Source organism: Carassius carassius, chromosome 26 (genome assembly GCF_963082965.1).
Source record: "Carassius carassius chromosome 26, fCarCar2.1, whole genome shotgun sequence".
In the NCBI taxonomy this organism is placed as follows: domain Eukaryota; kingdom Metazoa; phylum Chordata; class Actinopteri; order Cypriniformes; family Cyprinidae; genus Carassius; species Carassius carassius.
Window position 1 is genome coordinate 6,668,968 of NC_081780.1, and position 139,696 is coordinate 6,808,663.

General features: G+C 39.7%; 8 protein-coding genes and 1 long non-coding RNA gene across 9 annotated transcripts; all 9 read right to left on the reverse strand.

The window, feature by feature from the left end:
• Nucleotides 1-8,428: 8,428 nt before the first annotated feature.
• LOC132105377 (scavenger receptor cysteine-rich type 1 protein M130-like) lies at nucleotides 8,429-39,486 on the reverse strand. Its single transcript, XM_059510462.1, is given in 24 exon segments — nucleotides 8,429-8,490; nucleotides 9,866-9,925; nucleotides 10,323-10,529; nucleotides 10,632-10,946; nucleotides 15,414-15,609; nucleotides 16,340-16,398; nucleotides 16,627-16,797; nucleotides 20,610-20,777; nucleotides 20,780-20,908; nucleotides 21,146-21,463; nucleotides 21,540-21,863; nucleotides 21,965-22,108; nucleotides 22,806-23,102; nucleotides 23,335-23,649; nucleotides 34,153-34,218; nucleotides 34,589-34,684; nucleotides 34,783-34,980; nucleotides 35,084-35,398; nucleotides 35,595-35,666; nucleotides 37,550-37,852; nucleotides 37,930-38,247; nucleotides 38,324-38,647; nucleotides 38,824-39,042; nucleotides 39,399-39,486. Coding segments are annotated over 24 exon segments (4,764 nt in total).
• LOC132105665 (uncharacterized) lies at nucleotides 31,951-34,371 on the reverse strand. The gene is made up of 5 exons (XR_009423975.1): nucleotides 34,309-34,371; nucleotides 34,153-34,218; nucleotides 33,976-34,041; nucleotides 32,375-32,437; nucleotides 31,951-32,077 (listed from the first exon to the last, which is right to left on the reverse strand). It is a non-coding gene; the product is annotated as an uncharacterized LOC132105665 (long non-coding RNA).
• A 1,416-nt stretch (nucleotides 39,487-40,902) lies between the features above and the next one.
• LOC132105654 (soluble scavenger receptor cysteine-rich domain-containing protein SSC5D-like) lies at nucleotides 40,903-63,031 on the reverse strand. The gene is made up of 2 exons (XM_059510940.1): nucleotides 62,813-63,031; nucleotides 40,903-41,352 (listed from the first exon to the last, which is right to left on the reverse strand). The coding sequence occupies exons 1-2, from the start codon at nucleotides 63,021-63,023 to the stop codon at nucleotides 41,045-41,047; spliced, it is 519 nt and encodes a 172-aa protein (XP_059366923.1). The 5' UTR covers nucleotides 63,024-63,031; the 3' UTR covers nucleotides 40,903-41,044.
• A 62-nt stretch (nucleotides 63,032-63,093) lies between these two features.
• On the reverse strand, nucleotides 63,094-69,393 carry LOC132105378 (soluble scavenger receptor cysteine-rich domain-containing protein SSC5D-like). The gene is made up of 5 exons (XM_059510463.1): nucleotides 69,324-69,393; nucleotides 69,128-69,190; nucleotides 63,803-64,117; nucleotides 63,346-63,589; nucleotides 63,094-63,127 (listed from the first exon to the last, which is right to left on the reverse strand). The coding sequence occupies exons 1-5, from the start codon at nucleotides 69,391-69,393 to the stop codon at nucleotides 63,094-63,096; spliced, it is 726 nt and encodes a 241-aa protein (XP_059366446.1).
• Nucleotides 69,394-69,781: 388 nt separating this feature from the next.
• On the reverse strand, nucleotides 69,782-95,197 carry LOC132105379 (scavenger receptor cysteine-rich type 1 protein M130-like). The gene is made up of 23 exons (XM_059510464.1): nucleotides 95,137-95,197; nucleotides 94,987-95,070; nucleotides 94,455-94,757; nucleotides 94,018-94,329; nucleotides 93,537-93,848; nucleotides 93,212-93,430; nucleotides 92,712-93,035; nucleotides 92,318-92,635; nucleotides 91,472-91,768; nucleotides 91,273-91,344; nucleotides 89,782-90,096; nucleotides 89,471-89,665; nucleotides 86,744-86,806; nucleotides 86,488-86,550; nucleotides 80,721-80,855; nucleotides 77,822-78,067; nucleotides 77,270-77,581; nucleotides 76,559-76,747; nucleotides 76,017-76,166; nucleotides 75,620-75,925; nucleotides 70,421-70,561; nucleotides 70,249-70,320; nucleotides 69,782-70,108 (listed from the first exon to the last, which is right to left on the reverse strand). Exons 1-23 carry the CDS (start codon nucleotides 95,195-95,197, stop codon nucleotides 69,864-69,866), a joined length of 4,734 nt encoding a protein of 1,577 aa, XP_059366447.1. The 3' UTR covers nucleotides 69,782-69,863.
• Nucleotides 95,198-97,371: 2,174 nt separating this feature from the next.
• LOC132105650 (deleted in malignant brain tumors 1 protein-like) lies at nucleotides 97,372-98,908 on the reverse strand. Its single transcript, XM_059510937.1, has 3 exons — nucleotides 98,675-98,908; nucleotides 97,872-98,174; nucleotides 97,372-97,728 (listed from the first exon to the last, which is right to left on the reverse strand). The coding sequence occupies exons 1-3, from the start codon at nucleotides 98,883-98,885 to the stop codon at nucleotides 97,388-97,390; spliced, it is 855 nt and encodes a 284-aa protein (XP_059366920.1). The 5' UTR covers nucleotides 98,886-98,908; the 3' UTR covers nucleotides 97,372-97,387.
• A 12,258-nt stretch (nucleotides 98,909-111,166) lies between these two features.
• LOC132105380 (antigen WC1.1-like) lies at nucleotides 111,167-113,202 on the reverse strand. Its single transcript, XM_059510465.1, has 6 exons — nucleotides 113,093-113,202; nucleotides 112,858-113,045; nucleotides 112,481-112,783; nucleotides 112,062-112,133; nucleotides 111,563-111,877; nucleotides 111,167-111,464 (listed from the first exon to the last, which is right to left on the reverse strand). Exons 1-6 carry the CDS (start codon nucleotides 113,200-113,202, stop codon nucleotides 111,202-111,204), a joined length of 1,251 nt encoding a protein of 416 aa, XP_059366448.1. The 3' UTR covers nucleotides 111,167-111,201.
• Nucleotides 113,080-116,502, reverse strand: LOC132105647 (deleted in malignant brain tumors 1 protein). Its single transcript, XM_059510933.1, has 3 exons — nucleotides 116,198-116,502; nucleotides 114,068-114,379; nucleotides 113,080-113,965 (listed from the first exon to the last, which is right to left on the reverse strand). The coding sequence occupies exons 1-3, from the start codon at nucleotides 116,406-116,408 to the stop codon at nucleotides 113,202-113,204; spliced, it is 1,287 nt and encodes a 428-aa protein (XP_059366916.1). The 5' UTR covers nucleotides 116,409-116,502; the 3' UTR covers nucleotides 113,080-113,201.
• A 10,959-nt stretch (nucleotides 116,503-127,461) lies between these two features.
• LOC132105656 (soluble scavenger receptor cysteine-rich domain-containing protein SSC5D-like) lies at nucleotides 127,462-128,263 on the reverse strand. The gene is made up of 2 exons (XM_059510942.1): nucleotides 127,899-128,263; nucleotides 127,462-127,806 (listed from the first exon to the last, which is right to left on the reverse strand). The coding sequence occupies exons 1-2, from the start codon at nucleotides 128,140-128,142 to the stop codon at nucleotides 127,469-127,471; spliced, it is 582 nt and encodes a 193-aa protein (XP_059366925.1). The 5' UTR covers nucleotides 128,143-128,263; the 3' UTR covers nucleotides 127,462-127,468.
• Nucleotides 128,264-139,696: the final 11,433 nt, after the last annotated feature.

Below are 139,696 nucleotides of genomic sequence, written 5' to 3' on the forward strand. Positions count from 1 at the left end.
TACTTCTGCTCAGCTGTAGTAAGTGCCCGTGAGGCGAAAGCCACCGGGCGTTCCACCCCCTCTTGAGTCTGGGAGAGCACAGCGCCTAGCGCCACCCCGGAGGCGTCGCAGGTGACCATGGTGGGCGCGGTCAAGCTGAAATGGGTCAGTGTGGGTGGGGACGTGAGCTGCCGTTTGATGATGCGCACAGCTTCGTGGCAGGCCGGGGTCCAGTCCCAGGTAACATCCTTCCTGAGCAGCCGGCGCAGGGGGGCCGTTGAGTCAGAGTAGTGTGGCATGAATCTGAGGTAGTAGGCGGCCATCCCCAGGAAGGAAGACAGCTGGGATGGCGACTGCGGGTCTGGTAGGGACAGAATGGCCTCAGTGTGTGACATTATCGGGGCGATGCCCTCTTTTGAGAGCCTGAAACCCAGGAACTCGACCTCCTCAACACCGAACATGCATTTCTCAGAGTTCAGTGTGACCCCATGCTGTTCGAAACGCTGAAAGACCTGTTCCAGGCGATCATCATGCAGTGTGGTCGAGGGCGCATGCACCACCACGTCATCTAGGTAGATGGAGACACCCTGGATACCAGCCAATATGAGTGACATTATCTTCTGAAAACAGCTCGGGGCTGATGACAGTCCAAATGCCATGCGTTTAAATCTGAAAACCCCCACGTGCGTGACAAACGCTGTAAGGTCCATGCTGGCCGGTGCTAGAGGAACCTGCAGGTAGCCGTTACGTAAGTCCATCTTACTGAAAACAATGGAGCCGTGGAAATGGCTAGTGAGCTCCTCCGCCGTTGGTAGGGGGTACTTATCAGGAATGATGGCTTTGTTAACGTCTGTGAGGTCAACACAGAGTCGCAGTCCGCCCCCTTTTCTCTTGGCTATCACCAGGTTAGACACCCACGGCGAGGCATCGACGGGCTCTATAACGTCCGCCTCCACCAGGCGATGCAGCTCGGCCTCCACCGCGTCACGGAGAGCCAGGGGGATGCGCCGAAGGGGCTGGATAACAGGGCGGACTGCCAGGTCAACAGTGGGCTGGTGTACAAATCCAGTCATGTGGCCCAGGCCGTTGAATAGTTGTGGGTAGCGGTCAGACCAGGAGGTGGCAACCTGCAGGACATGCAGGCCCCTAGCATCACTCACAGTAAAACCCAGGGCAAGGAACAAGTCTAGGCCCATAATGTTAGCTCCCTTCCGGGTAATACAGAACTTGGTGGCAGGCGCACATTGTTGATCATATCTGACGGGAAGGCAGGCCACACCCAGAGTAGAGATGGGAAAATGGCCGTAGCCTAACAGGGGTTTAGCCGCTGCTTCCAGAGGCACGTGACTGAAGAAGCGGTCATATGTACATTTGTTCAGGATTGACACTTTAGCGCCTGTGTCCACGAGGAGTGGAATGAGAGCTGTGCCCACATGGCAAGTGCAGAGCTTGAACGAAGGCTGTGAGGTCTGTACAGTGTTTATGGGAACAGCAGCAGTATCATGGCAAGCTGGAGAGGAGCGACAGCAGCGTGCAAAATGGTTCAACTTGTTGCAGTTACGACAACGTTTTCCCTGGGCAGGGCATGACTGATCTCTGGTTGCATGTTTAGGGGAACCACAGTTGCTACAGCTTTTGTGCCCACTCTCCCTGGGCCCCCTGTCCACTCTCTGTACGTCCAAACTGTCACTCACCCTGTCAGCCGCTGCTGCCGTCCCTGTATGCTGAACTGATGGTGGTGATGACGTCACAGGCTCGTGCGCAGCGCGGCCGAACTTGCGCGCCTCCATTAGAGCCGTTTCCAACTGCTTCCCAATTACTAAAGCGTCCGCTAGTGTCGTGGAGTCTGGCTCTAGTAAAAGTCTCTCCCTCAGTTGGTTACATGACGTTTTCTCTATTAACTGGTCAACTATAAGTCCATCCTCCAAAGCCCCAAACTCACAAAGTCTAGCCAGCTCACGTAATGCTGATACATAGTGGGCAACGGTCTCACCCGGCGTTTGTGTCCTCTGACGAAACTCAAAACGGTGCATCCGCCGGCTTCTTCCAGAGCTGAAGTGAGCCTTCAAGGCGGCCGTGGCTGTGATGTACTTATCATCCGATAAGGTAAGCGTGGCGAAGATTCGCTGTCCTTCCTGCCCGAGGCAATGGCGCAGAAGCGCGCACTTCCTCGCCTCCGCTAGATCCGAGTGTCCTAAAGCCAGCAAATAATCCTCAAACGACGCCAGCCAGCGATCCCAGGGAACAGCTGGATCACCGGGAACAGGTAGGAAAGGTGGCGGAGGTGGTAGGACAAGTTCAGACATCCTCGTTCGCCAAATGTTGTGTTTGCGAAGGACTCAATAATCACACCGTGTAGCTTTGTTTATGTTGCCGTTTATCAACTGACGTGAAACTTACATTCTACGACCTTTGCCGTAAATCAATGCCATAACCTTTAAAGGCACAGTAACCTGTCACTCGCAGTGCATAACCAAACATAGTCCAACGGGACCCAATACTGAACATTTTCAGACATAACATGTATACAAAAATGTGATGATGTCCGACTCGTTTTATGAAGAAGAAAGCCTTACAAAGCATTAGACATATGATATATGACCCACTAATCTGCTTCATATCATCATATAAGTACCATGTTGACAATATGACATGGCCATGACGTGGTTTAATGTACCTAAACAATGATTACCAAATTTCTCTTTCATGTTGCTTTGTTATAACCACTGAAAACGGGGAAAAAAATCTAACCCAAAATCGGGCCTCGCTCTACATTATCCCGCTTATTACATGGCTACCCACCAAATAAATCAATAATTTGACACAAAATATTGATTTAAAAAAGAGTTTATTGATTTAAACACGATTGTATTGCTTCTCTACTATTAGAATCCTGCCGCGTCCATAGCAACGCTCTGTTTTTCATGGCAACGGTGTTATTATCAAGAAATAACAGACTTCATTCTACAGTGGAATTCAACCAAGCCATGTAATAATTTGATTTAATTCCCAGTACAATTTACCATATCTACACAAAACACAACTTAAGCACTACAAATTTTATCAAGATTGAAAAAGCAAAAATACGTGTAGCACATGAACACTATTGACTATCACACCATGATCTGGGGGGTATTCCAGAAAGCAAGGTTAACTTACCATTTGGTAAATCATAACCTCTGGGTTGATTTACCCCAAACCCGCATACCATGAGTATGTCGGTTCCAAAACACCTGAGAAGAGTTAGTTTAATCAACCTCCTACTGGTTACCCAGAGTTAATGCGCGTGCATAAAGGCATTTTCAATGGATCGCCGATTTCACGAGTCAAAATGGAAAATGACAACGAAAAAAAAAGAGCGGCATACTTTACTGAGGCGGAGTTGGAGGTTTTAATGCACGCATACGAAGAATTCAAGCCAATAATAATGAAAAAAAGCAATACGGCTGCATGGGCTAAAGAAAGAGAGTTGGCTTGGCAAAAAATAACGGACAGAGTAAATGCGTGAGTGTATTAAATTGCAAATTTTATATTGCCTCCCCTTTTATTATAGTGCACAATAATTAAACACCCCTTCCGCATCCTTTTGACTGTTAAATCACTACGAAAGCATTTGCTTTTCCTGCCATTCATTTCTTCAGATTAAAATAGTGTATATTGACTAGGAATATATGGTTTCTTATTTAATAAGGTGTAATCCTTCTGGAGCCAGAAGAACTTTGAGCCAAGTCAAAATGAAACACAAAAACATTCTGCAAAAAGGTAATATTTGATTACACAATTACTGAACTATTTATTAAACACGATTTAGTATATTCTTTCTGTCATGTAGCTAATAGAAAGAAGGCTGAAGCCCGTCTAACTGGCGGGGGCCCACCACCACCTCCCCTAACCCCATCTGAGGAGCTGGCTCTGTCCCTTAATAAAGGGCGACCAGTGGTTGCTGGCATTCCAGGGGGCACTTCATCACACACACCATGCACCACAAGTAACATGGTGACATGTAAGTTTGCCACTGTGATTTGTTCTCATTATGACTTAATAAATTACTCTCTGTCACTTATAAAGGCTTTTTGAACATGCTTAACGTTTTTATGCAGGCTTACATTATTTAACTACATATGATGTATAGGCTACTGTGGTTTTAGTTATATTGCTTTGATATTTTTTCCTGCATTATTGGTTTCTCTTTGATAATACTGAGAATTGTATGGGTTGTATTTTCTTATAGATACTGACAGAGGGATTGTATTATTGGACCCTACAGAAAGAACACAGTCTGTCACAGCTGTAAGTGTTTTGTTGTCAGGTACCTTTAGTTGCTTTTAGATATTTTTTATGTTTATTTTTGCCAGATAATGTATACTTGCATATTTCCACTTAAGGATGAAGATGACGATGAAGAGACCACATCTGCTGTGACAGAAGTGGACAATGCTGGTAGATCCACTGAGGTATGATGCACACCATTATAATGTATGCCCCCTTTTTACATTAGAGTAACAAACTGTCATTGTCCTTTCACAGTACATACCTGGGGATTTGCCCACAGATGAAGGTCCTTCAACCTCAATGCACAATCTAACCAGAGTAAGAATTTGAGTGCAGTTGTCCATATTTTACTTTTATTGACTGACAGAATCTCATTCATTAAACTTTTTTTGCCTTCCTAGTTGCCAGCAAAGGAGCTGTATAAGGTCCATCTTCAAAAACAAATAAGAAAAAGTGACATGGAGATGGACCTTATACAGCTTCAAATTAAAAAAGCAAAACTTGAAATTGAATTACTGGAGCATCGCCTTAAGGTGAGAACTTCTGATTAATCTGTTGCATGTTAAAAGTGTTGTGTATATAAAGCATTGTAATAAAAAAACAACAAATTTTATTTCAAGCTTGTTTTGCTTCATTTTATTTCATTTTTACTTTCATTGTTTTGCAGGAAATCAAGAAATGAACTGCAGAGCAGACCAGTGCAAACATTTTAATAAAAGTAATTTTGACAAATCCTGTCTCTCAATAGTCTTCCATCTCTGTTGTGTGCAAAACCCTGTTGGGGTTCCTCTGGGCCATCTTCCTCAATCCAAGGAGGGTGGCTCTCTCCTCTTATAGTGGCAATGTTGTGAAGCACAACACAAGCCACTATGATGTCGCATGCCCTCTCTGGACTGACCCGGAGCCCACGCAGACACTGAAACCTAGACTTCAGGATCCCTATGGTCATCTCCACCTTGGCCCGTGTTCGGCTGTGAGCCAGGTTAAAGCGGGTCTGTGGTCCGGGATCAGGTTCAGGGTAGGGTGTCATTAAATAGGGCAGACAAGGGTATCCTCTGTCCCCCAGCAAGTAACCATTGTACTGTCCTGTAATGATTCAAGTGTACAATACAAATATAGTAAAAAAAAAAAAATTATACAGCAAAACATACCCTCCTGAAATGCCTGACATAATGATGACTCGCGTAAAATTCTGGCATCATGCACAGATCCTGGCCATTTTGCCTCCACATTAGTAATGATGTGGGTTGCCTCACATATTACCTATAGTTAGTGGGAAAAAGTAATGAGTTTAATGATTTTAACAAGACAAAAAATTAGGAACACAAAATGAAATTGTTACCTGCACATTGATACTATGAATGGATTTCCTATTAACATAGTCTCCCTCATTTACTGAAGGAGCTTTAATAGGAATGTGTGTGCCATCAATGCACCCAATTACATTTGGAAATCCTGAAATAGAAAGTCATATATGGAAGTTTAAAGTGTGTGTGTGTGTGTGTGTGTGCAGGATGAATGCATGTATAGATATAAATAGTATGACTACATATTTAATATGCGTCATAGATTTTACTACAAAGGACAAACCTGCCACTCTGTGGAATTCCTCTTTAATAACACGCAGAGGTTTATGGCCAGGGAACTGTACAAATGTGTGTAAGAATCGTTTAAGTGCCTGACATACTGTGCGAATGGCTCTACACACAGTTGCCTTTCCCACATGCTCTGCATCGCCCACATTGTACAAAAAATGCCCTGACGCGAAAAACCGAAGTGATATGCACAGAATGTTCTCTGTTCTAAGCGCAGACCCGCGGTTTGTGACATTTGCAATATGTGGTCTCAAGAGATGTGTTAAATAAATTAACGAATCTTTTGAAAATCGATAACGCTCTTTCAAATAATCATTAGGAAATGAAAATACATCAATTCGCGGTCTTATAACTCTCTCCCGGCGAAAAAAACCTCGTATAATTTGTGCCTCCACGTCCACAGGATCGTCATCAAAAGGGCACGCCATACTCAGTAACCTTCTGAAACAAACTAACCCTGGAACATAACCTGCTACCGAGCAGGTTATCTTCAGAGAGTAAGTCCCTATGGTTACATACATACCCAGAAAGTTACCTCCATTTTTGGAACCGAAAGTTGAGGTTATCCACTAACTTACCCTTAAACTTACCCGGGTATGTCACATAACCTGCTTTCTGGAATACCCCCCTGACTGCTCTCAATTCACAACAACATGCATCCATCCAATCTACATCAGGCATTTTGACTAAAACTTGATCCATTCCTCATCATCATCATCATCATCATCATCATCACAACTATTTCAGAATTCAGCAATAGATTCAAGCAATAATTAAACAAGATACTGACTACTCAACAATCATCTCCCCCAACACTTGCTGTATGAACGCAAACCGTAACTAGCTAATTAAGTTGGTGGCTAAGGAAGTCTAACGTAACATTAATTGCAAGAGAAGAATTAAAACAGCCGATCCCTTGTGTGCAAATGCACAAGACCTAGCCATAATACCAGCAAATCTTAATAAACATAAGTTATCGCGTCTTACCTTTGTGTCAATGGTCTGCAGACCCTTGCTGTGTGTACAACAACATCCATTTGTTCTACAAGTTATCACTTTGATATGTTATAGTCCATGGCACTAGGATGCAACCTTGTGATATTGTATGAAGGCTAAATGACTTGCTCGTCTATGATACATTCGCCAGAAATTCTGGCCAATCCCAGCAAAGACTAGGTAGCCTCGTTCCCACTCGTTCACTGTCCATTCCAAACTGTCAACTCATTTGAAAAACATTCTTTAAAAAAAAGAAGCGCGATAGTCATATAGACGGTTTCATCGGGCGCACGCGCCTGGACCTAAGTTAACTTCCGGTCTGTGTTGTGTATATCGGTCTGGCTGCAGTGCCTTCTACAAACGCGGTTAAAGTCAAGGCGATGAGTAGACTGAAGGCTCAGGTGGTTGTGCTGCGGGATGTGTTTCCCATACATTTATTTATTTTTGGAAACTCACCACAATTTTAAAACTGATCGATTTTCAAAAAGGCTTCGCTGAATAAACATGAGTAACGTTATGTACTGCACGTTTAATAATAATAATCCCTTACATTTATATGTTTAAATATCAAAACGAGGCACAGGTGTTTTTTATATCGCTGTATTTCTGAAGGAAGACTTGCATGTTATATGCCTGATAAAGCAGCGTGTGTGAGCGTACTTTGTTTACAGCTGTTACTGGGGAAACCTCCATTTCTCGCGCTTTATGTCTATGCTTTAAAACATCTCCTATTGGCAAAGAATGGATTTGCATTCTCATTAAGTCCGCCTGATCCATGCAGCAAACATATTTTGTTTGTTATCAAAAAATATCTACTCTAGAGGGACTTGGCTGATGTTATTGATTCTATTTGGAAGTCTACCGGAAGTTAAGTTAGGTCCGCAAAAGCGCGCATGCGCTGTAACGTTTGTTTATGTTGTTGCCGTTGAAACCGGCATATAGAGAAAATAATAACAGTGACACGATGACTCCCCCTCCCCCAACATAGAACGTATCCCAATGTTACAGTTGTTGCAGTTTTAATGAACAGAAAAGCGTGTAGCCAGCGCAGCAGCAGAACTCGAGGTTAAAAAAAAAAAAAAAGGTGGTGGGTACAAAATGACTCATGACGAAATCTGGGGGGGACACGTCCCCCCCGTCCCCCCCGAAATCGACGCCTATGAGCAGGAGCAACATCAAATATGTGATAAACGCAATCATAATTACATTATTATTATTATACTATATTGAGAAGTATTTGATGACAACAACAAATACGTTTTATAATAAGAAGCCCATTATTATTATTTTTTTATGTTTTTTTTGGCTTCTACAGCCTATAATTACTTTGAATATTATTATGCAGATATAATACATTTATTATTATTCACAACAAGTACATTACAGATTAATTTCAGTGATAGGAAAAGATGTGGTTTTGTGAGAGCTGAGAATGAACCACAGACCACAGCATAATAATAATAATATCTACATGCGCATTAATACATACTATATATATATATATATATATATATATATATATATATATATATATATATATATATATATATATATATATATACTGTATAGGGATACATGATAAGTGGTTAATGTCTCAATCCAACAGTGATTATATCATCATAATCTTCAGGTGTGACTTGTTGCTCTTCTAAATGAGTTAACGGAAAAGACAGTAAAACAGAGGCCCAGTATGTCATTTAAAGGGTCATATGACACGATTTCATGTTTTCCTTTCTTTTTGGAGTGTAACAAGCTCTTGGTGCATAAAAAAGATCTACAATGTTGCAAAGACTAAAGTCTCAAAACCAAACGAATATTCTTTATCAAAGGCAAGACTCTGCCACTCCCCCCTAAAACAGCTCATTCAAACTCCCCCACATGTCTACGTCACTGTGTGGAAATATTTGCGTAATGCCTCCCAAATGTTCACACAAAGAAAGAAGGCATGGTTTCAGTAACCACAGTTAGTGTTGAAGCAACCATTGTCAGGGAGATGATGTGTGTATCTAGGAGAAAGCACTTTATTTGGCCTTCTGAAAGTAGATGCATTTAGGAATCTTTAAGATTACTTACAACAGAACATCAACACATTTTATGGATGACCGTTTCGTGAACCCAGGAGAGGAAGTAATTTTGATTTTGCTAAGACAATCTGCATTTTCTGAATCAGCTACTGTGAGAATGTTTTGTCATTAGTTTAAGTATTTGCTATTGACTGTTCAAATGTGCAACGATGACTTTAGGTAAATTAACAGTAGTGCCTCATTGTTTTGTTTTTTTACTGGCCTGTCAAACACACACATTACAATAAACTCTCAAGTTACAATGAATATTATTATGCCCGTTTTGCCCGTTGTGTGTGTGTACGCGCGAGCGTGCGCATGCATGTGTGTGTGTGTGTGTGTGTGTGTGTGTGAGAGAGAGAGAGAGAGAGAGAGAGAGAGAGAGAGAGAAGGACAAGATCACATAGAGTGGAGTTAGCTGTCTTAACCGTCCGTGGCTTGTGTTCTGCAAACACACAAGAGCTTCATCACCGTGTTTGTAAAGTGACTCTTTTCCCCTTTCGGGCTTGAACTGATGGTAAAACTAAAGACATTATTAACTGTCTTAACATTTATTTTGAAAGTTGAAGCTCGCGATTATGGAAAGGGGCATTACATTTCCAATGAGTGATCAAGGTCTTGTTGGCCAATCAGAGCAGACTCTGCTTGTTGGAAGGAGGGACTTTATAGAAAATGACACGTTTGAGAGAGGCGGGGCATAGAGAGAAAAAAGTGCTTTTTGAACATTTAAGCATGTCAACATATTATGTCACACCAAATACTCAAAATAATTATATTTTAAAAAGCAAAAAGCTTAAAACAACACAGATGAACAAAAGACAAAATAAATCCTTATCTTATATATGTTCTGAATGGTTTATATAACTATGCTAAGATAACTTGTTAATTTAATTATTTTAGTAATTGTATATACATTCATTTATGTATATAGCAAATAACATCATATTTCAGTCCACTAACCTGAAAGAAGCTCATCAGCATCTTCATACCCAGAATGCTGTTCTGTAGAAATGACACTTCCTGTTATGGAGATTAGAACAATTTTCACATTAGACACATTTACATTCACAAATCAGCCACAACCTCCACTTTTAAATTACAATTTTAAATAATACACAAAAAAGTCCCACAAATGAATCAAGGTGATTTACTCTACTCACCCCTCTGAAAGAAATTATGACCCTGTTGACCTCAACACATCAGACACTATGACACTTACTCACCCCTCTGAGAGAAAAGACCATGTCTATTAATGGGTCTCCGCTGAAGCTCCTCATAAACAGCTTCAGTCATCGTCCTGTGTCTCCTCTTAGAGAGAGCTGTGAGTGTAGACAGACAAACCTGCTGTCAGTTCACAACACATGACTGATCACACACTGAATAAAACACAATATGACAGTCTCTGGATCTCTCCTACCTCTCCTCATCACTCTGTTCTGCTGAATCAGTATAAGCAGTGGCACTAAGAGCAGTAAGAGCACAACTCCCAGAACAATCACAAGCACTGGGGGGACTGAGAGAGTTTGTGGAGGAGAGACTGATGTTGAGCGCACGGGAGGAGAAACTGGAGGAGAAGCTGATGTTGTTGTGGCAGGAGTAGAGGACACTGATACATCTGTAAAATCTGTGAAAAGAGAAAGACATTAATACTCACGTAAATTAGTGATTTAAAAACTAATATTATTAGCACTAAAACTATCAAATATTTCTCAGTGATTGCTGTGACCTGTACAGGTGAGTCCAGCGTGCTCTTTGTGGGAGCAGTCAGTGTGGTTTTTCAGGGAGAGAGGACAGTCCCACAGGTGAATCTCATTCCCTCTGCACTCGACTCTGTTCATCCACACAACACCTTCACCAGAACCAAAGACTGAATTCCCATCAGCCCTCAGTGCTGCTCCACAACCCAGCTGCCTGCAGACCACCTGAGCATCGCTGATGTCCCACTGATCATCACAGACTGAGCCCCACACAGCGTTATGATACACCTCCAGCCTCCCAGAGCACCGGCCCTTACCTCCACTCAGTCTGAGAGCTAGGCGTTCTAAATTATTTAGACAAGACAGCACATTCATCACCAGCAGATTATTGTTAGAATAGCAGCAACACTGGATGAGATCAAATGCCCAAAAAACACAATTACATTAATACAGTACATTAGGGGTGGACCAATGTCTGTGCTGGAGAGCCACAGTCCTACAGAGTTCAGCTCCAACCCTAATGAAACACACCTGAACCTTAAGGGTTACTAAAAAGCTACAGGCAGGTGAGTTTATTTATTTTTTTCAGCTAAATTCTGCAGGACTGTGGCACTTAACATTGACCACCCCTGACATACAGCATGAGTGCTAAGATATTCTATGTCATCAAATGAACTTACCTGAACTCTGTCTCTGGTGGGGAAATGTGGACCAAGTCAAAAAGCTTTGAGGAGACACATGACTTTTTTGTTCATAACATGTTCTGTTCACAACATAACATAACATAACATAACATAACATAACATAACATAACATTATAATATAATATAATATAATATAATATAATATAATATAATATAATATAATATAATATAATATAATATAATATAATATAATATAATATAATATAATATAATACAACCCGAATTCCGGAAAAGTTGGGACGTTTTTTAAATTTTAATAAAATGAAAACTAAAAGACTTTCAAATCACATTAGCCAATATTTTATTCACAATAGAACATAGATAACATAGCAAATGTTTAAACTGAGAAAGTTTACAATTTTATGCACAAAATGAGCTCATTTCAATTTAGATTTCTGCTACAGGTCTCAAAATAGTTGGGACGGGGCATGTTTACCATGGTGTAGCATCTCCTTTTCTTTCAAAACAGTTTGAAGACGTCTGGGCATTGAGGCTATGAGTTGCTGGAGTTTTGCTGTTGGAATTTTGTCCCATTCTTGCCTTATATAGATTTCCAGCTGCTGAAGAGTTCGTGGTCGTCTTTGACGTATTTTTCGTTTAATGATGCGCCAAATGTTCTCTATAGGTGAAAGATCTGGACTGCAGGCAGGCCAGGTTAGCACCCGGACTCTTCTACGACGAAGCCATGCTGTTGTTATAGCTGCAGTATGTGGTTTTGCATTGTCCTGCTGAAATAAACAAGGCCTTCCCTGAAATAGACGTTGTTTGGAGGGAAGCATATGTTGCTCTAAAACCTTTATATACCTTTCAGCATTCACAGAGCCTTCCAAAACATGCAAGCTGCCCATACCGTATGCACTTATGCACCCCCATACCATCAGAGATGCTGGCTTTTGAACTGAACGCTGATAACATGCTGGAAGGTCTCCCTCCTCTGTAGCCCGGAGAACACGGCGTCCGTGATTTCCAACAAGAATGTCAAATTTGGACTCGTCTGACCATAAAACACTATTCCACTTTGAAATAGTCCATTTTAAATGAGCCTTGGCCCACAGGACACGACGGCGCTTCTGGACCATGTTCACATATGGCTTCCTTTTTGCATGATAGAGCTTTAGTTGGCATCTGCTGATGGCACGGCGGATTGTGTTTACCGACAGTGGTTTCTGAAAGTATTCCTGGGCCCATTTAGTAATGTCATTGACACAATCATGCCGATGAGTGATGCAGTGTCGTCTGAGAGCCCGAAGGCCATGGGCATCCAATAAAGGTCTCCGGCCTTGTCCCTTACGCACAGACATAGGCGTCGATTTCGGGGGGGACGGGGGGGACGTGTCCCCCCCAGATTTCGTCATGAGTCATTTTGTACCCACCACCTTTTTTTTTTTTTTTAACCTCGAGTTCTGCTGCTGCGCTGGCTACACGCTTTTCTGTTCATTAAAACTGCAACAACTGTAACATTGGGATACGTTCTATGTTGGGGGAGGGGGAGTCATCGTGTCACTGTTATTATTTTCTCTATATGCCGGTTTCAACGGCAACAACATAAACAAACGTTACAGCGCATGCGCGCTTTTGCGGACCTAACTTAACTTCCGGTAGACTTCCAAATAGAATCAATAACATCAGCCAAGTCCCTCTAGAGTAGATATTTTTTGATAACAAACAAAATATGTTTGCTGCATGGATCAGGCGGACTTAATGAGAATGCAAATCCATTCTTTGCCAATAGGAGATGTTTTAAAGCATAGACATAAAGCGCGAGAAATGGAGGTTTCCCCAGTAACAGCTGTAAACAAAGTACGCTCACACACGCTGCTTTATCAGGCATATAACATGCAAGTCTTCCTTCAGAAATACAGCGATATAAAAAACACCTGTGCCTCGTTTTGATATTTAAACATATAAATGTAAGGGATTATTATTATTAAACGTGCAGTACATAACGTTACTCATGTTTATTCAGCGAAGCCTTTTTGAAAATCGATCAGTTTTAAAATTGTGGTGAGTTTCCAAAAATAAATAAATGTATGGGAAACACATCCCGCAGCACAACCACCTGAGCCTTCAGTCTACTCATCGCCTTGACTTTAACCGCGTTTGTAGAAGGCACTGCAGCCAGACCGATATACACAACACAGACCGGAAGTTAACTTAGGTCCAGGCGCGTGCGCCCGATGAAACCGTCTATATGACTATCGCGCTTCTTTTTTTTAAAGAATGTTTTTCAAATGAGTTGACAGTTTGGAATGGACAGTGAACGAGTGGGAACGAGGCTACCTAGTCTTTGCTGGGATTGGCCAGAATTTCTGGCGAATGTATCATAGACGAGCAAGTCATTTAGCCTTCATACAATATCACAAGGTTGCATCCTAGTGCCATGGACTATAACATATCAAAGTGATAACTTGTAGAACAAATGGATGTTGTTGTACACACAGCAAGGGTCTGCAGACCATTGACACAAAGGTAAGACGCGATAACTTATGTTTATTAAGATTTGCTGGTATTATGGCTAGGTCTTGTGCATTTGCACACAAGGGATCGGCTGTTTTAATTCTTCTCTTGCAATTAATGTTACGTTAGACTTCCTTAGCCACCAACTTAATTAGCTAGTTACGGTTTGCGTTCATACAGCAAGTGTTGGGGGAGATGATTGTTGAGTAGTCAGTATCTTGTTTAATTATTGCTTGAATCTATTGCTGAATTCTGAAATAGTTGTGATGATGATGATGATGATGATGATGATGAGGAATGGATCAAGTTTTAGTCAAAATGCCTGATGTAGATTGGATGGATGCATGTTGTTGTGAATTGAGAGCAGTCAGGGGGGTATTCCAGAAAGCAGGTTATGTGACATACCCGGGTAAGTTTAAGGGTAAGTTAGTGGATAACCTCAACTTTCGGTTCCAAAAATGGAGGTAACTTTCTGGGTATGTATGTAACCATAGGGACTTACTCTCTGAAGATAACCTGCTCGGTAGCAGGTTATGTTCCAGGGTTAGTTTGTTTCAGAAGGTTACTGAGTATGGCGTGCCCTTTTGATGACGATCCTGTGGACGTGGAGGCACAAATTATACGAGGTTTTTTTCGCCGGGAGAGAGTTATAAGACCGCGAATTGATGTATTTTCATTTCCTAATGATTATTTGAAAGAGCGTTATCGATTTTCAAAAGATTCGTTAATTTATTTAACACATCTCTTGAGACCACATATTGCAAATGTCACAAACCGCGGGTCTGCGCTTAGAACAGAGAACATTCTGTGCATATCACTTCGGTTTTTCGCGTCAGGGCATTTTTTGTACAATGTGGGCGATGCAGAGCATGTGGGAAAGGCAACTGTGTGTAGAGCCATTCGCACAGTATGTCAGGCACTTAAACGATTCTTACACACATTTGTACAGTTCCCTGGCCATAAACCTCTGCGTGTTATTAAAGAGGAATTCCACAGAGTGGCAGGTTTGTCCTTTGTAGTAAAATCTATGACGCATATTAAATATGTAGTCATACTATTTATATCTATACATGCATTCATCCTGCACACACACACACACACACACACTTTAAACTTCCATATATGACTTTCTATTTCAGGATTTCCAAATGTAATTGGGTGCATTGATGGCACACACATTCCTATTAAAGCTCCTTCAGTAAATGAGGGAGACTATGTTAATAGGAAATCCATTCATAGTATCAATGTGCAGGTAACAATTTCATTTTGTGTTCCTAATTTTTTGTCTTGTTAAAATCATTAAACTCATTACTTTTTCCCACTAACTATAGGTAATATGTGAGGCAACCCACATCATTACTAATGTGGAGGCAAAATGGCCAGGATCTGTGCATGATGCCAGAATTTTACGCGAGTCATCATTATGTCAGGCATTTCAGGAGGGTATGTTTTGCTGTATAATTTTTTTTTTTTTACTATATTTGTATTGTACACTTGAATCATTACAGGACAGTACAATGGTTACTTGCTGGGGGACAGAGGATACCCTTGTCTGCCCTATTTAATGACACCCTACCCTGAACCTGATCCCGGACCACAGACCCGCTTTAACCTGGCTCACAGCCGAACACGGGCCAAGGTGGAGATGACCATAGGGATCCTGAAGTCTAGGTTTCAGTGTCTGCGTGGGCTCCGGGTCAGTCCAGAGAGGGCATGCGACATCATAGTGGCTTGTGTTGTGCTTCACAACATTGCCACTATAAGAGGAGAGAGCCACCCTCCTTGGATTGAGGAAGATGGCCCAGAGGAACCCCAACAGGGTTTTGCACACAACAGAGATGGAAGACTATTGAGAGACAGGATTTGTCAAAATTACTTTTATTAAAATGTTTGCACTGGTCTGCTCTGCAGTTCATTTCTTGATTTCCTGCAAAACAATGAAAGTAAAAATGAAATAAAATGAAGCAAAACAAGCTTGAAATAAAATTTGTTGTTTTTTTATTACAATGCTTTATATACACAACACTTTTAACATGCAACAGATTAATCAGAAGTTCTCACCTTAAGGCGATGCTCCAGTAATTCAATTTCAAGTTTTGCTTTTTTAATTTGAAGCTGTATAAGGTCCATCTCCATGTCACTTTTTCTTATTTGTTTTTGAAGATGGACCTTATACAGCTCCTTTGCTGGCAACTAGGAAGGCAAAAAAAGTTTAATGAATGAGATTCTGTCAGTCAATAAAAGTAAAATATGGACAACTGCACTCAAATTCTTACTCTGGTTAGATTGTGCATTGAGGTTGAAGGACCTTCATCTGTGGGCAAATCCCCAGGTATGTACTGTGAAAGGACAATGACAGTTTGTTACTCTAATGTAAAAAGGGGGCATACATTATAATGGTGTGCATCATACCTCAGTGGATCTACCAGCATTGTCCACTTCTGTCACAGCAGATGTGGTCTCTTCATCGTCATCTTCATCCTTAAGTGGAAATATGCAAGTATACATTATCTGGCAAAAATAAACATAAAAAATATCTAAAAGCAACTAAAGGTACCTGACAACAAAACACTTACAGCTGTGACAGACTGTGTTCTTTCTGTAGGGTCCAATAATACAATCCCTCTGTCAGTATCTATAAGAAAATACAACCCATACAATTCTCAGTATTATCAAAGAGAAACCAATAATGCAGGAAAAAATATCAAAGCAATATAACTAAAACCACAGTAGCCTATACATCATATGTAGTTAAATAATGTAAGCCTGCATAAAAACGTTAAGCATGTTCAAAAAGCCTTTATAAGTGACAGAGAGTAATTTATTAAGTCATAATGAGAACAAATCACAGTGGCAAACTTACATGTCACCATGTTACTTGTGGTGCATGGTGTGTGTGATGAAGTGCCCCCTGGAATGCCAGCAACCACTGGTCGCCCTTTATTAAGGGACAGAGCCAGCTCCTCAGATGGGGTTAGGGGAGGTGGTGGTGGGCCCCCGCCAGTTAGACGGGCTTCAGCCTTCTTTCTATTAGCTACATGACAGAAAGAATATACTAAATCGTGTTTAATAAATAGTTCAGTAATTGTGTAATCAAATATTACCTTTTTGCAGAATGTTTTTGTGTTTCATTTTGACTTGGCTCAAAGTTCTTCTGGCTCCAGAAGGATTACACCTTATTAAATAAGAAACCATATATTCCTAGTCAATATACACTATTTTAATCTGAAGAAATGAATGGCAGGAAAAGCAAATGCTTTCGTAGTGATTTAACAGTCAAAAGGATGCGGAAGGGGTGTTTAATTATTGTGCACTATAATAAAAGGGGAGGCAATATAAAATTTGCAATTTAATACACTCACGCATTTACTCTGTCCGTTATTTTTTGCCAAGCCAACTCTCTTTCTTTAGCCCATGCAGCCGTATTGCTTTTTTTCATTATTATTGGCTTGAATTCTTCGTATGCGTGCATTAAAACCTCCAACTCCGCCTCAGTAAAGTATGCCGCTCTTTTTTTTTCGTTGTCATTTTCCATTTTGACTCGTGAAATCGGCGATCCATTGAAAATGCCTTTATGCACGCGCATTAACTCTGGGTAACCAGTAGGAGGTTGATTAAACTAACTCTTCTCAGGTGTTTTGGAACCGACATACTCATGGTATGCGGGTTTGGGGTAAATCAACCCAGAGGTTATGATTTACCAAATGGTAAGTTAACCTTGCTTTCTGGAATACCCCCCAGATCATGGTGTGATAGTCAATAGTGTTCATGTGCTACACGTATTTTTGCTTTTTCAATCTTGATAAAATTTGTAGTGCTTAAGTTGTGTTTTGTGTAGATATGGTAAATTGTACTGGGAATTAAATAAAATTATTACATGGCTTGGTTGAATTCCACTGTAGAATGAAGTCTGTTATTTCTTGATAATAACACCGTTGCCATGAAAAACAGAGCGTTGCTATGGACGCGGCAGGATTCTAATAGTAGAGAAGCAATACAATCGTGTTTAAATCAATAAACTCTTTTTTAAATCAATATTTTGTGTCAAATTATTGATTTATTTGGTGGGTAGCCATGTAATAAGCGGGATAATGTAGAGCGAGGCCCGATTTTGGGTTAGATTTTTTTCCCCGTTTTCAGTGGTTATAACAAAGCAACATGAAAGAGAAATTTGGTAATCATTGTTTAGGTACATTAAACCACGTCATGGCCATGTCATATTGTCAACATGGTACTTATATGATGATATGAAGCAGATTAGTGGGTCATATATCATATGTCTAATGCTTTGTAAGGCTTTCTTCTTCATAAAACGAGTCGGACATCATCACATTTTTGTATACATTTTTATTTATTTACATTAATAAGATACAGGACGTCTTTCAAAACATGACCTGCGCGAAAGAGAAAAAAAAAATGCATCATTGTACCCACCACTTCTGAAAATGCACTTCTGAATGCGTCTCTGTCCCCACCACATTTCAAACCAAACTGACGCCCATGCGCACAGAGATTTCTCCAGTTTCTCTGAATCTTTTGATGATGTTATGCACTGTAGATGATGAGATTTGCAAAGCCTTTGCAATGTGACGTTGAGGAACATTGTTTTTAAAGTTTTCCACAATTTTTTTACGCAGTCTTTCACAGATTGGAGAGCCTCTGCCCATCTTTACTTCTGAGAGACTCTGCTTCTCTAAGACAAAGCTTTTATAGCTAATCATGTTACAGACCTGATATCAATTAACTTAATTAATCACTAGATGTTCTCCCAGCTGAATCTTTTCAAAACTGCTTGCTTTTTTAGCCATTTATTGCCCCCGTGCCAACTTTTTTGAGACCTGTAGCGGGCATTAAATTTTAAATGAGCTAATTAAGTGGATAAAAGTGTAAAATTTCTCAGTTTAAACATTTGCTACGTTATCTATGTTCTATTGTGAATAAAATATTGGCTCATGTGATTTGAAATTCCTTTAGTTTTCATTTTATTAAAATTTAAAAAAAGTCCCAACTTTTCCGGAATTCGGGTTGTATAATAGTTGAAAGCTTTAATCTGACTGGCTGATGAGCGTTCTAAGGTGGTGAACGTAGCCCTGAAGAATAGGCCTATAATTGTGTTTTTTTTAGATGGATGAAGTTTTCATTTTTTTTACGGCACAAATTGAGCACAGACAAAAGGATTTAAACTCCATGTAAAATATAGAAAGAAAGAAAGAAAGAAAGAAAAGCATGGGGTGGAGAGTAACATCATTGCCTTGAATTCTGTTTGTTACTTCTAAAAAGGGAAAATATATTTTATGTTTTTATTTCAATGGCACACACCAGCACAAATCGAGCACAAAAAAAATTACACTGGTTTTGTGCGATTTAGATGAAAACAATTGTTTATATTTAAGGAAATAAAATATATAAAGCATTTGTATCTAACACAAACAAAGTGCAAGCGAACTGTGCTGATTTGGAACGATTTGGGCAACATGGGGTCACATGGTCAAAAAAATAATGTTTAATATCTCAAACACCAAACCAGCACAAACTTTGTTTTTTGCGGCACAAATTAGCACAAACAGATTGCATAGTTTGGTGATTATTTCTTTTCTTTTCTTTTCTTTTCTTTTCTTTCTATGCCAACTTCACGGAGGTTAAAGTAGTGCATTCACAAAGAAAAATTTCAAACAAAATTCAAAAAGAAAAAGTGCACTTTAAATTCCTATATGATGCACTTAAAAGGGTTATCAGATTCCCAATTTCCACAAATTTATATGATTCTTTAGGGTCCTAATGAAAAGTCTATAACATACTTTGGTTAAAATTTCTCAATGGTAGAAAAACTCAGCTCTGTTTACAGCACGCTGTTCTTCTCCATGTTGCTTTAAATGCTAATGAGCTCTGTTCACCCCACCCATCTCTTCCGTGGGGTGACAAGCCATCCTCATGATACTGTTTACTTTAGCCGTGGAACTAGCATAGTATAGGAAAGGTGATTTTCAAAGATTCAATCAACAACAAAATTTGTAAAATATAGAAAAAAGAAAGAAAGAAAGAAAGAAAGAAAGAAAGAAAGAAAGAAAGAAAGAAAGAAAGAAAAGCATGGGGTGGAGAGTAACATCATTGCCTTGAATTCTGTTTGTTACTTCTAAAAAGGGAAAATATATTTTATCTTTTTATTTCAATGGCACACACCAGCACAAATCGAGCACAAAAAAAATTACACTGGTTTTGTGCGATTTAGATGAAAACAATTGTTTATATTTAAGGAAATAAAATATATAAAGCATTTGTATCTAACACAAACAAAGAGCAAGCGAACTGTGCTGATTTGGAACGATTTGGGCAACATGGGGTCACATGGTCAAAAAAATAATGTTTAATATCTCAAACACCAAACCAGCACAAACTTTCAATCAATTCAATCAACAACAAAATTAGCATCTAACGACCCCTTTAAATAACCAAAAAAATGAATGTTGTGAAATGTTGGACACTTCATGCACTGAGCTGTCACAGCTTTAATTACATAGCGAGGGGGGGGGGGGGGGGGGGACTAACAGACTCCTATTATGAATGGCAAAATAAACATATATCATTCATACACTACGTGATTGAATATAAATGTATATTGTATATTGTGTCATTTGGGACGCAGCTCTACTCACAATAGTGTTTTAAGTACAAAAATCAGACAAATACCTTGAAATCTATCATCTGATCGATGTCTTGAGATGTGTTAACTGTAGTATGAGTGGAATAATTGAATCCGGTTCGTGTGGTGGCCGCATCACCACTCCAGGTGTGCATTATTTTTCTAGTAATTCAACAGCCCATCGTCAGTTATTCCTTAAAAATTACCTGAACAGGTGATTGTGGCCACTTCATCCCTTTTGCAGTCATTCTGTCCCCAGGCTAAAGATGGACAGTGCCACAGACTTGAATCATGTGGTCGACATGTTACTTTATCCAGCCAGTTAGGAGCTGATTTCAGTCTTGGTGTAGAAGCAGACAAAAGACCAGATCTTAGTTCAGCTCTTGACAGATCTGTCTCACTGTGTCTCTGTCCATCTGGTTCCAGCACACATTACCCCAAGATCCATTGTAGAAAACCTCCACATTCCCTTCACAGCCCTCAGTTAACCTGGTCTCTTTAAAATCTAGATGGAAACAGGAGAATATACTCAGCTTTCACCCAAACTAATTTTTTACAACCACTGAAGAATTACACATGGGTGGCTAAAATACCCCAATGCATGGTTTTGACCCAAACAAAATTAGCAGTTTATTAAAGATGTGTGCTGTTATTTTATCTTTTTTTTTTTTTTTACCACCAGCACATAGTTTGTTGAGATGTGTGCTCACTACTTTAGATTTTTTTTCCCACAACTTTTTACCTGAGCACACGACTCCTACATCCTCCTTGTGTTTACAGTCATGTTTTCCCCAGCCTGAAGAAGAGCAGCTCCACAGGGACGTCTCATTCCCCTCACACTCCACCTCATCCAGCCATATGTGTCCAGAACCAGGACCAAACCAGGCTGGTACCTGCTGGTTACTGAGGGCCACTCCACACTGCAGCTGTCTGCACACCACATGGGCATCTTTAATATCCCAGGAGTCATCACACACTGTCCCCCATGAGCCGCTGTGAAAAACCTCCAGCCTCCCTGCACAGTCTCCCCCAGAACCCACCAGCCTGATGGACCCACGGCCTGATATTCAGAGAAAGAAAAACACATTATTGATCACTAACAACTGAAGAACCTGCCCAGATGTTGTTGTTCTCACCAAGGCAGGTGATGTACAGCTGTTGTGTGGAGCTGCAGTTGAGAGTTTGTGGAGAGCTGCAGTTCCCCAGATGAGCTTCACTCCCAGAGCACTGGAAGCCCGTCACACACTCATGACTGTGTTCAGGACTGGATGAAGAGGAGCCGTAGAAGTTCAGCACAGAGCCACACCCCAGCTGTCTGCAGACCACAGAGGATTCAGTGAGAGTCCAGGAGTCCAGCAGAACTCTCCTCCAGACCTGATGGAAGAAAACTTCCAGCTCCCCCTCACACTGTCTCTCTCCAGACAACCGCACCAGACCATCATGAAGAGCCAGAGAGGAATCTGAAATGTGTTAAAATGTAATGAGATTTAAAAATACATACATTAAAATACATTAAACAGTTTTTCAGTAACTAAACACTTTCAACGTCGAATAGGTTTACCAGAGCAAATGACTCCAACATCTCGTCTGTGAGAACATTCAGCTCGACTCCATGAAGAGATGGAACATTCTGAGAGTTTTGTTTCATTCCCGTCACAATCAAACACATCAGCCCAGATTTCACCACTTCCCTCTCCAAACCAGTCTGATCCCACAACAGACACAGCAATCCCACAATTCAGCTGTCTACAGAGGACACTGGCTGCTCTCATATCCCAGCATGCATCACATATTGTGCCCCACCAAGTAATGAACTGAAGCTCCACTCTTCCAGAACAAGAGTCTGAGCCGTTTATCAGCCTGAGATCTGTGTAACCTGCGCAAAGAACTTTAGTCACTACATGGCCCATTAGAAAAATATTTTCTTTATGTGTGTAGAATAATGTAAAGAGGGTTCATATTATTACTTAGTCATTCGGTAACACTGTAGAAAATAATTTGGGGAAAAATATTTTGTAATATAATACATTTAAGACAGAATATCTTACATCTAAGACACAAATAAAGTATCAAAAACAACTGAAAAGACACTTAATCGTTACATGTGGGTAAACCAGTCAGGAACTATTTGCAGTAGTTTGAAAGTAATAAACAAACAACCAGGAACATGGGGAAACATGGGTACAATAAAAACAAATGAAAGCATGAAAAACTGACCAATACATTCAACAACAAAAGAAGTAAAGGAAACACGTGCACTTTTTATACACAATAACAAGACCTGGAGAGCCTGATCAAGAAAAATCCAATAAACAAATGGACTACAAACTGACTACAAAAAACACAGGAAATTACATAAAATCCAGATAAGAAACAAGGAACATTTAATATAAACACTTTACCAGAACAATTAAGGAATATATTGTCACTGGCACAGGTGTGTTTGTGTGATGATATTGAACAGAATGAAATCTGAGACTCATTTCCTCTGCACTGATTCTCTTGTGTCCACATCTGAGTGTCTCCTTTGTCAAAAGCAGCTGCTCCCAGCACCTGTACAGGAGCCCCACAGTCCAGCTCTCTACACACAACCTCTGCATCCTGCTGGTCAAAGACAGCGTCACACACTGACATCCACGTCTGATCATAAAGTATCTCTAACCTCCCAGAGCAGCGAGAACCTCCAACCAGCCTGACTTCTGAATAAAAAAAATGCTATATATTAGCTGTATATTAATTCATTCATTTAACAGATTATGAATTGTCAAACAAATTTTATTTTTAATCGTTGAATGACTAAATAATGAGAATCAAAATGTTAACAAAGCAACCATCTTAATAATTAAAAAAAAACTTATGTATTAGAAAGCAATATGAAAAGCACAAAACATACATAAATATAACCTAAAATATGAACAATATATACTTTACCTGAGCAGATGACCCCAGCAACTTTAGAATGATCACAGTTGTGTTTATCCCATCCCAATGACCCACAGTTCTTCAGTGTAGATTCTGATCCAGTACACATGACATAACTCATCCAGACTGGTCCTGATCCTTGTCCAAAATGAGCATTATACAGAACATCTACAGGTTCTCCACAGTCCAGCTCTCTACACACCACTGCAGCATCTTTTAGATCCCAGAAATCATCACACACTGTTCCCCACTGACCTCTGTGAAGAACCTTCACTCTACCAGCACAGCGACTGTGACCACCAGCCAACCTCACATTCACATAAGCTAAATATTGAGCAGAAAGAATAAAGATTAAGTAACTGAAGAGAGTCTGAGGGAACTATTTATTCCATATCAATTTGCATTGTTTGAAAGAGATGTGTATTCTGTGATGTCTGGGATGTGTATTAATATTATTTTTTTTCCGTCTGGGTTTTTCACAAAAAAATGTGTGCTCGCAGTCGAATTTTCTTGGGATCTTTACATACAAAATTATTTTTATTTATTTATTAAATTTATTTTATATTTATATTTATATATATATATATATTTTTTTTTTTTGCACTGTGAAATTTAAGCAGAGATCTACTAAAAACATGACAGGGAAAAAAAATAATGCATGCCACTACGGGTTTCATAAATAAATAAACCTGATTAAACATTATTATTTTAGTCATTTTAAGACACCATACATTAAAGCATAATTATATATATATATATATATATATATATATATATATATATATATATATATATATATATATATATATATATATACATAACATAATATTCAGAGAATGTCTAAAACAATTTTAGCTTTTTCTATTCCTTGTCTACTTACCAGCTGTAATGTGTATTACATCAGGCATCTCCACCTCATCCTCATCCTCAGCATTATTAACTCAACACCCAGAACAAGCTTCTCCGCTCTGATGATACAGAAGTACAGGCATCCTATCAGCCCCCTTAATAAGAGAGAAAGAGGCCCAACACCCTCCAATCACACTCGCTATTACCTTATTAGACACAACAGAGGAAATCATCAAACAACTTCAGTGGCAAATCAGAGGACACTTTTCTGTATATTTATTATCACTGACATTTACAAGCGTGAATATATTAACTCACTATTATCCGTGCATTAATTAAGTATGAATTAATGCATATTTGTGCCACCGTATTGTAAAGTGTTCCCCAAAAGTTAGAGTAATGACAAAGTCACCCAAATGTCAAGGTCTGGCACCTGCAGGGAAGAGAGACAAGCACTGATAACTAACTGCTGATGACAAACACTGATATAGAAAAAAAAAAAAAAACACAAGACTAAAGAGCACTGAATGTTTATAATATTCTAAGAAAGAGAAACATAGCTGAAGATAATTTGTGAATAATAAAGAACATTATTTCACAGAATTGTACTAATCATCTGCCTCTCGCATACAGATGTCTTGAAATTAAATGTGTTTTGGCATTTTGCCAAAATCACATTTCAATGCACAAAGTCTGTTTAATAGAAAACATGGACATTAATTCAAAGCAACAATCGAACTGAAAGCAATTATAAAACATATATCAAACAAACAATGTCTCTTTTTTAAGTGTCGCTAATATGCCTTTTCGACTATTACCTTTCATGCAGTGTATGAAATCTGTATGTAAACATAAACTATCTGCAAAGTTGTGAAGCCACAGTGCACGATAGATAAAGTTATTTTCTGTCAAAGAAAAAAAAAAGAAAAAAAAAAGAGTCAGCTCGCAATTGCATAAACGAGTCGTCAGGAATTTGAATCTTATTCCGTTATGGTTCTACGTCACAAAGTAACATATTTGCATAATGTCAGCCAACATTTTAGGTCACTAACTTGCCTGCCCACAAACACAATACAATTTCTGTGCAGTTAACATCATTTCGAGAAGACGCTGTGTCCTACGCTGTGAGAGGAAATTTCTTTGATCACATCTCATTACCACAAACTCGTAAACACTGGATACTTGCTGAGAAATGTCCTGCTTCAGTTGTACTTGTGAATCAGTCTCATGTCAATGAGCCAGTTTGAGCAATTTCATCACCAGACTTTGGCTTGAGTAGGTAAATGGACCGATTATTTTAACTGCTTTAAAACGAGTCATTTATGAATCATTTAGAAATTAGGTCAAATTAAATCTATTTTATGAGAACACTAGCATTTTTTGACCTTGCATGCATTTAAACCTGTTTTAGAAGACTCATAAAACAATACTAGCAACCTGAAAAATGGCATAATAGGGGCACTTTAAAAAGCTGAGCTTATATATTGGGTTCTCTTTCGAGGGACCCTGAGAAGGGAGCGAGATTCTGCGTTGCTTTGTAATACTTCCACCATGCCTGAGGCCAATTTACAGTACTTCAGCCAATCAGAAACTGCTGCTGTTTGGTCCAGGCCTCCTTTATTGCCTCCATGATACTTTGTCAATGTTTGTAGTCAATTTGTTAGCTATGTGACAACACAAATAGTTAGAACAAATAATAATAAAATAAGTATCCCATGTTTACAATTAAATATACTTCTGTACTTCCTATTCTTCTGCCAGAGGTCCTAAACATCTTGTTTAGATACATGACATCATAGATTAAATTAAATACCAACATATAAAACATTTCAAACTGACTGGGTCCATACTAGAAATCTTATAGTTGGCTATTGTTGGATCTTTCAGCAGGACAACGATCCACAAACAAACATCAAAATCAAAACAAAAATGGAACCAACGTGGAGCTGTGAATCTGAAGGATCTGGAGTGAATCTGGATGAAGGAATGGTCTCTAATCTCTTGTCAGATGTTCTCCAAACTTATCAGCCATTATAGGCGACAACGCAAAGCTGCTATTTGGCAAAAGAAGTTTGCAAAAAGTACTGAATAAAAGAGTATGATTTTGGCCATGTGTATTAGAGAAAAAAAATTATTTCATAATGGGATTTCTGTCCCATTTTAAGTTCTTATTCTCCAGTGAACAGGGCCGGATTACCCAATGGGCATTATGGGCACGTGCCCAGGGGCCCATGCGCACTTGGGGCCCAAGAAAAGGAAAAAAAAAAATTCTAAAGAAAATATTTTTTTTTTCTTTTTACGGAGCGTATTGTATAGTTGCGCAACTTGCGCTAAGTGTCTGTCTTTCTAGCAAAAAGACTCACGTTAATGCATTATATCTACAGTCAGTGCAGTGGCGTAGACCGTAGGGCGTTGGTACTTGAGATTTTTGACGCGTTGGACCCGGGTTCGAATCTGCCTTTGGCCGAACTTGATCTTCTTCTTTCTCACTTTTGATATGATATGGTTATTATTTATATGCAGCACACAACTATGCAGTTTTTTCAACCTCATAATGTTTATTTTAGGTTTCAGACATTTCAATACATATAAGCAAGCACCGAGTAAAACAATACATTTGGATTAAGCGTGAAAGGTTTAATATAGGCTATGCATAATAAATGATGCTGGCTTATCTTTTTATTAAGCAAGTTAATATCAGTGTGTATTGATCACTGATGGTATAAAGTTAAGCCTCCTTAAGAATTTCACATGCTGAAAGGCAGGCTGATATATTTGTATTCATAATATAATTCAAGCGCAGCTATGGGAACGCACTGACTTAACAACCCCGCCCCCACGTGAACTTCAAATAAATCCGCACTGAATTGAGCGCGGACTGTGGGATGAGTCGTTGACGTTGTAGGTCAAGAAAATGAGTGAAAGAAGCGGTTGTTTTAAACGCAAACGAAAAAGAGAAAAAGAAGAGAGGGAGGCGTCTTTATTAAGACAGCTTCCATCTATCAAATCATTCTTTAAAAGTAGCCAGGCTGAGGCCCAGGAGGCGGAGAATCAGGGTGAAGAATGTGTGGTAGATCGAGATTATTATGATGATGACGAGCATGCTGCTAACCAGGGACCCGAGGACGTCGTGGAGACTGAGGCTAACGTTAGCAAGGCAGCACAACCTGCTAGCGCTAACGTTATCGGTAGCAGCAGCAGAAGCGACCATGATGAGCAGTGGTTTAATCAGGTGTCTGACCCGGCATTGTGGGGGGCAATCGACGAGGATGCTCGTGCTGTTCTTATCGATCTTGGACCTGCTGCTTTTCATAACAGAAAGAGCACATATCTAGCCTCAACCCGTGATGGGGGTCTGGGTGGTAACGTTAAGCGCTCCCTTACTAATGATCTGCTGTGCTGTCAACTCCCAAATAGGGAAAAAGTTTCCAGAGACTGGATCACCTATTCACCATCTACAGGTAATATTTTTTGTTTTGCCTGTATGCTTTTTTCTACCAAGAAAAATCAATTTGTTAGTGGTTTTTCTGACTGGAAACACCCTGAACGTGTGCGTGAGCATGAAAAAAGCACAGAGCATTGTAATTGCATGTTAGCATTGCTTCGGCGCTCATCTGTCACCGGGAGCGGGACTGTGGATGCTAAACTAGTGCAACAGCTAGATGGAGAGAAGCGGTATTGGCGGGAGGTGCTCAAGAGGGTTGTGGCTGTCATAAAGTTTTTAAGCGAAAGAGGACTGCCTTTCCGTGGCGATGACGAAATACTTGGCTCACCACATAATGGTAACTTTCTCGGCATTCTGGAAGTCATCTCTCAGTTTGATCCTTTCCTCGCCGAGCACATTAATAAGTATGGACAGAAGGGTAGAGGCAGCACATCCTATCTTTCATCCACTATATGCGAGGAATTGATTCAGCAAATGGGCAACAAAGTAAAAGATATCATAGCTGCAGAGATAAGGCAGGCAAAGTATTTTTCTGTAATAGTGGACTCTACACCTGACCTGTCACATACTGACCAGCTGACATTTATTTTTAGATTTGTGGATAACGAAGGAAAAATAATTGAACGATTTGTTGGCTTTGTACCAATTGAGAGTCACACAGGGGAGAGTCTGGCTGATACTGTAATGGCTATGCTTGACAATTTAGGCTTAGATATTGCAAACTGCAGAGGCCAGGCATATGACAATGCAAGCAATATGTCAGGGCGTTACAATGGGCTGCAGGCTCACTTGAAGAAAAAAAATCCATTAATCCATTACATACCCTGTGCAGCACATTCTCTCAATTTGGTGGGTGTCAACAGTATTGATGGCAGTTGTCAAAATGCAAGTCAGTTCTTCGGCCTCATGCAGTCCCTATATGCATTTTGTGCGGGTTCCACTCGTAGATGGAACAGATTCTTCAATAATGCAGACATCAAGGTAGATATGACGTTGAAATCACTGTCATCAACACGTTGGAGTTGCCGTGCAGATGCAGCTAAAGCCCTTTGTGGCAATTATGCACAAATCAGGGCTATACTTCAGAGCATTTCTTCTGATACAGAAGAAAACCGTGACACACGCAACGAGGCAGCAGCACTGTTCTCAAAACTGGGCACTCTTGACATAACATTTATGGCACAGTTTTGGCACTGTCTCTTAAGCAGATTTAAAGTGACAAGCGAGGCATTACAAAAGGCCGACATTGATCTGATGACTGCAATTAATCTGTTCAGGTCTTTGAGATCATGGGTTGAATCCCTTAGAGAACAATTTGACCATTTTGAAACCTCTGCAAAGAACATTCCCAGTGTGTGTCAGTCATATAAAGATGAACTGCAGAGGGTCAAAAAGCGCAAAGCATTTTCAGATGAATGCACAGAGCATCAAGTAACTCTGAAAGGCCAGGAGCGATACCAGGTAGAAACATTCAATGTCATTATTGATAAGCTAATCAGCTGTTTAGACCATAGACTGGATGCATACCGGAACGTTAATGACATCTTTGGGATTCTACTGAACATGGAATCAGAAGATTTGCCCACTGTTCGTAAACAAGCGGATGCACTCAGCGCTTCATATCCTTCGGATTTAGATCAGAACCTTGCAGATGAAATTATCCAGTTCAGATTCTTTATAGAGAGCGAGCAGGATAAGTCTCCTCAAAAACTGCTGCAGGTGCTCTTGAAACATGGTCTGCAATCAACTTTCCCCAATTTGTTTGTAGCCCTACATATTTTTTTGACACTGCCGGTTACAAACTCTGAAGGAGAAAGATCTTTTTCACAAATGGCAAGAATTAAAAATGAACTCAGAACAACACAAACACAAAATCGCCTCAGTGCACTTTCACTGATGGCCATTGAATCTCAGCTGGTCATGGACTTGGATTTTGATGATATTGTAACTGAGTTTGCTAACAGGAAAGCCAGGAAGAAGTATTTTTAAGGGCAGATGGAGAGAGGAGAGAAGGAGAAAGACAGACACACAGACAGCCCCTGAGGAGAAAGACAGACACACCGACAGCACCTGAGGAGAAAGACAGATAGACAGACAGCACCTGAGGAGAAAGACAGATAGACAGACAGCACCTGAGGAGAAAGACAGATAGACAGACAGCACCTGAGGAGAAAGACAGATAGACAGACAGCCCCTGAGGAGAGGAGGAGAAAGACAGACAGCACCTGAGGAGAGGATGAGAAAGACAGATAGACAGACAGCCCCTGAGGAGAGGAGGACAAAGACAGACAGCCCCTGAGGAGAGGAGGACAAAGACAGACAGCACCTGAGGAGAGGAGGAGAAAGACAGACACACAGACAGCACCTGAGGAGAAAGACAGATAGACAGACAGCCCCTGAGGAGAAAGACAGACAGACACACAGACAGCACCTGAGGAGAAAGACAGACACACACACAGCACCTGAGGAGAAAGACAGACAGACACACAGACAGCACCTGAGGAGAAAGACAGACACACACACAGCACCTGAGGAGAAAGACAGATAGACAGAGAGCCCCTGAGGAGAGGAGGAAAAAGACAGACACACAGACAGCACCTGAGGAGAAAGACAGATAGACAGACAGCCCCTGAGGAGAGGAGGAGAAAGACAGACACACACACAGACAGCACCTGAGGAGAAAGACAGACACACACACAGCACCTGAGGAGAAAGACAGATAGACAGAGAGCCCCTGAGGAGAGGAGGAGAAAGACAGACACACACACAGACAGCACCTGAGGAGAAAGACAGATAGACAGACAGCCCCTGAGGAGAGGAGGAGGAGGTATACTGTGTGTTTGTGTGTTTGAGTGTGTGTGTTTGAGTGTTTGTGTGTGTGTGGTGTGTGTTTGAGTGTTTGTGTGTGTGTGTGTTTATGCAACAGCTTATAACAGCTTATGTGAAACAGTTTTGTCAATTTTTGGACAGGTCATGACTCCAGAAATTGTAATTCAAAAGCAACCAATATTATACCAGAATACAGTTTAAATCATCTTGTAATGTGTCTTCTACCATTTCACTTTTTCATCACAGGAAACGGGGGAGAGAGACAAAGAGTGGCAGCCCCTGGTCTGGAGAACCGAGGAAAAGAGGACAGGAGAGGAGAAAAGAGACCGACAGGAAGGAGACATTAATAGGTGTGTTATGTGTTTGTTTGTGAATTATGAAAGTTATTTTGATTCATAGAACTGGATTGGTAAAGGTGAGGCTCTATGTGATTGCAAATGCCAGCTAGTTGCTCAGTAGAGATTTTACCAGCAAATAGTAACCAAAAATGTAAAAGCTTGATTGGGGTGGGGGGGGGGGGGCTACAAGACATTGTGCCCAGGGGCCTTGGAATTCTTAATCCGGCCCTGCCGGTGAAAGACTAGATTTTTGTCATTTTTTAAAATTAAAAGATCAAAAGGATTTAATGATACATATTTATTTTCACAGAAGCCTTTGATCATATTTACCATATGCATTTTTTGCACAACTGTAAATGTCTGTTATTAATTACAAAAGACATACGTTACATTCCACATTTAATGACAAAATAAAGGAAGTATACATTTCGACTCCCACACAGCATCATCAGTTATCAAAACAAGTCATCTAGAACAAAATTTTGGAAATATTGGAAAAAGTACATCCATCAGACACATATATCCAAAAATCACATATTAACAAAATTCCCCACTTCCCTGGGACCAACGTTTATATTTCATGTGTTTATTAGTCACATTGAATCAATGAAAGCATATCAATCTTTTGTTTCCTGTAACGATGTGCATTACTCTGCGGGTCATATTCGGAGTTTCAGCGCGAGAGGACTCTCTGGCCTTCAGATGGATATATACAACCAATCACAGAACTGTGCTTCACTGAAAGAAATGCATGACAATTACAGCTTTTGCCTAATCTTGATTGCGATTTAATTTCGATTAATCCTGCACCCCTATTTAATATATCATTATTCAATAATTTTCCGTATGTAATACATTTTAAAGACGAGAATGTTTTTTGCATATTTCACAACTTCAAGATGAGTTTAATTATCTGAAAATGTTTAAGACATCATGACACAATATGTATAACAATAATCTAAAATACACAAGAGACATAATTTTTAATAATATAATTAAAATGCACAAATTATACATGCATATTTTAATAATCTTAATTACAAAAGAAATAAACCTGTAGCAAGATGTCTCAGTATATAAGTGACCATAATGATTTGTTGCACTTCAAAAAGTGTTAAAAAGAGTTATTTTCACTGATTTCAGTACAAAATGTAATATAAAACATCGGTGGATTGCAGATAAAACATTAAACTTAAACTGTGGACCCTTAAAAGGATTTGAGACAGTGGGTGTGCTTTCAGTTATACAGTTCCTCTATGTTTTCCATGCTCCTCCCCCACATCATCATAATCTGGAAAACAAGATTCAAATTAGATTAGCTAAAATGAGCAGAGCAATTCATCATTTAAAGTGTAATTACAAACACTAAATAAAAGAATATTCACTGTATGATATAAAAAGTTTATATTGTGTTTAATTATGTCACTCATTACTTTGCATTCTTCAAATCATCATACTCCACCAAAACATGCTCTGATATGAATGTGGCTAATATTAATTAAACGTACAATTGTTTTTGCTAATATAATTTCAAGAAAACGGAAGAAAAATTATTCTAATTTAGCAAGGAATATTTTAAAATCCTTACCTGTTTGAACATTGAAGAACTGCTGTACAGTGACGACATCATCATAGTTTTCTGATAATTCTTCTTCAGTTAAATAATAGAAAATAAAATTCATTCATTAATATTACACAATTTGGAGAGGCACAGATTGCAATATCCTTAGCCTATTCCAATTTCCATTTTTTTCTGTACTGATTTTGCCAATTCTAATTTTCTAAGAACTACAAGCATTTCAACATTTTTTTTTTACAAAGGAATACAGTACTGTGTAAAAGTCTTAGGCCACTAGTATTTTCACCAACACATTTTTTAAGGCAGTCATTTCTATCTTTTGCTGTAGTGTGTCAGTAATAAATATCAGTTTACATTTCCAAACATTATTTTTGCTATTAAATTTAATAATCCAATTTGAAGGAGTATTGTTGGAAAAACATTATTAGATATTTTATAACACCAATACAAACAGCCAAATACAGTAATAACACTTCAAAATGTTGGCGAAACTGTGGATGCAATGAAGCAAACCATTATCATATATTTTGGGAATGCCTACATATTCAGGAATATTGGAAAGAATTACAGGATGCTCTTGAACATATTTTTAGAAGAGACATACCTCTAGAATTCAAACTACTGTATTTTGGTTGTGTTGGCTTAGAAACTATTGCAGTAGATAACAAATATCTGATGGGCGTCCTTTTAGCAGCCAGTAAGAAGGCAATCACTCGCAAATGGTTGCAACAAGAGAGACCGACATTAGATGACTGGATAGATGTGACCATAGAGATTTATATGATGGAAAAGATTACCTTTTTTGTTAACTTAAAAAAAAGATGTTTTTCTGGAAAAATGGAGGAATTGGGTTGCATATGTATCCGAAAGAAGATCGGATTTTGCTTCTATACTTAAATAGATCAAGATTAATATATAATGTATATGTTAATAATATATTTTTGTATGTGTATGTAATAATCATTTCCATATGTCATTTGAGAATAGAATAAGCCATCTGAGGTTGTTAAGGATTGAGTTTAACTAAGACACATGTTCTTTCCCTGGATGTATATAGTTTCTATTTTTATATTTTTTGCCCTTGTTTTTTTTATTTTTTTTTATAAAAAATTGTAAAAGAGGAAAAGAAATTATATTTTGAAACAATCGAACAAACCTAAAGTACAAGTCATACTTAAAACACAGCAAGTAATTGTTCATACCTGCATTTGTTAAAACATTTGTTAAAACACTGTGATCGTAATGATGATTATGTAAACTGCAATATATTTCATATTCCCAGACAAGCATTGATACATTAAACAAGCCCCATGGTTTACTTTGGCCTTGCACATATTATGAATTGTAAACTTTGTGTTTTCTCCACTCACAGTGAAGAACTTCCATGACTATGTTGTTTTGCATGAATGTGAGCGTAACTGTAATGTCAAAATGGAAAATCTTGGAATTGGCAAGACGTGAGACTGGCCATTCACCAGTGCGGGACAATAATGTGGAATATTAGCTGATTCCAGACCCTGGCCGATCAATCGGTGCATCTCCAATTCACATGTACAATTAGAAACCATATAAATAGTGTTTAAATGTAAAAATAAATAACAGAAACAAACCTGTAGCATGATGTCTCCCACCAGCAGTGATCGCGTCATCATAATCCTCTGGTGACATTTGTTGCTCTTTTAAATTATGCAGAAGAAAATAAAAAATTAGCAGAGACTAAGTGCACAGTTTATAAGACAGGTAATTAAATTAAATGAAATCCTGTGATTGGTTAAAATTTCACTGACCTGGTGGACCTTCTGTGGTGGTGATGCCATTATAGTAGTCAGGGGTGACTCCTACTGAAGAGTTTACTAAAAATAAATTGTGATAAATTTTAATTGTTAATAATTAAATTTAACATGCATTTTTCTTTTTTTATATATATACTTGTGCCTTCTAACCTGAAATAATTTTATCAACATCTTCATACCCAGAATGCTGTTCTTTAGAAAGGACACTTCCTGTTATTAGGGTAGTAGAACCATCAAACACATGATCACAATCACAAATCATCCATAATCCCCAATTCATTTGGATCATATAGGCTAACACTAACGATATATAATTTCAATGCACAAAACATCCCTCAAAGCAATCAGAGTGATTTACTCTACTCACCCCTCTGAATAAAGAGATCACCCTGTTGATCTCAACACATCAGACACTATAACATTTACTTACCCCTCTGAGTGGGGAGACTATGTCTATTAATGGGTCTCCGCTGAAGCTCCTCATAAACGGCCTCAGTCTTCATCTTGTGTCTCCTCTTAGAGAGAGCTGTGAGTGTAGACAGACAAACCTGCTGTCAGTTCACAACACATGACTGATCACACACTGAATAAAACACAATATGACAGTCTCTGGATCTCTCCTACCTCTCCTCATCACTCTGTTCTGCTGAATCAGTATAAGCAGTGGCACTAAGAGCAGTAAGAGCACAACTCCCAGAACAATCACAAGCACTGGGGGGACGGAGAGAGTTTGTGGAGGAGAGACTGATGTTGAGCGCACTGGAGGAGAAACTGAAGGAGAAGCTGATGTTGTTGTGGCAGGAGTAGTGGACACTGATACATCTGGCAATATAAAATTATTTAATTGATAAATGATTTAAATACACAAATATTACTTAGCACTAAACTGATAAAATAAATAATATTTCTCTGTGATTGTTGTGACCTGCACAGGTGAGTCCAGCGTGCTCTTTGTGGGAGCAGTCAGTGTGGTTTTTCAGGGAGAGAGAACAGTCCCACAGGTGAATCTCATTTCCTCTGCACTCGACTCTGTTCATCCACACAACACCTTCACCAGCACCAAAGACTGAATTCCCATCAACCCTCAGTGCTGCTCCACAACCCAGCTGCCTGCAGACCACCTGAGCATCGCTGATGTCCCACTGATCATCACAGACTGAGCCCCACACAGCGTTATGATACACCTCCAGCCTCCCAGAGCACCGGCCCTCCCCTCCACTCAGTCTGAGAGGAACATGATCTAAAACACACACACAGACAAAACAATGTTTTATCGGAATATAAATCGCTGTCAGAACAGCAGCACTTTCAAGGGGTACTGTACATGTGTGGTCAGGCGTATACAATATGCAGAGATAAAATCCCGTCGTTGTCCCCAGAAAAACAAATAATTACAAAGGCTGTTATGATGTTCTTTTCCCCGAAGTTAAACTTACCTGAACACTGTTTCTGGTGGGGAGATGAGGACCATGTCAGATAGCTTCGAGGGGACTCGTGGCTTTTATGTTCTGTAATCAGTTCATTAATTTATACATCAATACATAGCCCTATATATTATCAGTATTAAACTCTATGTTGCTCTTTCTCTCTATCTACACACACATATATACAGTATACCGAACAAAAAGATCTAAGACTTTTTCTATGTACACAAAAGGCCTATTTCTCTCAAATATTGTTCACAAATCTGTCGAAATCTGTGTTAGTGAGCACTTCCCCTTTGTCAAGATATCCATCTACCTCACAGGTGTGGCATATCAAGATGCTGATTAAGATAGCATGATTATTCCACGAGTGTGCCTTAGGCTGGCCACAATAATAGGCCACTCTAAAATGTGTAGTTTTACTGTATTGGGGGGTCCGAAAACCAGTCAGTATCCGGTGTACATTTTAGATTGGCCTTTAATAGTGGATTTTTTTGAAAAAAGCTGATTTGGAAAATGATCCTTCTCATTAGGGATAAATTCCCCTTCACTGTAACCTTGAAGCATTTTTAATTATTCTGTTGTAAAAGCAGATTGTAGTTTCTGTAGTACTTGTATAACAATCCGAATGTATTTCACATCTAAAACAAAGGCTACATCCACAGCTTTTCCAAGACTTGGGCCAGACACTTTGACTAAACGTCCAGTTGTTATAATCTTGGATTTAATGAATGTTACAGTCATTGTCCCACATGCACACAAAATGTCCAAATGTGATCCATAGATCAGGGGTTCCTTCAACAGCCAGAATAAAGATGATGTAGAACCAGTTCTTTTCACTTGGAAGAGGTCCCAAATTTTAAAAAGATTCCTGTAAAACTCCGGCATCCTGGATGTGTTGACTTTTTTGGGATCTACAAGAACAAGACTTATCCAAACATAGTCCCTCAGCAGTCATACTGGCCACCAGCCTTCAGCTTAAGTTATCTGGGCCAGTAAGGAATCGCTGTATAAACTGTAAGTGATAAGCTGAAGGCCGTCCTTTGGTAAGTACAATACCTTATGGGGTAACCAATCCAAAAAAAATCTATTAAAATGGACTGGATTTTCACAAGTGAATATGCAGGTGGGTCAATACAAACCAGTCGTGCCATAAAGAGGAGGCTACCAAATTATTAATAATGAGGGAACGTCCTCTATATCAGGGGTTCACCAAACTTTTCCATTCCATGACCCACCTAAACAAGTATAATCTATTACATGGCCCACCAAATTATTTCAGATAAAAAAACAAAAAAAAAACAGTTGGCCTTTTTTATAATGACATTGATCTAAGAACCTCACTGTTATTACAACTCGTGCATGCAGCACATGTTTTAAATCTTGGACTTGATTGAAATTCAAAAATCACACTAAGGATATTGCAAATTATATTTAATGTTGGTAGGCTATATTGTGCAGCCCTAGACTGAACTGTGTGAGTGTGAAAAGCAAATTTAGCTGCAGCCAAATGACTTTGTGTGACCCACCTGCGACCCACAAGTTAATTTAATTGAACAGCCTTTTAATTTTTCAATTAATCCCTCCTTTTTTTTATTTATACAAACAATTCATCTCCTAAAATCATATTTTTTTCCAGGTTTACCCATTTGAGAGTGTTGGTCCCCCACTCTTTCCCACTTTCCTACTAACACTGCTTCAGTTTTACCCCAGTAAATTCTTGCTGAAGAAATAATTGCTCTAAGACTATAATAATTGCTTTTGTGTTGCTCAACAATAACAAAGAATAGTATACGCACAATATCGGATGAGGATCGGTCTCATCTGACCGCTAGCCGATCCGCAGAAAATAGCAGTATCGGAGCCGATACCGATCCAGAATATCAGATCGATGCATCCCTACAAAATAGTGCTTGTGGTTTTGGTATATATTTAATCTTGATTTTTTTTTTTTGCATCAGTCTTACCTGAGCAGTTGATTTTGGTGACTTCATCTTCACCACAGTCATTCTGTCCCCAGGGGGAAGATGGACACTGCCACAGATTTGAATCATGTGGTCGACATGTAACTTTATCCAGCCATTTAGGAGCTGATTTCAGTCTTGGTGTAGAAGCAGACAAGACACCAGATCTTCCACAGTTCAGCTCTTGACAGATCAGACTCACTGTGTCTTTGTCCATCTGGTTCCAGCACACATTACCCCAAGATCCATTGTAGAAAACCTCCACATTCCCTTCACAGCCCTCAGTTATCCTGATCTCTTTAAAATCTTAAAGGAAATGAAAACAATTATCAATTTAAAATCCAATTTTTTTTTAAATAATTATACAGCAGTCTAGTTTTTACCTGAGCACACGACTCCTACATCCTCCTTGTGATTACAGTCATGTTTTCCCCAGCCTGAAGAAGAGCAGCTCCACAGGGACGTCTCATTCCCCTCACACTCCACCTCATCCAGCCATATGTGTCCAGAACCAGGACCAAACCAGGCTGGTACCTGCTGGTTACTGAGGGCCACTCCACACTGCAGCTGTCTGCACACCACATGAGCATCTTTAATATCCCAGGAGTCATCACACACTGTCCCCCATGAGCCGCTGTGAAAAACCTCCAGCCTCCCTGCACAGTCTCCCCCAGAACCCACCAGCCTGATGGACCCTCGACCTGATATTTAGAGAAAGAAAAATACATTATTGATCATGAACAACTGAAGAATCTGCCCAGATGTTGTTGTTCTCACCAAGGCAGGTGATGTACAGCTGTTGTGTGGAGCTGCAGTTGAGAGTTTGTGGAGAGCTGCAGTTCCCCAGATGAGCTTCACTCCCAGAGCACTGGAAGCCTGTCACACACTCATGACTGTGTTCAGGACTGGATGAAGAGGAGCTGTAGAAGTCCAGCACAGAGCCACAGTCCAGCTGTCTGCAGACCACAGATGATTCAGTGAGACTCCAGGAGTCCAGCAGAACTCTCCTCCAGACCTGATGGAGGAAAACTTCCAGCTCTCCCTCACACTGTCTCTCTCCAGACAACCGCACCAGACCATCATGAAGAGCCAGAGAGGAATCTGAGGAGATGTGGAATTTTACTAAGATGTTACAAGATATTGCATGTATTAATAATTTGTGCTCAATAAAATCCTCTCACTAGAGCAGATGACTCCAACATCTCGTCTGTGAGAAAATTCAGCTCGACTCCATGAAGAGATGGAACATTCTGAGAGTTTTGTTTCATTCCCATCACAATCAAACACATCAGCCCAGATTTCAACACTTCCCTCTCCAAACCAGTCTGATCCCACAACAGACACAGCAATCCCACAATTCAGCTGTCTACAGAGGACACTGGCAGCTCTCATATTCCAGCATGCATCACACACTGTGCCCCACTCATTGAGGAACTGAAGCTCCACTCTTCCAGAACAAGAGTCTGAACCGTTTACCAGTTTGACTTTTGTGTAACCTGAATAGAAAAGTCAAAATATAATGCTATAATGCTGCAGAAGATATAATATATAAAATATAAACAAAGAGACACTGAATATTGATATTTTACCAGAACATATCATGCCCACGTTATTGTCACTGGTGCAGCTGTGATTGTATGTTGATACTGAACAGAATGAAATATGAGACTCATTTCCTCTACACTGAATCTCTCGTGTCCACATCTGAGCGTCTCCTTTGTCAAAAGCAGCTGCTCCCAGCACCTGTACAGGAGCCCCACAGTCCAGCTCTCTACACACAACCTCTGCATCCTGCTGGTCAAAGACAGCATCACACACTGACATCCACGTCTGATCATGAAGTATCTCTAACCTCCCAGCACACAGATGAGGTCCAGCAGCAAGTCTGGAGTGTGTATTACCTGTTTGTATTGCAAAAAGTAGTTCCTGACATTGATCATGGATGAATTATTGAATTCACTGTGAAAATGCAGTAAAACAATTGCTGATAGATAGATAGATAGATAGATAGATAGATAGATAGATAGATAGATAGATAGATAGATAGATAGATAGATAGATAGATAGATAGATAGATAGATAGATAGATAGATAGATAGATAGATAAATACATAGAAGTTGCATGCTTTGAAGGTTTAGTGTTATTCACCTGAGCAGATTACACCAGCATCATTATTATCAGTACAGACAGGTTTATTCCATCCTGCTGACCCACAGTTCTTCAGTGTAGACTCTGTTCCTTTACAGAATACAGCACTTATCCAGACTGGTCCCAATCCTTGCCCAAAATGAGAATTAATCAAAGCATCTACTGGTTCTCCACAGTCCAGTTCTCTACACACCACTGCAGCATCAGCCAAATCCCACCCATCATCACACACTGTTCCCCACTGACCTCTGTGAAGAACCTCCACTCTACCAGCACAGCGACTGTTACCACCAACCAACCTTACATTCATTGCATCTAAGAGAGAAGGGAATACAAAGAACGAGAGAAATAAAATAAACAAAAATCCATCAGTGTTTACAAGTTATTATCCTCAGGGGTGTAACTACCAGTAATGTGAGCAATCGTTGACCTGTTCTTCAAACAAACCTATTGTGACGAGTGGGGCGGGGCTGAGAGCCGTGGGAACGAGGCGAGGCCGGTGGAGTGATTGGAGATTAACGACACCTGCTCGACCCACGGGTCTCGAGTCCCACAGAGGAGATGGAAGGATATAAAACTGGAGCGACGACAGTGAAGGACGAGAGAGGACCAGGCCTGGGCTTTATTTTATGTTTGGTTTTTATTTGTGCGCGTCAGTCGTCTGTGAGGGGCTGACGCGCGGTTTTGTGTTTATTTTGTCATTAAAGTTTTGATTTGATTGTCCGCCGGTTCCCGCCTCCTTCTTCCCGAGATTATGAAGTTTTATTGTTACACCTATTTTATCAGTTTATTAGACTTAAAATACAAAGCATATGGAAACGTTTTGGGGCCATTTTTATAAACTGAATGCTGTAATGAAACCCAGTAGTGCACAGATAACCACAGATGGCTTTTGGATCTATTATAAAATTTTTACGTACTTAATCTCTAATCACTTAGAGATAAAAAATGCTTGATTTTACTGATTTAAATGCCTAATTTTACTGATCTCATCAGCTGCTTCTTTACAGCTGTATCTCATGATAATTACTTGAATACTTTAGAAAACTGGGTCAATGATTATTAATTTATCATATATGTAGAATTATTAAGCAAAATATGACATTTCAGAATAAATAAACATGATAAACAAAAACATTCAATTTTACGTTTTTGAAAAGATGCCTTGAGAGCACCAATTTGGCCAATACGGTAGGCTACAACACAATATTACAGGATTATATATTATGTATCTGGAATTAATTCTTGTAAGATGGGGTGAGGTTGTTGGGCTGTCAGGGGACCACCAAGTATTTTTACACTGGGTGTCATACAACCCAAGTTAAACTACTGATTACTCTCATGGTAATCTAACTCTTACCAGCACACAGAAGCCCCTGGTGATCATGAGAACAGTCCTGCTTGTGTGATAACACTGGACAGAAGTGGATCTGAGACTCATTTCCTCTGCACTGAATCTCTTGTGTCCACATCGGAGCATCTCCTTTGTCAAAAGCAGCTGCTCCCAGCACCTGTACAGGAGCCCCACAGTCCATCTCTCTACACACAACCTCTGCATCCTGCTGGTCAAAGACAGCGTCACACACTGACATCCACGTCTGATCATGAAGTATCTTTAACCTCCCAGAGCAGCGAGATTCTCCAACCAACCTGACACCTTAAGAAGTGAGAGCAATAAATTACAGAAAGAAAAAAAAACTAAATGTATCTAAAATAAATAAAAAACTATTATAACTTTGTATAATATAATATTATTTAAGTCTTATTACCAATGCTTACAGAAAAAGATTTTATGTACATTCAAATAATTCACAGATCTTATGGAATATTTATATATATATTTTAATGTACATAAACTATTGATATAGGATGAACATCAGGCAATACATTCTTTGTTACTGATATAAAGTAAATTATTAGAAATAATGTCATTAGTGGTTGACCATAGTTGGTACACCCATGGACATCCACAGTCAATTTACTGAGAAGAAGAAAAAAAAGAAAAAAGAAGAAGCTCATATCTGATTCAAGCAGTTAGAATGCATATGTATTTATGATATGATTTATGAAAAAAGTGTTTAGTGGTCTTGGGCTGGTACAACAAGATCTTTTGAGGAAGAACAAATTATTGATTTAGTCGGATCTGGATAGGAGTATATTATTGTGGCATCATCTATTGCATCTTTACCCACCACTAAATATCCTGTAAAAATAAATGAGCATTGGTTTATCATGGTTCATTTCATGACCTCTTACAGTATCAGTAGGCAGTTTATGCAAATAGTCCAGCTCTATGGGATTAGTCGATCATTAAATCACCACTTCTTAGATTCTTTTTGTTGTTCAAATAAAATTTGTATAAAATTTGGGACTAAAAACTAAAGGAATGGGGATCATTAGTGCTCCACATATCTTATTTATATTTAGAAAGACACTGAACTTTGGAGCAACCCACCTGAGCAGATAACGCCAGCACCTTCATCTTGATTACAGTCATAGAAAAGTGAATCTACTGTTCCACAGTTTTTCAGTCTAGATTCTGATCCAGTACAAAATGCAATTTTCATCCCGATTTTTCCTGATCCTGGTCCAAAATCAGCACCATCCAAAGCATCTACAGGTTCTCCACAGTCCAGCTCTCTACACACCACTGCAGCATCAGCCATATCCCAACCTAGACTACACACTGTTCCCCACTGACCTCTGTGAAGAACCTCCACTCTACCAGCACAGCGACTGTGACCACCAACCAACCTCACATTCACACGGTCTAATATTAAAAAGAGAAGAATAAATATAACAGAGAGAAATAGAGTTGTGAGGGCAGAATCACACAAAGAGAGAAATAAAACATACAGAGTGTCACATTTTTTGACATTTTAGTGATCTAAAAGAAATCTGCTCTAACCTGCACACACTAGGTCAACACTGTTGTCATGAGAACAGTTGTTTTTGTCTGATGGTGATGTTGGACAGAGGTGAATCTGAGATTCATTTCCTCTACACTGAATCTCTTGTGTCCACATCTGAGCGTCTCCTTTGTCAAAAGCAGCTGCTCCCAGCACCTGTACAGGAGCCCCACAGTCCAGCTCTCTACACACAACCTCTGCATCCTGCTGGTCAAAGACAGCGTCACACACTGACATCCACGTCTGACCATGAAGTATCTCTAACCTCCCAGAGCAGCGAGATTCTCCAACCAACCTGACATCTAAAAAAATAAAAGGTAAGAAAAAATAAAAACACTTAGAATGAATGACTGAAATCATACATTACTTTTTTTCTTTTTAATATATGAAGTTTTAGGTTACCTGAACAAATGACTCCAGCACTCTTACCATGACACACACCATTAAAATCACATGTGGTTGATCCACACTTTTTCAGTGTGGACTCAGATCCAGTACACTCCGCATCACTCATCCAGATTGGTCCAGTTCCGGGTCCAACTTCAACATCAGTCAGAGCATCTACAGGTTCTCCGCAGTCCAGCTCTCTACACACCACTGCAGCATCAACCAAATCCCAGCCATAACCACACACTGTTCCCCACTGACCTCTGTGAAGAACCTCCACTCTACCAGCACAGCGACTTTGACCACCAACCAACCTCACATTTACTAGGTCTGCAGATGTAGATGCATGTGAGAACAAATAAATAAATAAATAAAATTCAAGGACACTCATCAAAATTAAATACATTTTGCCTTTGAGTTGTCAACACATACCAGTGCACAGTAGTGTAATGCTGTTTTGATTTGAACAGTTGTATTTTGGTGTAAATCTGAATGACGTTGGACACATATGAATCTGCGATTCATTTCCTCTGCACTGAATCTCTTGTGTCCACATCTGAGTGTCTCCTTTGTCAAAAGCAGCTGCTCCCAGCACCTGTACAGGAGCCCCACAGTCCAGCTCTCTACACACAACCTCTGCATCCTGCTGGTCAAAGACAGCGTCACACACTGACATGGTCATGAAGTATCTCTAACCTCCCAGAGCAGCGAGAACCTCCAACCAGCCTGACTTCTAAGAAGACAGATAATGCCACAGATAATGTTGTTTTATCCCAACTGAGCATGACTTTATACAATGAAGAAAAAAACTTAATGGGACTTGCTCCCTAAACAAGCTACAGTAGATATGCAATTATGTACAGTATGTGACTGCTTTAATTTACATATTATTATTCTGTCCCAAACAAACATTATGGTAACCTGAACTAGGATGACTATAATAAAAAAAATAAAAATAAAAAATAAAAAAAAAACCTCTACAAATTTCTGCATGTTGGAACAAATGAAAATATAGTAAAATTATTTAGCCCAAACAAAAATTATTTGTCATGCCCATTGAAACCGGGGGCACATGTCCCCTCAGATTTTTGAGCCAAGTGGATTTTGAATGCAGCTTCCAAAAGACACAAAATAAAAATATCCATATAATTTTTATATATATATTTGATACAATCACAACGATTTGATTATATTTTTCAGTGCATCACATAACCAGCTACTAAATTCAGATCTGCATTCACTGGTTGGCACTGAGCCAGAGACCGATGAGGGCGCGCTCACTGACTAAATTCTGCTCTCTGTCGAATTCTCTAATCAGAAACAATAAAGTGCAGATGTGCATACAAATGTAAAAGATTAATTTCCAAAGAGTAAGCAGCTTCAGTAAATATAATGGGAGTTTTTGTGCTTCAACTCTGGCTAGATTGAAGTCAGTGACAATATTACTTAACAATGTAAATGTTCTTTGCTCTATTTCTGTCAAAGTGAATGAAAGTGTTATAATTAGTTGCTCACAATGTTTTTATTATTATTATTATTAAATTCACATTAAATGCAACGTCAGTCGTATTTAAAATATTTTATGGCATGACACCCTTATCTGGTACAAACATGATCTTTAAAGGTACAAAATGCATTTACTTACACAATATTTCATTATATACAGTACTGTAGTTAACCGTTTGGGAATATTTTAAAAAAAATTTACGTTTATAACTATGAATGAGCATCATTATTTTCATGCTAAATGTCACTGGTTATTGATGCACACAGGTGGAATAAATGCATTTACACAGGTATAAGATTCTACATTTACTCTCATCTGCATTTTTAAAAAAGAAAAGAATATCAATGATGCTTTAACTGACAAATGGACGTTTTATATTTTATAGTCTTTGTTACTGGGTCAATCCATCTCAAGTAAACTAGGTTACTTGACCATTTATTTTCTTTACTTTTCTTTTATCTCTTTGCGCTACACAAAGTATATGATAAATGCACATAAATGCAGCCTATGCAATCATAAGAAAATTGAAATAAGACAACAAAAACAATGTAAAAATCATAATGGTTCCAAACTGTTGACAAGTAATGTATTAAAATGTAAATGCTTTAACATTAAAATTAGCTCCTCTTTCACAACAGTCTCATTTCACCACTGCTACACCCTATCATGCTAGGATGTGTTTCTTTTTAAATTTAACACACACTCAGAGCTGCCATTGACCACCAATTGTCTTGAATGTATCCAATTAAAGGATTGTTTGTTTGTAATTTCATAAAAATTCTGTAAACATTGCTACATTATTTCCAACGCAACTTTCTGAGGACTGTGTTGAAATCCAAAAAATGCCTTGAGTTTTCTGAGGAGTCAAGGTTAGGGTTAGGGTTAGGGGATAGAAAATTTACACTATAAATACCATTAGAGTCCCAGTAAACCTGATATACAGTGTGTGTGTAGGAAAGAGAGAATACTGAGAGAGATACTCTAAAAAAAAAAAAAACTCTCAAAAGCTTATTCCAACCTTCCTTGAACTGTGCGAAAAGGATCAAATTCTGGTGTTACTGGAAGAGAGCTTTTATGCATTTAATAACTCACACTTCATTTTCATTTAACCCCTTGGTAAAAGCATTGGAGGCTTGGCTGTTAGGGCCTTGAGTTATTCTCACTTTCGGATATTCTTTTTCAGAACAAATGTTGCTCTAAAAGTGGGCAGTCAAACACACTGGTGCATTCGTTCTTAGCTCGTGGTATGCAGTGATTGTCAAATAGTCAGTAAATAAACAGAAGAATCTGAAAAATCAACTAAATATAAAAAAAAAAAAAATGTTTATAAAAACGCTAATAAGCCAACATTGAAATCGAGTAAAAGTAGGTTCTTGTGATTACAAATTAAGTAAAAAATTACAGTAAAACTATTGAAAGTGCTTTTTTGCCCAAAACGTTACTCAAGTTAATGTAATCAAAATAATTAACCGTTGCATGTATCTGAAGTATAATAAAAAAAAAAATTACAAAAATAATTAAATGAACCCCATTGTTTTTAGGAAAGTGGAACATATGTTCCTCAGTGATGACAAGGTTTTTACCTGAGCAGATGACTCCGGCATCTCTAGTATGATTACAGTAACCTTTACCCCATCCTCCTGACCTACAGTTCTTCAAGGTGGACTCTGAACCAAAACATCTGACGTGACCCATCCAGACTGGCCCTGATCCTTGTCCAAAATGTGCATTAGCCAGAGCATCTACAGGTTCTCCACAGTCCAGCTCTCTACACACCACTGCAGCATCAGCCAAATCCCAGTCATAATCACACACTGTTCCCCACTGACCTCTGTGAAGAACCTCCACTCTACCAGCACAGCGACTGTGACCACTAAACAACCTCACATTAACATGGTCTGTATATTAAACATAAAAAATGAAAGAGAGAGAGAGAGAGAGCAAATTGTGACTTATTTTAGGATTATATTGTAATTTAAAACATCACACTATAATAAAAATATTTAAAGCAAGTAATTTATAAACACAATATTTCTGAAAGTAATTCTAGTAACAGTTACTAAAAACAGGCTCCAATTACTATTTTTTTAATGCTGTACTTACCAGCTGTTATGAGTATTATAACTGCAAACAGTAAAATGAGTGTCAGGCATCTCCCCATCATCCTCATCCTCAGCATGATTAACTCAACACCCAGTGTACAAGCTTCTCCGCTCTGATGATACAGAAGTACAGGCATCCTCTCAGCCCCCTTAATGAGAGAGAAAGAGGCCCAACACCCTCCAATCACACTCGCTATTACCTTATTAGACACAACAGAGGAAATCATCAAACAACTTCAGTGACAAATCAGACGACACTTTCCTGACATTCACCATATATAACTGTCAGTGCTGATGAACTCCTCCTCCCCATACATCAAGACATCAGTGAGGGGAAACACACACACACGCACACAGAGAGAGATAAATATAAGAAATACAGGAGGCAGGAAACTCTCCAGTTTAATTACAGCATCAAAGCCAAACACCTGCAGAGACGAGATAAAAGCACAGATAAATAACTGCAAATGTCCTAAAAATGTCTATTAGTGTATTCATATGTTAGCATGACATTAACACTTACCAAACATATTAAAAAATGAATAATACAATTAATTTAAATAAACAAATAGATACAAAATGTGATTAATAAATGTTTAGCTTAAAATAGTATTTAAAAATAATTCCTGTAACCAAAGTGAAATTTACCTAATTCCACAAGTGGTTTCAGAGGGCCCACAAAAACGTACTCGGTTACTAACGTAACCTCGGTTCTCTCTAGAAGAGGGAACGAGTACTGCGTCTTAGCTAAGACGCTACGGGAAAAGTCTCTTTTCACGAAATACTGAAGCAAAAAATTATCCTTAATTTTGAATTTTTGTAAAGCGCATTTGCAGCAGTACACAGCCATAGGCGAGACGGCTCGCTCGCTCATTGGCTGCTCTGCAGCAAGTGCACAGCCTATCGAGCGCAGGCTGATGCAATATCAGACCAATAAGGACGCTTCGCGCCCATCATGCCACTTCCCGCCGAAACGGGTGTGGCCCAACCCTATAAAAGGAGCTCGAAAAGGCTGACTCACCTGATTTATTTAATCGCCGAAGCGAACCAGAGTGAATCGTACGCACGGCAGAGAACGCAGTACTCGTTCCCTCTTCTAGAGAGAACCGAGGTTACGTTAGTAACCGAGTACGTTCTATTGCGAGAGTTCTCTCGTACTGCGTCTTAGCTAAGACGCTACGGGAACCCCATGTAAAACGCCGTGCGCGCAGGGATCACACACCGATAAACCTGAAGCAACGCCCAGGATTTACAGTGCACAGTCACCCGAGGGACTCACAGAGAGCCCAGGACAGGAGAGGGGGGGAAGCCCTCCGTCCCATATCTAGCAGCACCTGTAGATGCGGCAATACAATCATCACACAGTCGAGGCCAGGCCTGACCAATGTGGCAATGCGGGTCTTACGTAATACTGCCCATATAACAGTCGGCAGCGCATAACGCTCACGAACTCAGAATTCCCATCAGGGCCCTGATTCGGCTATACCGACAGCAGCCTTGCTTGCAAGGCGGAACCTTCAGGTTATAGAACCTGATAAATGTAGACGGCGAGGCCCAACCTGCCGCCATACATATATCCTGCAAGGAGATCCCAGTAGACCACGCCCACGACGAGGCGACACCCCTCATGGAGTGTGCTCTGACGCCCAGTGGGCACTGAAGGCCCTTGGAAGCGTAAGCTAACGCAGACATCCCAAGTCTCCCGGAAGTTCCGGGAGTCTCCCGCATATTGAAAGCGGCTCCCTGAGACCCGCATATTAGTTAAAATCTCCCGGAATCTAGACCGAGCGAGCAAAAGCGCGCATGCAAAACAGATACTGTGTTTCAAACCGTGTAGCGCACGCACGGCAGAGAGGGAGCGAGAGACCTTGCGTGTGTGTGCTAATGTGCGTGTGTGCGAAGCGCATGTAAGACAGAGAGCATCCTGATTGGCCTGTTTCTGCAAATCAACCAATCAATTGTCAGTGTGGGCGGGCTTTTATCTCTTGTCCCGAACAAAATTAATCAGTTATGTCTATCTAGAAACAGGAGCACCATTGCAGAGGGAGAGTGCCACAAAACAAAAAAAAGTAGAAGACACATTTTACGGCAGACTACACGAAAGTGTACTACTGTCTTATAGGTGTCAAACATAATGACAGTCTTGCTCAAGCATTGCCCATGGAGGGTTATATGATTGCAAAAGGCATGTTGAGATGAGTTGACAAGTTTAATTTCATCTGCATATTATTCAGGTTAGTTGCCAAGGCTACATGAAAACAACCAACTCCTTAGACCTGTTTAAAGTTGCAATGGAAAATAAATAAAAGCAGTTTACATAAATTGTATAAGCAGATTATATAAATAGTAAAAGTAATCTACATATTTAAACATAATTAACAAATAATTACATAGGCCTATAGCTTATAGAAATAATATTTTATGCTTTTATATCTGTTAGGGACCACAACATGTTAGGGAGGCTAAGCGCAGGGAAGGCTGCTCCAATATATCTCAGTTCTCCCATTCAGATAGGCAAAGTCTCACTAAGAAGGTGACTACAGCTGAGATGTATTTCCTTCCTTTTTTTTTGGGGGGGGGGGGGGGGGTACCTCCCTGAAATGACTTTTTGCAGGTTGGGATGTCTGCTAACGCTATGGCGTCAACTATCCATCTGGATAGAGTCTGTCTCGAAACAGCAATTCCCTTGGAACGTCCACTGAACGAGACAAACAGCTGCTCAGTCTGTCGAAAGACAGCAGAGCGAGACACATAAGCTCTTAAAACCCTAACAGGGCAAAGAAGACTCGAGTCTCCATCCTCTCCTGACACCGACAGGGCAGATAGGGCAATAACCTGAGCCCGAAACGGCGTGTTGAGGGACTTTGGCACATAACCGTGCCTAGGTTTGAGTATGACCCTTGAGTCATTAGGCCCAAACTCCAAGCACGACTGGCTCACCGAGAGCGCGTGCAGGTCACCCACACACTTCACTGAAGCAAGAGCCAACAAGAATACCGTCTTGAACGACAGATGCTGGAGGCTAATCGATTGGATAGGCTCAAAAGGGGGACCCTTCATGGCCTCCAAAACCACCCCGAGGTCCCATATAGGGACTGACGGAGGTCTGGGAGGATTCAGCCTCCTAGCTCCTCTAAGGAAGCGGATGACCAAATCGTTCCTTCCTATTGACTGACCGAGCGCTGTTTCAAAAAACGCTGCGATGGCCGCCACATAAACTTTGAGCGTGGATGGGGCTCTGCCCTTATCCAACAGCTCTTGTAGGAAGGAGAGAACCTCCGTCACCTCACAACTAAGGGGTGAACATCCCCGAGCTGTACACCAGCTGGAGAACACCGACCACTTCAAGGCATACAGCCGTCGTGTCGACGGAGCGCTAGCCTGAGTGATGGTATTTAGCACTCCCACTGAGAGATCAGCGGGTAACCGTTGAGCGCCCACACATGGAGGGACCACAACTCCGGTTGAGGGTGCCAAATCGAGCCCCTGGCCTGCGAGAGGAGGTCCCTCCTCAATGGCACTGGCCACGGGGCGATGCCTGCTAACCGCATCAAATCTGGGAACCATGGTTGGTTCTTCCAAAAAGGTGCTACAAGCAGTATTGAACATCTCGTTTCTCTCACCCGTTCTATCATCTGCGGAAGGAGGGAGACGGGAGGGAAAGCATAAAGCGGGCAGCACGGCCATCTCCGTGACAGCGCGCTTTCGTTCTTGGAAAAGAACGCGGGGCAGTGAGCATTTTCGTGGACGCGAAGTTCAGTAGTTCAGAGCTCCGCTCGTGATTGAGCCAGAATCAGCCAGTCGTCCAAATAGTTCAGCACTCGCATGCCTCTGAGTCTGAGAGGAGCGAGCGCTGCGTCCATGCACCTCGTAAACGTACGAGGAGCTACAGACACGCCGAACGGCAGGACTGTAAACTGGTATGCCTGGCCCTCGAAGGTGAATCTCAAATATCGCCTGTGACTTGACGCTATCTGTATTTGAAAATACGCGTCCTTCAGATCTATTGACATGAACCAGTCTCCTCTGCGAATATGCCCGAGGAGCTTCCTGGTCGTAAGCATTCTGAAACTGCGTTTCACCAATGCCTTGTTCAGCTGTCTTAGATCCAGTATGGGCCTGAGACCCCCGTCTCTCTTGGGCACTAGAAAGTATCTGCTGTACAGCCCCCCCTCGCTTTGAGCTTGAGACACAGGCTCTACAGCCCCTTTGCTCAACAGTTTTGATATTTCTGCCCGAAGTATGTGTGCTACTTCTGTTTTGACCGTGGTTTCGACGCTCGCTAAAAAGCGCGGAGGGCGTCGAAAAAACTGTAGCGAGTAGCCTCTCCTTATAATGCCTAGCACCCAATCCGAAACCCCTGGAAAAGGGCTGGATGCGAAGCGCGCTCTGTTGACTGGGCAACGGCAGCGCTTCGGTGTGCTGTAACATGGGCGTTACACCTGTGGCATTTGAGGCGGGGAGCGCGCTGATCACAGCGGGCAGATCGCTCCTCCTCGACCCCGTCCCGGTGCTTAACCGATTGAGGGAGGGCTGAGCGGGTCCCGTGGGACTCGTGATGTCTGCGAGTAACTGTGGGCTGCAAGTGTGCACATTTACTGCTTTCGACTCGCTGTCTGCCTGGGCAGAGCGTATGTGCACGGGTTTCGTTTTTACAGAAACCACGCGCCGTGTGTGACATAGTGTTTGTGGGCACTGAGGAGTGGGCACGTTTACTAATCAGTGCGCGCGATCGACTTGAGTCGCTTTTATGGGCGCGGGCCCTGTGTGAAGGGCTGTGCTTATATGTGGAGATGGGCACTGAGCAGTGGGCATCGTCACTACATTTATAGCACCATCGGCCATGGCCGGGACACCAGAAATTACACCTCTTTCGGGAAATATCTGGGTAGCCGTGATAACGGTTTTTGTATAACAGGCTTGCGCATTGCAAAAGACGCTGAAAGAGTCACAATCCCTGGAACTGAAACAGCGGCGCGCTTAGGTGAGAGTTCGGCCGCGGTGACTCGTACACCGGCGCTTTCCTAGGATGGCTTCGGGGCTCCCGGCCTCACCGTAATCCTCTGCCGCGGTCCCCGCGGCGCGGGGCGACGGCCGGTAGAGCGAGAACGGGGGTCTCGAGTTGCGTTGCTGAAGCTGTTGTGATAACGGCTTTTGTGTGCAGGCAAGCGGGCAACTGTGCAGGCTTGCGCGTTGCAGAAAACGCTGAGACAGTCACAATTCCTGGAACTGAAACAGCGGTGCGCTTGGGTGAGAGCTCGGCCACAGCGGAACTCGTACACCGGCGCTTCGATGAAGCAGCCATCGTGTGTAGTGCAGACGCAACCTGCTCAGAAGCAGAAAAGATTCGTGCGAGCAGAGGTGACATCATGCAGCAGGCTTTAGATGGCAACACCGCTTTCGTCCACCATCCAGCAGAGGGCGGACAAAGGTGCGTTGCTATCGCCTGTTCCACCAGCGGAAGTGACTGGTAGTTCCTGTTTTTAGCATCATCCAGTTTGGAGAATGCTAGTGAGACAGACGAACGAGTTCGCGCTGAATATGGAGCGTTCCAAGCCTTTGCCACCTCTTCGTAAAGCACAGGAAGAAATGAGGCGGGCTTTGAGAAGTACGCCCATCCGAAAGGAAAATACCATCCAGCCGGGAACGAGAGGGGGGGCGCTGGTGCAGACCACTCGAGGCTGAGACTCGTCGCGGCTAGCGTGAGCACTCGCCTCGGCTCCTTCTCGATGTCAGCGCGTTTGCTGGGCTTCTGAGCAGAAGGCGCGAGATCCTCGGAGCTCGCCCAGCCCTCACTGCCCGAAGCTAGCATAGAGCGTGTGTCCTCTAGGGAGAACCGGCGAGCTCGGTTGAGCTGAAGATGGTTCCGGAATCCGCTGGAAGCGGCGCTTTTACGGCGCCTCAGCGCAGCGGAGAATGCAGGCTCAGAGAAAAAGGCCAAGCGAGTCCTCAGAGTCACCATGGCAACAGCTCGCAGTGAGGGCATCCGCCGTCAGCGAGCGGGAGCGCTGCATGATCTTCACCCAGGCAGGAGACACAGATGACGTACCGGTCTCCCTCGCTGAGTGGTGCTCTGACAAGCCGCAGGAAGGCATCTTAAAAAAGACGCAAGCTCTTTTACGAGTGTGTGTCGCAGGGCGAACACACACACAAGCATAAAGAACAGTTGGATATAACAGAATTGAAAGGATATGTGTGCCGGAGAGCGCAGCAGGAACGGCAGTGGAAGGCGGCGAAGGCCAGCAGCTTCAGAAGTGGCTCGTCCCGCTGAGATGCCTATCAGATGGCGCTTGCTTCCTTCGTGATCCAGCGATGCGTGAGCTTCGCTGAAGAGATGAAAAAAATCAGGTCGGTCAGCCTTTTCGAGCTCCTTTTATAGGGTTGGGCCACACCCGTTTCAGCGGGAAGTGGCGTGATGGGCGCGAAGCATCCTTATTGGTCTGATATTGCATCAGCCTGCGCTCGATAGGCTGTGCACTTGCTGCAGAGCAGCCAATGAGCGAGCGAGCCGTCTCGCCTATGGCTGTGTACTACTGCAAATGCGCTTTACAAAAATTCAAAATTAAGGATAATTTTTTGCTTCAGTATTTCGTGAAAAGAGACTTTTCCCGTAGCGTCTTAGCTAAGATGCAGTACGAGAGAACTCTCGTAAGAGAACCATAATTCTCATTGAGGGAAGATGAGCATGTTGTTCACCTCGTGGCCAGCAGAGAGAGTCGGTGTGCTCATTGTCTGCTACAGCATTCTGTACTATACATTAATCGTTTCTGAGTACTATAAAATATGAACCTGAGCTTTTGTCTTCAAGAATCTGTATGCGAGTCTATGCTGTCCTCAAGCTACTTAAAAGAACACACTGTTTGCCACACTTAAAAAAAAAAGATTACTAAATTACACTCCTACTTGACAGACAGTGAATAACTCTCAGGGCACGGGCATATTATTGCAAACCATCCAACAAACAGTTAATTTTTAACTTCCTTTCAGTGACATTTACATGCCATTGACAGAAAAGCAGTAATGATATAATAACCAGATGTGTTTTAACCATCTGTTACTAGATATTGCTCAATTATCAGTTTAAGAAGTTAAGTGTTTTAAATAAGGTGGTTTCAGCAGTTATCCAAGAACACAAACTTTATGTGTGAGATTTAGTTTTAAAACCACTCTTGTTTGAGGTTTATGTTCAGAATAAAATCAGGCGTTTAATTTTTAATTAGGCAATAAATTGTACTTTGATGGTAGGTTTCAGATGGCAGAAATGATCAATGTACAAAAACGCCAATGTTTTTGCTGAAATAATTAGTGGTTGTCAATTCTACAGCAGCAGAGAACCAGAACAGAGATATTCTTGACTAGGGGATTTATGAGGAAGACAAATTTAGTTAATGTAAACAGGTAAACATTTAACACCATTAAATTTAAAGTTACCTACAGGTTGGCCAGTTAAAAAAATCCAATTGCTTTAAACGTTCAATCGGTCCTATAGATTTTTTTTTTTTTACTGAAAATGTCTTATCAGAGATACAACCATGTTATTTTCCCTGATCATGTATTATATGTTGTGCTAACGTACAAGTTTATGTTTCAAACAGATGTCAATAAAAATGCAAATGTTCCAAATTGCAGCTTTAATAAAGAAAGAAAAAAATCATGTTGGTCATGTTGGTCCTTTTGTTCTGCAGGTGCTTTTGACCTGGACACCTTCAGCTTTTTAAAATGATCACATAAATGTCAAAATACAAAATAACATCTGAAATAACACTTTTAAGTGAAGAGCAAAAGCTGTAATATGATGTAAGGCATTGGGTGTAGTCCCCTCCCAGTTTAACTGGCTCCTCCCTCAAAAAAAAATCATAATCTGCTGTCAGAAAACGAGAGCAAATATTTGCATTGCATTATAATTTTTAAGTGATGAAAACTGGGCATGATCAGTGTTAAAGAGGTAAAGCAGGTCACAGTAACCTACCAGACGGGTCTTGCACATCTTCACTGACATTCCTCAAAATATCATACTCCAGATCTCCCTCTGATATAAAAGTGTCAGTCATTAATTACTCAAACAAATTCTCACACTGCACTTCAAAATACACTAATATATTACAATATAAAACATAAAAACTAAGTCTATATAATTTATATAACATTATAATGAACTATAGTAAAAGAAAAGAAAAACACTATACCAGTCTATTTAAAAAAGTAAAATATGAAACTCACACCTGATTTATTATTGGAGAGCTGTCTAATGATGACAACATCATCATAGCTTTCTGATGTCACCTGCAACCAAAATAAAATGTGACAAGACACATAACTTATAAAAAAATTATGATAGAAATATCCATTATACATGCATCTTCAAATATTAAAAGTAGTCATTAAAGAAATAAACCTGTAGTATGATGTGTCAGTCCAACAGTGATTACATCATCATAATTCTCTGGTGTGGCTTGTTGCTCTTTAAATGAGTTAAATGCAAAAACAAGAAAGAGTGTGAAATAAACAACAACTTGATTTTACTGTTCACAGGCTCAGTAAGTTAACTGATCCTTTTATCAAGTTACAGATTCACTGACCTGTTGAAGCTGTGGTGACATCATTATAGTAAGGTATGCCTACTACCACAGATTCTGGGGGGAGAAATTTTAAAGGGGTCATATGATGCAATTTAAATTTTTCCTTTCTCTTTGGAGTGTTCCAAGCTGTTCATGCATAGATAAGATCCCTAAGTTGGAAAGACTAAAGTCTCAAATCCAGAGAGATATTCTTTATAAAAGTTAAGATTCCTCCATGCTCTCCTAAAACACCTCATTTAAACATGCCCCCACATGTCTATGTCACTGTGTGGGGGGATTTGCATAACACCTCCCAAACGTTAATGCAAAGAAAGAAGGCATAACTTTTATTCCCGCTCTAGTATTGTTGTTGCAGCCACCGCCGTGTCGTGGAGACGCTGTGTCTTTCATTGTGAAAGCTAAACTACTTTGTTTGCATAATATCTGCTTCGTCATGCCTAGAGCTGATCCGTGCTGGTCACTGAGGAAATACATCAACGTGCTGTGGATTACAGGATCGGCTTTCACTGTGGACAAAGCAGAGTCCAGCCGGGGTCATCGCATGTGGTTGTCACAAGGATCCTTCATTGAATCCGCCAGCCGCCGCGTTCTGAAGCCTGTCGGCCGTTCCGCACTCAAGCCCACAGTGTGTGACACTGTGTGTTTCATTGTGAAAGCAAATCTATATTGTTTGTCCTTACAAAAGAGGAGTAGAACTAGAAATAAGTGGTTAAGTTGTATTTACAACACTGTTCCAGAACTGTTCAACTCAAATATTCAGGTGTGTGCAGCACATTTTATGGAGGACTGTTTCCTGAACCTGTAGAGTAGCCTACTGGGTCTGTGCTCAAAGGCTGTTTCTTATAAAGTGGGGCAATTCCAACTTTGCAAGGACAGTCTGTTTGTAAGGTCCAGGCACTCGGCCCAAGGAAGGTATCCGGTGCTGGATGAAGGTTTCCTGCGTGTTCGGTCTTTCAGTGTGTAGAGTTATTCATTTTAGGTTAAACTCAAATCTGACTCCATTTTATCATTTAATCTGACTCCATTGTATTATTATTTAATCTGACTCCATTTTAATATGACCTCGAATTTAGGTTGGAATGCAAATTGGTGGTACGTCTGTTTCTAATTAGTAGGCCTATTCTTCTGACATTTGATTATTCTGGTTAAACTCTTTAGTTTATATTAACTTGTTCATTCGGGTGCTCATGTCGCTAACAAGGATTCAACGTAATCTAATTTACGAGTCAATAATTTCAGAGTAAAACAGAATAAAATCAAATGTAACAATTTATTATCAGTCAGGTAAATATGTATTCTGCCAATTACATATCCAATTGAAACACATCGAAGATGCCCGTGTATGTTTGTATTTTCTGTTTCTCAGGAGATCAAAGTATCTCAGGTTGTTTCATCCTTATATGTTGCTTCTTACATTTCCGTCACATGCTTGAGGTATGCAGCTAATGATAGCTGGCCAATCAGCATACACCTCACTTTTCAGAATGATGAGCTTTGTAAAACTTGAGCGTTCAGAAAGGCGGGCATAGAGGAGAAACAATAATGTACAGTATGTGGAAAAAAATGTTTTTTGAACATTAAATCACATAAACAGATGGCGTTACACCAGGGATCTCCAACCCTGCTCCTGGAGAGCTACCATCCTGCAGACTTCAGTTCCAACCCTGATCCAACACACCTGTCTGTAATTATCAAGTAGCCCTGAACACTTTGATTAGCTGGTTCAGTTGTGGTTGGAGCTGAAATTTGCAGGACAGTATCTCTCCAGAAGCAGGGTTGGAGACCCCTGCATTACACCAAATACACAATATAATGTTCTCTTTGGCAACATCATACAACCTCATTAAATAAATATTAATGACATGGTATAACAAGAATATCTATGAGAAGAGTTCTTTCAGTCTGCTGTAGTCTTTTCCTCATAATTTTTTTTCTATGTATTCAACTGTAACAACAATGAAGGGGGAAAAAAACTAAAACAAACATAGACAACTGACTTTAGATATTCCAAGATGCACTCCTATTACTTATGGATGGAAGAAAAGCGACTTGCCTCATAATCTACTATGCTATCAATGGCTCAAGCCTCTGTCACAGCTCTAAAATTATGTTTAGGAATTAGCAACAGAGGTATAAGATAAGAAGCGTTATAAATTAGTCCTACACACAAAAGCGTTTTAAAACCTCTTTGTGGTCAAAGATCAGAAATAAAATTCACCAAGCATTCATATTCAGTCACGTCTGCTAATCTGGGGCCATTGACGACCCTTCGCGGTCAAGGACCGTCAACGGCCCCAGATTATTATAGTTTCACCTTCACAGCACGTTAAACATCACTCTTAGAATCATGAATGGGGGAGTATTCAGAGCCAAAAATAAAGAGAAAGCACACATGAGGGCTTTACATGAGAGCTTACAGGAGATGACAGAGGCCATAAATCAATTTGATTAGACTTCTCTAAAAACACACGACATGGCCTTAGAAAATATTTCATAACATTCACAGTTTTACAGATTATATTATGAAATTTTAAATGAAACATTGGTAGACTCGTGGCTTTAGCTACACTATGTTTCTAAACGTATATCCTACATCAACAACTGGTAAGGGGTTAAAGGTGCTGTGAAATGATAAAACAATTATATACAAACTGAATGTTCTCTAAAACTGCTAAATATACATAATATAAATTTTGCAATGCAGTGGGATTACAACACAATGTGATGAGCAATAACCTCTGGAAAGATAAATGTAAATATTATGAAAAGGCCATGAAGGAAAAACACATTTTATTTATTTATTTATTTGTTTTTATTCAGTGTAATTGATTTAGTTTAAAATGTAACAAAACTTTAAAGTGCAACTAAAACATAGTATATAAAGCCACTTAAACCCTGCACAGTGTGGGTGTGGTATTAGTTATTTAGTCTTTTTTTGGCTTCTCCTCCACATCATCTCAGTCTGTAATTAGGAAACAGGGGCAAATGCACATATCAATATACAGTATGCCTTTAAAAAGTATTACAATCAACCCATCAATATTGGAAGTCCAGGTAAATAAGCTGTAACTCCACATCATCATAGTCTGTTATTAGAAAACAAAAGCAAATTAATGCATCAAAAATCAGGTGATTGTGTTCACCCATCTATGCACATGTACATTTGTGTAGAGACAATAGAATTAGGTCAGCCACTGTCTGTGGCTGTCAGTTTCTAAATATATATATATATATATATATATATATATATATATATATATATATATATATATATATATATATATATATATATATATATATATATATAGTACAGACCAAAAGTTTGGAAACATTACTATTTATTATGTTTTTGAAAGAAGTTTCTTCTGCTCATCAAGCCTGCATTTATTTGATCAAAAATACAGAAAAAACAGTAATATTGTGAAATATTACAATATTTAGTACAAAGTGAAACTGTTGGTGAGTTTCTATAAGCTCTATAAGCCCTGGTCGAGTGTGCTCTCACTTCCAAGGTGAATGGTAAGCCTCTGGTCTGATAAGTCATGAAAATTGCGTCCACAAGCCTTGCAAAGCTTGCCCTGTTTGATGTCCCCCAGAACAGAGCACGTACAGACAATCTGAAACTATGTGTGCACAAAATAGCTCACACTAGGCCAAATAGAGACTGGTTCTCTCTCATCAGAAGGCATATCTTGCAGGGTCACCACTTTGTCCCTAAAGGGAGCAGTGGGAACCTTGGGTCTTGCAGATTCCCCACCCTCTTGACAAAAGTGAGCACTGTCAGGAAGACTGTCTTCATAGAGAGGGCACTAAGTTCCAAATTGAGTGCCAAATTGTGCCCTGCCCTTGAGAAAGCAGATCCCTTCTTAGGGGAATCTGCCAGAGAGGAGCTGATGTTGTAACCATGAGCTCTGAGAACCAGGTTGCTCTTTTCCCAGCTAACCTCATGTCCCAATCAGGCAAGGTACTTGAAAACCATGTCCCTGTATGCATATGTCTGCTCTCAAGATCAAGCTGACATTAGCAAGTTACAGAGAAAGTTGAAATTGTGAATGCCCACTTCCCTTGAGTTGGCAAGGTCAGCATCTGTTGTTTTGGTAAGATGCAAGGTGGCACGGATAGCCTAAAGGGGAGAACCTTGTACTTGTATGCCTATCCCTCAAAGGAGAAACCAAAGTAACAGTCAGCCTTAGAAGTATTGAGACATGAGAGAACACATACGTCAGGTCTCTTGCTGTGAACCAATCCCAGTATCTGACACATGTTAACATGTGTTTCAGGGTGAAAATTTTTAATAGGAGCCTGTGAAGGGCCTAATTCAGCACCAAAAAATCCAGAATTGGTCAGAGCCCCATACCCATCCTACGTAAAACGAAATGGGGGCTGTAAACCCATTCTTCATCTCAGCTGGGGGACGGGCTTATTGTCCTTCTTTCCTCATAATGAGATAAAGAGAATGCCAATGTAACCAGGCAGCCGCCTGATGAATTGAATTGCATCGCAGAGTTGAATGGTCCTGAAGACCCAATGAGGTGGTCTGGAGCACTACCCAAGCATCCAGACACCACGCCAATGGCATCAGCGGAACTACATCTGAAGTACTGTACCTGAAATAGGGTTCCTGCGGCAAAGCTCACCATGGCAGGAAACATTGAGTCCCTCACAACACATGGTGATGGGTGAGCAACCTTGCTTTTAACATCTTTCAAAGACTGACGTATTTGGTAACAGAGTGTTCACAGAGGTTGGTCTTTCAAGTCAGACCTGACTTGATATTTCCTGTAAATACTGCAATATTTACAGAAAAATAAGGTAAACAACATAACAATTACAAAACAAATGGAAAATGTAGGAAGGGGGAGCACGAGGGATGCGCTGGACAGCCAGGATCTTTAAACTGGGTGTCGTAAGATAATTGGAAAATGTGGACCAGAGCATCATCCTCTGGAACAATGAGTGACAGACTGGTGGGCCAATGGAATATGGAACACATACAAACAAACTACACACAAACATTACTTAACTTACATATGCAGCAGCAGAAATGAAGCTTGGCTAGTCAGCAAGTCCCTCCTTCCTGGGTCGCTCATCTCTGGACCACTTTGAAAAATTAAGAGGATTCTTAGTAGTCAAATAATGAGCTGGTGGTGCCACCTTCCCGCAAGCAGATTGCTGTTATTCAGGCTTGACTGCTGGTCCAGGCTTTCATGGAACCAATGCAGTCCTCACAGGGGGCTGTCCTTCACAATGAGCAGATGGAAGTTGCTGTCTTAGGGGTACAGGGATAGAACCAGAATGACAAGGCAGCATATGTCTGCTTTTTAACTGTCAAGAATTGCTAAGCAAAGGAATCAACCTGTGAAATGGGGGCATCGAGAAAGAACCCTTTGCATGCATGGAAGAGAGAGTTTCACACCCAAAAACCAATCATTCAACCGAGATTGGACAGGGTGAAGGATTCTACTTAAACCTGATGCTCTCTGCTGCCCAGATAAACACTGCCGTCATCTCAGCATCAGCCTAAGACTAGTACACAGCAACCAGAAGTGCTGGTTTAGTTAAGTCATCCGCTGCTGATTGAATCCCGAATGAGAAATCAAATCCGTACTGATGCAGGTTCTCAAACTCACTTAGAATCTCTACTGGAGAACATGTGTGGTTAGAGTAAAGAGATGTCCACAGGAATTCATCTGGTGGAACTGCTCTTGTAACATCTCTTTGCTTTGCTTCAGTGCTCTCATCGATGCTTTTCACCCAGAAGTAGAAGGACCAGTATGACTTGTGGTCTTTTAAAAAGGAACACGAGGCACAACGTGCCAATAGCCATGTCCTCACAAGAAGGACATAAACCATCCAATAAGCTATAGCTATATAGCTATAGGATGAGTGAGGCCCAAACACTTAGCACAGCAATCTTCCTGTCAGAGGATGGTAAGATTAAGAGATGAATAAACTGCAACTAGAAGGACAGATGGAAAGGCATGGTGTGCAGTACAATCTGACTGTGAATGCTCTTTTAAAGAAATTGTTCTTTTAGAATTTGCTCTCAAGGATCTCCGTTGAAGAACCCAGGGACACTCTCACTACACTTATTTGTATATGAGAAAGGGAGAGACCACTGCCTGTGACATAGATCCATCTACAAGCTTTTGGAGAGGTGAATGAAGTGCTGCTTGTAAGGGACACTGCATTGGCTCGGAAGAACAAAATGACTGAGCAAATGCCACACTGGCCTATTTATACCCGGATATCTGGGGCGTGGCCAGCTATGCAAATTTTGTCTGCCAATTTCATTGACCTTTTCTTGATAATGTCAGAGTTAATGGGGCTCCCAAGTGTGACCCCCTGGTGATGGAACTTCATCACAACTGTATTCATTCAAAATTATCATTGTCTTGACTATTGAACTAGGAAACTGATTGAGATGCACCCTGTTAGTAAAATGTATGATATTGCTCTTATGTGATTTTAACTCACCAGCACAGAACAACCCCTGGTAATTATCATTCAAACAACTGTTTTCATGAAAGGATGTTGGGCAGAGGTGAATCTGAGATTCCTTTCCTCTACACTGAATCTCTTGTGTCCACATCTGAGTGTCTCCTTTGTCAAAAGCAGCTGCTCCCAGCACCTGTACAGGAGCCCCACAGTACAGCTCTCTACACACAACCTCTGCATCCTGCTGGTCAAAAGCAGCGTCACACACTGACATCCATGTCTGATCATGAAGTATCTCAACTCTCCCAGAGCAACTGGAGTTTCCAATTAGTCTGACACCTGAAGTATTAAGAAATAGGAAAGAAGTAAGTGCCCAAGATTTTAAAAACGCTTAAGGGCAGTGCCCTTAACACATACTAAATACACACTATTCAAGGCTTAGTGTATCCCATACTGCATCATGTTCTGGAAATAAATCGTGAGACTTTTTTGCCAAGATCGTGTGAGAGGTCACAGAAACCTTTGCAATGTAAGCTAAATATTAATAATAACATGATATTACATATAATTTGGTAGTAAACAAAGTGCTACATGTAGGGACCAGGAGATATTTAGAAGTTGATTTTAAAATGATTTGAAAAGTATTTAAAATTAAAATAAAGCTATGTAAACACTTGCATTTTTACAATACTTTATAAGTCTGTCCCATCAGGTAATGAAAAGTTTGACACACTTTTGGTCTTCATCCTCACTTGAACACTTGGGCCAAATACAGGGAATATGTCATAGGAGGAGTAGTCAAGTAGTCAAGTGCAAAGACCACAAATGTGGGTATTTGGACAAGGCAAGTATCTGTCTGGTTTAGGGGTGGGTTTATTTTCAAATCAACCAATACAGTCTAACATGAATGACCAAAAGGGGAAGGCACAATGGCAAAAAGATGAGTATGCCCCCTTCATTTAGGGGATTACTTTACTGGCTATACAGCTCTTTTCATGCATGGCTCTTTACAATATAATGAAATTAAAAAAAAGAAAAAAAAAGAAACAAAATATCACATTTTGTGCTCCACAGAACAAAGTCATAGAGGTCTGAAAAGAAATTAAGTAAATGAGACTGAATTAAAATGTTTGGGTGAACTTTAAAACTTGATTATCAGTGATGTAAAAACAGGGTAGGTTGGAAAGCAGCTTACCTGAACAGATGACTCCTGCATCTTTATTATGATTACAATCATAAATACCCCATTCTACTGCTCCACAGTTCTTCAGTGTAGATTCTGATCCAGTACATAACATACGATGTGTCCAGACTGGTCCTAATCTTGGTCCAAAATGAGCACCTCCCAGAGCATCTACAGGTTCTCCACAGTCCAGCTCTCTACACACCACTGCAGCATCAGCCATATCCCAGTCATTATCACACACTGTTCCCCACTGGCCTTTATGAAGAATCTCCACTCTACCAGCACAGGAATTATTTCCACCAACCAACCTCACTCTCGCATTGCCTATAAAATTAATAAATGGGAGCAAAAACAAATGGACAAAGAGAAAGAATGAGAAAAATGTATTAAACAAAGAGTAAAAACTATTATAAAACAAAACTAATATTCAGTGTAGTTTTAGGGAACATTGAATTTGGCAGTTTATTTAAAAAGGGCTCAAACCTGCACACACCAGTCCAACATAATTTTCCTGTGAACAGCTGTTTTTATGTGATACTGACGTTGGACACATATGAATCTGAGACTCATTTCCTCTGCACTGAAACTCTTGTGTCCACCTCTGAGTGTCTCCTTTGTCAAAAGCAGCTGCTCCCAGCACCTGTACAGGAGCCCCACAGTCCAGCTCTCTACACACAACCTCTGCATCCTGCTGGTCAAAGACAGCGTCACACACTGACATCCACGTCTGATCATGAAGTATCTCTAACCTCCCAGAGCAGCGAGAACCTCCAACCAGCCTGACTTCTAAATAAGGTAATGATTTGCAGAGAATCCATTTTATTTTTAGACTTATAACGTATAGTGTAAAAGCACTAAAGAAAAACACAAAAAATATACATTAATACAAAATTTATTCATTAAGCCAACAAGTTAAAATCAATCAAAATCAACATATCAAAATCAACAAGTATTAGAAGTCAAATCTTGATATGAATTTTAATATGTAAAACACTTTACCTGAGCAGATGACTCCAGCATCTTTACTATGATCACAGTTGCTTTTACCCCATCCAGTTGACCCACAGTTCTTTAGTGTGGTCTCTGATCCAGTACATAAGACAAAACTCATCCAGATTAGTCCTGATCCCGGTCCAAAATGAGCATTATACAGAGCATCTACAGGTTCTCCACAGTCCAGCTCTCTACACACCACTGCAGCAGCAGCCAAATCCCATTCATCATCACACACTGTTCCCCACTGACCTCTATGAAGAACCTCCACTCTACCAGCACAGCGACTGTGACCACCAACCAACCTCACATGCACAGAGTCTAAATATTAAGCAGTGAGATAGAAAATGAACATTTAATTTATGAGATTACATTATAGGACAACTAGGGTAATGAGAATTTAAAGGCAAATTCGGAATTCAATGCAAACTGCACTAAAGTAACATCAGTATTCAGTTGATTGGATATAACTTTGCACTGAAAAGGTTAGTAAGCATTTTTTTTTAATAACAAATATTAACATTAGTCTGGTAATAATATGTGACCCTGGACCCAAAACCAGTCTTAATTGTTTCAATTTGTGTCCAAATTAAATTCAATTTGTGTTCAATTAAAGTTGTCCAAATGAATTCTTAGCTATACATATTACTAATGAAAAATTACATTTTGATATATTTATGGTTGGAAATTTACAAACTATCTTCATGGAACATGATCTTTATTTAAAATCCTTATGATTTTTGGCATAAAAGGAAAATCAATAATTTTGACCCACACAAGGTTTTTTTTTTTGTTTTTTTTTAGCTATTGCTAAAAATATACCCCAGTGACTTAAGACTGGTTTTGTGGTTGAAGTGATTAAAGAACACAATCTTACCCTTTATTTGTATTTTTAAGTAGCTGGTAATTTCATACTTACCAGCTGTGATGAATATTACAACTGAAGACAGTAAAATTAGTGTCAGGCATCTCCCCATCATCCTCATCATGATTAACTCAACACCCAGTGTACAAGCTTCTCCGCTCTGATGATACAGAAGTACAGGCATCCTATCAGCCCCCTTAATGAGAGAGAAAGAGGCCCAACACCCTCCAATCACACTCGCTATTACCTTATTAGACACAACAGAGGAAATCATCAAACAACTTCAGTGACAAATCAGAGGACGCTTTTCTGATTTTCTCCATATATATCAAAACTGTCAGTGCTGGGTGTAGAGGGGTGTAGAAACACACATGCGTACACCGATATATAAATAAATATAAGACATACAGGAGGCAGGAAACTCTCCAGTTTATTTTCAGCATCAAAGCCAATCACCTGCAGAGACGAGATAAAAGCACTGATAACTAACTGAAAATGGCCTAAAAATGTTTATTAGTGCGCAAATATTTTAGCATGACAGTAACACATAATGAACTCAATGTAAAATACAGTAGATCCTATTGCAAAACAGCAGTTAAAAATGTCAATGTTTACAAAGAGCACAGTGCATACTGCACAATAGGCCCTTTTGAGGCTTAAAATGTGATGAAATCTTTTATCTCTATCTCAAAATATCTCCTGACTAATGTGAAATTTATACAAATTGCACAAACGTGGTTTCTTTCAGGTGGCCCACAAAAACCATAATTGTGAAAATTAACTGCTTGTTCACCTTAAGACCAATAGAGAGAGCTGCCGTGCAATATTTCTAATTAAAGCACCTTTATACAATAGTACTGACAAACTTAAATTGTATAACTTAAAAATTGAATACATGATCATCTGCAGTTTGTTTTAATTTGAGAGAAAACACATCCCTTTATCTTTAAGGACATATACTGTACATTGCCTTACTAAAGTACTATTCATACTCCTTAATTTTTTTCACGATTTATTATGTTGCTGCCTTGTGTTGAAGTGCTTTAAATTACTTAAATCATTCTACTCTATGCACCATAATGGCAAAGAAAAAAAAAGACATGAACATGAAAAAAAACATTTTAACATGTTTGCAAATTTATTAAAAATAAAAACAGAAGTATTCATACCCTTATCTGGGACAGTTGAAATTTTGCTCAGAGGCATATATATTGCTTGTAGATGTTACTACACTTCAGTTAAGTGAAGTTAAAGGGTAAGTTCACCCAAAAGGGAAAATTATGTCATTAATGACTCACCCTCATCTCGTTCCAAACCCGTGAGACCTCCGTTCATCTTTGGAACAGTTTAAGATATTTTAGATTTAGTCCGAGAGCTCTCAGTCCCTCCATTGAAAGTGTGTGCACGGTATACTGTCCATGTCCAGAAAGGTAAGAAAAACATCATTAAAGTAGTCCATGTGTCATCAGAGGGTCAGTTAGAATTTGTTGAAGCATTCAAGAATACATTTTGGTCAAAAAAAAAAAAAAAACGATGACTTTATTCAGCATTGTCTTCTCTTTTGGTCTGTTGTGACCACGTTCACTGCAGTGTAGTGATATCCGATTCGCGAACGAATCACTCAATGTAACCGGATCTTCTTGAACCAGTTCACCAAATCGAACTGAATCGTTTAAAATGGTTTGCCTCTCCAATAAGCATTAATCCACAAATGACTTAAGCTGTTAACTTTTTTAATGTGGCTGGCACTCCTCTGAGTGCTGAGACCACAGAGGAAAACCACGTTCTGTAGGTGGAAGAGAGCAGAGGTTGTGATGAAAGGATACGAGAGGAGGAATCAGCGGTGAGCATGAAGGCAGCGTGACAGAGAATTGAAGAAAGTAATGATCTGAGAAATGTGGAGTTACCAGATGGCTGCCAGTGGTGCTGTTTCGTGTTAGGATGAGGTCTAGCTTATTGCCTGCTTTGTGTGTCGCAGGGGTGTGCTGTTTCATGAAGTCAAGTGAGGCCAGAAAAGTTAGGAAGTCAGTCACTCAAGGTTTGTTAGGTGGATGTTAAAGACACCAAGAACTACCAAATTATTCTTAAGTTATTATTATTATTTATTATACATATTTCACAGCAAAGCATTTTTTTAGGATATTTTGAATATAACAGTAGAGTCACTTAATCTCTGTGAACACTTTTAAAAGCTCTAAAAGTATTTAAAAGGTCGAAAAACATTTTCATTGTCTTATAATATGCATTTATTTTTTACCTTATTTGCTCAACAATTCATTTTTCCATATATATATATATATAAAATAGAGCACTTTTCAGTCATGGAAATGTATCAGTCTTACCTGAGCAAGTTATTTTTGTGATTTCATCTTCACTGCAGTCATTCTGTCACCAGGGGGAAGCTGGACACAGATTTGAATCATGTGGTCGACATGTAACTTTATCCAGCCATTTATGAGCTGATTTCAGTCCTGGTGTAAAATCATACAAATCACCAGATCTTCCACAGTTCAGCACTTGACAGATCAAACTCACTGTGTCTCTGTCCATCTGGTTTCAACACAAATGCTCTGTGATTTATGATCTGAATGAGCAATCAATAGATCTCAACTTCAGTAGGCTAACATGATTTATTTTTAAACATTTATTTTTTTCATTTGGTTAAAACAAATATGGCAAATATGTTCAGATGACATGATGACGATGATAGACGACTGAGGTACCCTTGAGCAAGGCACCGAACCTCCAACTGCTCCCCAGGCGCCGCAGCATAAATGGCTGCCCACTGCTCCGGGTGTGTGTTCATGGTGTATGTGTGTTCCCTGCTGTGTGTGTGCACTTTGGATGGGTTAAATGCAGAGCATGAATTCTGAGTATGGGTCACCATACTTGGATGTACAGCATGTCATTTGTCAATTATCAACTTGGAATTTTATGTTTCAAGCAGGGGTCCTGATAGAGAGGCAAACGTTTCATGCCGCTTTAATAAAGAAATACATTTTCAGAAACTTTGTCAGTATACATTATTGATGTCTAAATAAAATGTGTAATCTTTAAAGATACATCAGAAAAGAGAAAATCATTTTTATTATTATTTTTTTATTTTTTTATTTTTTTGCTAAATGCACTCAAAATATAAATGCATTTAAAATAAATTTACAAAAAGAGTTTTGTGCAATAATCTTTCATTTCAAAAGTATAAAAACACGTTAATCCTTTTGTCTAGAAGGGGTAGAGGTTATCACAGAAATGCAAGTATATGAGAGAACAAATTAAACACCCTGTCTGTTTTATGAATTTATTCTCTATTTTTTTCCAGTTTATTTGCTGGATGTTTTGAATTGATGTCCATGTTTAAATGTAATTGATTTGGCACATTCAACACTTTTAAGTGTACAGCACTTCAGAGATAACAAAATGTGAGGGAGTGGATGTAGTCACTAACTCAAACTGTCCCTCCCAGTTTTCATGGTTCTTCCCTCAATTAATCATTGTCTGCTGTTTGAAAACAAGAACAAATGTTTTCATTGTATTAGCATTTTTAGCTAATAAAACTAGACACATTCAGAGTGACGTAAAGCAAAATAACCTATCAAAACAAATCTTGCACATCTTCGCTAAAATTTGTCACATTGCCATATTCTTCCTGACCACCCTATGATATAAATGTGTCATTTATTAAATAAATAGACAAGAAAATAATACTTCACAAAACTCAATACATTATATGAAAACTATAATATAATAATGAAGTCTATGAAATGTATAATTTAACACTATAATAAACTATAACGAAAGAAAAGGAAAACACTGTACCAGACTATTTAAGTTAACTTTGTGAAGCACACCTGCTTGATTAATGTAAAACTGCCTTATAATGACAACATCATCATAGCTTTCTGAAGCGTCATCTGAAACACAATAAAGAATGATAAAATGTGACAACCAAATTACACATAATATAAATGCATAGTCAAATAATATTTATAATTGAATAAATAAACCTTTAGCAGGACGTCTCAAGTCAACAGTGATTATATCATCATAATTCTCGGGTGTGAAATGTTGCTCTTCTAAAAGGGTTAAAAGTGAAAGAGGAAAAAAACAAACAAACAAATAAGTTCAAGGCCCGAGTATGGTTAACTAACTAAAGTTAATTAAGTGAAATCTTGTAATCAGTTAAAAATTCACTGACCTGTTGGGCCTGTAGTGGTAGTGATGTCATTATAGTAGTCAGGTGAGACTCCAATATAATAATAATAATAATAAAAAAAATACAATGAACATTAAAAATGACAGAAAAAAAATGTAATTAAATGTATTATCTTTACATTGGAAATTTTGTTTGTAATTTTTATATTCAAGATATATAACATTGAATAATATTAACTTGCTTAGTAATTTTTTTTTTTTTTTTTTAATTTCACGTTTCTGTATGTAATATTTTTACATGTCATCTCTCTAACCTGAAAGAAACTCATCATCAGCATCTTCAAACCCAGAGTACTGTTCTTCAGAAATCACACTTCCTGTTATTGGGAAGCAGAATCTTAAAAATGTTTACAATCAAAGACATTTGGATAACATAAGACTAACCTTATGTAATTTCAAATGATACACACAAGGTCCCAAAAATGAATCAGTGTGATTTACTCCACTCACCACTCTGAGTGAAAAGACCATGACTATTAATGGGTCTCCGCTGAATCTCCTCATAAACAGCTTCAGTCATCGTCCTGTGTCTTCTCTTAGAGAGAGCTGTGAGTGTAGACAGACAAACCTGCTGTCAGTTCACAACACATGACTGATCACACACTGAATAAACACAATATGCCAATCTCTCCTACCTCTCTTCATCACTCTGTTCTGCTGAATCAGTATAAGCAGTGGCAGTAAGAGCAGTAAGAGCACAACTCCCAGAACAATCACAAGCACTGGGGGGACGGAGAGAGTTTGTGGAGGAGAGACTGATGTTGAGCGCACTGGAGGAGAAACTGGAGGAGAAGCTGATGTTGTGGCAGGTGTAGTGGACACTGACAAATCTGTAAAATCTGTCAAAAACATTCAAAATTGTTCAGTCATGATTGTCTTAATATGATCTAAAATTAATAAAATTTATTTTTTGCTGTGACCTGCACAGGTGAGTCCAGCGTGCTCTTTGTGGGAGCAGTCAGTGTGGTTTTTCAGGGAGAGAGGACAGTCCTACAGGTGAATCTCATTCCCTCTGCACTCGACTCTGTTCATCCACACAACACCTTCACCAGCACCAAAGACTGAATTCCCATCAGCCCTCAATGCTGCTCCACAACCCAGCTGCCTGCAGACCACCTGAGCATCGCTGATGTCCCACTGATCATCACAGACTGAGCCCCACACAGCGTTATGATACACCTCCAGCCTCCCAGAGCACCGGCCCTTACCTCCACTCAGTCTGAGAGGAACATGATCTTGATTCAAAGACAAGTTGACACATTTTTGGCCAACTGATGTATGTTAGAACAGTGCCAGCTACATGCCTTGATATCAAATTGCACTATCAACATACATTGCACATAGCTTTCATCATTTAATGCTCTCTGAGCATTACCTGAACACTGTCTCTGGTAGGAAGATGTAGAGCAAGTCAAATAACTACGAGGGGACTCATGAATCTCCTGTTCTGTAATTATAAATGAATTCAATATGTTTTATACTTATATTTTTATTTTATATGGATTGCTATTTTTTCAGGCACATAATTTTGTCTGCAACAGTCTTACCTGAGCAGGTGATTTTGGCCACTTCATCTCCATCACAGTCATTTTGTCCCCATGGTAAAGATGGACATTGCCACAGGTTTGAGTCATGTGGTCGACATTTCACTTCATCCAACCAGTTAATAGCTGATTTCACTCTTGATACTGAATCAGAAAAATCACCAGATCTTCCACAGTTCAGCTCTTGACAGATCAGACTCGCTGTGTCTCTGTCCATCTGGTTCCAGCACACATTACACCAGGATCCATTGTATAAAAAACACCACATTCCCTTCACAGCCCTCAGTTAACCTGATCTCTTTAAAATATTGAAGAAAATTTAAACTAATATTATTATAAAAAAATTAAGTTGATTTAAAAATACAACAGTCTAATCCAATAGTTCTCTTACGAGAGTTCTCTCGTACTGCGTCTTAGCTAAGACGCTACGGGGAAAAGTCTCTTTTCACGAAATACTGAAGCAAAAAATGATCCTTAATTTTGAATTTTTGTAAAGCGCATTTGCAGCAGTACACAGCCATAGGCGAGACGGCTCGCTCGCTCATTGGCTGCTCTGTGGCAAGTGCACAGCCTATCGAGCGCAGGCTGATGCAATATCAGACCAATAAGGGCGCTTCGCGCCCTTCATGCCACTTCCCGCCGAAACGGGTGTGGCCCAACCCTATAAAAGGAGCTTGAAAAGGCTGACTCACCTGATTTTTCATCTCTTCAGCGAAGCTCACGCATCGCTGGATCACGAAGGAAGCAAGCGCCGTCTGATAGGCATCTCAGCGGGACGAGCCACTTCTGAAGCTGCTGGCCTTTGCCGCCTTCCACTGCCGTTCCTGCTGCGCTCTCCGGCGCCTATATCCTTTTATATATCCTTGTGTGTGTTCGCCCTGCGATGCACACTCGTAAAAGAGCTTGCGTCTTTTTAAAGATGCCCTCGTGCGGCTCGTGCAGAGCCCCGCTCAGCGAAGGAGACCGTCACGTCATCTGTGTCTCCTGCCTGGGTGAGGACCATGCAGCGCTCGTGCTCGCTGACGGCGGCTGCCCTCACTGCGAGCTAATGCCGATGGTGACTCTGAGGACTCGCCTGGCGTTCTTCTCCAAGCCTGCATCCTCCGCTGCGCCGCAGCGCTGTAAAAAGCGCTGCTCTCAGCGTTTACCGGAACCGCCTCCAGCTCTACCGAGCTCGCCGGTTCCCTCCGCTTCACCGGCCTCCCCTGCATCGCTTCCCGATGGTCAGCGCCCGCTGTCTGCCGCCGCGTCCTCCGAGGAAGTGGATCTCAGGGCCGCGTCGGAGGAAGAGGACACGTGCTCTCTGCTAGCTTCGGGCAGTGAGGGCTGGGCGAGCTCCGCGGATCTCGCGCCTTCTGCTCAGAGGCCCAGCAGACGAGCTGATATCGACAAGGAGCTGATGCGAGTGCTCACGCTGGCCGCGACGAGCCTCGGCCTCGAGTGGTCTGCACCAGCGCCCCCCTCTTGTTCCCGGCTGGATGGTAGTTTTCTTCCAGGAGAGCGTACTTCTCCGAACTCAAAGCCCGCCCCATTTCTTCCAGAGCTTCACGAAGAGGTGGCAAAGGCTTGGAACGCTCCATATTCAGCATGAACTCGTTCGTCATTCTCCACACTGGATGATGCTAAAAACAGAGGCTACCAGTCACTTCCGCCGGTGGAACAGGCGATAGCGACGCACCTTTGCCCGCCCTCTGCTGGACGGCGGACGAAAGCGGTGTTGCCATCTAAAGCCTGCCGCATGACGTCATCTCTGCTTGCGCGGATCTTCTCTGCTGCTGGGCAGGCTGCGTCTGCACTACACACCATGGCCACGCTGCAGATATTCCAGGGTGATCTCCTCCGTAAGCTGAACGAGATGGGACCTGAAGCGATCTGTCTCTCGGATCTGAGGAGTGCTTCGGATCTCTCCCTCCGCGCTACTAAGTCCGCTGCACAGGCCATGGGACGGGTTATGGCTTCCGCTACGGTGGCTGAGAGGCATTTGTGGCTAACGCTTTCCGACATCGCGGAGTCTGAGCGCGCTGCGTTCCTCGACGTGCCGCTGACTCCTGCTGGCCTCTTCGGATCGTCTGTCAACGAGTTTGTCGAGAGATTCGTCGAGGACCAGAAAGCGTCACAGGCATTCAAGCACTTCCTGCCAAAGCGCTCCGGTTCTGCAGCGAGCCGCGCTAGACCGGCCCCACAAAGCTCTCAGTCACGCCCACCGCCTCCAGCTGCGTCATCGCGACAGCATCAGCTTCTCGCTCTTCCAGCCGTCGCCCCGCGCCGCGGGAGCCGTGGCAGAGGATTACGGTGAAGCCAGAAGCCCCGAAGTCATCCTAGCACTGCTAGGAAAGCGCCGGTGTACGAGTTCCGCTGCGGCCGAGCTCTCACCCAAGCGCGCCGCTGTTGCAGTTCCAAGAATTGTGACTGTCTCAGCATCTTCTGCAATGCGCAAGCCTGCACGAGTGCCCGCTTGCCTGCACACAAAAGCCGTTATCACGGCTACCCAGATATTTCCCGAAAAGAGTGTTATTTCTGGTGGAGCCCAGTCAACAGAGCGCGCTTCGCATCCAGCCCTTAGCCATTCATGCAGATGCATGGTCAGCGCTTCCAGGGGTTTCGGATTGGGTGTTAGGCATTATAAAGAGAGGCTACTCGCTACAGTTTTTTCGACGCCCTCCGCGCTTTTTAGCGCGCTTCGAAACCACGGTCAAAACAGAAGTAGCACACATACTTCGGGCCGAAATATCAAAACTGTTGAGCAAAGGGGCTGTAGAGCCTGTGTCTCAAGCTCAAAGCGAGGGGGGGCTGTACAGCAGATACTTTCTAGTGCCCAAGAAAGACGGGGGTCTCAGGCCCATACTGGATCTAAGACAGCTGAACAAGGCATTGGTGAAACGCAGTTTCAGAATGCTTACGACCAGGAAGCTCCTCGCGCATATTCGCAGAGGACACTGGTTCATGTCAATAGATCTGAAGGATGCGTATTTTCAAATACAGATAGCGTCAAGTCACAGACGATATTTGAGATTCGCCTTCGAGGGCCAGGCATACCAGTTTACAGTCCTGCCGTTCGGCTTGTCCGTCGCTCCTCGTATGTTTACGAGGTGCATGGACGCAGCGCTCGCTCCTCTCAGACTCAGAGGCATGCGAGTGCTGAACTATTTGGACGACTGGCTGATTCTGGCTCAATCACGAGCGGAGCACAGGGCCGTTTTACTCGATCACCTCGAGAAATTCGGTCTCAGTGTCAACTGGACGAAGAGTTCGCTGAACCCCAGTCAGTCGATACTGTTTTTGGGTTTAGCTCTGGACTCACGTTCCATGACGGTTCCCGTAGCGTCTTAGCTAAGACGCAGTACGAGAGAACTCTCGTAAGAGAATGTACTCGGTTCTCTCTAGAAGAGGGAACGAGTACTGCATTCTCTGCCGTGCGTACGATTCACTCTGGTTCGCTTCGGCGATGAAATAAATCAGGTGAGTCAGCCTTTTCGAGCACCTTTTATAGGGTTGGGCCACAACCGTTTCGGCGGGAAGTGGCATGAAGGTCTGATATTGCATCAGCCTGTGCTCGATAGGCTGTGCACTTGCCGCAGAGCAGCCAATGAGCGAGCGAGCCGTCTCGCCTATGGCTGTGTACTGCTGCAAATGTGCTTTAAAAAAATTCAAAATTAAGGATAATTTTTTGCTTCAGTATTTCGTGAAAAGAGACTTTTCCCCGTAGCGTCTTAGCTAAGACGCAGTACTCGTTCCCTCTTCTAGAGAGAACCGAGGTTACGTTAGTAACCGAGTACGTTTTCAACCTGTTTTCAGCCTTTGGTATTGCAGGTGGGCCGCCAATTATAATATTGTTAACATATATAAAAATGTCTAAGTCATAATATGATAACTTTCATATATACAATTAAATAACAAAAAATAAATATTAAACTGTAACTTTGCTTCCACTATTCGAGCTGGCTGACTGGTTTAAGAATAAACCACTAATTTATATTTTTGCTGCATATGCTACAGAACAACAAATTCAAACATGAATAAATGGCTGTCAACATGTTTCCTCTTGACTGCTTGCTCTGCTGACTGTCTATCCACTGCCGAGCTCTAGCTAGATCTGGTTTTCCCGTTTTGTTGAGCGGTGCAGCCCGAGTTATTTTCTGTTCATTGCCAGTTCATTCTAGGGCTGTGCGATTAATAGAAATAGTCATAAAATCACAATTTAAGCGTGTGCGATTTCTACATGGCTTTATAGCACGATTTTCCGCGGGCCCTGACCTCCCGCAGTATGCTATCCAATGATCCAATCAGAATGCAACAGAACAGAACAAAACAGACTGGGCATATGTCTAACTCCAGGTTCATACACTGTCTGTGATGCGCCTTTTTTCTGAGCTCATGCTAACGGATCAGAGCGTTCACACTGCACACGGTAAAAGGCTAGAAATAAAAACGTGCGAAAATAATTAATATCTAGCACATGAGCATAGAGAGAGTTGTGAGTGTACAGGACGCAGTTTAAGTGAGAGGAGACATGTTTTAAGTGTTTGCACTCTCTCCGGGCGATAGCAGCGTGTATCTGAGCAAGCACGTCTGGTTTTGTGACAGAGAAAAAGGAAATTCGCGTGCGAACATAGAGATTCGCGCTCGTGCATTATTTTGATGTGCTTTCGCGTTACAATAACGCACTCTCACTGCTGCTTCTGAACCGCTTACACAGACTGTATACGCACTGCAGACGGAGTATGTGTGAACCTGTATATGGTATAATGTATAACAAATCTATTTTAACACCTGAGGCACCGCTACAATTAATGAGCTCTATGAACAATGCATTGAAAAAAAAAAATCTGTACACAAGTGTTATTTATATATATTTTTTTTCTTTTTTTTTGCCATAAGTCTATACATTTTGTTACACCTTTACTATAGTGATTATTTTAACTTATGTCTGTTCTAGAGACGTTAAAACTTTTTGAAGAAAAAATTTCAAAGAAATCGCGAGTGGTTTTTTTTTCTTTTTTTTTGTCCATATCGCACAGCCCTATTTCATTCAATGAATACAGTTAACAAACTAGCTTCTGAATACTAAGTTATTAACCCAACAATAGCGGGGTCGGTTAATTTTTTTGCAGTGGGCCGCGCAAATGTATGTGTTTGGTTATGTGGGCCGCGAGCTGAATAAGGTTGGGAACCACTGGTCTAATCTTTACCTGAGCACACGACATCCTACATCCTCCTTGTGATTACAGTCATGTTTTCCCCAGCCTGAAGAAGAGCAGCTCCACAGGGACGTCTCATTCCCCTCACACTCCACCTCATCCAGCCATATGTGTCCAGAACCAGGACCAAACCAGGCTGGTACCTGCTGGTTACTGAGGGCCACTCCACACTGCAGCTGTCTGCACACCACATGGGCATCTTTAATATCCCAGGAGTCATCACACACTGTCCCCCATGAGCCGCTGTGAAAAACCTCCAGCCTCCCTGCACAGTCTCCACCAGAACCCACCAGCCTGATGGACCTGTGACCTGATATTCAGAGACAGAAAAACAGTGATTGTACATACATATTTCTGATCACTAATAACTGAAGAATCTGTCCAGATGTTGTTGTTCTCACCAAGACAGGTGATGTACAGCTGTTGTGTGGAGCTGCGGTTGAGAGTTTGTGGAGAGCTGCAGTTCCCCAGATGAGCTTCACTCCCAGAGCACTGGAAGCCCGTCACACACTCATGACTGTGTTCAGGACTGGATGAAGAGGAGCCATCCTCTTCAGAAGAGAAGAGAAGTTCAGCACAGAGCCACAGCCCAGCTGTCTGCAGACCACAGAGGATTCAGTGAGACTCCAGGAGTCCAGCAGAACTCTCCTCCAGACCTGATGGATGAAAACTTCCAGCTCCCCCTAACACTGTCTCTCTCCAGACAACCGCACCAGACCATCATGAAGAGCGAGAGAGGAATCTGAGTGAAAGAGGTGTAATTTTATTAATATATTGCAAGGTAATTTATTACCTATTTTCAATAAAATCCTCTCACCAGAGCAGATGACTCCAACATCTCATCTGTGAGAACATTCAGCTCGACTCCATGAAGAGATGGAACATTCCGAGAGTTTTGTTTCTTTCCCATCACAATCAAACACATCAGCCCAGATTTCAACACTTCCCTCTCCAAACCAGTTGGATCCCACAACAGACACAGCAATCCCACAATTCAGCTGTCGACAGAGGACACTGGCAGCTCTCATATCCCAGCATGCATCACACACTGTGCCCCACTCATTTAGGAACTGAAGCTCCACTCTTCCAGAACAAGAGTCTGAGCCATTTACCAGCCTGAGATCAATGTATCCTGGACAAACATCTTTTGTCATTACGAGGCCAATTATTAAAACAATATCTATCATATAACATATGTTGATTGAGAATTTTTTTTTTTTATGTGTGTTATGTAAAGAGGGGTCAAAAATGATAACCATTCAGTTGCAACGCAGAAAAAATAAACAACTTATTTGGTTAACTTCTGCAATATAATATATTTATAGGTTACCCAAAATGTAAAGTTCTTTCATCATTTACTCCCAAATGTGTATGAGTTTCTTCTGCTTAACACAAAAGAATATATTTTGAAGAATGTTGGTAACCGAACAGTTGATGTTATCCACTGACTTCCATAGTACTTTGTTTTCTTTACAATGGATTTCAAGGTCTACCATCAAATGTTTGATTACCAACATACAGGATTAGAACAACTTCATGGTGAGTAAATTATCAAAGATAATTTTCCTTTTTGCGTGAACTATTACTTTAAGATTGATTATAGTAAATCTTACATTAAAAATAAATGAAGAGACACTGAATATTGAGTCTTTACCAGAACATTTAAGGCCCACATTAATGTCACTGCTGCAGTTGTGTTTGTGTGATGATATTGAACAGAATGAAATATGAGATTCATTTCCTCTGCACTGAATCTCTTGTGTCCACATCTGAGTGTCTCCTTTGTCAAAAGCAGCTGCTCCCAGCACCTGTACAGGAGCCCCACAGTCCAGCTCTCTACACACAACCTCTGCATCCTGCTGGTCAAAGACAGCGTCACACACTGACATCCACGTCTGATTATGAAGTATCTCTAACCTCCCAGAGCACAGGTGAAATCCAGCAGCAAGTCTGGAAGGCCTATGACCTGTTTATATTGCATGAACCACAGTGCACAGTAGAAAAAACGCATAATACAGATATAATGCAGATAAAACAAAAAGTTTTCCACATAAAACCACAATTCTTTGCATAAACACAAATTCATGGCCAAGAAGTAAGGGAAAAAATACTTAATGCTTAGAAGTACACCATTATTTACCTGAACAGATGACCCCTGCATTTGAATTTTGAGTACAGACATTTATGCTCCATCCTGATGACCCACAGTTCTTCAGCGTGGACTCTGATCCAATACATAATGCACTAATCCAGATGGGTCCCGATCCTTGTCCAAAGTGATTATCAGTCAAAGCATCTACAGGTTCTCCACAGTCCAGCTCTCTACACACCACTGCAGCATCAGTCATATCCCAGAAATCACCACACACTGTTCCCCACTGACCTCTGTGAAGAACCTCCACTCTGCCAGCACAGCGACTGTTACCACCAACCAACCTCACATTCATTCTCTCTAAGTGACAGAAGAATACAAAGAGAGACTAGGAGTAAAAAGAAGAATATTAAAAAGATATAACTCTCCTTGTACTTTATTTCTTACCAGCACAGAACAGCTCCTGGAAATTATCATCTGAACAATGGTTTTTATAAAGGGATGTTGGACAGAGGTGAATCATTCATATAAATCATATAATCATATAAATCAAATTTATATAATATTTTGTTTAATTGTAATGGCTGTATATATACACATATCCCTGAACTAAGTACATTTCTGCAGCTGTTATTTTTAAATGAAAACGAAAGGAGACAGTGCTATTCGATATCCTGTGAGGAAAATTGCAGCAGCCAAGGCGAGCTGACTGATGTTATCAAGTCAAATTACCGGATTTGCATCATTGCAAACATCACACTCCCAAGTCGAATGCACAAAGTATGAACTACCGAGGATGCAATTCTGAAATCAGCGTACTCTGTATTGAGAAACGCACGCAGTAGTAGACTGCACGTCACCTACGTCACCAGTCTATTTGCCTAATCTTCCTGGTACTTTACACCGCAGTGGAAACGCAGAAAGCAACAGGTCTGGAGGGAAAAAAGTTCGTGGTGCAAATGTTACGGGTAATTTCAGTGGAAATGGGGCATTTGTGGCCAGCAGAGTCAGTGAGGTCCATTTCTGCTTGCACTATACATCTTTCTTGAGTATTTTTCAATTTGGACCTGAGCTTTTGTCATCTTGTTCAAGTTGTGTATGTGAGACTAGGCAGTCTTTAAGCTATTCAGAAGAATACAATGTTTGCCACACTAACAAAACGACTCATGTTACACTTGTAACCATGGTTCCCTGAGAATAGGGAACGAGACGCTGCATCCTCTAGAGGGCGCTATGGAAACGCTGTCAGCGTGGCCAGTGTCTAAAGCATGGATTAAATAACGACAATGAACTTGACACTGGCAGGCGGAAGCTTATGATGTAAGCAAATGAGTGACTGCGGATATAACAGGGCACCTGTAGAACACATCATCCTCTTTTTTTGTCTGAGGAGACACAGCATGATGCTGAAGTATGGCACAGAGCGTCTCGTTTCCTATTCTCAGGGAACCATGGTTACATGCATAACCTGAGATGTTCCCTTTTGAAAGTGAACTCCATGCAGTGTCCTCTAGAGGGTGCTATGGGAATGGTGTACCAACACTGCCATGATAAGGGCTAAGTGCCTAGGTAACTGTTTCCCCAAGTCAGGACTTGAGGAACAGCATCCCTACCAGCAAGACTGCTACGCTCAAGCTCCAATCATCATAGACTAACTAACCCGCCAAAATCTGGAGCTCTACGAGTGGAGGTTTCAGCATAACGGCTCTCTAAACCAAGAGGAGACCTCAACACACTCAATGCCAGAAGCAGTTAGTGAGGCTCAAAATAGAAGAGCCTATCTATCAATAGTACTGTCCAATTGGAGCAATGGAGAGTGGATGCTTCAGCAGGATGACTCTCTTAAATGAGAGGAAACTTACACACTCAATCCTAGTTGGAGCTCTTAAGAGTGGAGGCCTCAGCGTAATGACTCTCTAACTCTAACTCACACTCAGTTAGTGAAGCTCAAAGAAAGAGCCTACAAAACTCAATCACTGCCCATGATGGAGCTCTGAAGAGTGAAGGCACCAGCAGAATGACTCTCTAAAATGAGAGGAAACCTATCACTGCTCAACCCTTGCAGGGGAACTCTTAAAAGTCGATGTCTCAGTATAATGACTCCCAAAAGCGAGAGGAGACTTGACACCACACATGCTAAGCAAAGTTAGCAAGGCTCATAAATAGGAAGCCAGCATACCAAACTAAGCGGAACTCTGGAGAATGGAGGCTTCAGTAAAATGAGTCTCATAACAAGAGGAAGCCACACAACTCTCACCCAACAAAATCTACTTTTAATGAAACCTGGTTCCCAACCTTCAGACTGGATTCTAATCATTGGTCAGGCCACAGGTTTCCTTCCCTAAGTGCAGCTATGAGGTTTGAGGAGGTGGGGGCACCGTGAGGACAGAAGGAGGCTAACTAGGTACTAGTACCAGCCCCAGACGCCTTCTGCCAAAGACCTTGTCTAGGCTGGAAGTGTCCCTTTATCTCCTTCCTTCTATTTCTGCACTCACGTCTCCTTTGCAGAATAGTTCAGAGGGCGAAACCAGCATATCGAGAAGAAAACTTGTTTCTCCCCGATGTCCGCCAGGTTCACCCACAGGTGCCTCTCCGTGACCACCATATCCGCCATTGACCTACCAATCGTGGCAGCCATCTACTTGGTGGCCCTGTGAGCCAGATCTGTTGTCCGGGCGCACCCTGTTCTATTTCCTTCAGCAAATCAGCCTGGCACACCAGCAGTACAGCCATTGTATGCTAGGCAGCACCCGCCTGACATGCTGTATGCCCTACCATTCAGACGAGATATTTCTTTCAGCAGCCTGGATGTCGGTTCCATAGCCTTCATCATAGATGTTACCCCATCTGAGAGATAGCTCCCAAGCATCTCTTTGATAGGGGGCATCGACACATATACATGCTCTCCCATACCCTCAATGTTAGCATAACTAGTATGTTGACACTGATGGATATGGGATGAATATGGTTTATCCTGTCTTTCTCTGTGTCGTGCTTCCACTGCATACCTAACCTAGCAGTAGCATGCTCCATATCCTCCAGCAGTTCCACATACACAGGGCAGGCTGGCTGTGAAAGCTCTGAATAATCCTCTTCACCTTTTCAGCCAAATCCTCCTCATGTTGGCTAGAAGACAGCATAGCACTTTCTGTTGGATAAGAAGATTTGAGAGACAGCACATATTCCTCCCCCAGATCACCCTCGTCAGCCCGCAGTGAGTGTGGGAGATTAATCTCACCCTCAAACTCATCAGCAAGCTCCATCTGCGATCCCCATGATCTCAGTCTCCTCGCTGCCTCGGCAGTTGCAGGACCCGAGCCACAGGGTGCAAATGATTGTCCCAATTCCCTCAAGAAAAGGGACAAACGAGAGCGGAGCTTTCTTAATGAGAACCACTCACAACAAACGCACCTTGTGCTCCTCGCCCAAGCACATGACACAAAGGTTGTGTGCATTATCCGGTGTCAAATATCACAGACACAGATCTGCACACTTCCTAAAACACCTAAGATTAGACATTACTCACCACTCACACTTCAGAACAAATGACCCTGAAGACAAAACAGAGGATGATGTGTTCTGCAGGTGCCCTTTTATATCCGCAGTTGCTCATTTGCTTAAGTCAAAAGCTTTTCGCTTCCACAGTCAAGTTCATTTTATATTATTTTATTCACGTTTCAGACACTAGCCACGCTGACAGTGTTCCCATAGTGCCCTCTAGAGGACACAGCATGGCATTCCCTTTTGAAAGGGAACTTATTTTTCTTATAAAGTGACATGCAGAAAATGTTCCTCCTACCCGACAGACAGTGGAAAAACTCTCTGGCCCTCACATATGGCAAACAAACAATTTTTTTTTTCTTACCTTCTGACTACTAGCAAACGAGTCTGAACTCCGCCCTATAGAGCTTTATGCTGTGCTGACACCATGTACAGAAAAACAGTAATGACATCATTATCGAATGTGCACTCTCACAATCTGTTATTGCTAGATTAGTGCAAGCAAGGAGAATATCTTCAAATATCAATTTAAGACAAAGTTTTAAAGGTAAATAATGTGTTTTCAGAAAACATAAGTTTTATGTCTTTGGCCTAGGCCAAAACACACTGCATGATTTCGGCAATCCAATAATATCATTGCTTGTCACACCGTGCGACATGAATCTAATAAACTAAGAGCTTGAAGTACACCGTTTTATGTTTAGCACCATGTCGCGTTGATTTCATGTTGCATTTTTATTGGTTGGTTAGTAAACGTAGCAGCAAATGACCATAGCAGCAAACACACTGTGTGATGATTATATGATGATCATGTTGTATTGTATCCTATCTTTAGTTGCAAGACCGTGACTACGGCCATTTTTTAAATCTCTCTCATTGTACGTCACAGGATCACCAATTAGAAGCTACGATCTGAGAAATCGCCACAATTGTTTCACAATGCCAATCTTTCGTCTGGGACTGCCGAAAATCGTGCAGTGTCATAAGCACTTTAATAAACACACAATTATAATAGTACATTAATTGTATCCTTGTTTTGTACTTCTAATTAGTTTCTGTTGTTTTATTTTGCTCTCTCCTCTGTGTTTCTGCGTTTGCCACTTCCCACCACAGATTACGCTATGCCTATGTATACGTTATTCACTGAAATCCCACTCTCTCATGAATGTGCATATGACAGTTAGCAGAAGCTAGAAATTATGGTTTATAAAGTTTTAAATATACTTTTCCTATAAAAACTCTGAAGGTCTTTATTTTTAAGTTATATAAATATATAACTATGACTGTAGCCTACTCTGAAATGAAAGTCATATACACCAAAGGCTTGGATGGCTTGAGGGTGAGTAAATCATGGGGTAAGTTAATTTTTCATTAGGGTGAACTATCGCTTTAAGTCTTCAGCTCAAGATTAGACTTATGTTATTATACTTTTACCAACACAAAACATTTTACAAACATTTTGAAAATACCTACCTGTTTACCTGTAGCCTCAAGATGTTAAATAATGAACTTTCATTTACATAAACAAATTCGACCTTGCAACAGCTACATCTGGGGGATGTTTATTTAGGTTTAGCATCTTATAATTTTGTTCATTTGATGGCAGGTCTCAAAAACTGCCAAATACACGCAGGCCACATTACAAGACAATTGAAAATCTGTGGCAGTAAGGGTCATCTTACAAAAAACACCAGAGGTTTCACTTAAATAATTAGTGGTTGTCATCAGGCCCATGTCCCTCTCACCAATACCCCCATCGACCCAGATAAGAACGGTCTGTAACCACTCTGCTAAAGATTCCGTTAATCCGCTCCGTGTTTTCCCGCCCGCTCGAGTCCACAGCATCACTCACAATCTGTGTGCTGCTCTCTGTGGTCGAGACCACAATTCCCAATGTCGTTGCATTAACAGGTAGATGCATTACAATTCACATTACAGTCAGTGGATGATTCCCTGAAATAGTAATTTGGTAGTTTGTTTTTGAATTTCTATCAGTAATGATTTGCTCTCAGTCTTATAGAAGTTATAACAACAAAATATAAGTACTCAGAATTAGAATGTCTAAACAAATCATTGTACCCAAGTAGATCTAATATAAATAGCACTTGCTGTTGTTTGCACCCTTTGTAGACAAACAAACAATAAACAAATAAACAAACAATCAGATATATAAAAATAAAACCTTCACAAGAAAGAAGAGGAAGGGAGGCTGCTAAAGGCAGTTCAACATTGCAAACATGAATACAAAGCTCCAGCAAGCCAGTAGGTAAATCATCATATAGAATATTTAGTAGTTTGTCATACTTTAATTCTTGTAATTAAGTATATTTCCCATCATAAATTACTTGTCTTGATACTAGTAATCTATAACCCATCATATTATATTACAACCAAATGAATAGTAGGCCTATAAATAAAAACAGTAATACTAAACATATTACAAATGTTCTAAACAAGTTGTTTATTAGTATATAATATATTTTTATGTTGTAAAATATTAAATTAAATTTGTAATACTTTTAGGGGGGAGTGAATTTCTCTGAGACTTTACATGCCAGTTTTAAGTCTGGATGTCCTGTACAGAGCACATTCGGGGCTTTTCAGAGATACCAAATGATTGGATGTTTCACCATGACCACTCCCTCTCATTGGTCTTCAAATATGTCTGAAATTAATTTAGTGACACTCTTATGGAAATATGACAATATTTTGTGATTATCATTTAAATCTAATGTTTTAATTGTGTGTCATAAATCAACATCTCGGGAAAATGTTATGGGGTTTCAAATCAAAATATGACTTTCTGTTATAAAAAAGAATGGTGAGGACACCGGGACTAAAGCATGTTTATTAAGCATTTTGGGAGACATAACACATTTATAGGGAAAGAAATTATATTTCAATATTCTTTGAAATATTATATATTATTATGAAAATCTTGTCAATTATTACTCCCATTATTACACTTCTTTTTTCATTACATGTTGCCCCAAAAACATATTAATATGCAAATTAGATTTAGTTATATATATAACTATATATACACACACACACTGTATATGAAGAGAAAACCTGTTTATGACCATTTTACACACATTTTGCAGAAAGAAAAATGGTATATTGAATCATTGTGTTGTAACATAGTTGAGAATCATCTTTATACAAAGTTTGGTAATTTAAAAAAATCAGTGGTTTTAAGAAATTGAGTCCCATAGCATAACTTATGAATTATATATATATATATATATGAAAGTGAAAGTGATGTGACATTCAGCCAAGTATGGTGACCCATACTCAGAATTTGTGCTCTGCATTTAACCCATCCGAAGTGCACACACACAGAGCAGTGATAACACACACACACACTGTGAACACACACCCGGAGCAGTGGGCAGCCATTTATGCTGCGGCGCCCGGGGAGCAGTTGGGGGTTCGGTGCCTTGCTCAAGGGCACCTAAGTCGTGGTATTGAAGGTGGAGAGAGAACTGTACATGCACTCCCCCCACCTACAATTCCTGCCGACCCAAGACTCGAACTCACAACCTTTCGATTATCAGTCCGACTCTCTAACCATTAGGCCACGACTTCCCCTATATGTATGTGTGTGTATATATATATATATATATATATATATATATATATATATATATATATATATATATATATATATATATATATATATATATAAATATATATATATATATATATATATATATATATATATATATATATATATATATATATATATATATATACACACACACACACAAACACATTATTTTAATGCTCTCTAAACTATGTAAAGACATGGGGGAAAAAATCTGAAATCTTTTTTTTCTCGGGTCTTAAGAGGCTAAGAAAATAATAAAAGTCATTTTAAATGATCAGAATGTGTCTGTGACAAAGAGTTCTAAATATGTGGCTTCTAAAAAAAAAAAAAATGTTCCTGGTTGTAAAATGACCATCTGACCAAATCTGATTCAAACCCATGTGAAATAAATAAGAAATTAAAATCAAATGTAATAATTGCTTTTTACAACCAGTCATATTTATTTTTCATAAAGTTAACTTTAACGACATAAAACCAACCAAATGTAGTTTAAATTGCAATATTAAATTATTTACTAAAATAATATGTTGAACACAAAGTTGCAGTCTTCCTAAAAACAGACTAAAAAGAGAGTTTGATGGCCATTAATGAGTACAGGTGGAAAGATATATCTGATTAATGTGAGGAAAAGCATTTTCTGGTTCTTATCAGAGTAGATTTTGGTGCACTTATACACTGTCCTTATCAAAGTGTACAGCTGCCAGGCTCAGAGAGTGAGGGAGAGCCCATTTTTATCAAAACATCTACAATAAAGTCTGAAATTATTACAGAGTGTGCGGCCTTCTCTTTTAATTATATATTTGTAACAACTGGATCATTTGTATTAACAAATTTGTATTAACAATTTAATGAATGAATTTGCTTATTCATTTCCAATTCTTAATTTTTTTTTCTGTATTCAGAACAATTAAATAATCAGGAGTAAAGCAATCAGTAAGAATGCTGTTTAATTATTACTTCCACATATTTTTGTCATATTTAGCAGTCATTTTTTGCAATTGTATTCTTATGACAGTTGTTTTACACTACAACACAGCCAGTGAATAAAATGTATCCAAACATCTTATTTTAGGTTGATTATAAATGCTTCTGAACATACATTCAACAAATGTTCAGAAACATATTTGTGCAAGTCATTGCAATTGTTTTGTCAATAGAAGACTCTCCTATATTTCAGCTATTTGAAAGGAACAAAAAAATTACTTTAAGAAAAGAGGAAATCAAACCAAACATGATTAAGCATAGAAATACTGAACCCTAGTCCTGATCCATAACCTTCATATGTTAAATAGAATTTATAATATTAAAAGTAATTCTCCTCATCTGTGTTCATGACTATTTTAAGCAACATATTAAATAATATTAATAGAATCAAAGGAACCTTTTTTTTTTTTAACTTTATGAAATAAACAGAGGCAGCAGGTGTGGCCATTGAGTCATACAGCTCTTCCCTCACCGTTTGACTCCTCCCCCACATCATCATAGTCTGCATTAAAAAAATAATGTTATGATTGCATCCATGTTAATTTAATTTAAATCAGCAAATTACTAATATAATATTTCAAGTTTGTGTATCTTAAAACAGGTGCTAATAAAGAATGAGACATGCAATTTTTAAATATTCTTAATATTTAAAATAAATGTTGGAATCATAAGTCAATAAGGTTACCTAACAGGTTTATCACATCTTCAGTGATACTCCACACATCATCATACTCCTCCTGATCTCCCTCTTTACACATGTACAAAAAAGATCATTTTAATTTTTAATACACATTGAGCTTGTCATACAGTAGGTCCCTGTCACCTCATGACAGATTATTAGATTACACCTGATATAGCCATAATAATTCATAAATGGTATAAACACATTCTATATATCAAAGAAACAAATTTAGTTAATTAAAAAGTTACTTGTGACTCACCTGTTGCACGCTGAGAGCACTGTCCATTAATAATGACATCATCATAATTCTCTGGTGTGTCCACTACACACAAACATGCACATACATTTTAAGCTCTTAAATGTAACATTAACATTAAAATGACATTTTATTTTATCTGAACCGGCCTTCAACTTAAAGCAGCAGGATGTAAAAATCCATGAGAAAAATTATCCAAACATAAAATCACCTTTTTCAGTGCCATAGTTCTGTCTAGTAGTAATGACATCATAATATCCCTCTGGTGTGTTGTCTACAAATTTAACACAAAACCATTGTCGTTATATGCACAATATTCACATTGTAGAATTACACAGAGAGAACTGCAACTAAAGTACAGAAGAGCATCAGCACCTGTCTCATGATCCGGTCTTGGTCCACCAGTGAAGATATCCTCATACAATCCTGTTGTGATCTCATTCACCCTCTCTGCAAAATCAAAATTATATATATAAAAAAAAAAAAATATATATATATATATATATATATATATATATATATATATATATATATATATATATATATATATATATATATATATATATATATATATATATATATATATATATATATATATATATATATATATATATATATATATATATATATATATATATATATATATATATATATATATATAACATACCTGTATAACATTTCTAAAGGTGAAACTTTCATATATTCTAGATTCATTACATCAAGTGAAACATTTCTAAAGTTTTTGTTTGTTTGTTTTAATTTTGATGATTAGAGCTTACAAAAAACTCTGTCTTTCAAAATATTAGAATATTTACATTTGGGTTTCTTTAAATAACCATCCCTACAGCAAATTCCGGGTATCTCTTCTTTGAAACCATAATGATGAGGAAGACTGCTGACTTGATAATGTTCCAGAAGATGATCAGTGACACCCTCCACAAAAAATGTAAGTCACAGAAGGTCATTATTGAAAGGGGTGTCTGTTTACAGAGTGCTGTATCAAAGCATATTAAATTCAAAGTTGACTGGAAGGAAGAAATTGGGTAGCATAAGGTGCACAAACAACAGGGATGACCGCAACCTTGAGAATTCTGTCAAGCAAAGCTGATTCAAAAGCTTGGGAGAGCTTCACAATTAGTGGACTTAAGCTGGAGTCAGTGCATCAAGAGTCACCAAACTCAGACGTCTTCAAGAAAAGGGCTACCAAGCCACTTCTGAAATAGAAACAATGATCCAAAGCAACTTACCTGGGCTGAGGAAGAACTGAAAAGAAATGGACTGTTGCTCAGTGGTCCAAAGTCCTCTTTTCAGATAAAAGTACCTTTAACATTTCTTTTGGCAATCAAGGTCTGGAGGAAGACTGAAGAAGCACAGAATCCAAGCTGCTTGAAGTCCAGTGTGAAGTTTCTGCACTCAGAGATGATTTAGGGTGTCATGAACTCGGCTGGTGTTGCTCCATTGTGTTTTATCAAGTCCAAAGTCAATGCAGCTGTCTACCAGGAGATTTTGGAACACTTTATGCTTCCATCTGCTGACAAGCTTTATGGAGATTCTGATTTCTTTTGCAGCAGAACTTAGCACCTGCCCATATTGCCAAAACCACTTTCAAGGGGTTTGCTGAACATGATATTACTGTGCTTGATTGGACAGCCAACATGCCTGAACAACACAGAAGGGCTGAGGCCGCTATTAATGAAACCTGGGATTCAATAGTGCCTCAGCAGTGCCACAGGCTGATAGCTTCCATGCCACACCTCAATGATGCTGTCATTTGTGCATAAGGAGCCCCGATCAAGTTTTGAGTGCATCAATGAACACACTTTAAAGAACTTGAGCTTTTCTGTTTTGCTAATACTTTTTTATTATTATTATTTATCTTAGGAAATATTATAATATTTTGAGATACTGTATTTTTGACGATCATGAGCTATAAATCCAGTCATCTAAATAAAATAACATTTTTAAATGTTTTACTGTACATGTAATGAATCTTAAATATATGAAAGTTTCACTTTTTAAAATAAGTTACAAAATAATTTACTTTATTATTTTTTTAGATCCAATTGTGTGTGTGTGTGTATGTGTGTGTGTGTGTGTGTGTGTATTCACCCTCTCTTCAAAATCTAAATTATATATAGACAGAGAGAGCGCACGGGGGGGGTCATTAATTTTCCTGAAATTTCTAAATTTCACAGTTTAATGATTTTGTTAAAATCACCTCTCTAACCTGTGAGAAGCTCATCAGCATCTTCAGAGATGAGACTCCCTGTTAAAGCGGAGCAGAACAATCAGAAACATATATATTTTTTATATTATTATTTATATTATTTCATATTGGTAGGATTCAACTGCAAGATGATTTGAAAGTTAAGATCAACAACTTGATCCTTACTCAAGAATGAGGTGCCAAGCTGATTTCAACATAACAAGGTTAATTAGTACTGTATGTGCTAGCAATGGAGGAGAAGTAAACACTGTAGAGTCCCTTTGAATCAGTAAACAGTTACAGTTATGTCATGTCATGATGCCTCACCTCTATGAGTTAATTGATTGTGTCTGTGATAAATTTCCTCATATACTGGCTCAGTCTGAGAATGAGTCCTGTGTAGTCCTGTGTACCAGTCAGAGAGAGCTGTGAGTGTAGACAGACAAACCTGCTGTCAGTTCACAAAACATGATTGATCAAACACTTAATAAGACACAATATGACAGTCTCTGGATCTCTCCTACCTCTCCTCATCACTCTGTTCTGCTGAATCAGTATAAGCAGTGGCACTAAGAGCAGTAAGAGCACAACTACCAGAACAATCACAAGCACTGGGGGGACGGAGAGAGTTTGTGGAGGAGAGACTGATGTTGAGCGCACTGGAGGAGAAACTGGAGGAGAAGCTGATGTTGTGGCAGGAGTAGAGGACACTGAAACATCTGGCAAATTAAAAAATACAGAAATTATAATGATTTATGCAAATGTTTGGAAATATAGAAATATTTTACACTTTAAAATGATGAAATGAATATTATTCCACAGTGATTACTGTGACCTGCACATGTGAGTACAGCTTGCTCTTTGTGGGAGCAGTCAGTGTGGTTTTTCAGGGAAAGAGGACAGTCCCACAGGTGAATCTCATTCCCTCTGCACTCGACTTTGTTCATCCACACAACACCTTCACCAGAACCAAAAGATGAATTCCCATCAGCCCTCAGTGCTGCTCCACAACCCAGCTGCCTGCAGACCACCTGAGCATCGCTGATGTCCCACTGATCATCACAGACTGAGCCCCACACAGCGTTATGATACACCTCCAGCCTCCCAGAGCACCGGCCCTTACCTCCACTCAGTCTGAGAGGAACATGATCTGAAACACACATTAATCATCACTGAGCAGCTTCAGCACAACATTGTCATAAACCTCAAGTTCTTTTCTGTATTATAAACTGGTTTAAATCCCTATGTTTATTCTGTTCTAGAGCCCTTAACTTCTCTCTGTGACGACTTTAGGAGTTTTTTTTTTTTTGGAAAAGATTACATTAAGATCCCATTAATTTTATCTGTATGATACTATATGATACAATATTAGAAGTAAAAATAAAAATAAAACCATGAAAATAAAACCATAATTATTTTGGGCCTAACCATGACCTTCTGGCCCTTATGAAAATAAGTGCACTAGAAATCTGGGAGTTCTGTTTTATCATAACTTAAATTTGACAAACAGTTCAGTGCCGATACATATACATATACATATATATACATGCTTTTTTTCCGTCTTTGTTAACCTTCCTTAAATTAAACACTTTTTTAATCACAGAGAAGCTTCCAGACGGTGATTCATACATTAGTATCAACTTGTTTAGAATATTGTAATTCATTTTATTACGTTGTTTCAGCCTTCCTCCTCCCACCTACATCTAGTGCAAAAGTCAGCTGCTAGACTTCTCTCTGGGACCCACAAGAATGAGCCAGTGACTTTTATTTTATTTACACTGCACCAGTACCCTATTAAATACAGAACTGATTTGAAAATTATATTATTTGTTTATAAAGCCCTCAATAATTTAGCCTGTCAATACCAGTATGAGTATTGTTGTGTTTAAAATTTGGTAGTCTTGTTTTTAATTTGATTTAATTTTATGATTATTTGTAAGTTTTACTTTATTCTGTAAAGAACTTTGGTCAACCTCTGTTGTTTTTAAATCTGCTTTATAAATAAATGATGTAAAAAATTTTATTTACAAAAAAAAAATCACACACAGTGAAGGAAGTTTAACTGCACATATAGTAAAAATGCTGTAATGAATGTTGGCAACCTAGAAATGCAAAACAAATGACTGGCAGAAAGCACCTCAAATTTTTCTAACTGATGAAGTTTATTCTCTGTGGTTTACAGAGTCAAATGTTTTCTATTGTCTTCGGTCACAGTACGAATAATGGAACTCATTACTATTATTTTCAAAGCTATATCAGCTATTCAGTGTTATATTTGGAAAAAGTAACACAATATTTAAAACAATTTGTTGTCAAATAAACTTACTTGAACACTTTCTCTGATAAGAAGATGCTGAACATGTCAGACGACTTCGAAGAGATTCTTGACTTTCCTCCTCTGAGATTATAACATGATCACAGTTTCATGAAAACAATTTCAAATAATTTATTCAGTGTTTCATGTAATTTCATGTAACCTTTAAATTTACAGATTATCACTGAGTTTAAATGGTTTAAAAATTTACCTGAGCAAGTGATCTTGGCCACTTCGTCATCACAGTTATTCTGTCCCCAGGGTGAAGATGGACACTGCCATAAAGTGGAATCATGTCGTCGACATTTAAAATAATCCAGCCAATTATGAGGCTTCAGTCCCTCTGAATAAATGGGTTCATTGCCAGATCTTCCACAGTTCAGCTCTTGACAGATCAGACTCGCTGTGTCTCTGTCCATCTGGTTGTAACACACATTACCCCAGGATCCATTGTAGAAAACTTCCACATTCCCTTCACAGCCCTCAGTTAATCTGATCTCTTTAAACTCTAAATAGAAAAGATAGGTAATTAATATATATATATATATATATATATATATATATATATATATATATATATATATATATATATATATTAGACCTTTTAAGGAATAAATATTTTTTTATGTAAAAAGAAACTGTATTTCACTGCCAGACGATAAAACCATTTCAATAATAAATAGATAACATTTTTACAATTTGCAATTGTAAGATGCATGTCTTTTATTAACTAAAAAGAACCAAATCAGAGTCATTCATTTGAGAATCAGATTTAAATTTTCATGTGTTCCTCAATGAATATTCAGCAGAAGTGTCGCACCTCGGAGTAAGATGAACTTTGTCTGAGTGTTTCAGTACTGTATTCCATCTACTGTACACTAGAAAGTGTGCATGAACCTTCACTTCAAATATCACTTTTAAAATTCTTTTAAAAAGGAATAAGAACATTTTTCAACCCTGTTCTTAATGTGCATAGTGCAAACACAATGAATATTGCTAATAATGAGTCCCATTTATGGGTTATCAAAAGTCCTTTAAATTATTGTTTACTGTTTACCTGAGCACACGACTCCTACATCCTCCATGTGCTGACAGTCATGTTTTCCCCAGCCTGAAGAAGAGCAGCTCCACAGGGACGTCTCATTCCCCTCACACTCCACCTCATCCAGCCATATGTGTCCAGAACCAGGACCAAACCAGGCTGGTACCTGCTGGATACTGAGGGCCACTCCACACTGCAGCTGTCTGCACACCACATGGGCATCTTTAATATCCCAGGAGTCATCACACACTGTCCCCCATGAGCCGCTGTGAAAAACCTCCAGCCTCCCTGCACAGTGTCCCCCAGAACCCACCAGCCTGATGGACCCACGACCTGATATTAAGAGACAGAAAAACACATTATTCCTCACAAACAACTGAAGAATCTGTCCAGATGTTGTTGTTCTCACCAAGGCAGGTGATGTACAGCTGTTGTGTGGAGCTGCAGTTGAGAGATTGTGGAGAGCTGCAGTTCCCCAGATGAGCTTCACTCCCAGAGCACTGGAAGCCCATCACACACTCATGACTGTGTTCAGGACTGGATGAAGAGGAGCCGTAGAAGTCCAGCACAGAGCCACAGTCCAGCTGTCTGCAGACCACAGAGGATTCAGTGAGACTCCAGGAGTCCAGCAGAACTCTCCTCCAGACCTGATGGAAGAAAACTTCCAGCTCCCCCTCACACTGTCTCTCTCCAGACAACCGCACCAGACCATCATGAAGAGCCAGAGAGGAATCTGAGGAGATGTGGAATTTTACAAAGATGTTGCGAGATATTGCATGTATTAAAAATATATGTTCAATAAAATCCTCTCACTAGAGCAGATGACTCCAACATCTCGTGTGTGAAAACATTCAGCTCGACTCCATGAAGAGATGGAACATTCTGAGACTTTTGTTTCATTCCCATCACAATCAAACACATCAGCCCAGATTTCACCACTTCCCTCTCCAAACCAGTCGGATCCCACAACAGACACAGCAATCCCACAATTCAGCTGTCTACAGAGGACACTGGCAGCTCTCATATCCCAGCATGCATCACACACTGTTCCCCATTTACTGAGATACTGATGTTCAACTCGACCAGAACAGGAGTCTGGTCCGTTTACCAGTCTAAGATCGGTGTGACCTTAATGAAGAACAATGTTTATTTAAAAACATTTTCATTTATTTTTTTACAAAAAAGAAACAAACTTTGTAATTATCACAGTAAGTGGAAACTACAGTTCCATTACCAGAACATAACAGCCCAATGGCATTCTCATTGGTACAGTTGTGTTTAAAAGATGATGTTGGACAGAAAGAAATATAAGATTCATTTCCTCTGCACTGAATCTCTTGTGTCCACATCTGAGTGTCTCCTTTGTCAAAAGCAGCTGCTCCCAGCACCTGTACAGGAGCCCCACAGTCCAGCTCTCTACACACAACCTCTGCATCCTGCTGGTCAAAGACAGCGTCACACACTGTGTACCATGTGTTCCCATGATTCAACTCTATTCTTCCAGAGCACAGGTGAGGTCCATCAATAAGTCTGGAATGTTTATGATCTGTTTATATTATATTTAATAAATGATACAAAAGAGACAAATCACAGTTATTTGGAGTGTATATGTTGAGCATATGAAAAATACAACATGAATATCAGATTTACAGTTGTGTGTCATTTTATGTCATTTATGACATTTATCATAGTAAACAGTATACTATATAATTCACCTGAGCAGATGACTCCAGCATCACTATTATGAGTACATGTGTGCGTTCCCCATCCTGCTGATCTACAGTTCTTCAATGTAGATTCCATTCCAGAACAAAAAGCACTCATCCAGATTGGTCCTGATCCTGGTCCAAAATGAGCATCACCCAGAGCATCTACAGGTTCTCCACAGTCCAGCTCTCTACACACCACTGCAGCATCAGCCAAATCCCAGTCTTCGTCACATACTGTTCCCCACTGACCTCTGTGAAGAACCTCCACTCTACCAGCACAGCGACTGTTACCACCAACAACCCGCACATTCATTGAATCTGAAAAAGAGTAACAGAAAGAGAAAGGGAGCATGCAAATTTGTCATATTTATAATAATGGACTACTGTATTGTATACATACACAAGTGTCTCTTCCTTTCTCTCTCTCTTAATACAGCTCTTACCTGCACACACCAGTCTAACATTGTTGTCCTGTGAACAGTTGCTTTCGACTGATGGTGATGTTGGACAGAGGTGAATCTGAGACTCATTTCCTCTGCACTGAATCTCTTGTGTCCACATCTGAGCGTTTCCTTTGTCAAAAGCAGCTGCTCCCAGCACCTGTACAGGAGCCCCACAGTCCAGCTCTCTACACACAACCTCTGCATCCTGCTGGTCAAAGACAGCGTCACACACTGACATCCACGTCTGATTATGAAGTATCTCCAACCTCCCAGAACAGCGAGAACCTCCAACCAGCCTGACTTCTGAAACACGGATAATTTAAATAATTTCCTTGTGTATAATAAATTACCTTTTTGTATACTTGATGTATAAAAGTAATACATCTAACTAGCCTATTTGTTTTTTAATAACCACCAACTAGAATCTGCCAAATATTTTGGGTTTGTCTGTACAGTATATCGAACTAAATTATTTTAGTAGAGACTATTTTAGTGATTAAGGTGAGGTACTGTACTGTGTGGAGCAGTTTACCTGAGCATCTGACTCCAGCATCTTCATTATGATCACAGTCGCTTTTACTCCATCCTGATGTGCCACATTTTTTCAGTGTAGACTCTGATCCAGTACACACAACATAACTTATCCAGATTTGTTCTGTTCCTGGTCCAAAATGAGCATCACCCAGAGCATCTACAGGTTCTCCACAGTCCAGCTCTCTACACACCACTGCAGCATCAGCCATATCCCAGTCATCATCACATACTGTTCCCCACTGACCTCTGTGAAGAACCTCCACTCTACCAGCACAGCGACTGTTGCCACCAACCAACCTCACATTTACACGATCTGTATATTGAACAGAGAGAATGAGAAATGAAGAGACAGTGAGGAAAATAGAAAATCGGAATGAAAATTTTTTATAAATGAAACACATTATGAGAGGGAAAACATTTTATTATTTTGGTAACATTACATTCTCAGCCCAGGGATTTGAATCTAGAAAATAAATTAGCTCCAACCTGCACACACCAGTTCAACATTGTTTTCATGTTTGACTGATGGTGATGTTGGACAGAGGTGAATCTGAGATTCATTTCCTCTGCACTGAATCTCTTGTGTCCACATCTGAGCGTTTCCTTTGTCAAAAGCAGCTGCTCCCAGCACCTGTACAGGAGCCCCACAGTCCAGCTCTCTACACACAACCTCTGCATCCTGCTGGTCAAAGACAGCGTCACACACTGACATCCACGTCTGATTATGAAGTATCTCTAATCTTCCAGAGCAGCGAGAACCTCCAAGTAGCCTGACATCTGAAACAAAAACAATTAATTGGTAGGTTTATTCTTATTTATTGATTTCGTTAGCATACACTTGAACGAGATATGTTTGTGATTTTTATGTACTGTATACTATTCAAAAGTTTGTGGTCAAACTTATAAAAAATTACAGTAATGATACTTATAATGTTCCAACATACATACAACATACTTCAGTTAAAAGCAAGATTATTGAAAAGGAAATCTTTAATCAGGTGAACAAATACTTAAACTCAAATTGATGCCTGGACAATTTTCAATCTGGTTTCCGACCGCATCACAGCACAAAGACAGCACTCATTAAGATAATAAATGATATTTGCTTAAATTCTGATTCTGGCAAAATATCAGTGCTGGTACTACTAGATCTCAGTGTTAACTTTGACACAGTCAATCAGAACACTTCTAGGGAGACTGGAAAACTGGGTCGGGATTTTTGGGATGGTTCTCAATTGGTTCGGGTCATACTTAGAAGTGAGAGGTTATTATGTGAGTCTAGGAGAGCATAAGTGGACTTCTATGACATGCGCAGTCCCATAAGGCTCAATTTTTGCACCGCTTTTGTTTCAAATGACTACCACACCATTGACTCCCTTTGCCAATGCATTGATGAAATTAACAGTTGGATGTGCAAGAACATTCTTCAGTTAAACATGCAAAAAAAATAAGTCATTGCATTTGGAAACAAAGAAGAAGATCTCAAGGTAAATGCATACCTTGACTCTAGGGGTCCAAAAAAAAATCAAGTCATGAATCTTGGTGTGATTCTGGATACACACGTCAAACAGTCATGTCAAAACAGTAATAAAATCAGCATACTATCATTTAAAAAACATTGCAAGAATTATGTTTTGTTTCCAGTCAAGAATTGGAGAAACTTGTTCATGCCTTTATCACCAGCAGGGTGGACTATTGTAATGGGCTCCTAACCGGCCTTCCCAAAAAGACCATTAGACAGCTGCAGCTCATCCAGAACGCTGCTGCCAGAATTTTGACTGGAACCAGAAAATCTGAGCATATTACACCAGTCCTCAGGTCCTTACACTGGCTTCCAGTTACATATAGGATTGTTTTTAAAGTACTTTTACTCATTTATAAACCACTCAATGACCAAAGAAACAAATACATATAGAAGACTTAACAGACCAATAAGAGCATTAGGATCAAGTCAGTTAAAAATACCAAGGGTTCAACACAAAACAAGAAAAGTCTGCTTTTAGCTATAATGCCTTCCGCAGTTGGAATCAGCTTCCAGAAGAGATCAGATGTACTAAAACATTAGTCACATTTAAATGCAGACTCAAAACTCATCTGTTTAGCTGTGCATTTATTGAATGAGCACTGTGCATTGTCAAAACTGATTGCACTATATTTTATGTATAACCATTTTCTATTCCTAACTGTTTTAGATTCATTTGAATACTTTTAAATATTTTTAAATTCCTTGCTTTATTGTTTTATTTTATTTTATTTTATTTTATTACCATTGTGTATGATATGTGCTATATACTGTAAATCAAGTCCTTGTCTTAAAAAAACATTATGTTCAAAGAATCCTGAAAAAAAAAATCCAAACTTTTTATGGAGTTGGTGGGGGACACTTTCTGGTGATATTATTATGTTGAAGACTTGAGCAGTTTACCTGAGCAGATGACTCCAGCATGCCCAGTATGATCACAGTAATTTTTATTCCATCCTGCCGAGCCACACTTCTTCAACGTGGACTCTGTTCCAGTACATAGAACAATGCTCATCCAGATTGGTCCTGATCCTTGTCCAAAATGAGCATCACCCAGAGAATCTACAGGTTCTCCACAGTCCAGCTCTCTACACACCACTGCAGCATCAGCCAAATCCCAGCTATCATCACACACTGTTCCCCACTGACCTCTGTGAAGAACCTCCACTCTACCAGCACAGCGACTGTGACCACCAACCAACCTCACATTCACACTGTCTGTATATTGAACGGAGATAACAAAAAAATGACAGTCTCATACTGTTAACAAATCGCATCATCATGAGAGGGAAAATGTTTATTTTGCTAACATCAAATTTTCAATCTGGAGATTTAAATCTGAAGAAGAAATTTGTTCCAACCTGCACACATCAGTTCAACATCGTTTTCATATGAACAGTTGTGTTTGTCTGATGGTGATGCTGGACAGAGGTGAATCTGAGACTCATTTCCTCTGCACTGAATCTCTTGTGTCCACATCTGAGTGTCTCCTTTGTCAAAAGCAGCTGCTCCCAGCACCTGTACAGGAGCCCCACAGTCCAGCTCTCTACACACAACCTCTGCATCCTGCTGGTCAAAGACAGCGTCACACACTGACATCCACGTCTGATCATGAAGTATCTCTAACCTCCCAGAGCAGCGAGAACCTCCAACCAGCCTGACTTCTGAAAGAACACAGACGATAATTTTAATTTAAATAATTTACTGAAAATCCCTTTTGTACACTTGATGTATAAAAGTAATATATCCACTAGCCTATTAGTTTTTATTAAACAACTATCTAATCTTAAACCTATAAACAACAAATAAAAAAATGAAAAGCCTGAAAGAACACAGACATTTTAATATATATGAAAAAAAAATAATAAAAGATTGAGATATTAGAATGAATTAAAAACGTAGACTGCAGCCATGGAAAAAAATATAATAAATGATAAACACTGTTAATTATTATAAAACAGAAAATATATTTTAAATTGTAATAATAATAATAATAATAATATTGATAATAATAATAATTCAAATAATTACATTTTTACCGTGACAATAAATTCAGTCCTTGCACACACAAAACTCAAATAAAAGACTAAAATAAAGTAAAATCACCTTACTGACCCCAAATTTTTGAGGATGTATTATTATGGTGAGGTTTGGAGCTCTTTACCTGAGCATCTGACTCCAGCATCTTTAGAATGATCACAGCTCGTTTTACCCCAACCTGTTGACCCACAATTCTTCAGTGTAGATTCTGATCCAGTACACACAACATAACTCATCCAGATTGGTCCTGATCCCGGTCCAAAATGAGCATCACCCAGAGCATCTACAGGTTTTCCACAGTCCAGCTCTCTACACACCACTGCAGCATCAGTCATATCCCAGTCATCATCACATACTGTTCCCCACTGACAGAATTTAAAATCGGACAAACACCCTTTGTCAATGTGAATCAAATCGTACAAATTTGCCATGGAATGAGCTAAAGTTAACAGATGTGAGATAAAAGATCTGCCTTGAGGAACTGATGCTCATAGCAAAGTTTAAATGACCAAGCAAAGAAAGCATGTCACGTTTAGTCCCGGTACATAGAGTTTTTCATTTGGGAGAGAAGCTTGCATTTTGACAGGGTAATGTACCCAGGAATTTAAGAGTTGATGAGCCCAGCATTTTTTCTTTAGAGAGGGGAACACTAACATCATTGAACATCACCTGCTTTTGGGAAGAAGGAAAATCAATAAGCAAAAAAATAATCCAAAATCAGACCAAAAAGTGCTGATGAGCTGAAGGCCAATGTCAAAGAAACTGGGGTTCCATACCACCTCAGCAGTGCCACAAACTGATCACAACCATGCCACACCGAATTGAGGCAGTAACTAAAGCAAAATGAGCCCCTACCAAATATTGAGGACATGTACAGTAAATGAACATACTTTCCAGAAGGCAAAGAATTGGTCCTATGAAGTTTTCTAATTTGTTGAGATAAAATATTGTGAATTGGTTTTAGTTAAATGTGAGCCAAATTCATCACAATTAAAAGAACCAAAGATTTAAACTACTTCAGTCTGTGTGCATTGAATTTTCACAATTTGAGTTGAATTACTGAAATAAATGAATTTTTCTACAACATTCTAATTTATTGAGATGCACCTGTAGATATGCCTAAGACTTTGATTAGCTGGTTCAGGGGTGTTTTAATTAGAGTTGTAGCTAAGCTCTGCAGGACAGTGGCCCTCCAGGACCAAGTTTTTACACCCCTGGTCTAGACAAAAAGAAATTAGACCACTTATAAATAGTACTGAGTTAACACAAAAAAATATTGATATATTTCAATGAAGTCAACAATATTTAAAAATTCTCTAAATTACAACCATAGCATAGACATACAGTACAATGGAATGATCAGTGAGATGTTAAATTAGATATGACTGAAATATTTAATACTTGTTTATGTAATCTATTATTCAGCTATATTAAGAACAATTCAGGAATTGTTTGAGTAGACAACGGCATATCATTTAGTAGGGACGCTAGAGACATGTTCCAATATCCAGCAACTACTAAACTGTCACTAGCAAAAAATAAATAAATAAAAAATAAAAATAAATTCTAAATTGTATAAGCAATTTTTGAATGCATGTCTAAACTTAATTCCTAGGAGGGGCACAGCTCGGCAGAGTTCATCTCAGAGTTGAAAGCAAAGAGGGGAAAAAAATGGGCTAGTTGCATATCTCCGCCATCTTGGATTTCCGGTCTTGCGAGTGTGTGCGTAGATATTTCCGGTTGTGCTAAACGTCAGTGCAGAGAAACGGAGAAGTCCAAATATTACTTTCTATATGTTTACAGGATTCATAATATCACTTCAAATGCAAATAAGATATACACTGCTATTATTACTATACTATAAATGTTAACTGAGCCAGTGGATTTGAAACTTGTGTATGTTTGGGTCTGGTGAATGAATTAAATACACTAATGTTCACGAGATGAAAGTTGAACTCATGGTGTGTATACACGGCTACATAATGTATTTTTATCTTACCAAATATGTAAATGTACAAATTACTTATTTCTCGAAAATGTTTGCATTATTTTTTTTTAATGAAATATTTACCTCATGAGATGTGGGCTGCAATGTATCTTCAGAAGTATCCATTTCTCAATTGTACACATACTGTACATCAGTCTGTTTCATCGTTATTTTCACAACATATTTTATTTACACAGTAAAAAATACATGACTAATTTTAATATGTGTTTAATCTGATAATTAATGCAAAAGAATAACAATATACATGGCTGCTCATAGACAGATAATGATTTATGCTGCAGATCTTTCACAAAACAAATAAACGTAGATAAAAATACACATGAATGCAAACAGCGATCTTTTATTTAATGCAAACCTACCACAATTATATTAATTACGTTTAATTGTACAGTTAGTTATAAATTGATAACAAATAAAGTTAATAAAACATGCTTTATCAGAAATCTCTGTGCGTCTTGTTTGACAGTCAGAAACATTGATCTTACATAACAGTCACAACAAAACCAGCTCTTCGAAAATGAAAAGTATTGCATATTTGAGTGGTTTGTGTTTGAAAGAAGAAATCCCTGTGGACCTGACCTGATCGCATAATCTGTATCTTGATGAATTTCCACACAGAGGTACGCAAAATGTAAGGAGGATGTTTCCCCATGTTTTTGATATACCACTATCCGCTGTTAAATTTGAAAAACATTAATTCTATACATCTCGTCAAGTTTCGTATGTAAGTTTCCCTTACAGTCAATGCGAGCGTCGCAAGACCGGAAGTAAGTATGCACACACTCGCGTCGCTGAAGCTCACCGGCGCCATCTTGTGCACCTAGCCCATACTATTTGTGGGCCCAATATGTTAATTCTGTGATCAAATGTAAATGAAATTCTGTGATCAAGTCATTGACCTATGGAGCGTTTTTTTGCTTGTAATGTCATAGTCAAGTATGATTATATAGTATATATATAATTTAATATGTATATTGAACTTTTGCTTTTTGCTTACAAAAAACCACGTCCATCCATCCATCCATTTTCCAAACCACTTCATCCTCTGCAGGGTCATGCTTGGCTGGAGCCTATAGCATCTCGGTCCACACAGGCAGGTGACATCTGAACAGATGGCCAGTCCATCACAGGGCTCACACACAAAGACAAACATTCACACATTCACTCACACCCATGGGAAATAGTGTCTCCTTCACCTATGACGCATGTCTCTGGAGTGTGAGCGAAACCGGAGCACCTGGATAAAAACCTCCAGATCTACAAACCAAAGTACCTATGAGGAAACCTACTATGCAGACACATACCAACTCCACACAAAAAGACCCCTCTCTTTCTCTTACTTTCTCTCCCAACAAATATAGCAAATATAAAACTAATATATTTTCACAAATGGCGTCTCCATTTTAATAAGCTCAGTTATATAAGCTCTATCATATAAGGTTTTTCAACTCAAAGTGCATGCCGTGTGTTCCTGATCGTCAGAAACTCAATCTCCAGGACATGAAGTGAACAATCGAATAGTTGCTAGGCTGCTGTTTGTAAATTTATTTCCTGAAGTAAATTTCAATACCTTTAACCAAAATATAAAAGTCTACCACGAGTGGGTCTACATTTAAAAGGAGCCATATTTTCAAGTTGAAGACCCTGCCAACTGTAAAAAATCTGAATTCTTAGAACAATTCTATAAAAACTGATATAATTTTAGATATATATAAAAAAAATGTCAGTTCAATGCAACTCCAAAAACTGCATATTTAAAAAAATAAATAAATAAATAAATAAATAAAATTATATATATATATATATATATATATATATATATATATATATATATATATATATATATATATATATATATATATATATATATATATATATATATATATATATATAAAATCTGGAAAGAGGCTTTGAAGCACTTTTTCTCTTAAAAATGTGTTGATTTTAGAGATTTCAATATACATTATAAAAATATATATATTTTTATATATATATTTATACATAATATGAAAATATAGGTGGATAGCAGATAAGGTATACATAAGACATAGTTTATATTCCACATTTAATGACAAATAAGAACAAGTATACATTTTGAATCCCACACAGCATCATCAGTTTTCAAGTTTTCAAGTCATAACATATCAAACAAATTCCTTTGTATAATAGGTTTTTTTTTTCTTTTCTTTTTTTTCTGTGTTTATTAGTCACGTTGAATTAATAAAAGCATATCAATCGTCTGTTTCCTGGAGAGACATGCATTACTCTGCGTCATATTTAGAGTTTCAGCGCGAGAGCGCCCTCTGGCCTTCAGATGGATACTTACAACTGATCATAGAACTGTGCTTCACTGAAAGATACGCATAACAATCACAGCTTTTTGTGTATTTCGATTAATCCTGCACCCCTATTTGACATATTGACTTTATATTAAACATATCGAATATGGAAACAATTATAAAGACAATTTGTTTTTACAGATTTCTCACAACTTCAAAATGAGTTTAATGATCTGGAAATGTTTAAGACATCATGACAAAAAATGAATAACAATAATATGAAATACACAATAGACATAATTTTTAAGAATATAATTAAAATACACATAAAATATACATGCATATTAGAATAATCTTAATAATAAAAGAAATAAACCTGTAACAAGATGTCCCAGTATATATATTATATCAGTGACTATATCATCATTATTCTCAGGTATGATTTGTTGAACTTCTATACGAGTTAAAAGCATTTTTTTTTCTCTCTAAGAAATTGTAACTGATTTAGGAGATTTCAAAACAAAAAGGCAATATAAAAAATTGGTGGATTGCAGATAAAACATTAAACTTAAACTGTGGACCCTTAAAAGGATTTGAGACAGTGGGTGTGCTTTCAGTTATACAGTTCCTCCATGTTTTCCAGGCTCCTCCCCCACATCATCATAATCTGGAAAACAAGATTAAAATTAAATTAGCTAAAATGAGCAGAGCAATTCATCATTTAAAGAGTAATTACAAACACTAAATAAAAAAACACTAAATAAAATTTCAATAGTGTGGTGTTTAATTATGACACTCATACATTACTTTGCATTCTTAACATCATCATACTTCTCTCTCCGAACATGCTTTGATAAATGTGGCTAATATTAATTACACATACAATTGTCTTTGCCAAAATAATTTGAAGAAAATTAGAGGAAAATAATTCTAAATTAGAAAGGTATATTTTAAAATCCACACCTGTTTGAACATTGAAGAACTCCTGTACAGTGACGACATCATCATAGTTTTCTGATAATTCTTCTTCAGTTAAATCATAGAAAATAAAATATATTCATTAAAAGTACAACATTTGGAGATGCACGGATTGCAATATTCTTCGCCAATTCCAATTTCCATTTTTGTGCAGTTTGCCCAGCCAATGCCGATTTTTTTGACAATTCTAATAATCTTTCTAAGAACTATAAGCATATCAATGCAAAAACCTATTTTTATTATTATTATTATTATTATTATTATTCTATTTATTGAACTTTTACAATAACCAGATAAAGATACAGGAGAATCCTGAAAAAATACATATACTTTTTTATACCCCTTCCCACCCCCTAGGAGAAAAAAAAAAGAAGTAAATAATAATAATAAATTATGATAAAAATTATAATAATAAAATAAAATAAATTAAAATGTAGTTAAACGAAATAGAACATAAAAAAACAAACACAATTCCCAGTGTAATATAAAGAATGTCAAGCCTTATATCACAAAAAATAATAAAATCTTAATCCTTAATTTGACACATTCTAGAAGTACAGTTATATTCCGAAAAATAAATAATAAAGGGATTCCAGATCTCAGAAAACATACCAGTGTTGCCCTTTAATGTATACCTATTTTTTTTTCCAAATGAATAAAACTTATGACATCTCTCAACCAGTCATCAAAAGATGGAGGGAGTTTTGTTTCCACAGCAGGAGAATGCACCATCTGGCTAATAATGTTAAAAAAGCAAAAGAATATTTGCAGTATTTCCAGGGAAATCAGTGACATTTGACCAAGAAGTGCTACCAATGGGCAAGGCTAAAATCTGTTTCTTCGTCACTAAAGAAAAACAATTAAAGATTGATTGCCAAAAAGAATTTAATGATGGACATGTCCAAAAGATATGCATTAAGTCTGCCAGGGCCTGATGGCAAAAATCTTTTTTTTTTTTCAAAGGAATATATATATCTGTCCCTCACTGACAGATTACTCTGAAGGTGATCTATTGTAAACTTGTAACTGTACCTTAAATTTCCACCCCTGTCCAGTTGGTGGCGAGTGCGCTACAGTATGGCAGCAGAGCACGGAATTGAACAAAAATCAGCCTCAAGAACAAAAATAAAACCGTTTTGCTATGTGTTTGATTAAGTGAATACACGAATACACACTTTAAACTATATCACTCAACATTAAAGAGCACCAAAATGGCATTTATTGCTTTTTAATTTTTGCAAATTAACAGAATTTGAATTTGTTTTAAACTAAAAGTAACAAAGGACAAAACATAGCCTATTGCAATTTATGGAAGGGAGGTCCACTATGCACTGTACATTCATCAACTGAAAACAGCATAGAGCAAAAGGTCGATTTGAATTTAAAGGGGTAGTTCACCCAAAATAATTTCTGTCATTAAAAGGCACCTATTATGCCCCTTATTACAAGATGTAATATTGGTATTGGGAGTGAGAAGTTTCAGTCAAAATACCCAACAGATCATAAATTATAACTGGAAAATGTCATTTTGGGGCTGTCTAAAAAAGAGCTGTTTTGGAGTGTATCACTTTAAATGCAAATGAGCTGCATATTCAAACCCCATCTCCAGAAGAGGGCATAGCATATATGTCTCTCTACATTGCATATCTACACCAATAAACAGCCAGTAGAAGCCACATAACTGAGGGCGAGAGAACCGGTGTTTAACATATGGGAAGCCAAATGCACTGAAAATGGGACAAATCAGCACGATGTTGCAGAGCTCATGCTGCAAATATCTAAATAACACCATGTTAAAGTGGATTTTGCATAAAGGTGCCCTTTAATTTCTCACCCTCATGTCATTCCAAACCCCCTCGTTTATCTTTGGAACACAAATTAAGATATTTTTGATGAAATCTGAGAGCTCTCTGACCCTCTATAGACAGCAAGGGTAATACCACGATCAAGGCACAGAAACGAGTAAGGACATCAAAGAAATCAGCATTATTTACGTTAAGTAGAAAGCGCATGCATGCAGGGGCGGCCTTAAGCATCTGGGGGCCCGTTTCAATAACTAATATGGGGCCCTGCCCACATAAAATGTAAACATAATAGAGCAGAAAAAGCAAGGATTCCTGTTGGTTTGCATCATATTATTTTATTACTCGCACTTTCAGCTTCATTAAAAGGCAGCTTTATACAAACTATATACAATACAGTGTTTTACGTTGGAATAAGCCTCGCCCTTTCAGGCAGGGCAACATCACTGCTTATTTGATTTGCGCAGTAGCTATATTTTCAGCTGTCTGGGCTGATTTAAAAAAAAAAAAACAGCTCAAACATCCCCTCAACTTGCCGTATTACGGAGCCCGGGAAGTCACCTGTGTAAGTAAAAATAATTTGTAAAAAGTCCGTGACGACGGTTTTGGCAATCCGTGCGCCCTAAACCGTACTCACGAATTCTCAAACTGTTCCCTCGGTTTAACAGATCGTGCCCACGGATTAATAAACCGTACCCACGAGTTTCTAACCCGCGCTCTCAGATTTGTAAACAGTGCCTGCAGTTTCTGAAATCTGTACCCACGAATTCATAAACCGTGCCCACGCTTTCGCAATCCGTTCCCACGGGTTTGTAAAATGTACTCACGGATTTGTGGCTCACTCATTTTAGAAGATCATTTGAGAGCTACTTTTTAAAAATGAAAGTGGCCGAGAGCTACTCATGCAATAATTAAATCTCTTAAATAATGTCTCATAACTCTCATATTAACAACTATGCTAACTGTTTTAGACCTAAAAGAGTTATTGTAGGCCTATATATGTCCCCCTTAATTGACATAGGCTATATATATCAAAATATTATACTGTAAAAACACATAATTATTGTTGATTTTATAGTGCATCATAACTAGAGATAAAATGGTAAGAAAATGTAATTTCATGATTATAGTGACCAAAATGAGCATGGTTATCACATTATCCTGTTCAAAAAGTACTAATACTACACAATAAAATCAATTCACCAAGTTTTATGTAGAAAACCAAATAACAAATAAACTTACCATCAATATGCACTTTTTGTTTACATGAACATTAAAATAGTAACATTAAAAATGATGGCCAAATTTGAAAGGAGTGTCTTGCAACATGTTATCTAACATGTACACGTTCAAATAAAGTTTTGACAAAAAAGTTTTTATAAAAAGATAAACCTCGCATATTTCAGCCTTTAAATCATTTTTATAGAAAGAATGATTCAAAAAAAGACAAAATACTGACATTTACAATGCACATTATTAGCTTATCTTTTATTATTAATAGTAAAATTCGGTTCCCGTGGCGTCTGTCGTTGCTATGCACCATGCGCTCTCCACAACGACAGAGAAGTTTTAATAGCTAATGGATTTCCACCACCGAAAAACGCTTTGCTGTAGCTCTGCTAGAAGATTTATTTAGAAAAAACACCCGTAGTTTGGGTGCACCCCCATCCTTCATGTTGACTTGTTGCGCCTGGAAAAAAATGAGCACGTCGCTTCAATTATTTGAAATAATGAACTTGAGCGTGCAAAAGACGCGATATTGAACGGCCCTCGAGCTACCTCCAATTAGGTCACGAGCTACTCTCGCGAGCGACGTGTTGGAGACCACTTTAGACATTATGTCTGAAAATCAATATCCTAGGGAGAAAATGAATGGGATTTTCCTGTTCTGTTGGGGGCCCCCTTGGAGGGCGGGGCCCGTTTCAATTGAAACAGGTGAAACATAGGTAAGGCCGCCTCTGCATGCATGCAGAACATAAACAACGCTGATTACATTGATTATATTCTGGAATACTCTCCAAAATGGCGGAAAAAGTTAATAAAATTCTGTTATTATTTTCTTTGCACACAAAAAGTATCTTAGCTTCATAAAAATTACGGTTGAACCCTTGATGTCACAAGAACTATTTTACTGATGTCCTTGCTACGTTTCTGTGCGTTGATCATGATAGTATCCTTGCTGTCTATAGGAGGGTCAGATAATTGTCAGATTTCATCAAAAATATCTCAATTTGTTTTTCCGAATATGCAGGGATTTAGACTCATTCTTCCCACTGTTATCTCGCTGTTTTGCAAATAACTTTCACAGTTGGTCGCAAAAGCACATAATTTGGTTGCTTTTTTTTTTTTTTTTTTTTTTTGCTAAAACATGGGATTAATCAGTGTATGCTGATTAACTTTTATCATAGTTTATAGTTATATGGTATGAAAATGGTTAACGTTCAACCATCTCTTTTTCATCAATAGTATTATTTGTGATTTTAATTTTGTAAACGGGAGTTCGTCTTTTGATGTAATAAGCGAGTTTGCGATCTTGTCACTTTTACAAGAAAAGAAAATGATTTGCTTGTGTAGCCAGGTCAGTAGAGGGCGCTACTGAGGGTATCAGTAGAGGGTGTAATTTCCCTTTAAATATGTCACTTCCTTTTGGGTGGAATGGCTGCAGTGCTTGAATTGTTTGGCATGGTCGGTCGCTGGAAGAACAAGCTCTGTTGTTTTGTTTAGGCATGTGGTTTAAATACCTTAATGGTGAGAAGGTTTGACTGGATGAGTTGTGGACACTGGGTTATCATTGCAGTACACTGCACAGAAGTTTTCTTAAAAGCCCTCACATTGGCTATGCTGAACGAGATGAGCAGTGGACATTAACGACAGTTGTACTTCCAGTGTCTTCTGAAATAAGAATTCGATCCATCCAGTGCAAATGACCACTGTTTTTCCCTACCTTTATTTTTCAGTTTCTTAATAGGATTATGGTATTGTAATCGGTTTATTTTGTTTATTTGTTTGTTTGTTGGCCCAAAAATTAATTTGTTGTATTTTCTTTTTGGTTTATTTGGTGAACTCCAAGCTAAGTCATTTCCAACAGCTCCCAACAGAGTAACTAGTGGGGGAAGATACTCATTTCGATTTATACACCCGTGTGGTGATGAAAGTTTGGTGTGTATTTGTGCACGCAGTGTGCGGTGTAGAAAGTTTGTAATTTCTTTTTTTTGGGTTGTGTATTGTATTTATTCATTTGTTGTGTATATTTTCTTTTTGAAGTATTGTTACCCCACATAGTCTCTTCTATTGCCACCCTGTATCACTAAACGTGGCTAGCTTGTGAAAGAAATCGAATGAAACCAGAATCCATGTATTTAATAAAAGCGATGTATTTATTTTTATAGCAGTGTTGCCTTAAGTTATTCATTTAATTGGATAGCCTCGCGGGAAATCCCTTTATTGACTTGGGGACTCCTACCCAAACAAACTTGGAGTGGCGTAGTCAAAATCAGTAACCACACATCTCTATAACCCCATTACACTTTTTAAGACTGAAACAAAAGATAGATTTATTGTTTTTCTTAATTAAAAAGCACAACAACTATAAAACTGTAGGCTTCAATGACAAACTAGCTTACATTATGTTTATTAACAAAAACGAATAAAGCATGTCATACACCACATACTGTATTATATGCAGCCTCATGCTTTCAGCAGCAGAACTGAGGGACACATTAGGGTTGAAGAAAAGCTCAATGCACAAAATACAGAGATAGCCTTAAAGAAAACCCAGTCCAGATCATTCAGAACCTAAGACTGGGCAAAATGTTTACCTTTTCAACAGGACAATGACCCTAAGCACACAGGAAGAGTGGCTTAAAGACAACGCTGATGAGCAAAGCTTGTTGCATCAAACAAAAAAGACACAAGCCTGTAAAAGTGCTTCAGCTAAATATTTAGTTAAAGGTATGAATATACTTATGCAATGAACATATTTCAGTTATATATATACAAAGTTGTGACAATTCTGTTTTTGATTTATCAATATGGTGTATGGAGTGTTGATTGATATAGAAAAAAAGTAATTTAAAGCTATTTAAAATAAGGCAGTGACATAAAAGAAACACCACTGTGTGTTGCTCGGAAACACAGCAGTTCTTCTATGGCTTTGATTGGACTATTTTCGTCGGAAAAAATTGAGCAAAAACAGTCAATATTGTGTCTAAAATTTAAATTACTTAATGTTAACTTCTTGTTTATTGCACTGCTATTGTATAAAATCAATGTCGCATTGCAATCGTGCTGATATTTGAGGAAACATCTGGGTTGTGTAATGTTGCTTACCTATATCCTCTATTATAAATGTATTTTTTTCTACTGCAGTATGCATCTATAACTTTCTCTTCTGACGTTAACATTTTTGGTGGCCAAGTTTAAGTTCTTACCAGTTGTTTTTGTTATTGATGTTTTAATCAGGCTTCTTGTCCTTATTAAGGCAAGTAAAATGATCTCTTCAACAAAAAAAAAACTTGTCCCAGACAAGCATTAATCAAGCCCCATGGTTCCCCCACAGTTTACTTTGTCCTTGCACATATTATGAATTGTGACCTTTGTGTTTTCTTCACTCACAGTGAAGAACTTTCATGACAACGATGTTTATGAATGTGAGCATAGCTGTAATGGAAAATGGAAAAGCTTGGAATTGGCAAGACATGAGACCGTTCTATGACAATCATGTGAAAATATCATCTGATTCCGTTGCCGGTCAATGACTGCATCTCTAGTACACATGTACAATTAGAAATCATATAGTGTTTAAATATGGAAATAATTAACAGATGTAAACCTGTAGCATGATGTCTCCCACCATTAGTGATCGCATCATCATAATCCTCTGGTGTGATTTGTTGCTCTTTTAAGTTATGCAGAAGCAAAGAAAAAATGAGCAGAGACTAAGTGCACTGTTCATAAGTCAGACAGGTAATTTAATTAAGTGAAATCCTGTGATTGGATACAAATTCACTCACCTGATGGGCCCTTTGTGGTGGTGCTGTCATTATAGTAGTCAGGTGTGACTCCCACTGAAGAGTGTGCTAAAAAAAAAAGGTAATAAAATGTAATTGTTAAAAATGAATTTAACATGCATGTTTTTTTATTTAGAAGGTAACACTATTATACTCGACCCTTCCAACCTGAAATAAGTTTATCAACATCTTCATACCCAGAATGCTGTTCTTTAGAAAGGACACTTCCTGTTATTAGGGAAGGAGAACCATCAGACACATGATCACAATCACAAATCATCCATGATCCCCAATTCTTTTGGATCATATAGGCTAACACTAACGATATATAATTTCAATGCACAAAACATCCCTCAAATGAAATCAGAGTGATTTACTCTACTCACCCCTCTGAATAAAGAGATCACCCTGTTGATCTCAACACATCAGACTCTATAACATTTACTTACCCCTCTGAGTGAGGAGACTATGTCTATTAGTGGGTCTCCGCTGAAGCTCTTCATAAACAGCTTCAGTCGTCGTCTTGTGTCTCTTAGAGAGAGCTGTGAGTGTAGACAGACAAACCTGCTGTCAGTTCACAACACATGACTGATCACACACTGAATAAGACACAATATGACAGTCTCTGGATCTCTCCTACCTCTCCTCATCACTCTGTTCTGCTGAATCAGTATAAGCAGTGGCACTAAGAGCAGTAAGAGCACAACTCCCAGAACAATCACAAGCACTGGGGGGACGGAGAGAGTTTGTGGAGGAGAGACTGATGTTGAGCGCACTGGAGGAGAAACTGGAGGAGAAGCTGACGTTGTTGTGGCAGGAGTAGTGGACACTGAAACATCTGGCAATATAAAATGCTTAATTGATAAATGATTAAAACGCACAAATATTACTTAGCACAAAATCAAATAAGTAATATTCCTCAGTGATTGTTGTGACCTTCACAGGTGAGTCCAGCATGCTCTTTGTTGGAGCAGTCAGTGTGGTTTTTCAGGGAGAGAGGACAGTCCCACAGGTGAATCTCATTCCCTCTGCACTCTACTTTGTTCATCCACACAACACCTTCACCAGCACCAAAGACTGAATTCCCATCAGCCCTCAGTGCTGCTCCACAACCCAGCTGCCTGCAGACCACCTGAGCATCGCTGATGTCCCACTGATCCTCACAGACTGAGCCCCACACAGCGTTATGATACACCTCCAGCCTCCCAGAGCACCGGCCCTTACCTCCACTCAGTCTGAGAGGAACATGATCTAAAACACACACACAAAACAACACCTTAAATGACAATAGATCGCTGTCAGAACAGCAGGGGTACTGTACATGTACTGTCAGGTGTATACAGTATGCAGAGAAAAAAATCTTGTTGTTGTCCCCAGAACAACAAAAACATTACATCGGCGGTTATGATTTTCTCTTCCACCAAGTTACACTTACCTGAACACTGTTTCTGGTGGGGAGATGAGGACCATGTCAGATAGCTTCGAGGGGACTCGTGGTTTTTCTGTTCTGTAATCAGTTATGTTAATCATAAATGTGTGTGTGTGTGTATATGTATATATATATATATATATATATATATATATATATATATATATATATATATATATATATATAAATATATATATTTTTTTTTTTATTTTTTTTTTTTAAATTTAATATATATATATTTATATTATTTTTTTTATATATACATATACACACACACACACATTTATGAGTAACATGCACACATATACACACACACACACACACACACACACAAAACAGTGAGAGAGAGAGAGAGAGAGAGAGAGAGAGAGAGAGAGAGAGACATAAGTACATATATAATTTTGTATATTTTGCATCAGTCTTACCTGAGCAGGTGATTTTGGCCACTTCATCTCCATCACAGTAATTTTGTCCCCATGGTAAAGATGGACACTGCCACAGATTTGAGTCATGTGGTCGACATTTCACTTCATCCAACCAGTTAGTAGCTGATTTCACTCTGGATACTGAATCAGAAAAATCACCAGATCTTCCACAGTTCAGCTCTTGACAGATCAGACTCACTGTGTCTCTGTCCATCTGGTTGTAACACACATTACCCCAGGATCCATTGTAGAAAACCTCCATATTCCCTTCACAGCCCTCAGTTAACCTTATCTCTTTAAAATCTTAAACGAAATGAAAACAAATATTATTTTTAAATCCCAAAATGTTTAATTAAAAATACAGCAGTAGTCTTCACCTGAGCACACGACTCCTACATCCTCCATGTGCTGACAGTCATGTTTTCCCCAGCCTGAAGAAGAGCAGCTCCACAGGGACGTCTCATTCCCCTCACACTCCACCTCATCCAGCCATATGTGTCCAGAACCAGGACCAAACCAGGCTGGTACCTGCTGGTTACTGAGGGCCACTCCACACTGCAGCTGTCTGCACACCACATGAGCATCTTTAATATCCCAGGAGTCATCACACACTGTCCCCCATGAGCCGCTGTGAAAAACCTCCAGCCTCCCTGCACAGTCTCCCCCAGAACCCACCAGCCTGATGGACCCACGGCCTGATATTCAGAGAAAGAAAAACACATTATTGATCACTAACAACTGAAGAACCTGCCCAGATGTTGTTGTTCTCACCAAGGCAGGTGATGTACAGCTGTTGTGTGGAGCTGCAGTTGAGAGTTTGTGGAGAGCTGCAGTTCCCCAGATGAGCTTCACTCCCAGAGCACTGGAAGCCCGTCACACACTCATGACTGTGTTCAGGACTGGATGAAGAGGAGCCGTAGAAGTTCAGCACAGAGCCACACCCCAGCTGTCTGCAGACCACAGAGGATTCAGTGAGAGTCCAGGAGTCCAGCAGAACTCTCCTCCAGACCTGATGGATGAAAACTTCCAGCTCCCCCTCACACTGTCTCTCTCCAGACAATCGCACCAGACCATCATGAAGAGCCAGAGAGGAATCTGAGGAGATGAAGAATTTTACTAAGATGTTGCAGTATGTATTGTATGTATTTTTACTCAATAAAATCCTCTCACTAGAGCAGATGACTCCAACATCTCGTCTGTGAGAACATTCAGCTCGACTCCATGAAGAGATGGAACATTCTGAGAGTTTTGTTTCATTCCCGTCACAATCAAACACATCAGCCCAGGTTTCATTACTTCCCTCTCCAAACCAGTCTGATCCCACAACAGACACAGCAATCCCACAATTCAGCTGTCTACAGAGGACACTGGCAGCTCTCATATCCCAGCATGCATCACACACTGTGCCCCACTCTTTGAGGAACTGAAGCTCCACTCTTCCAGAACAAGAGTCTGAACCGGTCATCAGTTTGGCTGTTGTGTAACCTTAATAAAGAATACAAATACAGTATAGTGCTGCTATAATGCAGCAAACAATATAAAATATATAAAATATAAATACAGGGACACTGAATATTGATATTTTACCAGAACATATCATGCCAACGTTATTGTCACTGGTGCAGCTGTGATTGTATGTTGACACTGAACAGAATGAAATATGAGATTCATTTCCTCTGCACTGAATCTCTTGTGTCCACATCTGAGTGTCTCCTTTGTCAAAAGCAGCTGCTCCCAGCACCTGTACAGGAGCCCCACAGTCCAGCTCTCTACACACAACCTCTGCATCCTGCTGGTCAAAGACAGCGTCACACACTGACATCCACGTCTGATTATGAAGTATCTCTAACCTCCCAGCACACAGATGAGGTCCAGCAGCAAGTCTGGAGTGTGTATTACCTGTTTGTATTACACAAAAGTAGTGCCTGGCATTGATCATGGATGAATTATTGAATTCATAGTGAAAATGCAGTAAAACATTCACTGTAGATTTTTTGTTCTCCAGATTGTCCAATACTTAAGTGCCAATACATGATAAGAACAAAACAGTTTATATTCTTATATATTATTATACTTATTCATTTTCGTATTTCAAATGTAATAAACACATTTTTCTCACTTCCGCTGTATGACTGATTAGTGACGAGCACAGAACCAAAAATTAGAAGAAACCATTGATCAATAAGAAGCACAAAATGAGGATTTGTAAAGAAAAAAGGTCAGAGGATTTCAATATAAACGAAGAGGAGACTGGTTTTCCTTTGCTAAAGTAAGGAAACTTTGTTTCCTTTGCTCCTGCATATCTCAGAGGCGCGCGCTCTGTGCATACGTCCTGTGTCATCCGCCTGGACGACTTCTATGACAATCAGCAAATTTGAGAAAAAAGTGTTTATTACGTTTGAAATGTCGATATTTATCTTTAACAAAAGCATGGATTCGCTACAGGAGGCATTTATTCATCCCCTAGAGCTGTGTGAGGGGTGTTTTATTACAGAGTTGCACACTTTATTTTACGTCTCATGAACTGTTGACAACCAACACCCGCTTACCCCCATTGAAAGGCTTGGAAGAGCAAGGACAATGTTTAATATAACTCCAACTGGATTCGTTTGAAAGAAGAAAGACATACACCTAGGATGCTTTGAGGGTGAGTAATACAGGCTAATTTTCATTTTTTTTGTGAACTAATCCTTTAAAGCAGTATATTTTAGTATACACATGGGGTACTTTATCCCTGTGTGCACCAAACCCATCATGAGTGTTTGCTGCTAGAGAGCCATTTTATTTTAGTATCATCTGACCATTGAACCCAGTCCCTTTAAAGTTCCAGTCATGTCTTGCAAATGCTGGAGTTTGTTTTTGGATGAGAGCGGTTTTTTCTTTGTTTTTTTTTTTTTTTTTAAACCCTCCCAAACAAAAGGTTTTATTTTTTGTTTAGTTTTTTTTTTCTCTCAAGGCTTTCTGACCCCAAAACTCATCTATTTTCTGCAGTTCTCCAGCGGTGATCCTTGGAGACTTTGGCCACTTAAACTCTCCTCCTCATTAGGAGGAGACTGTATTAGAGAAAACTATTTATTTCATATTGTGATTTTCCACCACTTTCAATTTTTTTTATTTATTTCTTTTTTTTTTTACTTTAAAGGTAAGATTTTTTTTTTTTTTTTAATGAAAGATAAAGTGGATAAACAATGCATATTTATTTTCACAGCCTTCTTTGATCATATTTACCAAGGGTATGAATAATTTTGAGCACAACTGTATATTTATAATCCATTGCTAATCGACATTGTCTTTATTACATTACAGAAGCTATTTTCGGCCTCATTTTGTGATAAGAAGCCATATCAGGTCACAAAAGGGAGCTATTAGAAACACTTGACTGATGTTGTGAACTAAAAATAAGTTATTTTTTGTTAGGCAACAGGTTTAGAAACACTGCAATTTATTACAAGGGAAGATGTTTGGAGCATTGTTTTTTCTCAAATGCACGTTATAACTGGGCACAGAAAAACTGCAATTCACAAGTGCGTATTGAAACATGGATGTTGCACCAAAGAGTTCAATATTAGAATTGTGACATCCCTAATAGATAGATAAATAGATAGACAGACAGACAGACAGACAGATCATAAAGCATTCTTTAGTTTTTTACATATAATGGATCAAGAGAAAAGGGTGAGAAAGTGTTGCATGCTTTAAAGGTTTAGTGTTATTCACCTGAGCAGATTACACCAGCATCATTATTATGAGTACAGTAAGGTTTATTCCACCCTACTGATCCACAATTCTTCAGTGTAGACTCTGTTCCTGTACAGAATACAGCACTCATCCGGATTGGTCCTGATCCTTGCCCAAAATGAGCACCAATCAGAGCATCTACAGGTTCTCCACAGTCCAGCTCTCTACACACCACTGCAGCAGCAGGCATATCCCAGCTACCATCACACACTGTTCCCCACTGACCTCTGTGAAGAACCTCCACTCTACCAGCACAGCGACTGTTACCACCAACCAACCTTACATTCATTACATCTAAGAGAGAGAGGAATACGGAGGATGAGAGAAACAAAAGAAACAAAACAGTGTGAAGGAATGAAAATATTTCTATCTATGTTTACAAGTTATTATCCTCAGGGGTGTAACTACCAGTAATGTGAGCAATCAGTTAAATGTTGACCTGTTCCTCTTACAAACTATCATTTTATTAGACTTAAAATACAAAGCATATGGAAAGTTTTGAGGTTCTTTTTAGAAACTGAAAGCTTTGATGAAACCCAGTAGTGGACAGATAGGCACACTGTGGCTTCTGGATCTCTTATAATATTTTTACACACGGTATTTAGCCCATTAAAACACATTAATGCCTGATTTTACTGATCTCATCAGCTGCTTCTTATTTATAGCTGATGCATCTCATTCATGGTGATTACTTGTAATGTATATACTTTAAATTGGGTCAATTATTATTAATTTATCCAAAATGTAGTAGAGTACAACGAGGCTAAAGTCACCCCTGGGGTAAAATGTGTCTTTGATATTATTTTCATCTAAACCACTAGATAGTACAAAAACGTGGCATAGCGTTTGCCAATAGGCATCATTTGTCTGTTGTTGTTTTTTTTTTTTTTTTTTTTTTTTTTTCAAGCATATTTTCAAATATGTGTAAATAGCAGCATTTTTTTTAGTGATTCTATTTACACTATGTTAAAATGTTACTACGTATTGCAAATAGTGGCAATTATCTGCACCTCAGTACTGAAGTACATTGTAAAACAGTATATTAACTTATTGATTGTAAATTGCAATTTTAATTCAATTTAATGAAATGAATGCCACCTTGGGACAATAAACCCCTCCCTACACCTACAGTATGCTAACCCTACCCGATACTCTATTTTCAACTTTTTGATTCTATTCTTCATTTTCACTGAAAATAAGTGGTTTTCAGATGTGATTTGAAATTTGAAAAGGGAGAAAAAAGGTAAGAAAAGTGTCGGCTGCCAGCTTTCCATCAACTGTATTAATTTTTTCTTCATAAATTGCTTTAATTTTTGACAGTTCGTGTTAAGTTTTGGTGTTCGTTTTAGTAGCCTAGGCTAAATAGTTTACCAATTAACATCATGTTCTTGAAAACTATTATACCGAGCAGCCCCACAATTAACATTAGCTTGCTACTTTCAGTCTATGTTAAGTGTATCGGTTGTACGCGAAAAAAATGAGTGTGACGGTAAACCCACGTGGAGCAGCAACGTTTACTGTGAGCCGCTCTGAGAAACTTGTTTTCTTTAAAGGCATCAGTAGCTAAAGAAATCTCTGCAATGTAGTCCACAGGCTACACACACTCATTCAATACACTCCCTCTTTCTCACACACACACACAAACTTACTTTCTCATCCACATTCACACATACAGTTGAATCTCAATAAATTAGAATGTCATGGAAAAGTTTATTTATTTCAGTAATTCAACTCAAATTGTGAAACTCTTGTATTAAATAAATTCAGTGCAGACTGAAGTAGTTTAAGTCTTTGGTGGTTTTAATTGTGATGATTTTGACTCGCATTTAACAAAACCCCACCAATATGCTCTCAATAAATTAGAATACTTCATAAGACCAAAAAAAAAAACTCTTTTAGTGAATTGTTGGCCTTATGGAAAGTATGTTCATTTATTGTAAATGTACTCAATAATTGGTAGGGGCTCCTTTTGCTTTAATAACTGCCTCAATTTGGCATGGCATGGAGGTGATTAGTTTGTGGCACTGCTGGGGTGGTATTGAAGCCCAGGTTTCTTTGACAGTGGCCTTCAGCTCATTTGCACTTTTTGGTCTCTTGTTTCTCATTTTCCTCTTTACAATAACCCATAGATTCTCTCTGGGGTTCAGGTCTGGTGAGTCTGCTGGCCAGTGAAGCACACCAACATCATGATCATGGCAAACATTTGGTGCTTTTGGCAGTGTGGGCAGGTGCCAAATCCTGCTGGAAAATGAATTCAGCATTTTCAAAAAGCTGGTCAGCAGAAGGAAGCATGAAGTGCTCCAAGACGTCTGGGTAAACGGGTGCAGTGACTTTGTTTTTCAAAAAACACAACTGACCAACACCAGCAGATGACATTGCACCGCAAATCAACACAAGACTGTGGTAACTTAACACTGGACTTCAAGCAACTTGGGCTATGAGTTTCTCCACCCTTCCTCCAGACTCTAGGACCTTGGTTTCCATATGAAATACAAAACTTGCTCTCATCTGAAAAGAGGACTTTGGACCACAGGGCAACAGTCTAGTTCTTCTCCTTAGCCCAGGTAAGATGCCTCTGACGTTGTCTGTGGTTCAGCCAAATTCCTTTGACTCGTCTGTGTGTGGTGGCCCCTGATGTCTTGACCCCAGCCTCAGTCAATTCCTTGTGAAGTTCACTCAAATTCTTAAATCAATTTTGCTTGACAATCCTCATAAGGCTGCGGTTCTCTCTTTTTCTTTCACAATTTTACCTTCCACTCAACTTTCTGTTAACATGCTTGGATACAGCACTCTGTGAACAGCCAGCTTCTCTGGCAATTAATGTTTGTGGCTTCCCTCCTTGTGAAGGGTGTGAATGATTGTTTTGTGGACAACGGTCAGATCTGCAGTTTTTCCCATGATCGTGTAGCCTAGTGAACCAAACTGAGAGACCATTTTGAAGGCTCAGGAAACCTTTGCATGTGTTTTGAGTTGATAAGCTGATTGGCATGTCAACATATTCTTATTTGTTGAGACAGTGAATTGTTGGGTTTTTGTTAAATGTGATCCAAAATCATCACAATTAAAAGAACCAAAGACTTAAACTACTTCAGTCTGTATGCATTGAATTTATTTAATACAAGAGTTTCACAATTTGAGTTGAATTACTGAAATAAATGAACTTTTCCACAATATTCTAATTTATTGAGATGCATCTATAAGTTTGTCTGTTTCTGTTAGAACGTTTCAAATGTTTTAGAATACCTGCTATGTAGGATTCTATTTTGGATTATAAGTAAATGTTCTTACTACACTATTAACGTGTATATGTCCCCTATACTTCTATGGCTCTTAATAGATTCAGTGTTTGGAGTTGGGTTAATAGCCCTTGACAAGTTCTGTTGCTACTTTCAGATTACGTTTCTGGCTAAATTTAAAAACAAAACATATTGATCATTTAATAATTGTTGAAAAGCTCAAATGTTTGTTTTCAACTTCCAAACAGGTTTCCAATGATTGATAAATAAATGTTTGATTGCTGAATATTGTATCCTAATTGAAGTAGCTGCTTAATAGGATCATGATTTTGCATAACATTTCATACCTGACACATAATATAATACGTATGATTAACATTCAAATGATTAATTAGTTAGAAACTTATTGCTATGAATTCAGTTTGCCATCATTGTTTGTCATTAAATCAGTGTTGCTGATGCAAAGTAGACCCTTCATTACCAACCACCAAGTAACTAAATTAAGATACAATTATGATTCATTCGGAAACTGTTAAACATTAAACTGTTGGTTACTTAAAGCTGACCTTCATCTGGAAGATGATAGGGACATGTGAAAATTTTACTGGAACCATATGTCAGATTTTTTCCATGACTCGGGCAGAGAAAAGCTGTTGCTATCAAATATTGTTTACTCAATCAACTGAGTCAGTGTAATGGAGAAGGGATATGGATAGTGTTGGGAAAGTTCACTTTCTACATGAACTAGTTCAAAGTTCAATTCACAAATTTTAAAATGAACTAGTTCAGTTCATAGTTCAAACTACAAAATTTTTAACTGAAGTTCACAGTTCTAAAAATGAACTAGTTCATAGTTCTTTTTTTTCCATAGCCTACGTTGCTGCGAGCTATTATTTTTCAAAATTATTGCCACAGCCCATATAGAATCACAGACAGCAATTATTTTATCAGTTTTAACAATGAAGCTATGCGTCAGATTTCATCTTCATATCCAATTTTGAATCCTTATCCAACCAGGGTTTACATTAGCATTGAGGGGACAGCATTTCCCCATTGTTGCTTTAATGCTTTGTCTCCCATTCTCACCGACCTTGTCATAAACATCATAAAATTATTTTACATGATCATACGCCTTCTTGCTACATGCTGATGTCGTTTGCTGGTTTTTTTTATGACGCGTCATGCATGCGGCAGACTGCGGTGCGACACTGGTGGTTGGTGTTGCCAGATTGGGTGTTTTCCCGCTACATATTAAGACCCGTTTACGGGTGTGTTTTAGCCGGGTTTTCGCCTGGAAGGCTCTATAGAAATCTGGCACCCTATTGAACGAAGTTAACCTTCGAGCGTGCCGTTCACAGACACCAGAATGAACGAGTTCACAGTAACGGTCATCAGGCAGTAATACAGCACGTTCAGTTCACGTTCGCCCAAAATATGAACGAGTTCATGAACTATCGTTCAATGAACGCGTTCAGGCACAACACTGGATATGGAGGGTTTATTGGGTCAGATTATAAACAAAGTCTAAAACTAAAAGTCTTAAACCAAAACTAAAAATCTAAATTTGAAACTTAAAGTCCAAGTCGATCATTTATTTGGTATTTTGGATTGGGCATTTGGTATTTAAGGTATGGCATTTTGTATTTAGGATTGGGCATATTGTATTTAGGATTGGGCATTTGGGGATTTAGGATTGGGAATTTGTTATTTAGGACTGGGCATTTAATCATTTAGCCATTTAGGATTGAGAATTGGGGATTTGGGGATTTAGGATTGGGCATTTGAAGATTACGGATTGAGGAGTGTATGCAAATTAGAAGGCGTGGCCCAAATACTGGAGGCTGGGTTTGAAATGGCTGGTGTGCAGAGGCACCTTATGGACAGCAGAGGGAGCCCCCAGTGCTAAGGAGCACACTGTAATGAAACCAAATGGAGCGAGTGAGCGGCTTGAGCGAGGACTGTGTGATAACTTCAACTTAATGACAGCTTTGTAATATTTGTGGCCTCAAACACAAAGTCACCAGTGAAAGGAGTGCTATCGGTCTGACGACGAGAAAGCAGCAGACAGTGCAGCCGGTAAGATGCTAACATTAGCTACTAGTTATATAAGCTGATATTGCTAACATGCTTTAGTAGGGTATTATTATATTGGCACACGCTGTTTGGTTTTTTAAACTGCGGTTAACCCCTCTGACATTAGTAGATACACTCCTTTCACATTGCCACTAGATGGTCTTGTTTCTGTTTTTTTTTTTTTTTTTGCTATATAGCCTATATATATTTTATAAAGATTGTGAGAGAAAATAAATTAGGCTTGTTCGACTTGAACCGGCGCTGCACACTGCAAGACCGATCGGTTTATGACATCAAAGTACTGCGAGAGCGATTCAAAAGCATAAGGAGCGTCTACTCTCTTTTATGTCATGTGTCGTGTGTGTATGTATATACTCAGACCGGCCCATCTGGCACAAACAACCATGCCACGCTCAAAATTGCTAAAATCACCTTTCTTTCCCATTCTGACATTTAGTTTGGAGTTCAGGAGATTGTCTTGACCAGGACCACACACCTAAATGCATTGAAGCAACTGCCATGTGATTGGTTGATTAGATAATTGCATTAATGAGAAATTGAACAGGTGTTCCTAATAATCCTTTAGGTGAGTGTATATATACATACACACACGACATATGACATCAAAGGGAGTAGACGCTCCTTATGCTTTTGAATCGCTCTCGCAGTACTTTGATGTCATAAACCGATCGGTCTTACAGTGTGCAGCGCCGGTTCAAGTCGAACAAGCCTAATTTCTTTTCTCTCACAATCTTTATAAAATATAGGCTATATAGCAAAAAAAAAAACACAGAAACAAGACCATCTAGTGGCAATGTGAAAGGAGTGTGTTGACTAGCCAAATCACACGTTAGTGTGCGGAGTTAGTAAATACAGTAGCTTCAGTCAACAAGGCGGGCTATTTGTATTTAGTGTTTAGTGTTTTTTTGGTTTGATTCTTGACGCGATCTTGCGCGACAGTGTGAAGTTGACTTTGTGCTTACTTTATCTAATATTGTACAGATTTTAAATGTTGTAAATTTAATTTGCAATTGAGAATCACTACAATTAATGCATACATTTTGAGATGTATCATATAATGTTTTGTTACTACTGTTAATATATATTCAATTATAATTGGATCTTCAATACTTTCAGAATCTTATCTGGATTTTAAAATATATTTTTATATATTAACATAACTAACAACAAACTTTGCTAAAGTGATTGTTTTGAACAAGTATTAACTTAGACATTATTTAAAAAAAAACATTATTTTAGCTGAAGTATTTGTATCAATACCATGTGCCTTTTACACCATGTGTGGGATAAAAGACCCCTTTTGCCACCTCATACATTTATAAGATTATTTAACAAAATAAACAACTTGAATAATTTATTTTCACACAAAATCTATTGCTCCATTAACCTTCAAGACAACGTATATACCTTATATATCTTTTCTGCAATTATACAGTTTAGGCACAGTCAGTGAATGGCACATTATTTCTTAAAGTGGACCATTAGCCCTATTGTACTCCATTATTAAGCAAAATAGAACATTTCAGAATAAATAAACATGATAAACACTACTACAGTATTTTTAAATTCCTTCAGGGACAGTATATTCACTGAGAAACAAACACATTCAGTTAAATTTTTAGTATTTTAATTCATTCCTGTAAGATTGGGTGGCGGGGGACCATGAAGTGTTTTTACACTGGGTGTCATACAACCCAAGTTAAACTACTGATTATTCTCATCCTAATTCAACTCTTACCAGCACACAGAAGACCCTGGTGATCATGAGAACAGTCGTGCTTCTGTGATAAAACTGGACAGAAGTGAATCTGAGATTCATTTCCTCTGCACTGAATCTCTTGTGTCCACATCTGAGTGTCTCCTTTGTCAAAAGCAGCTGCTCCCAGCACCTGTACAGGAGCCCCACAGTCCAGCTCTCTACACACAACCTCTGCATCCTGCTGGTCGAAGGCAGCATCACACACTGACATCCACGACTGATCATGAAGTATCGCCAATCTCCCAGAGCATCGAGAACCTCCAACCAGCCGGACTCCTTAAGTAGGGAGTGAAATAAATAACAGACAAAAAACTACATTTATCTTAAATAAAACAAAAGCTATAACTTTGGTAATAAGATTTTTAAAAATACTATATTATACAATGTCTACAGATCATTATTTTATGTACATTCAGATAATAAACAAATGTCATGAAACATTTTATATATATATATATATATATATATATATATATATATATATATATATATGAATTATTATTATTATTTAATTTTTTAATGTACATGAACTACTGATCTAAGATGAACATTAAGCTATAAATGTATTGTTACTGAGAAAAAAAAAACCCTTATCAACACTGCAAACTCATATCTGATTGTCTGGCTTAAAGAAAGCAGTTAGAATACACATGTATTAATGCCAGGAAAAAAAGTGTTTAGTGTTCTTGGGCTGCTACAACAAGATCTTCTGTGGAAGAACTATTTATTTGTTTAGTTGGATCTGGATAAGAGTATATTATTTGGCTTATACTACGGGGCCGTTGAATGCTTGAATCTAATTGGCCAAAGAACGTTCTGATGTGTGCAATTATTTCTGGGAAACGCACGGCGAACGTAGTTCCAGGCAGCTCTCCTGACCGCATTATAGTTCCATATCACTTCGCATAGTTAAACCGTAATAATGGTCACGCAGCTTGCACAAAAAGGTGTTGTCAGCGTTGCCCTGACGATTTTATCAGTTAGCCTATACACAATCCGCCGCGAACTCTATGGGCGCTGCCATCTTCCCTGCCGCCATTACTGCATGCCTGCGAAGTGTGATCAGGGGGGCAGGGTTTCATATTTTATTGAAGCAGCCCTGGGCGCCGCCATTGGCTAGCATACCCCCAACCCCCATTCATTTTGCCGTCACTTTGACAGCGAATAACCTTACAGTTTAAAGTTTAACGTTTAAAGACTGCATTTGTCCATTCATTATTTCTAAAGAAACACGAAAATGTATAAAAGGCCCCATTACCTTGTATCTTACGTTGTGGCCCCGTAGAAGCAGTTTTTGTAGAAATAGGCTAACGAGAAGCTCGCAGGCAATCTTTTACTGCCTATGAGGCAATCGGGGGGATGTGGAGGCATAAATTCAAGGGAGAACCCCATAGAGAGTCCATATTATTATCCAAAATTATTCAACAAAGTCTGCAAGATTCGGGGGGTGATTTAGATTTCTCTTGGCACAGTGATTAGAAGACCTACATGTTGCTCACGTGACATTTACGTCATCAAGCTCAGTTTGAATCTGCGCAGTACGCTCGACCCCCAGGAAGTGCGTGCTTCTAATTGACTTAACTTGTCTCCGTTGAATCCAATGGGGTCGCTGTGTCCATTTCTTTTACTGTCTATGAGTGTGATGGTGTGACACTTTCCGGTGCCCTCTAATGACATTTCAATGAAAGCGGATCCTGCTCATTAAAGAAAATGTCTGGTGAAAGGGAACATTGGGAAGATGATGTCAGGCAGTGGCCAAAACTTAACTGATAAAGGTAATTTATTGACAACATAATGTAATAATGTAAAAATATGTAATGTAATTAAGAAGTGTATTAATTGATGACAACAATAAAGCCGAATGCTGTCATTACTAGCTGTGTTGCTAATATGTTCACAAGCTTCACAAGTTTCAAATAACTATTAGGCCATCCTTAAAAATATTCTTGTTTGCCATAACCCGACCGACCCTGTCAATTTTTATTTAGGACCGACCCAATTTTTTCCCCTTTTAGTCCGACTGACTTGCCGATTGTAATTGCGTTAAGCCCCGAAATTTTCTTTTTACTCTTCAAACAACTAATACAAATGCAAAAAAAATGTAAGACACATGCAATTGACACTTTTCACATGCTCTCACGCCACACATCCATCCATCTCTGCTTGACCAGGAACTCTGTGTAATCCGTACGGCCGTAAACATGGGCAGTCAATGTGCAACAAAGGTTTTATTCCAGGCCTGTAGTTTTGTGCTGTTGTTAAAACAGCAAACCACAAAACACGCTCTTCCTGGCATTACTGTACAGCATACGTACTAAAAAAAAATAAATAAAAATAACTTTTCGAACAGCTAACATCTGCTACAGCCGCCTACGGGACCAACACGCTACTTCTGCTACTTCCTTAGCAGCAAGGCATGCAGTAATGGTGGCACTGCTTTACTTCCGTGTTTCGCCAGATTTGTCTTAATTTGTCTTAATTATTATACATGTAGCATTTCAACTTAAATGCTAAATGTGACATTTCTCACTAGGGATGTAATAACAGCACTGTTTACAGACGCTGCAGAAGAAGAGTGTTCAGAGATGCACAGAGGCACGTTAGCCTAATTCACACAAGCTCTCTGTCTCTCTCTTTCTTTCTCTCTTTGTGTGTGTCTCTGTCGCTCTCGCTCTCTTTCTAATAACTTCATTAATAACTGCATTAGAATGGTATCAATGGCTCAAGCCCCCGTTACCAGCTTTAAAACTATGTTTTGGTACTAGCAAAAGAAGCATTGGATGAGACGCGGAAGAAATAATCCTACTCACAATACAATAAGTACAAAAACCGGACGAATCCCTTTAAATAAATAATCAGATCGATGTCTTGAGGTGTGGTTACCGTAGTATAAGCGGAATAATTGACTCCAGACCATTGAATTATTAGAAAAATTATGCATACCTGAGGTGTAACAGCCACTCCACTTCACGCCGTGACCGCATCACCGGTGTGCATTATTTTTCTAATAATTCAACAGCCCATCATCAATTATTCCTTACATCATCAATTGCATGTTTAGCCACCACTACATTTCATGTAAAAATAAATGAGCATTGATTTATCATGGTTCATGTCATGACCTCATCCAGTATCAGTAGGCAGTTTATGCCAATAGTCCACCTCTATGAGATTAGTCAATCATTAAATCACCACTTCTGAGATTCTTTTTGTTATTAAAAGAAAATCAGTATACAATTTTGGACTAAAATTATAAGGAATGTAGATCATTAGTGCTCTACCTGCCTTTTTTATATTTAGAAAGAACTTTGGAGCAACCCACCTGAGCAGATAACGCCAGCACCTTCATCTTGATTACAGTCATGGAAAATTGAATCTATTGTTGCACAGTTTTTCAGTGTAGATTCTGATCCAGTACAAAATGCAATTTTCATCAAGTTTGTTCCTGATCCTGGTACAAAATCAGCACCATCCAAAGCATCTACAGGTTCTCCACAGTCCAGCTCTCTACACACCACTGCAGCAGCAGGCATATCCCAACCAAGACTACACACTGTTCCCCACTGACCTCTGTGAAGAACCTCCACTCTACCAGCACAGCGACTGTGACCACCAACCAACCTCACATTTACACTGTCTGTATATTAAAAACAGAAGAATAAATACATATAAACCGAAAGAAATAGAGTGGTGAGGGAAGAATCACACAAAGAGAGAAAAAAAAACATACAGAGTGTCATAAGTTTTGACATTTTAGTGAACTAAAAGAAATCTGCTCTAACCTGCACACATTAGTTCAACACTGTTGTCATGAGAGCAGTTGTTTTTGTCTGATGGTGATGTTGGACAGAGGTGAATCTGAGATTCATTTCCTCTGCACTGAATTTCTTGTGTCCACATCTGAGTGTCTCCTTTGTCAAAAGCAGCTGCTCCCAGCACCTGTACAGGAGCCCCACAGTCCAGCTCTCTACACACAACCTCTGCATCCTGCTGGTCAAAGACAGTGTCACACACTGACATCCACGTCTGATCATGAAGTATCTTTAACCTCCCAGAGCAGCGAGATTCTCCAACCAACCTGACATCTAATAAAAAAAAAGGAAAGGAAAAAAACACTGAGAATGAATGAACAAAAAACATACATTACTTTTTTTTTTTTTTTTATAAATTAAGTTTTAGGTTACCTGAACAGATGACTCCAGCACTCTTACCATGACACACACCTTTAAAATCACATGTGGTTGATCCACACTTTTTCAGTGTGGACTCAGATCCAGTACACTCTGCATTACTTATCCAGATTGGTCCAGATCCGGGTCCAGCTTCAACATCAGTCAGAGCATCTACAGGTTCTCCGCAGTTTAACTCTCTACACACCACTGCAGCATCAACCAAATCCCAGCCAAAACCACACACTGTTCCCCACTGACCTCTGTGAAGAACCTCCACTCTACCAGCACAGCGACTGTGACCACCAACCAACCTCACATTTACTAGGTCTGCAGATGCATTTAAAAAACAAACAAAAAAGAAAATCAAGGAAACTCATCAAAATTAAATATATTTTCGCTTTTGAATCGTCAACACATACCAGTACACAGTAGTCCAATGCTGTTTTTATTTGAACAGTTGTATTTTGGTGTAAATCTGAATGATGTTGGGCAGAGGTGAATCTGAGACTCATTTCCTCTGCACTGAATCTCTTGTGTCCACATCTGAGTGTCTCCTTTGTCAAAAGCAGCTGCTCCCAGCACCTGTAAAGGAGCCCCACAGTCCAGCTCTCTACACACAACCTCTGCATCCTGCTGGTCAAAGACAGCGTCACACACTGACATCCACGTCTGGTCATGAAGTATCTCTAACCTCCCAGAGCAGCGAGAAACTCCAACCAGCCTGACTCCTAAGAAAACACAGATAATGCCTCAAAAACCCAGTTGTTTCATCCCAACTGAGCATGACTTTTATATACTGAAGAAAAAAAACTTTAAGCAAGCAGGAGCTAAAGATGGCTACAGTACAGGCCTTGAAGAGCATCAAAGATATGCAACAATGTACAGTATGTGACTTCTTTAATTTACATATTATTACCGTGTCCCAAACAAGCATAGGGTGCCTACAAATATCTACAAATTTCTACACATTGGAACATATGAAAATACCTGACTGATTAGAAATCTAAAATTGTTGAGCACAGGGGAAAATGAAGGGGGGAAAAATGATTTGGCCCAAATAGAGGTATAATGACCATTGAAACCGGGGGGCACATGTCCCCTCAGATTTTTGACCCAAGTGGATTAATTAGTGGAATAATATATTTTTATATTTGATACAACAACCACAACAGTGTGATTAGATTGTTCAGTGTGTCACATAACCAGCTGCTAAACTCAGATCTGCATTCACTGGTTGGCACTGGGCCAGAGACAGAGTTTTTACAGCACTGTGCATTATAACCAATCTCACTTGATTTTGTTGAGTTTGAATTGTTTGAATTCTGCTCTGTGGTGATTTCTCTAATCAGAAACAACAAAGTTCAGATGTGCATACTAATGTAAAAATTGCATTTCACAAGTGTAAACCGCTTCAGTGAATATAATGGGAGTTCTCTTACGAGAGTTCTCTCGTACTGCGTCTTAGCTAAGACGCTACGGGAAAAGTCTCTTTTCACGAAATACTGAAGCAAAAAATTATCCTTAATTAGAATTTTTGTAAAGCGCATTTGCAGCAGTACACAGCCATAGGCGAGACGGCTCGCTCGCTCATTGGCTGCTCTGCAGCAAGTGCACAGCCTATCGAGCGCAGGCTGATGCAATATCAGACCAATTAGGACGCTTCGCGCCCATCACGCCACTTCCCGCCAAAACGGGTGTGGCCCAACCCTATAAAAGGAGCTCAAAAAGGCTGACTCACCTGATTTTTCATCTCTTCAGCGAAGCTCACGCATCGCTGGATCACGGAGGAAGCAAGCGCCGTCTGAGAAGCATCTCAGCGGGACGAGCCATTCTGAAGCTGCTGGCCTTCGCCGCCTTCTACTGCCGTTCCTGCTGCGCGGTCCGGCGCACATATCCTTTCAATTCTGTTATATCCAGCTGTTCTTTATGCGTGTGTGTGTGTTCGCCCTTCGGGCAGTGAGGGCTGGGCGAGCTCCGAGGATCTCGCACCTTCTGCACAGAAGCCCAGCAAACGAGCTGACATCGAGAAGGAGCCGAGGCGAGTGCTCACGCTGGCCGCGACAAGTCTCGGCCTCGAGTGGTCTGCACCAGCGCCCCCCCCTCTCATTCCCGGCTGGATGGTAGTTTCCTCTCGGATGAGCGTACTTCTCAGAGCCTGCCTCATTTCTTCCTGAGCTTCACGAAGAGGTGGCAAAGGCTTGGAACGCTCCATATTCAGCGCGAATACGTTCGTCTGTCTCACTAGCATTCTCCTCACTGGATGATGCTAAAAACAGGAACTACCAGTCACTTCCGCCGGTGGAACAGGCGATAGCAACGCACCTTTGTCCGCCCGCTGCTGGACGGCGGACGAAAGCGGTGTTGCCATCTAAAGCCTGCTGCATGACGTCACCTCTGCTCGCGCGAATCTTCTGCTGCTGAGCAGGCTGCGTCTGCACTGCACACGATGGCTGCTTCATCGAAGCGCCGGTGTACGAGTTCCGCTGTGGCCGAGCTCTCACCCAAGCGCGCCGCTGTTTCAGTTCCAGGAATTGTGACTGTCTCAGCGTTTTCTGCAACGCGCAAGCCTGCACAGTTGCCCGCTTGCCTGCACACAAAAGCCGTTATCACAACAGCTTCAGCAACGCAGCTCGAGACCCCCGTTCTCGCTCTACCGGCCGTCGCCCTGCGCTGCAGGGACCGCGGCAGAGGATTACGGTGAGACCAGGAGCCCCGAAGCCATCCTAGGAAAGCGCCGGTGTACGAGTCGCCGCGGCCGAACTCTCACCTAAGCGCGCCGCTGTTTCAGTTCCAGGGATTGTGACTGTTTCAGCGTCTTTTGCAATGCGCAAGCCTGTACGGTGGCCCGCTTGTGCCTAAACGAAAAAAAAAAAAAAACAGATATTTCACGAAAAAGGTGTAATTTCTGGTGTCCCGGCCATGGCCGATGGTGCTATAAATGTAGTGACGATGCCCACTGCTCAGTGCCCATCTCCACATATAAGCACAGCCCTTCACACAGGGCTCGCGCCCATGAAAGCGACTCAAGTCGATCGCGTGCACTGCATAGTAAACGTGCCCACTCCTCAGTGCCCACAATTACTATGTCACACGCGTCATGTGGTTTCTGTATAAACGAAACCCGTGCACGTTCGTCCGGCCACGGCCGATGGTGCTATAAATGTAGTGACGATGCCCACTGCTCAGTGCCCATCTCCACATATAAGCACAGCCCTTCACAGGGCTCGCGCCCATAAAAGCGACTCAAGTCGATCGCGCGCACTGCATAGTAAACGTGCCCACTCCTCAGTGCCCACAATCACTATATCACACGCGTCATGTGGTTTCTGTAAAAACGAAACCCGTGCACGTTCGTCCGGCCAAGGTCGATGGTGCTATAAATGTAGTGACGATGCCCACTGCTCAGTGCCCATCTCCGCATGTAAGCACAGCCCTGCACACAGGGCTCGCGCCTATAAGATCAACTCGCGCTCCACATAGTAAACGTGCCCACTTCTCAGTGCCCACAAACACTATGTCACACATGGCGCGTGGTTTCTGTAAAAACGAAACCTGTGCACGTACTCTCTGCCCAGGCAGACAGAGAGTCGAAAGCAGTAAATGTGCACACTTGCAGCCCACAGTTACTCACAGACATCACGAGTCCCACGGGTCCCCCTCAGCCCTCCCTCAATCGGTTAAGCGCCGGGACGGGGTCGAGGAGGAGCGATTTGCCCGCTGTGATCAGCGCGCTCCCCGCCTCAAATGCCACAGGCGTAACGCCCATGTTACAGCACACCAAAGCGCCGCCGTTGCTCAGTCAACAGAGCGCGCTTCGCATCCAGCCCTTAGCCATTCATGCAGATGCATGTTCAGCCCTTCCAGGGGTTTCCGCGTTTTTTAGCGCGTGTCGAAACCACGGTCAAAACAGAAGTAGCATGCATACTTCGGGCCGAAATATCAAAACTGTTGAGCAGAGGGGCTGTAGAGCCTGTGTCTCAAGCTCAAAGCGAGGGGGGGCTGTACAGCAGATACTTTCTAGTGCCCAAGAGAGACGGGGGTCTCAGGCCCATACTGGATCTAAGACAGCTGAACAAGGCATTGGTGAAATGCAGTTTCAGAATGCTTACGACCAGGAAGCTCCTCGTGCATATTCACAGAGGAGACTGGTTCATGTCAATAGATCTGAAGGACGCGTATTTTCAAATACAGATGGCGTCAAGTCACAGGCGATATTTGAGATTCGCCTTCGAGGGCCAGGCATACCAGTTTGCAGTCCTGCCATTCGGCTTGTCCGTAGCCCCTTTGTACGTTTACGAGGTGCATGGATGCAGCGCTCGCTCCTCTCAGACTCAGAGGCATGCGAGTGCTGAACTATTTGGACGACTGGCTGATTCTGGCTCAATCACGAGCGGAGCTCGTGGAGCACAGGGCCGTTTTACTCGATCACCTCGAGAAACTCGGTCTCAGTGTCAACTGGACGAAGAGTCGCTGAACCCCAGTCAGACGATACTGTTTTGGGTTTAGTTCTGGACTCATGTTCCATGACGGCGCGGCTGTCACCACCGTTTCGCTCAGAGAATGTCAGAGGATGCTGGGTCTCATGGCCTCAGCATCTCCGGTTCTGCAGTTAGGCCTGCTCCGCATGCGCCCCCTGCAGTTCTGGCTGAAAGCGCGGGTATCTGGTCGACTGCGTCTCAAGGTCAATCAGGGCTGTGTTACACTTCGGGATGGGGAGCGCTGCTCGAGGGCAGACCGTCCTTTGGCCTGTGGTCAGAACGGGAAAGGCTCCAACATATCAACTGTCTGGAAATGCTGGCAGTGGAGAACGCACTGGCGCGCTTTTGTCCCCGAATCAAGGGACACCACGTCTTAGTCCGTTCGGACGACATGTCTGTGGTGTCCTACAGAAATCGCCAGGGTGGTCTCGGGTCCCGAAACCTGTACAGGTTGGCAGAACGCCTCCTGGTTCGGGCTCAGCGCAACTTGCGCTCGCTGAGGGCAGTTCATGTGCCTGGGCTACAGAATCTGGGTCCAGACAGGCTGTCCAGAAGCAACATTCCCACGGGCAAATGGTCTCTACACCCGCAAACAGTCCGGCTTGTTGTGGGAGAGATTTGGCAGGGCAGAGGTGGACCTCTTCGCATCCCACGAAAACGCTCACTGCCCCGCGTTCTTTTCCAAAGACGAAAGCGCGCTGTCACGGAGATGGCCGTGCTGCCCGCTTTATGCTTTCCCTCCAGTCTCCCTCCTTCCGCAGGTGATAGAACGGGTGAGAGAAACGAGATGTTCAATACTGCTTGTAGCACCTTTTTGGAAGAACCAACCATGGTTCCCAGATTTGATGCAGTTAGCAGACATCGCCCGTGGCCAGTGCCGTTGAGGAGGGACGTCCTCTCGCAGGCCAGGGGCTTGATTTGGCACCCTCAACCGGAGTTGTGGTCCCTCCATGTGTGGGCGCTCAACGGTTACCCGCTGATCTCTCAGTGGGAGTGCTAAATACCATCACTCAGGCTAGAGCTCCGTCGACACGGCGGCTGTATGCCTCGAAGTGGTCGGTGTTCTCCAGCTGGTGCACGGCTCGGGGATGTTCACCCCTTAGTTGTGAGGTGACGGAGGTTCTCTCCTTCCTACAGGAGCTGTTGGATAAGGGCAGAGCCCCATCCACGCTCAAAGTTTATGTGGCGGCCATCGCAGCGTTTTCTGAACAGCGCTCGGTCAGTCAATAGGAAGGAACGATTTGGTCATCCGCTTCCTTAGAGGAGCTAGGAGGCTGAATCCTCCCAGACCTCCGTCAGTCCCTATATGGGACCTCGCGGCGGTTTTGGAGGCCATGAAGGGTCCCCCTTCTGAGCCTATCCAATCGATTAGCCTCCAGCATATGTCGTTCAAGACAGCATTCTTGTTGGCTCTCACTTCAGTGAAGCGTGTGGGTGACCTGCACGCACTCTCGGTGAGCCTGTCGTGCTTGGAGTTTGGGCCTAATGACTCAAGGGTCATACTCAAACCTAGGCACGGTTATGTGCCGAAGTCCCTCAACACGCCGTTTCGGGCTCAGGTTATTGCCCTGTCTGCCCTGTCGGTGTCAGGAGAGGATGGAGACTCGAGTCTTCTTTGCCCTGTTAGGGTTTTAAGAGCTTATGTGTCTCGCTCCGCTGTCTTTCGACAGACTGAGCAGCTGTTTGTCTCGTTCAGTGGACGTTCCAAGGGTATGGCTGTTTCGAGACAGACTCTATCCAGATGGATAGTTGAAGCCATAGCGTTAGCTTACGCTTCCAGGGGCCTTCAGTGCCCACTGGGCGTCAGAGCACACTCCACAAGGGGCGTCGCCTCGTAGTGGGCATGGTCTACTGGGATCTCCTTGCAGGATATATGTATGGCGGCAGGTTGGGCCTCGCCGTCTGCATTTATCAGGTTCTATAACCTGGAGGTTCCCGCCTTGCAAGCAAGGCTGCTGTCGGTATAGCCGAATCAGGGCCCTGATGGGAATTCTGAGTTCGTGAGCATTATGCGCTGCCGACTGTTATATGGGCAGTATTGCGTAAGACCCGCATTGCCACATTGGTCAGGCCTTGCCTCGACTGTGTGATGTTATATTGCCGCATCTACGGGTGCTGCTAGATATGGGACGGAGGGCTCCCCCCCTTTCCTGTCCGGGACTCTCTGTGAGTCCCTCGGGTGACTGTGCACTGTATATCCTGGACGTTGCTTCAAGTTTATTGGTGTGTGATCCCTGCGCGCACGGCGTTTTACATGGGGTTCCCGTAGCATCTTAGCTAAGACGCAGTACGAGAGAACTCTCGTAAGAGAACGTACTCGGTTACTAACGTAACCTCGGTTCTCTCTAGAAGAGGGAACGAGTACTGCGTTCTCTGCCGTGCGTACGATTCACTTTGGTTCGCTTCGGCGATGAAATAAATCAGGTGAGTCAGCCTTTTTGACCTCCTTTTATAGGGTTGGGTTGGGTTGGTCTGATATTGCATCAGCCTGCGCTCGATAGGCTGTGCACTTGCTGCAGAGCAGCCAATGAGCGAGCGAGCCGTCTCGCCTATGGCTGTGTACTGCTGCAAATGCAAAATGCGCAAAAATTCAAATTAAGGATAATTTTTTGCTTCAGTATTTCGTGAAAAGAGACTTTTCCCGTAGCGTCTTAGCTAAGACGCAGTACTCGTTCCCTCTTCTAGAGAGAACCGAGGTTACGTTAGTAACAGAGTACGTTTTTGTGCTTGAACTCTGGCTAGATTTAAGTTATTTGACAATGTAAATGTCCTTTGCTCTCTTTCTGTACAATGAAAGTGTTATTATTAGTAATTTACAATGTTTTTAATAAATTCACATTAAATACAAAGTCAGTCACATTTAAAATATTTTATTGCATGACATCGTTATTTGGTACTAACATGATCTATTAAGGTGCGAAATGCATTTACTTAAAACATATTTGAGAATCAAGATATTTCATGATATAGTTAACACGTATGGTAATATTTCAATCAAAAAGGATAAAATAAATAAAACATAAGCCTATTCAAGTTATGCAGTGCTATTGTGGCTGCTGTGTGTCACATGACAAGCATGAAGAGACAAAACATACAGTACACAGTATGTGACTTTGTTCTATTTCCTATTCTTATCAATAATTAATGGTTGAGACAGACACTCTCCAAACAGAAATAAGTATAAATTAACATGTGAAAAGGACACCATAACATAAATTCAAATATTATTAAAATGTCCCTTATATAAAAATCTAATTTTTTGTTCAGCACCTTAGCACCAAATTGTTTGTTAAACAACTGTTGTTGTTTTTAATTGTGCTAAATAAATAAAGTTGGCCTTGACATAATAGAATATTAATAGATAGAATACATAAGATGCCAAAGGATATAAATTTACAAACCTGATTCCAAAAAAGATTGGGACACTGTACAAATTGTGAGTAAAAAAGAATGAAATAATTTACAAATCTCATAAACTTATATTTTATTCACAATATAATATAGATAACATATCAAATGTTGAAAGTGAGACATTTTGAAATGCCATGCCAAATATTGGCTCATTTTGGATTTCATGAGACCTACACATTCCAAAAAAGTTGAGACAGGTAGCAATAAAAGGCCAGAAAAGTTAAATGTAAATATAAGGAACAGCTGGAGGACCAATTTGCAACTTATTAGGTCAATTGGCAACATGATTGGGTATAAAAGGAGCCTCTCAGAGTGGCAGTGTCTCTCAGAGGTCAAGATGGGCAGAGAGGATCACCAATTCCCCCAATGCTGTGGCAAAAATAGAGGATCAATATCAGAAAAGGAGTTTCTCAGAGAAAAAATGCAAAGAGTTTGAAGTTATCATCATCTATAGTGCATAATATCATCCAAAGATTTAGAGAATCTGGAGCGATCTGTTCATAAGGGTCAAGGCCCGGAAAGCCATACTGGATGCCTGTGATCTTCGGGCCCTCAGACAGCACTGCATCACATACAGGAATGCTAATGTAATGGAAATCACAACATCGGCTCAGGAATACTTCCAGAAAACATTGTCGGTGAACACAATCAGTTGACTGTGTTGAAGGGTTTATGCATAAAGTCAAAGTGTCCGATTCAGTCGTGCCAGTTAGACAAAAATGATGACGCCTTCCCTTTTCCATGAGAAAAGCTGTGTCCGCTGAGTTGGACAGACTACTTTTTGCTAGAGTTATAGAGTGAATTGATGCATTTCCATGGGTGTCACCAATCGTGGTTACAATGAAAAAGATTGGTGGCATAAGAATGTGTGTAGATCTCAGGGAACCAAATAAGGCTGTAATAATAGACAGTTACCCCCTGCCTCACAATGAGGAATTATTGACTGCTTTAGCTGGTTCTACAATGTTCTCCACAATCAATCTTGAGAGTGCATATCATCAAGTGCCTTTACATCCAGAGAGTCGTGATTTAACAGCGTTTATCACGCATGAAGGACTGTTCCGATTTTGCAGGGTACCATACGGTTTGGCTTCACCGTCGGTTTTCCAAAAGATGATGAAAAAATCTTAGGTAAACATTTCAATAAACAAACGTCTACTAATTACGAACCATTCTATTAGGTAACATTTCAGCACTTGACAAACAAATAGAGACTCCTAAGTAGCACTTAAAGCACAGCTATGTGCTATTGCTTTAAGTGCATTTTTGGGAAACGAACGTGAAACAATAAAGAACTATCCTGAAATGACTCGTAGAAAACGCTCTTAAGCGCTAAGATCAATCGTTAATGGGAAACCTAGTCCTGTTTATCAAACTTGAGACCTGAATCAAAACAACACACTAGATTGTTCAAACATGGGGAGACATAAGAACTTAAGTCGCCAAGATCACCCAAGTCATAAAAATCACTAAAACTACTACTTCTGTTTTATTCTCATTTAAGGCCAGGAAATATATGTGAAAAGATACTCCATATTTATAAAAAATTAAACCCATTGGCAGAAGGTATAAAGAGAATAATGTTGGACCAAGAATAGATCCCTGCAGAACACCACAGGAGAGATGTGCTGCTGAGCAAGTGTGTTTTCCTATGCATAGAAAACTCCCTGTTAGTTAAAAACGGTGCTCTTAATGGCTACAATATTTACCTGTTGGGAAATAATAATTGTTGCATCAACCATATTGAAAACTGAGCTTAAATCTAAAAGGACAAGAGCAACAGCACTCCTGTAAATCTTTTAACTGGTCATCTTTTTCCATAATTTTTGTATATTATTATAATTATGGTTGTTGTTGTTGTTATTGGCTATATTTCTTATATTTGTTATTTGTATTTGAATTATTTTCCCTTCATTCAATCTCTTTAACATTCTGAATAGTTTTTGCCGATATGCCAATAAAGCTTTGATTATGCTATGATTTACAGGACATTTTACTGGAAGTGCAGATTAAAGGCTGAATTTAACATAGCCTACATTTCATTTTATTTCGGCTAATTAGTAGACTATTCTAAATAGTTCTATATTATATGAATCAGCATAGTTTCATTTGTAAATAAAAACACTAGTTTATGATCACATGCCAGTGTAAATACAAGTCAAAACTTTATTGGCATAGGCCTAATTGTCAGGTGTTAACAGTATTCGCAAAATATGGTAGCACTAGCATAATTATACAGAATGTTATTTAGGTAAAGCACTACAGGAATTAAAATTAAAATTACTCTAAAATGCACATTAGGCTAAGTGTTAGAATATGAATGCAATGCATCAAGTTTCATTTGAAGTAATTTCCTCCCATAGAAAATTGTGCCATACACACACACACATAACCACCAGAGATGTCTTAGTAGGCTATATGCTTTATTAATACTGAGATGCATGTTTTAGTTTTTTAATCACTGTCTTAATGCATTAAGGCTTAAGCCATAGCCACTTTGCGTGTCGCGTTCATATTCTGGTCAAATCTGCTTCCTAGTAGGCGCAAGGCAATGTAGTTCACAACATTAATTTGTTAAGTTGTATACCGAATTTAGCTGTACTTTTAACACCGTCTTCTTCCATTAAGCCAATGGAGAATAACAGTAGCGAGTAGCATGCATATTCTCATCTGCTTTCCTGTACCTATAATTTATACAGTTTGGGCTTTTTAATTTATACCGTCTTGTCTTTGTTCATTGAGCCACGTATTTTGTTTATGCTTTTAGTGGAAACAAAACACTTAATGTGCAATTTAGCGCAATTTGCTTGTGTCACTGTTTTAGTAGGATACATTAAGCCACGTTAATCATTTGTGAAACAGTCTGCGGCACACCCTCGCGCTAATGGTACAGCCCATAAATTGTAAGATAAAAAATAATAATAAATAAATAATTAGAAAACTGTTTAGATTTTATTTATTCAAATGTTTATTTCTGAAGTCACAATTTAGTAAAAGTAAATTTGAAAAAAAGGAAAGAAAATGTCAATTGTTCATTTATGAAGTAGGCTAGTTGAAAAAATGAAAAAAATTAATGTTTGGTTTCATTTTTGCATTTTTTCATTTGCTGCATGTGGTCTGAAAATTTAATTGTGAAGCGTTACATGGACCCTACAGTCTAAAAAAACAAGTCTGCTGCTTGAAAATATGTCTATTAAAAAAAATGCCATAAAAAAATCAATTGTGTTAAATTTCAAATGTTCAATATTAAGTAAAAAAAAAAATCTAATTCACAACTGTTAAATGCCACATAAAATTCAGTTTTGTTAAATGACATTTGTCAATTTACACAATTCGAATTCAAATAGTTGTGTCATATTATAAGCTTCATATTAAAAACACTAATAAGCCAACACTGAAAGTAGAGTAAAAGTACATTTTTGTGATTACAAATTGAATAAAAGTGTTCCCACAGTAAAAATACTGAAAGTGCTTTTTTTTCCAAAAAGTTACTCAAGAAAATAAAAAAATAAAGTAACTTGTTGCTATGCACCTATGCATGTATCCAAAGTATAATTCAAAAATTAGACAAAAGGATTAAATGAAACACAAAAATTAGACAAATGGATTAAATGAAACTCATTGTTTTTAATAAAGAGGAACGTATTTTCAGTGATGACAAGGTTTGAGGCTGTTTACCTGAGCAGATGACTCCGGCATCTCTAGTATGATCACAGTAACCTTTACCCCATCCTCCTGACCTACAGTTCTTCAAGGTGGACTCTGAACCAAAACATCTGACGTGACCCATCCAGACTGGCCCTGATCCTTGTCCAAAATGTGCATTAGCCAGAGCATCTACAGGTTCTCCACAGTCCAGCTCTCTACACACCACTGCAGCATCAGCCATATCCCAGTCATCACCACACACTGTTCCCCACTGACCTCTATGAAGAACCTCCACTCTACCAGCACAGCGACTATGATCACCAACCAACCTCACATTCACACGGTCTGTATTTTAAACAGAGAAAAAGAAAAAGAGAGAGAGAGAGAGAGAGAGAGAGAGAGAGAGAGAGCATATTGTATACTTAATGTATGATTATTGTAATATGAAACACCCCATTATAATCAAAATATTTAAAGCAAGCAATTTTCAAACACAATATTTCTGAAAGTAACTCTAAAATCTGAAAGTAGGCTCTAATGTCTCTTTTTTAATGCTGTACTTACCAGCTGTTATTAGTATTATAACTGCAAACAGTAAAATGAGTGTCAGGTATCTCTCCATCATCCTCATCCTGATTAACTCAACACCCAGAACAAGCTTCTCCACTCTGATGATACAG

Excerpts from the sequence above, each read along its gene's own strand:
- LOC132105656 (XM_059510942.1), bottom strand. The coding sequence starts at position 128,142 with ATGTCAGTGTGTGACGCTGTCTTTGACCAGCAGGATGCAGAGGTTGTG. Across the intron at positions 127,807-127,898 it reads CATTGGACTACTGTGTACTG|ACCTAGTAAATGTGAGGTTG; the intron begins GTATGTGTTGAC and ends ATGCATCTGCAG.
- LOC132105647 (XM_059510933.1), bottom strand. The coding sequence starts at position 116,408 with ATGCCTGCTGCTGCAGTGGTGTGTAGAGAGCTGGACTGTGGAGAACCT. Across the intron at positions 114,380-116,197 it reads TGCTGGTGTAATCTGCTCAG|GTAATACACACTCCAGACTT; the intron begins GTGAATAACACT and ends TAATACAAACAG. Across the intron at positions 113,966-114,067 it reads CGTTGGCATGATATGTTCTG|GTTACACAACAGCCAAACTG; the intron begins GTAAAATATCAA and ends TTCTTTATTAAG.
- LOC132105380 (XM_059510465.1), bottom strand. The coding sequence starts at position 113,202 with ATGTGTTTTTCTTTCTCTGAATATCAGGCCGTGGGTCCATCAGGCTGG. Across the intron at positions 112,134-112,480 it reads GGCCAAAATCACCTGCTCAG|AACAGAAAAACCACGAGTCC; the intron begins GTAAGACTGATG and ends AACTGATTACAG. Across the intron at positions 111,465-111,562 it reads TGCTGGACTCACCTGTGAAG|ATGTTTCAGTGTCCACTACT; the intron begins GTCACAACAATC and ends TTATATTGCCAG.
- LOC132105379 (XM_059510464.1), bottom strand. The coding sequence starts at position 95,197 with ATGGCTGATGCTGCAGTGGTGTGTAGAGAGCTGGACTGTGGAGAACCT. Across the intron at positions 95,071-95,136 it reads AGAACCTGTAGATGCTCTGG|AGTCTACACTGAAAAAATGT; the intron begins GTGATGCTCATT and ends GTACTGGATCAG. Across the intron at positions 70,321-70,420 it reads GGCCAAAATCACCTGCTCAG|AACAGGAGATTCATGAGTCC; the intron begins GTAAGACTGTTG and ends TTATAATTACAG.
- LOC132105378 (XM_059510463.1), bottom strand. The coding sequence starts at position 69,393 with ATGACTGAAGCTGTTTATGAGGAGATTCAGCGGAGACCCATTAATAGT. Across the intron at positions 69,191-69,323 it reads TGGTCTTTTCACTCAGAGTG|GAAGTGTGATTTCTGAAGAA; the intron begins GTGAGTGGAGTA and ends TCCCAATAACAG. Across the intron at positions 63,590-63,802 it reads TGCTGGAGTCATCTGCTCAG|AAGTCAGGCTGGTTGGAGGT; the intron begins GTAAAGTGTTTT and ends TACCTTATTTAG.
- LOC132105650 (XM_059510937.1), bottom strand. The coding sequence starts at position 98,885 with ATGACTGATGCTGCAGTGGTGTGTAGAGAGCTGGACTGTGGAAAACCT. Across the intron at positions 98,175-98,674 it reads TGCTGGAGTCAGATGCTCAG|AAGTCAGGCTGGTTGGAGGT; the intron begins GTAAAGAGCTCC and ends GTGTTCTTTCAG. Across the intron at positions 97,729-97,871 it reads TGTTGAACTGATGTGTGCAG|ACAGTGTGAATGTGAGGTTG; the intron begins GTTGGAACAAAT and ends TTCAATATACAG.
- LOC132105654 (XM_059510940.1), bottom strand. The coding sequence starts at position 63,023 with ATGGCTGATGCTGCAGTGGTGTGTAGAGAGCTGGACTGTGGAGAACCT. Across the intron at positions 41,353-62,812 it reads TGCAGGAGTCATCTGTTCAG|GTGTCAGGTTGGTTGGAGAA; the intron begins GTAAGCTGCTTT and ends TCACTTCTTAAG.